Genomic DNA, 123,215 nt, shown 5'->3' with positions numbered 1-123,215 from the left:
TGTATGAATTCACACTAGTGAATTGGTTATAGCAGGGTGATCTTCAGTTTCTTATCTTCTGTATCAGTGGAAATCAAGTAATATATACTAGGATTTTTAAAAATCTTGTACGTTCCATATTCAAGAGAGAAAAGATACTTCAGCATGCTGATAATTAGAGGTGCGTACAGTAAAAATGTAAGAAAAGGATGATCTTACCCAGTGGTTTCATGTAGATGTTAAAAAGGAGCAGAGAGAGTTCCAAGCCCTGCGGCACCCCACAAAAAAGGGGCCATGGGCCAGATCTCGCTCCCTATCTAACACCGATTGGGACCAGCCCCCGAGGAAGGAAGTGAACCAGTGCAAAACTGCCACCCACCCCCAACTCCCTGAGCCAACCCAAAAGGATACCATGGTCGATGGTATTGAAAGCTGCTGAGAGGTCAAGAAGAGCCAGGATGGATGCACTGCCTCCATCCCGCTCCTGTCTGAGATCATCTAAGAGTGTGACCAATGCCATTTCCGTCCCATAACCAGGCCTGAAACCTGACTGAAAGGGCTCTAGATAATCCGTTTCATCCAGGATCCTCTGGAGCTGCACACCACCACTTTCTCAACCGCCTTTCCCAAAAAGGGGATGTGGGAAACTGGACGAAAATGGTCCAGCACAGTAGGGTCCAGCAATGGCTTCTTGAGGGGGCGCACCAGCGCCTCCTTAAAGGGTGCCGGGAATACCCCCTCCCTGAAGGATGCATTTACCATCACCTGGACCCAACCACATGTCCCCTCCCGAGCTGCTTTCACCAGCCAGGAGGGGCATGGGTCTAACTGGCAAGTGGTGGCATTTACAGTCTGGAGGATCCTGTCCACTTCCTCGGGCTCAACAGGATCAAACTGTTCCCAGATAACTGGGTAAGAATGTCCCCCGGGGATCTCCACAGACCCTGCCTCATGCTCAGAATCCAACTCGGAACAGTTCTGAGCAATTTTATCCTGAAGATGCCCAGAAAACTCAGCTCAACCTTGTAGATGGATCTCTGAATCCCTTTTCCCCAAAAGGGATTGGGTAATCTTAAACAGGGCCGCTGGGCAGCATTCTGCGGATGCAATAAGAGCGGAGAAATACTGACACCACTCTTACTGCCACAAGGTAGGCCTTAATAGCGGCTCTAGCTTGTGTTTGGTCAGGTTCAGTCTTTGTCTTCCTCCAGTGGTGCTCTAGGGATCTCTTAATCCTCTTCAGAACCCTCAGCTCCTTTGTAAAGCATGGGGAGTGTTGGGCTCGATGGGATAAGAGAGGCTGCATAGGCATGATCCTGTCCAAGGCCCTGGCCACCTCCCTATTCCAGGCAGCCACCAGGGCCTCTGCTGGACCATGCAGATCTTCGGGTATGACCCCCAGCTCCTTCTGAAACCCTACTGGGTCCATTAGTCGCCGGGGGCGGACCAATCAAATGGGTCCTGCCTCCCTGCGGAGGAGAGCAGCATAGAAGAATCTCAGGCTCACCAGGGTGTGTTCACCATGACAAAGGGGAAAGATGTGCTTCCCCCCTCAGATCCATTGCCACTGCTCCGACAAAACGAAATCTGGGGTGAGGCCACTGTCCCAAGTTGGGTCCCGAATAATCTGAATCAGGTCCATGGCTGCCATGAACTCCAGAGCTGCTTCCGAGGTCCGCCCCAGGGAAGGCAGATTGAAGTCCCCCAGAACCATAAGTCTGGGGAACTCCACCTCCAACCCCGAGACGGCCTCCAGCAGCTCAGGCAGGAAGGTTGCTACGCAGCAGGGAGACTGGTACAGCAGCAACACTCCCAACTGTTCTCAAGAACCCAACATGAAAAACGGGGTCTCACACCCAGTCACTTGTGGAACAGAGTCCCTGAAGGCCACTAGAGATTCCCGGATAACAACAGCCATGCCTCTTCCCCCGCTCTGAGGTCTCGGCTGGTGCCATACTCGAAACCCGGCCAGGCACATCTCCACAGGAGGAACACCTCCTTCTGGGCCCAGCCAGGTTTCAGTAATGCACGCCAGGTCAGCCCCTTCTCTGTGATCAAATCGCAAATGAGGGGGGCCTTGTTGATATTGAAGATACTGAACCCCAAACCAGCAAATGACCTCACCCAGCATCTTCATGTAGATGTTAAAGAAGAGGGGAGAGAGTGGCATACTCTGCAGCACCCCACATAAGAGGGGCCTAGGGGATGACTTCCTCCCCTCCCCCTGCCAACACCGACTGGAACTGGCCACAAAGGAAGGATAAGAACCACTGTAAGATGGTGCCCCCAATTCCCAGCCCCAACAGCCAGTTCAGAAGGATACTATGGTTGAAGGCTGCTGAGAAATCAAGGAGCACTAAGATGGATGCATCACTTCCACCTGGCTCTGCCACAGATCAAGGGGAACCAAGGTTGTATCAATACTAAAACCAGAGTGAAACAGGTCTAGATAATATGCTAGGTGTGTTTTAAAACACTTAACACATTTTGTTTCATGCTAACGAAAAAGAGAAATTTGCACTGATAGTGTCCGCTGATTTGGTGGCATGATCTAAGCGGTCTTGAGACTGGAAAAGGGTTAAGGGTCACCAGTTACTAAACATGATTTATATAATGATTTATATTAGTGTTCCTAATCAAGATGAAATACAGATTTATGATTTTACATATACCATGTACTTTGCCAAAGTTTGCTTTGGTTAACATATAGAATACAGTTCCATTGTGGTGGTAACATTGCCTGAATATAGTATGTGTCAGTTTGGTAACATCTGTAGTAGATTGTGGGTCCTACTCTAAAAAATCTTGATTTTAACAAAACATTTGACAAAGTATCCTCTACTTTCTAATTTAAAAGGTAGTTAAGTGATGATTATTAACAGGTACAAAATTGGTTCAGAATCATAGTCAAAGACTGCTTATCAAATTGGAATGAGGGGCCACAAGGTACAGTTCTGAATCAGCATGTTTGCAGCTGACAGAAAACTGAGTGGGATATCTAATACCCTAGAAGACGGAAATAAATTTCAGAACTTGTAAGAAAATTGAAATGGACAGAAAATAACTGGGTGAAATTTAGAGGACCAATAATCAAAGGTGGTGGTGTAATTCATTTTCACTGGATATATTCAAGCAAGCCAGACAGCTATTTTTTACAAATGTTTTAATTTTGATAGCCTGTTTTTGTTTTGTTCTTTGATTTATTGAGTAAAAACAAGGGATTGAAGTGTTCAGAGACTGTTTGGAAATTTGAGGACTTACCTAGAAGGCATTCCAAAATCATGTTGCAACAAGGTAAGTATTAGATTCCACTGGGCTGGCCAGAAATACCAGAAACAGCTGTAAAAACTGATGTTCAGTGGATAGCTCTCAGAAGCTGTGGGACTATGATCCATTTTTCACACTAGAAAAATAATACAAAGTATTGTTATACTGTAAGTATGTTATCAAGGAAAAGATATGAAAACTTGAGAATGCTGGTATTACTTTCACTTTTTTCCAGTAGAGGGCCTTGAAAAGTGCAAATCCTACTCAGAAAGGAAACCTTAACACTGGAAAACACCATCAAATACTGGGGCTGGGGCTGGGGCTGGGGCTGGGGCTGGGGGAAGATACCAGTTGCCTCTGTGTGAAGACAGAATGGACTCCATTGTGAACAATGTCCTTTAGCTCTTCCTTTTGCAGGGTATTAGACCATATCTTTGTGGCTTAATGACAAGTAGTGAAGTTCTTGAAAATTGTTCTAGATACGTGTTGTTCAATGGAATTTATTAATTGCACATATTTCCAGCTGCAGATCTGCATACACGACCCTTTCCTGTTTTATCTTCACAACCATCCTATGAGGTCAGCTTGGCAGAAAGATAATGACTGATTCTTGGATGAGTATGGATTTGACTTGGACTTGGTAGTCTTAGTTTGACTAGTATACAGTACTACCAAAAAGTGGGGGGAAAGAGACAGAGAACCTGGAGAAGGCCAAGTGCACACCAGGGTGTTCATGAATACTTTACTGGAAATTTCCAATGGTAGGTGGGGAGTAAATCAGTAGTTATTGTTCCTGGCTGGGAATTCTCAAGCTGTAGCTCCAATGCATCTGAAAGATGAGGGGAAAATACTCCAAAAGCAACTGTTGCATGCTTATTTTCACAGCAAACTTGCTCAAAGCTATTTTGGGGGTACTCCCACTTATCCCTCAAGTTGGAATAACCTCTGATAATATTTGTTAGTATTGATAAAAACATTGCAGTAATCATTTTCCTTTACATTTAGTGTTTAAGCAGAGACCCAACTGTGTGTTACATACCTTAATTCCATGAAAGAAAGCACCCTATGTGCAATATTAATGCCTAAGAAGTCCTTTCCAGAGCTGTACTACCACTATTAACCAGGATTAGAAGCCTACCCATAAGCACACAAAATACCCAAATAGTCTGAGACAGTAGACGGGGGCCAAAATACAGAAGCAAGGTACTTCAAAGGTTTGTATTCACATACCTATGTGTGAGCTATGGATGAATATTTCACTCTCTGAAAGTCTGGAAAATATTTTTAAAAACTTAATATACCATTTGATTAAGTTTCTATGAGGTTCTTCAATTCCAAAGATACTTTTGAAAAATACTCAATTGTCACTTAAAGATGGGGTGTTCAGTTTTTTAAATCTTGGATTATACTGCTATGCACATATTCTGACTAGTATCAGATTTTTGGTATCTTCACTTCAGATTCTTTCTGAGCCCTTTTGGAAGATTTGTATGGAACAGTTTTAGCTAATTGTTTGAGTTCAAAACAATAAATTTGCTATATCTGCTGTTACTATGATACTCATTTGAAAATTGTTATTTTTGGAAAAATGTATTTTGATCCGTTTTACTTATGCTAAATTGATGCTATGGAGCAAATCCAAATCTCAAAATTGATTAAAGAAACCATTTTTGGTTTTGTTTTAATCAATTTATCTCATTAGAGTTTAGATTATGGCTTATACAGAAAAAGTCTGAAATTAATGGACTCCAATTTTTCTACAGAAAAGGAAATGAGTAAATCATTGTGTTATTGGAGATGCAATCAAAATAACATTAAAAATGTTTTTGCAATGTCCCAAAGTTGTTATGCTCTGGAAAGAATACATACATACATTAGACTTTGAAACAAAGTTTTGTATATTTGGATGTACACATTCTTTTGAACTACATACCTAATACATGGAAATTGACGTCTGGACAATGGAATAGATTTGATTGATTGATTGATTGATTATGTGCCATCAAGTTGTTTCTGACTCCTAGCAATCATGTAGATAGATTTTCTCCATGGTTCTCCATGACCTTATTATTGCCAAGAGCTTAGCTCTTCAACGTTGGAAAGACAAATTTATGACTCAAATTACTCAGCAGATTGAAGACCTGATGTTATTTGCATCTTTGAATCAGTGGCCTATTATTATGCATGGACAATCAATGAAATATTTCCTTGAAATAGTTCAGTCAAAATATTTCTTTTATTGAAAATTAGGTTTAAAAAATCCATATACTGTATTTATATCTGCATGAGAAGGCTTTATATCCACAATTTATCTTGCTATTGCATTTCTCTTTTTAAATATTTATTTTTTTTCTCTGTTTTGTTTATTAAATAAAGCCAAAGAAAAATTAAAATGCATACTTTACTCTCATGAGGAAGACATGAAAGATGCTTTAGTGGCAGATTTCAGGAGCAAGGAAATGGTACCTACCTGATAAGCCTAACATTCTATTCTTGCTTCACCACTGTTGTTTCAGATTGTCAGATCATAATGGGGTATTTGGGAACAATGCTGTAGATATATGAAACATGTCCCTTGGTTGGGGTTAGGGATCTGGCATCAGTACTGAATTTTGTTTGTCAGTGCAAGATTAATAGCATTCCATGTTTCTGATGGAGCATGATATATTCCTATCACAGAATTAGCTTTTCTTGCTGCAAGCTGTTAACATTGATTGTGCAGAGCTCAAGCTCTGTTTGTGATCTCCCCAGAGATAACCTCCAGTTGGACTATTTTAAACAGCATAATTTCCTGTGAAATTGATTTTATCTTGCCAATTTTACACGCACATGCAGATCCACTGGAGGTGAGGGACTCCATCTAATCTGTTTGGTACAGGTGCTTCTCAAATGACTTCAGCAAGTGTGGCACAGCAGTTCAGCATTCAGTCTTCAGAATAACATACCAGGAGGTATATGAGTTCCAATTTTCCTACCCAAGGGCAATCATAGTCATTTTACCAGACTGTGTTATTTTTTTAACCTGGATGGGCTTCCTTGGTCTCACAACAGTTGTTTCTAACTCTGTCCCAGATTATTGCAAACAGAAAATGCGTAATTGAACTCACTCAGAATGGTGGGGTTTCCAACTTACGTCAGGTTCCTACTGTAGTGGGGGAGTGTATTTTCCCTCTGGAGAGCCATATTGTCTTACCCCAATTCTTGGCTCAAGTCAACCACTAGAAAGCAGCTACAATGTAATTTCTAGCCACCATCCTCATTGAGATTCAGCATCTTGTTACTGAAGCTTCCAATATCTCTTGCTGTATGTGTTATTTAGAATTTACTTATCCCCTGGCTTTCCCAGCACAGCAACGTAGTGCTAAGATCATAGCTATTGGGAAAAGCATCCAGTGGAAACATTGGCATGCTATCATACTACTTATACAAATCACTGGTTTGATACTCTTTGTGCCCTTAGTTAAGAGTGAGAGACAATGAGTACTGATTGCTCCCGGTGCTCTCGAGGAGCCCTTGACTCACAAACATAAAGGTATGGCAATGCTCAGTGCATTCCATTGTTAGAATGATTTGCAAATAGGATAATCTTAAAAAATCATGGGCTGGTTTTAAAGTTCCTAGATGAAGAATTGGGAGATGGAAAGGATGGTAATGTATCTGGGCATTTCCGTCCTATCAGCTGTTGAAAGGACATTTCCTTGCCATAGGGGTCACAACAGAAAAAGTAGAACAAAGCTGTTATAAACAGTAAAAAGAGTGTAAATTCTAGTACTCTGTTAGGCACAGAAGCCAGTTGGGTGACTTGGCTAATTGTTCTCTCAGCCCTAGAATGGGAAGTCAAAAGAACATCTATCTACGAACCCACACTGGACCAGTGTTCCTTGTAGGCCTCCAGAGGTGTAACTATGCCTGTGGACCCCAATGGGCATGGGATTTGGAAGGCTGTTCCAAAGGTTTCTTTCACTTGATAAGAAAACCACAGCTGCCTTTTCTGAATTAGACTTACCAATTGTTTTTCTTTCATAAGGTCGAGGAATAGTTATTACCTTGTGGTTGTATTTTGCAAAAGACAGGCTAACTACAATTATACGTGACTGATGTCCTAGAATCTGAGGTAACTGAAAGATTTAGAAAATTAAAGGCGTATTTTGCCTGCCCACCCATCCACAGGCCTCAATTTGGGGGGAAAAATATTTTAAATACTTTTAAAACTTTAATGGAGACCATCTTCTTTGTCTTTCCAGTCTTACAAAAAAAATTACAGTGCAGGTTTGGAAGAAAGACCTGTCCCAAATGCTCCCTTCCTTCCATAAAGATAAAACATCTTTAAAAGTTTTCCCTGTATCATTTTTGGACACACGTGAATTTTTATGTTGAGCAAAGACCTGCTTTGGTGCAGATTGGGAGTGACCTAGCCTGGTGGAATGATTTGGAGTTGGGGAAACAAAGAGAAGTGGGGTATTCTAAAAGGAATGAAAACAATCTGCCTCTGAAATGTTTATACTGTTCTTCCATACAGTATTGCTCTTCCTTCTTATGAGCTTCTCTTTGTTCTATTTCCAGTGCAGTTTTGCAGTTGGCTGGGTGTTTTCCAATGCTACAAGAAAGGTGGTGTTTAATAAAATAAAACTTTCCTCTATCCCAAAATGCGTGCTGACTTTTACAGAGCCAGAGAGGAAACTCTTATTTTTAAGTGAGGTTGTTAAAGGTTTATTTTAAGATAGAGAAAAATTAATTTCTGCTTCTGGAATTGAGGACTTCGGTCTCACATCCTTTCTCTGCTGCAGATTTGTTTTCTAGACTTGAAATCTTATTTCTAGCTGACAAGCAGGAAAAAAAAACATTTAAAATACTAAATATGTGTAGGAAAAGAGGAAGGGTCAATTTGTTAATGGCTGCTAGTGTATACATTACCTATGGCTTGGAAACAGTACTAGAGGAGAGCAACCACCCTCCTGTCCATCTTTGTGTATTACCTGAATGCATCTGACTGACAACTGTGTGACAACCTATTCTGGACTAGATGAGCCTTTGGCATGATCCAGTAGGGCTGTTTAACACACTTGACTGTACACTTGTAAATACTGATACTTCATGATGGGCTCATTTTTGATTCATTTATAAATACTTTAATGTAATTTTGGTTTTAAACTAAGCAGAATCTGAAGTTACTGATGAAGGAAGTTCAGGAAGTATTGTTAATAGCAGAGCTGACGTGGCTTTGATATCCTTTTACTGTGCAAGCATGCAGACAATTGTTAACTGGAAGCAGAGTCTTGAGATATTTCAGTAACTGCCACTTTAGATCATCTGTACTGCAAATTGTCTTCAGTGAATGGTTTTCCATGCACTTATTATACAAGTTACAGTATGGAAATGGAAAATCATCCCACCTCTGTTAGGAGAACAATGTAATGCCTTGGAGAGGTCAAGTAACGATTTAAAAAGTAACAGTCAATATATAAGAGATTTTTTTCAAGTAATTGAACCATTGTTACCAACGGAAGGACATTTTCAAATTTGTGAGTTCATTGGAAAGCTTATCTGATATGTATTCCTCAATTCCATTCCAAAATATTAGATGACCTTCATTCAGGTTATATCTTTTCCCTTTCTCTTAGTTTCAAAGACGCACATTTCTTTTAATTTAATTTCATTAATTCATGCTCTTTGCCATTTACTTCTCTTATATTCCAAGCTGCAGTCTTCCATGTACCATGGTCATCATCTGATGTGACCATAATATTGACTACTGCTGCCCATCATGGCTATGGTCAATCAAGATGTTCACATAATATTTGTTAGCAAGATAGATAAGGTGTTGACTGTGTTTCCATCCTTAGGTCATTTCTGCACTATTTGTAGCATTTTCTGGAGTCATCGAACCATCACTGTGCCAAAATAACAGTAATACGGATAGGACATACTACTTCACCAGTGGCTTAGTGATGCTGTGAACTCTCTATAAGTCACTAATATGGAAATGGTCTTAACTGAACTCATGACACAGGCAGTATTCCTTGCTAATGATAAGGACAATCAGTACCTGACATTTTTTGCACATTTTGGCAGGTATAGTCAGAAGCTCAACCAAAGCCCAAACAAGCATTTTCAGAGCATTTTATCCAGCCAGGATCTCCAAACTAGAGGCTGTCTGGCAAATCAACATACCATTGTTCATATCCCAACAACCAAGAGGTATATGTAGTGTACACAACAGGAATAAACCATAACTTCCTGTGTTCATACAACCTTAGATATTTTACAGCATGGAAAGACAAAAGCAGCATGACAATAAAGCAATGTTTTCAAATGGTGTGTGATCTGGAATTCCTCATTTCATTTTATTTTTGTATTTTTTTTTTTGTTTTGTAATAGGTTTATAGTTCTGTCATATTAATAGAGAAGCTAAACATGCTTATTTTACTGGGTTTTGCTGAAAATCGTATTTCAATTATCTGACACTCTGATTAAATTCAGTGGCACAATCTTGAAAGGCTTCCAAGAGCTCCACAAAAATGTCTTGGGAGAGCCTTGCATGGTCTGCAGTTTGCTCACCTTGGTAATAGAGGCCTGCAGTCTATATATCAATTAGAAGATGGGGAACCTGTGACCACCTCACTGTTGCAGAAGTGTAACTCTTAGCATCCTTACCATTGCCCATCCTGGGTAAGGGTGCTGGGCACTGTTGCTCACAAACATCAGACAATATGGGGGGAGGGGGAGGACACAAACAGAATTTACATCCCTGAATTCATCAGGAATGCCTGTGGCATTCTTCTAAAATGTATTGAAATTACTTCTTGGAAAATTACTCCTTTGTCTTGATTCTAAAGTAGCAAATTTGGAACATGTCATTAGCATACTTCTAGTAATAAATAAGCAAGCAGGCTGTGGAGTAAAGCCTTTTCCGCCCATTAATCATTTTTAATGTCATCCAGGCAGAAAGGGGAAATACAGATCAAATGACCATCACTTGCACCCAAATCTACTTGAATGACACTGAATACAAATGCCTTCTCAGGACATTGTGGTCCTTTTGCTCCTTTTGCACTCTAATGATAAATGAGGTATCTGTTCATCTCAGACATACTAATTTCTCCTAGTTACTGCCACTGGAGAGCATGACAGACTCAAGTGGGGATTGTGAAGCATGGGAACTCTTCCATCCTACCTATAACCAGGCCCGCAACTAGGGTCTCTGTCACCCAGGGCAAACATGGATTCTCTGCCCATTTTGGCGCCCCCCCCCCAGCACTCTTTTTGGCGCCTCCCCAGTGTGGCACCTGGGGCACATGCCCCGCTTGCCCCCACTAGTTGTGGCCCTGCCTATAACCTTCCCAAGCCAGAGAACATTATGGGGATAGTGGTATAACCACAAAGGTGTTTTGAACAGGAACATCAAGCATGAATCACCGCTGCTTCCTCTTTTGTCTGTCTTCCAGCTCTTATGAGTGATGATCTTGTGAGAAACTGCTTCATCTTGAGCTGTTTGTGCATGGAATGCAGGGAAAACAAGTTGACACATCACCCCCATCCCATCTTCCTATGTTGATGGAGAGAACTGAAATGAAGGGATAGTTGTATTTGTTGGAATAAGCCTACTCCATTCAGTACAGTGGTTCTGCTTCAATGGGATTTTGTAACTACATCTGCAGATGAACTTGGCTTTCTCTACCAGTAAATACTAGACAATGAGAGCACATTCGTGTTGCCTTCCACACATTTTTATGAACACATGAAAAGTGCTAGTTCATGAAAAAGGGGCTGCTCAACATAGGAGGCATTCTCTCTGAATAAGATACCCACCAGAACCTGGAAACTAATTCTGTCTCACACACACACACACACACACACACACACACACACACAGACAAACATAAACAGAGCTAAGGAGTGATGTGAAGGAGCAGCTATTTGGAGCAGGGAAAAGAGATGATACAGAATTTCCTGAAAGCTCCTAAGAGACACATAGCCTCTTTATGGACCTGATGTGGGATATGAAAACTGCCTTGTAGGAATGGCTGCTGTTTCTTCCCCCTTGGGTTCTGCCTAGCTCTTACTTGCGTGTTGTGCCTTCAAGTCAGTTTTTGACTCCTGGCAATTGCCTGGACTAGTCCCAGCAGTTTTTTTGGCAAGGTTTTTCAGAAGTGGTTTGCCATTGCCTTCAGCTCTTTCTTACTTGATTTACATAGCCACTCATCTCACATACATGGCCCTGGGTGGCTTACAATAAAATGATTTCTATATGAATCAGTAAAATTTTGTTGCTTTGCTTATCCAAACCCAAACATTTATCCTCGGAACTTCTCACCAATTAGAGAAGTGAACATTGGTACAATGAGGAGTTGAGCTTTGTGTAGAAAGTATAATTCAGATTTTACTGCATTATCTGTACTACCCCACCCTCCATGCACGGCTTTGAATACTCACAGGAAATGCATGATATAAATTTAAAAAAAGAAATAAATTCTTAGAACTTTTCAGAATAAAGTAGCTAGCTTGCACCAAGCCTTAGGTTGCCATAATTGGCTGTAAAAATCCAAGCAACCACAAGATGGTAGCAAAAAGATACAAGAAAGTCTTAACTCTTTGTTGCAATCTAGTGGTCACCTGGGTTTTTGCAAACCAGATATGGCAACTCTAGCCAGCCATAATGTGGTTTGTTTGGTTTTAGTTTAGTATAAAGTATGAACCAAATGAACTGTAGTTTCTAAACTAAGACTTATAGCTTAGTGTTATATGAAGACAGTCAAATGTGACCTCTATAATAAATTAATGTCACACCCTGGCTTGGCACAATGTGTGAACCCAGCCAGTACCATTTTCTTTTCCATTAAGACTGCCCTCTTTGTTTGCAACAAGTGGCCTGGCTTCTTAACGTACACGGCAGGCCAACTGAAGAGTAGCAGCCTTCTTTGCTTTGGTGCAAATGCTTAATTCTTTTACTTTCTGCCTGTTACACACCTGTTAAAAGCACACAAGTTTATCTGGAAAGAAAAAAAAGTCAGCTACTCCCCTGAGTAGCTATCGTCATTGGTAAAAGGCATCTGGGTATGTATGCACAAGGGAAAGGATGGGGGAAACACCTCACCAAAACATGCTTGAACCAGAAACTCTTGTTTTTCCCTGCAGTGAAGAGTTCCTCATCTAACTTATTATAATAAACCTGAAACTAATGAGTTTCCCATCTCTCAACTAGCTAAGGCCTATGCATGCTTACTCAGCAGTAAGGCTACTCTCTTTCAGTGGGATTTACTAATAGATGTGCATGATTGCAAACAGCTGGATCTTTTGCTTATTAGGCTGGAAGTAAAACTTCTGCATTAACTATTCATTCCCTAACAACTGAGGATAGGAACAAAAAATCATACCTGTGGCCTGAGCCACGCATCTCTTCTTTAGTTGGAGGTGCTACCCATTTTAACCCGACATTAAGACTCAATAGTTTAGAATACCATTGGGTATGGATTACACTGAACCTTGGGAGTCCACCTTACAAACTGCCTCAACCTGGTATCCCCTAAACATGATCAGTGGTAACCTCTGTATTTCCTATAACCCCTTCCTTTGGTAATGCTGGTATGAAATTATGGAAGCTGTAGTCTAACACATCTGGAAAGTGTGAGATCGAGTGATATATAACATACTTCTTCAAGAAGCTCAAGCCATAAATCTGTCCTAACAGTCAGGAACCACACTGAGACGAGGAATAGGTCTCTAGTGTTTTATTTCCGCTACATTAGACAGAAAATCCTAACAAACTGAAGAAGTGTGGGAAAACCCAGACAGATAAACCCCAAAAGTCAAGGCGGGTCTGTTCTGTGTCTCTTTGAATGGCTGCTCAACTCCTCACTACTATGCATGCGTTTTCCCACCTGGATAGGGGCCCCCTCCTGCTCACCATCAGTGCTCATGATAAATCATGGTTTACAGCCCATAATGATTGGGTTCAAGACAAGCTAAACCAGAATGTACAACCTGAGGTGCCAGAATACATGCACCCCACTCCATCAAAGGTGCCACTAATTGATAATGTTTGATATAATAGAAGGGAAAATTATTAAATAGATGAGGAATAATCATGCTACCTATATTGAATTCATTTGACATTTAAATCTTCCCCACCTTTTTGTTCTGGCTCTTATTTTCGAAGTACAGCCAGTGGCCTGCCACTTAAAGACAAGGTGCAATCAGTGCTAAACCAAACACACCACAGTGACTGTGATTACACAATATATTGAGCCACAAGCTGGTCAACTAGGTTTTAGTTTAGTTCAGTGTGTTGTGCAAACTAGCTAGTGTACATTCTCCATAGTTCATTGTGTTGCTGGAACTCAAAAGAAAAGGATTAATCAAGAATAGACAAATACCACAGACACTGATCCACATCCAGATCCTAACCCCTCATGGCTCAAGCCACTAGGGTCCATAGGAGCAGCTGTCTGTCACTGTTCCCCTTCTCTGGAGCAGTTTACCCAGCCCATCTCACTCCAATCAGAACAGCCCAAACATTGCTGGGACTGAGGAGTCCTTGGTGCTCTCTGAGCCTTGTTGTTTTCTTGCAAACATTTCATTGCCAGACTAGGCAACATCTTTAGTGCGAAGAGGGAGTGGGCCTTGCTCTCTGTTTATATACTGTGGTTTGTCCAGCTTGTGTTGGTGGAGGTGCTCTCGAGTTCCTTGATTGGGCTGTTGTTTGCTGCTTACTTGGTTGATTGGCTGAGTTAATAGTTCCTGATTAGGGTGTATTGTGCTGTTTGATTGTTCATCTGGTGTAAATCCTAGTGTTAATCTTTGCATATCTGGGTGTTGATTGCTGCCTAGAAAGTGTTCTGGTCTTTTGGCTTTTCTATTGTCTCTTTTGAATGGTATGTAAATGTTGTTTACCACTATGTGTCTGTTGATGAACACAAACTACCAAAGCAAAACTAGACAAAGCAGCCATCAACAGACACATAGACAAGTGCTTCGTTTTACATCATCTCATCACTAACTATACAGCTGATGGAAGGCACTTGTTTACATCTTTTATTGATCTTAGCGCAGCATTTGATTCCATAAATAGAGATATCTTATGGAAAAAGCTGGACAAGTTAAACATGGAACCCAGACTTTTATACTTGATAAAGGCCCTCTATACAAATACATGCCTGAAAGTCCGTACTGGAGTCAATGGCTCTCTTACACAGAGCATACCCACCCACAAAGGTGTCAGACAAGGATGTATCTTGGCCCAGATGTTGTTTAATCTCTGTGTTAATGACATTCCAGGATTGCTCCGTTCAACAGATGTCCACATGCCAAAGATCCTTAACAGACATATCAATATCCTCTTGTATGCAGATGACATGGTTTTGATGGCACATTCCCAAGTAGGCCTAAGAAGATTGATGGGAAAATTTGGTGCTTACTGTGCCTCAAACTTCTTGAATATTAATAAGTCCAAATCCAAAGTGGTGGTTTTGGGGAAAAGATGGGCCAAATACAATTGGCACTTGGATGGGGAGCCTATAAAACAAATAGACTCTTTCTCATATTTAGGGGTGGTTTTTACAGATACAGGGCCCTGGGTTAATCATTACAAGCAAAGTTCTACAAAGGCCACAGCAAGTTCTAAAACGCTAATTAAACTACTTAGTTACAACTACCCTTGCTCTCTGCTCTCCATTTTGAAGGTCCACAAGGCAAAAATTGTACCAGTGCTAACATATGGTGCCAAAGTGTGGGGCCTATCAAAGGCCTCCTTACTTAAAACAAAATCAAGCACACATTTTAAGGACCATTCTGGGGACCAACAGGAATACACCCGCAGCAGCAGTAAGAGCTGAAACAGGCACCCATTCCATTTACGGTCTATCAGTAATCAAAGTCTTCAACTACTGGTGGTGGATTCTCCCAATGGAACACCAAAAATGTGCCTTAAAGAACAGATGGGCACAACTCAACCCACCACATGGATCAATCAACTCCTCCAAACTATCTCATTCCTTGGCTTTTCATCACAATATTTACTTTCTGCCGGAGATCAGGCCAAGGCAATATTCAAACAAAGAGTCTTGGATGTTAATGCCCAAACAGACACTGAGTCACTTGCACACAATAGGTCATCAAAATAGCTGGCCAAGAATAAACTGTTCTTTCAAATAGAAAAATATCTGACAATGGGTCTGACTCAATACCACAGGATAGCTCTTACTAGAGCAAGATTTGAGCAGCTAGATTCTATGGTCAAATAACGGATGATTCCACCAAGTACCTTACCTTGAAAGGACATGCGTTTGTGGAGCATCCGAAGTAGAAGACATTGCACATGTGCTATTTAACTGCTAACTATATGCCCCAGCAAGGGCTCGGTACCTTCAGACAGAACCACATACTGGGACCATAACAAACAACTATGTTACTTCCTCCAGGGCACAAATAGATATGTGATCAATAAAACTGTTAAGTTTATAGTCAGGGCTGTCCAATTGAGAACGCAATTTATAGAACACATTGAGGTGGCATGTAAAGGTGATAATTCATTTAAACTCACATTGTTTCTGTATTTTATTACTTGTTTTATTGTATCTTGCATTTTTATCTTTATTTTACCCTACTGTATTTTATCTTATCATAGTATATTTTATCTTGTTGTTTATTCGTTTACTCGCTTCCGACTCTTCGTGACTTCATGGACCAGACCACGCCAGAGCTTCCTGTCGGCCGTCAACACCCCCAGCTCCCCCAGGGACGAGTCCGTCACCTCTAGAATATCATCCCTCCACCTTGCCCTTGGTCGGCCCCTCTTCCTTTTGCCTTCCACTCTCCCTAGCATCAGCATCTTCTCCAGGGTGTCCTGTCTTCTCATTATGTGGCCAAAGTATTTCAGTTTTGCCTTTAATATCATTCCCTCAAGTGAGCAGTCTGGCTTTATTTCCTGGAGGATGGACTGGTTTGATCTTCTTGCAGTCCAAGGCACTCTCAGAATTTTCCTCCAACACCACAGTTCCAAAGCATCGATCTTCCTTCTCTCAGCCTTCCTTATGGTCCAGCTCTCGCAGCCATATGTTACTACGGGGAACACCATTGCTTTAACTATGTGGACCTTTGTTGTCAGTGTGAGGTCTCTGCTCTTAACTATTTTATCGAGATTGGTCATTGCTCTTCTCCCAAGGATTAAGCGTCTTCTGATTTCCTGACTGCAGTCAGCATCTGCAGTAGTCTTTGCACCTAGAAATACAAAGTCTTTCACTGCTTCTACATTTTCTCCCTCTATTTGCCAGTCATCAATCAGGCTGGTTGCCATAATCTTGGTTTTTTTGAGGTTTAGCTGCAAGCCAGCTTTTGCACTTTCTTCTTTCACCTTCATCATAAGGCTCCTCAGTTCCTCTTCGCTTTCAGCCAACAAAGTGGTATCATCTGCATATCTGAGATTGTTAATGTATCTTCCAGCGATTTTAACTCCAGCCTTGGATTCCTCAAGCCCAGCATGTCGCATGATGTGTTCTGCGTACAAGTTGAATAGGTAGGGTGAGAGTATACAGCCCTGCTGTACTCCTTGTCCAATATTAAGCAAGTCCGTTGTTCCGTGGTCTGTTCTTACTGTTGCTACTTGGTCGTTATACAGATTCTTCAGGAGGCAGACAAGATGACTTGGTATCCCCATACCACTAAGAACTTGCCACAATTTGTTATGTTCCACACAGTCAAAGGCTTTAGAATAGTCAATAAAACAGAAATGGATCTTTTTCTGAAACTCCCTGGCTTTTTCCATTATCCAGCGGATATTGGCAATTTGGTCCCTAGTTCCTCTGCCTTTTCTAAACCCAGCTTGTACATCTGGCAATTCTCGCTCCATGAATTGCTGAAGTCTACCTTACAGGATCTTGAGCATTACCTTACTGGCATGTGAAATGAGTGCCACTGTTCGATAGTTTGAACATTCTTTAGTGTTCCCCTTTTTTGTTATGGGGATATAAGCTGATTTTTCCCAATCTGATGGCCATTCTTGTGTTTTCCAAATTTGCTGGCATATAGCATGCATTACCTTGACAGCATCATCTTGCAAGATTTTCAACAGTTCAGCTGGGATGCCGTCGTCTCCTGCTGCCTTGTTATTAGCAATGCTTCTTAAGGCCCACTCAACCTCACTCTTCAGAACTTGTAAGAAAATTGAAATGGACGGAAAATTCTTCCACTTCTGCGCATTGCTTGTTTAAAAACAATTCCTTATCTCTTCTGGCTAGCCTCTGGAATTTTGCATTTAATTGGGCATATCTCCCCCTATCACTGTTGCCTTTTGCTTTCCTTCTTTCTTGGGCTACTTCTAGTGTCTCAGCAGACAGCCATTTTGCCTTCTTGGTTTTCTCTTTCTTTGGGATGTATTTTGTTGCCGCCTCCTGAACAATGTTGCGAACTTCTGTCCAGAGTTCTTCCAGGACCCTATCTACTAAGTCCAGTCCCTTAAATCGATTCTTCACCTCCACTGCATATTCCTTAGGAATATTAGTGAGCTCATATCTAGCTGATCTGTGGGTCTTCCCTAATCTCTTTAGTCTGATCCTAAATTGTGCAAGAAGAAGTTCGTGATTGGAACTACAGTCAGCTCCAGGTCTTGTTTTTACCGACTGTATAGATGTCCGCCACCTTTGGCTGCAAAGGATGTAGTCAATCTGATTTCGGTGTTGTCCATCTGGTGAAGTCCATGTATAAAGCCGTCTCTTAGGTTGTTGGAAGAGAGTGTTTGTTATGCAGAGTGAGTTGTCTTGGCAAAATTCTATCAGCCTATGTCCTGCTTCGTTTTGTTCTCCCAGGCCATGCTTACCTGTAATTCCAGGTGTCAATTGACTGCCCACCTTAGCATTCCAGTCTCCTGTGATGAAATAACATCTCTTTTAGGCGTGTTGTCCAGTAGGTGCTGCAGATCCTCATAGAACTGCTCTACTTCAGCTTCTTCAGCATCTGTGGTTGGGGCGTATATTTGGATCACTGTGATGTTGGATGGCTTGCCCTGAATTCAAATTGAGGTCATTCTATCGTTTTTTGGATTGTATCCAAGCACTACTTTAGCCACTTTACTATTAATAATGAAGGCTACTCCATTTCTTCTGTGGTCCTCTTGTCCACAGTAGTAGATCTGGTGGTCATTTGATGTGAAGTGGCCCATTCCAGTCCATTTCAGTTCACTGACACCCAAAATGTCTATCTTTAATCTTGACATTTCACCAATAACCACATCAAATTTGCCCTGGCTCATAGATCTTACATTCCAGGTTCCAATGGTGTGTTGATCCTTAGAACATCGGATTCGCTGTTCACCACCAGCACCGTCGGCCACTAGCCGTCCTTTTGGCTTTGAGCTAGCTGCGTCATCACATCTGGGGCTAGTTGAACTCATCCTCTGTTCCTCCCCAGTAGCATTTTGACCATCTTCTGACCTGGGGGTCTCATCTTCCCATGGTATACCAACATATCTCTGGTTGTACTGATCCATTGAGTTTTCACGGCAAGAATACTGGGGTGGGTTGCCATTACCTTCCCCAGGGATCGCATTCAGTCTGATCTCTCTGTCATGACCTTCCCGTCTTGGGTGGCCCCTCACAGTTTAGCTCATGGCATCATTGAGGTGCTCAAGCTCCAGCACCACAACAAGGTAATGATCCTTTGCTGAAGATATTTTATCTTACCGTACTGTATTTTATCTGTTTTATGGTATTATATTTTATATCTTATAGTGGCTGATGCCCAACTTCTTGATATGGTCGTTTGACTAATCAATAAAGTTACTGATACAAACAAATCCATAGTACATCATCTTTTCAGTCCTGGTGTCAGCAGAAATTCCATAAAAGGTAGCCGGAAGTAACAACGTATCTTGTTTTAACCTTGATCAAATAAACCAACTTTATAGTCCTTCCTTTTACTTCTAACAGTCTTAATCTTTACTTCATTCCAGTATGGTCGTAGGATTTGATTTCTCTTCATTTCTTCTTTGTCACATTGCACAGAGTTCTTCAAGGCTTTAACAAGCTTCTTTTGTAAATCCAACAGGAAAAAATTATCCAGATCTCTCTGTCATTTATATTTCCCTTTTAAATTGTAAAACCTCAGCCAGTTTCTTTTGCAGATCCAGTGAAACATCCTTTTCTAAGTCATTCTCTTGGCCTGTCAGTTACAAATCCACTTTTGATACTATCTCTATCGTGTCAGATAAAATTGGTTCTACACCTGTCATTTCTTCAATAACATCTTTTGGATGTACTCTATCCATAGAAGCAGACATCATTACTGACATTGTTGATATTATGGCTACTATTTTCTGATTCCATTCTTCAAAAGCCTCTTTCAGTATTTTTATCGTTATGACATTTGACATCATTTTACAGCCTTGTATATCTTTCCTCTACCTAAAATCTTTATTCCCCTCTAGTGTCCAGTTTTTGGAATTATATAATTGCTTATCGGTTATGTTTTGTAAAAACCACAACAGGATCTATTTTCTCACAAGAAGCTGTTTGTTCTTTATAATTAATTCCAAAATCTTATTGTAAAAGTTTCAATATTCTAATTTTATCTGGACCCTTACTCCATTAATAACTTTCTAAGATCAAAATCTTATTTAGCTTTTTGCTGTTTATTTCAGATTCTTTACATTCTTAAGCTTATGTTAAAGTTTTGTTCAGGATTGAAGGCAGACTCACTCCGTGTTTTCAAACTTGTCATTCCGAAGGTCTCTAATTGTTTAGAAACAGATAATGAACCATTTCCAAATTAGAAAGTGAGGTTTGCAAACTTAGTGTTCTTTAAAAGTCTCCGCTGTGGTTGGGAGCAAGATGGCCAACCCTGTTGTCTCCCAGCACTCAAATCCATGGAAAACTGCTGCCCTGTGGTCTCCTCCTGAGGAGCAGCTGTCTGGAGCACATGTAGGCAATGTCCTGTCCTCTTCTTATCTGGAGAGGTTCCAAGGGGCCAGTCTACTCACCGGTTCCTTGGTCTTTGCCGTGATCGTTGGCTCCGCTTTCACAGAGCCATCTTAAGTTCACCATACCTCCCCCAGGACTCCCCAGAACATTGCTAGGATTCCTGAGAACAATTATGGCCTGACCTTTTCAGAGGGCCTTTGGGGGAATCATCTGGGTTGGTCCCTCCAGGAGACAAATGCCCAGAGTGATTGCTGTCAGATATCTCAGTGCTATATATTTTGATATTCTTGGTGTATTTGATTACTGTTTTTTAATTTATATTCTGGACTTGCAGATGATGCAGCTCAATGTTATCTTCTACTGGAGCAGCACATGCACCTCAGCATGTACACATCTACATATGTGCATAGTCTTCCAGAACAGAGGACTAAGTCCTAGCACACCAACTACTGTCCTATCACACCAACAAGTTTGGTCTAGTGGTTAAGGCAATGGGCTAGAAACCAGGAGTCTGAGAGTTCTAGTCCAGCCTTAGGCATGACAGCCAGCTGCGTGACCTTGGGCCAGTCACTCTCTCTCAGCCCAACTCACCTCACAGGGTTGTTGTTGTGGGGAAAATAGGAGGAGGAAGGAGTATTAGGTATGTTTGCTGCCTTGAGTTATTTATAAAAATAAAGGTGGGATAGAAAATAAATAAACCAATGTGGCCAGTGAGAGGAACTGCAGGAGGTGTTGATCAAACTATGACTCACGTAAGCATACTGTGTGAACGCAGCCATAAAAATCTTAAATAACTACAGGCCTTGCACAGCAACCCAAATCAGCTGCTGCTGCCGCCACACTCTGCCCAACCGCAGAGCCGCCCGGTCTCTCAATGCCCAGAAAGGGGTGCAGCTGTGCTGTTCTTTTGTCTACCTTTGCATTTGGCAGGTGATCAGTAGAGCACCTCCATCCTCCCATTTTGGTCTCCCAAGCCTGGAAAAGAAGAAAAAGAGACGTAACGCAAGCCCCGCTCGGGGAGGGGCGAGACCCTTGATGGGGGGAGTGTCGTATCTTTTTAAGAAGCTAATCCCGCCTCCCACCCATCCCCCCGCGTTAATGTAGTTTAGGAGAGTAAAGGCGGGGGGGCTAGGTGGCGCGTGCTAGTATATTCCTCTATTTTTGTTGCGCGCGCGTGTGTGTATGTGTGAAAAAGCAACATTGAGGTCTTTTTCCGGCCTTCCGCCTGGGATCTTTTGTCTTCCTCTTACAGGGTCCGGGCACCTTTGGAGCCGGCCTTGTCGCTGCTCAGAATCAGCGGCGAGTAATGGTCGATCCACGCCGCGCTCTGCCACTCTGGCGAGGTGGAAAGCGCTAGCCCGCGAGCGAAGAGGGAGGGAGGAAATCTTGCTTTCGTTTCTCCCCGAGGCCGCGGCGAGCGGGGCACAAAAGAGCCTTCAGGAGCGTGCCATTGGCTCGGTGGCAGGGCTTCTCGCCTCCCTTTCTTCCTCCAGCCATTACTGGCCCACCTCTGGGGAGAGAGGGGTCAATCCGCCTGGCTGAGAGCAAGAGATCTGCCTTTAGAGAAGGGGGGGGGGGAAGCGGCCGGGGCCGGCAATAAAAGCGCCGCAAGGAAAGGAGCTTTGGGCTCCAGGCCTTCCTAAAGCCGGGGAACTCTCCTTCCTCCTCTCTTCCTTTTGCTTGAAGCTGTGTTCGGGATTGGAGGGAAAACAAAATAAAACGGGAAGGAAGGCAAGGACAGAAAATGGTGCATGACTGCAAACCAGGAGGAGGGCATTTTCAGCCGCTTTCTGGGACTGAAAAGTTGAGGGGGCCCAAAGAAGCACCAACCGGCCGGGACTAAGAGACCCCCCCCGCGCCGCCTTCTTTTTCTCCTCCCCGCCCCCGCTCTTCCCTCTCCTGGGAAGAAGGAGATTAACCTTAAAAAAGCGCTGGCGCTGAGCAGAGAAAGGAGTACGCCGGGAAGGATGTTGCTGCGGAGTTAAAACGACGAGAAAATTGTCCCCCCCGCTCCCCCCTTTTTTCCGCCACCAGTTTCTTTTTGCTTTGGCTCTGGTGCTAAAGAGACCATTCTCTTTTGTTTGTGAACTCCCTCTCCTTTTTTCGCCCAGCTGGAGGAGAGGAAAAGCCTGGGGAGTCACCATGGCGTCTCTTTTCACCAATGGACCCTGCATCCAAAGTGAAGCCGAAGTGGGTCACCTCTGCCGGAGCCTGGAAGTGGGCACGGTCATGACTCTCTTTTACTCCAAGAAATCCCAGAGACCCGAGAGGAAAACGTTCCAGGTGAAGTTGGAAACCAGGCAGATCATTTGGAGCAGGGGGTCGGACAAAATCGAAGGCGCAAGTAAGTGGCTTGGTTTAATCCTGGTAGTAACCGAGAAACGAGGGAGTAAAATTTGAGGTAATCCCTACATGCGGATTCCGTGAGTTTGGTCCAACCAGTCTCCAAAGAAGCATGTTTATGATTGTGCTGGAAGCTCGTTTGAATGAACTTGGCACTACGTTGAAGGTCTTCATGAGTTAGTAAACGCCTTCCCTTTAATGCAGTAAAGAGAAATGGTGCTGAAGATAGTCCCACATCTTTGGCCGCTCATGTCTGTGGTAGGAATTTGTGATGTAATACTGGTCTATAAAAAGGAAAGTGGGAATTGTCTAATTACCAGGTGTAGGCATCTTGCCAGTGGCTTGGCTATACTTTCTTTGTAGAGTTGTTGGCTTGGTTTAATCCTGGTAGTAACCAACGAGGGAGTAAAATTTAAAGTAATCCCTGCATGCGGACTGCATGAGTTTGGTCCAACCGATCTCCAAAGAAGTATGTTGATGATTGTGCCCAAGAGTAGTGTGGTCACTAGGGTCCTCGACTTAGATTTGGGTTAAGGTTTTTAAAAAAAATTCTTAGATGCAAAGGTTATGTGCTGATCTTGGACCAGGCAGTAACTCTCAGCCTGGCCTATCTCACAGGATTGTTGTGAGAAGTTGTGAATAAAACATTTAGTTTGTAGAATTTGCAGTTACAAGTTGCCAGTAACATTCATAGATTTAGCTTGCTCTAAAAGGGGATTAGTCCCGTTTGTGGAGGTGAGAACTATTCCTGCCTGCTATGTCCTGCTAGAATCTCTCTCTTATTTCCATTGATGCCATAATGGGCTGTAGCCTGCTTATCAGTTTCTGAGAAGTGCATGGTTGCCCTTTGTAGAAGAGAGAACTGTGTGGACTGTCAACCAGTTCTGCCAGTGGGGAACCTTTTGTACTGCTCTGTTATTAATAAACATTGTTTTGTGCTGTTTTGACTGGTCCTAGTAAAATTATTTCCCCACAATTGATTTTAGAGAACTGTTTGGTATTTTTTTTAAAAAGGGTTATCTTATCTGAAACCTTTCAGTTCCAAAACTTCCAATATACTCTTAACTCAAAATATTTTATGTATTTATTGTCAAATTTTTGTTCATGCACTTCTGCAATGGTTTAAATAGGGTTAATAATTTCAATCACTTGCGAGTCCTACATATTCTGGTTCTCCCTCTTGTCAAAACATCAAAGCCACAATAGGAAGAGAGATTTCTGATGTTTCTCTATATGCAGAGAACTGGATATATATGTAAATGCACACATACACATGTTCATATTTCAAAATGGGGAGAGCATGCCCAAATATTTTAGAAACAGACACAATATTTTTTTTACATTTATCCTAAAGGCCACAACTTATAATTTCTACAGGTAGGAAATTAGTTATCTGAAGACCTATGGTGTGCAAAAGTTGCTTTCAGGTTACTAGATGAACAGATGTGTTTTTGTTTTGCTTTTGAGTGTGCCATAACTGAATAAGCAAGGTATGCATTGGAACTTGTACACATATTTATCAATTTTGCATGTTGCCATAATCTCATAGTAGGTTTACCTGATTTTTATGGATGTATTTTGAAGGATGAATTTCTCCATCAGTTCTATTATCTGTATGTCTCTTGAATTATAGTGCTGCACTAACAAAATTTTTATTAGTATGAACAAAAAGGATGCAGTGTTCTATGTCACTCAAATCTTAATTGTTTATAAACTGCACTTTTTGAGAAAACACTGCTGCATCTGCCTTGGAAAGTAAAGACAAGCAGAGTTGGAATTATTTAATATAATTTGTCCTCCCTTTGTCCCTGCAGTGAGGTCATCCATACAAGAAACTCAGAAAGCTGGGATATTGGAATCCCGTGCCAAATAAAAACTGGGAATTGAGCAGCCTTTTCTCCCTTTTTGTTTTTTTAGAGCTAGAAACTCATTTACAAAGCAAACAGACTTGCAGTACCTTGTGGTAGGCAGTCTTAGGCCTTTGGAGGAAAGAGGTGATATAAATGTAATGAATGATTAAATAAATACCTTCAATTCTAATAGATACATTGTGGTATAGGTCTTTGTGGATTAAATTCTGCTTGCCAAATGTATGAATTATTTGGAGGGGGAAGAAATATAAATATTGGGATGAAAAGGTCATGAAATTTAAAACCACAATAGATCCAGATTACTCCAGGAGGTCCCAAATGGCCATTTCTACATTTCCTGGTTTTGGGATCTGCTACTTACATTTTTGTTAGTTTATTTGTTCCTGTGAGTATAATAAAATACATACATTCAGATATAATATGTCAGTTGACAGCATTTATTTATTGTTGGCCCTATTTGTTTTGCTTATACCAGACTAACAGTGATACCCTTTGGATTCTGTGAACTAAGAAATGCTGATCTCTTAAGCAGTCTATTAGCAACCAATTTATCAGCCTTGCAAGCAGATGTTTTCACAGCTGGATGGTGGATTGATTAACTGTAATCCTTTTCTAAGCCCCTGAGATAGGTTTTTAAAATTTCTAATTAATATATTTGTATGCATTAAGTTTGGAGAGAACAGGGGAACTTAAATTCTCTGAGAAAGAGATGTTCAGTTTGAGATGAATAACTTTAGAACCACCAGGATTCCATTGGGAATGGGGGGAGGGATTTTCCCTCTCTTCAGTCAGGTTTTATTCCTTCTCCTCTTAGCAGTAAACTAAGTAGATAAAATTGTGTGAGTTTTTGTGATTAATGACAAAATGTTGTTTAAAAACATACATAATTGAGTTTGTCACTGATGGGTGTTTTTCTAGAGATACCTTGAGCAGGCAGCTAATTAAATTCAGCCCCTTTGAAGTCCATAAAAAGATATGAGTTTCTTATTTTATGCGTAGTTGAAAAGGATTATAATGAATTAGTTGATGGATATCATAAGTAGAATTGCTAGCTCATAATATGGCCCTAGAGCATCTTTTATTTTGGAAATTATCTGTTCTTATTAACTCACACATCACTGTAAGTCATAATTTTTTTTTCTGAGTTAGTATAATGCATAAATCCTTGCAAAAAGAAAACCTGGTTTATAAATTGCAGTGAATGCTTTGCATATCATGCTAACCAAAATTAAACCACATTACAGCTTAATATGGTGTGGCTCAGAAACCTTGTATTACAGCCATGTAGGCAAATGCTGTCTCTCTAGCAGCATTTAGCTATCTGTGCCAGGACATTCATTTTTAAATTATTTGATTGTTTCTTTTGAAAGGGATTCCCCTTTGTCCAAGCTGAGGAACATCTAGAATGGTGTTTTTCAAACTTGGTAACTTTATGATGTGTGGACTTCAACTCCCAGAATTCCCCAGCCAGCATTTTGCCAAGTTTGAAAAACCCTGATCTAGAAAAATGGCTTGCGGGTTGGGAATTTTTTTTGGAATGAGGATGGAAGAAAAAACCTAGGAAACTGTAGTTTTGAAGCTAAGCTAGTTCCTCTGTGAATATGTAAATTGATTTCATTAGAAAGTGATGGAAATGATATGAAAATATAACTCTCCTTTTCCTGCTACCATGATGTAGGATTGTGATCTGTGATGGCTGCTGATTAACGATGTGCACATCAGTACTCAGTGGTATTATTATCTGTGAAACAGCAAGTAGGTTTACTAACTTTATCTGGGTGAAATGTTCAAGTTAGGGAGGTCATCCTGAGGTACAGTGAGATTTAGCACTGCTGCTTGGGTTTTATTCAGTGTGTGGGTATTGGTTTCTAGGTCTAAATGTGTGTGTGCTTTATAGCAGGGGTCCCCAACCCTTGGGCCACAGATTGGTACCAGTCCATGGCTTGTTAGGAACTAGGCCGCACAGCAGGAGGTGAGTGGTGGGTGAGCGAATTTACAGCCTAAGTATTTACAGCCATTCCCCATCGCTCGAATTACTGCCTGAACTCCACCTCCTGTCAGAGAAAGCAAGCCCATTGGCTGCTACCTCCAAACGGCTCGAAGAAAAAAGAGTAAAAGGTTGGGAAAAAGGAAGCGCTTGAATCATCCTGAAATGATCCCCCCCCCCATCCATGGAAAAATTGTCTTCCACGAAACCGGTCCCTGGTGCCAAAAAGGTTGGGAACCGCTGCTTTATAGTATTGTTTATAAAACAAGGTCTTATCCTCAATGTCTTTCCTGTGCTTTAAATCGAAAGGTTGCATTTCAAACACATGCCTTCTCTTTCCGCTATGGCCATTGGTACTGCTAGGTAATTTCGATCTTGAGTTGAATGGACTTACGGTATGGTGTGGAGACATGTATTATTTGCTTTATAGCTGCTTTTATTTTCCTAATATGAAACACACATATCCCCCAATAAAATTTGCCAATCTTGGAATTAGAGGAGAGCACCTGCAGTTTCACAGTCTACACTCAATTAAACTGTAGTATAACCATGATGACATAAATAAAATAGAGTTTGGTTCCCCTGGAAATAAGCATAATTCTGTTACAGAAAGAGTTAAAGTAGTATAACAAGAATAAATGGAATCCAAGTGTGGAAACTGAACTTATGATGTTATGGGGAACAGCATCTGATTTCACAGACTTGGTATGACCGTGTTGTCCCGGGCACTAATTCAGATTTATTGACTCTACCCCATCATTTATTATTCTTCAGAAGGGCATTTGCAGAGTCTCTCTAAAAAGTCTAGCCTCATCAGCATCACTGACTGTACGTGTAAATGTCTGAACCAGTATGTGATGCAGAAAAATCACCTAGAACACCTTGACTCTTGTAACCCCCCAAATGCAACAGATCAATATTTTCCACCTTTTTCTCCTGGAGGCTAGAGTTTGAGTTCTAGGTTGCTGCCTAGTTAAATCAGCTGCGATTAAATGATTATTTTTGTACTATGGATCTCAGAAGGAGCCTTTTTTGTGAGAAGAGATTCTAGTCCTCTATTTTCAGTCATTTTTTTTTTGCTAAGCTGACTGTATACGAACATAACATATGGCCTCTTTCCAAGACAGTTTAGGTAAGCATGGATTTCAGTATTTCTTTGTGGGAGATAGCTTTTGGGTAAAGGTTGGAAAACTTCTTCCCCTACCCTTAATGGCTATGTTGCTTCTGGGTAGAGTAATGGGTGCACACTTTTCTTCTGTGGTTCATACAACCACATCTATTCACTTACTTTTTGTCTCCCCCCCCCAACACAGACACACAGATGCACACACAATCTCTCTGCTACCATATGATCTCCCATGCAAGATTTGGTTTTTTCCATGTTGGTGTATAAAGAAAGCTAGATTTTAAGTTATTTCCTCTAAAACCTTTTAGGGAGGGGTTTGCTCAGTAGCAGCATAAAGAACAATGTTTTATTTTTGTAAAACGTTATGTTTCTCTGCAAAAGTCTGGTATCATCTGTTTTTGTCTTTTATTCGTTTTTGAAGGATAAATGAACATTCATGTTACCAGTGATCTTCCAGATCCATGAAAGCAATAGAAAGTTTACTGCAGGCCTCTATTTCTAGTTTAATTGAAACATTATAAGATTTACAGTGTGCTCAAAGGTCAATCAGACTGACCTTATAGATCATCCAAATGTAAGTTTAACATACATAGATGCTACAGCGTACCACGGTAAGAAAACAAGGGAAATAACAGTGCAGTTGCTTTGTGATCACATCCAGATGACTTTAGGAAAGTCAAGCCAAATTCTGCTTGGAGAACATTACTGAACTGTGCCTTATAAGCAACTTGCTCTGTCTTTCTCAGGGATTCCTTTGCTGTGTAAATAAAATATTCATCTAATATGAAAAAAAAACCTCTTACCAAATTTTGGTTAGTATATTATAGCACATTAAAAGGGAGGGGGGACCAACATCTATCTCAGATTTTACTTCCACAGTGAGTGCTGCCATTTCTCTCCACTATGTTTAGTTATATTTTGCTGGGCAATTTAGCAGTATTATTCCAGGAATCCAGGACCAGTGCAGTTGAATCTATTTGAGTGCCTTGCCAGATGCGCCCAGTATAGTTAAGGGAAGAAGCTAGCTGAGTGTTTGCATTGTTTTATTAAATACATTATCTAAAACATTTAAAGGTGTTGCTATGACCTTTTTGGCTGAAGGACAGCTCTACATTTATTATTCACATCCATTGTAAATGTATACATGCACAGTGATTGCTCTTAAGAGTGTATTTCGGAGATGATCTATATGAAAGACTTAGCCCAAGCACTTAACTGAGAAAAAAAATGTGCAAGAGCAGAGACCTAATAAATGGAGCTTCTCATCAATACATCAATCAAAGTTTTGGTGAAGATCTAGCCTCGGAGCCCACCGGTCTTGTAATGGTTATCTTGCTTGACTGCAAGATTCTTTGAAGTCCTTCCTCTGGCAAGCTGTTCATCACTATAGCAACTGATGAAAAGCATCAATGTTGCCGTAACAGGAACATTATTTGTCCACAGCTTTGAAACCTCAGACTCTGTACCTCTCTTGATAACACTAGGCTAACTTCTCATTGCATTCGTGTTTGATAGTTAGCCAGCTTTATTGTACCTGGAGTCTGGTGGGGCATCTTGTTGTGCCCCGTACAGAATCTTCTGGGCATCTTTCTTCAATAATTGGAAAAGCAAACTGTTTGAAGAATTGTCAGCTTCTGTTTGAAAGGTTCATATCAAATGATTTTTCTTTTTGTAGCTGAACTGAGATGGTCACCTGGGAATCTGTAGTTATGAAATCTGGATAACTTCCTTGTTTTCCTTTTCTGTGCTTGGGTTGGGAGTGAAAAGAATACAGATACCTTCTAACTTACAGTAAAGCATGGTTGTTGTTTTTGTTTTGAAAGTAGATTTAAGTCACAGAGAAGAGGAGGAAGGAGCAAAGCTGACAACTGTCTTGTTTCTGAACCAGTGTGTTGATTCTCTTTCTTCATTTCCTCTGTCTGCTAACAGTGAGATTTGAGATAGAGTTAGATCCATTTGGCTAATACATGTAATTGTCCAAGGACGGTAAATTAAATATTCAGTAGCTTACTACCACGTTATGTACATAACACTATGTTTTTGAATTTATGGAGTAGGTTTCCTGTATAACATCTTTCAAATATGTGCCATAATCAGAGGCCTTTAGCTGTTGCCTAGCAAGTCCAAAAATTATAGTTGTCTGCCTTTGAACCATATTTTCCTGAGTAGAAAGGAGATTTGGAGGGGAATACATTAGATTGGATCCCATTGCTCACTTGTTAAATCGGATACCACAATTCCTTGAAAGTGTTCCAAGCACTTGGCTCCTAATAACCAAATTTCTCAAGATGTCTTGACCAAGCACTTCATTTATGTAATAGATTTATCTTCCAACTTCCTCTGAAGAGCTCAAGGGAACACTTCTTCCTCCAATTCTTCCCCCAATAACAGCCTCATCAGATCAGGTAGCCTCCACTGAAAGATAGTATCTTGCCTCAAGTCACCTAATGAGCTTTAATGGCTGATGATGGACTTAAACCTGGCTCTTCTCAATCTTCAGTCAAGTACTTTAACCATTATACCAGCTAAATAATCACCAGACTTCCTCTGTACTGGCAAAGTGGTACAAGCTCTGCATAGTTATCAGGAAGATCTAACTTTACAGCATTAAAATTGGGAGGAAGCCTGGCTCTAATATGTTTTGGGGGGATATGAAATTTGCTCTTCTAATTGGTTGAACTACAACTAGGAGAGAGAGAATTTTTTTATGTTATATTATTAATATATTATAAATAGTATTTATATTATTCAACATGACTATAGTGATTTACTTAAAATTAACATAATCTGTTTTTATAGCACTTTGGCATCTTGAGGAAATCTATAAATAAATGTCATTTAGAAACGCCTAAAATGATATGTTAAGGTATCTGCTCTCATTAAAAGGCCTACAGGGACTAGTTACAGTCTGCATTTTTTCTTGAATTTTGAGTTACCATTAGATGCTTTATTTCAATCTCTACTCCCAATCATAACGACTTCCTTTTATAAGAACTAGAAGTGTAATTTGAAAGCACTTAAATTCTGCATCACATTACACAGTCAGAAGTGTTCATAACATTCAAGCAACTCTGTGATTAATGCACAAGATAAGAAATAGTATGTTTTATTAAGAAATCTGGGACAGATTTTAACAGTATGTTATAATTCCCACTTAGATTGCCTTTCTTTTAAAAACAGATAAGATTTCAGGACTTCTTCCAATCATTTGGCTCCATTACTCCTTCCCAACTGTATGTATTAATTTCATTTCCTGTCCCTCCCATATGTGAGTAATTGTATTCTAGGACACTCAACATTTTTAATGGACTGGTGCAGAAAATAAGAAACATCTAGTACAGAAATTGTGTTTAGCCTCTTGTGAGTTGATTAGAGTTCTACATATCTTTATAATTTACTTGCTTTTCCCAACCTATGGTTGATTTCCTTTGCAAATATATCCTTTAAGAATTTAGATTGTTTAGGTCAAATATAAGAAGTTGATGTGAAGAGGACAGAATTAGCAGAGATGGCAAAATTGACTTGTTTGATTAGAGAAAGGACGATAACTACATTTATTAGTGACTGGAAACCCCTTATGGACTTTTTGCTGAAAAAAGAAAAAAACGAACTTGTGATTTATGGGTTTGATGATTAGAAAGGGTAGACTATGGAAAGAAGGAAATTATGTTGTAACCTTAGAGAGGGTAAAATATAAATGTACTTGTAACTGCTGTTAAAAAGACCAGAAGCCGCTTCTTTATAACCTTTCCTTTTCTCTTTTCCTTTTATTTTTTTCTCTTTATTTCTTTCTTTGTACTTTTTTTACGTATACTTTTCTTTACTTTCCTTACTCTTTTCTTTTAAAATTTGTATGGGTTTTATTTTAAAAAATTCTTTAACAAAAATTATATATAAAAAAATAAGTTAATGAATATTTAAAGAGATGACTTTTAGCTCTTGTATTTCAGGGCAACATGTATAAAATAGAAATATTGTAAAGTAAATGTTATATGAGCTATTGCCTGACGTCAGCCTTAGTTTTGCAAATGATCTGCAGAATATTTTGGTTGTATGACATTAAGAGGCATGACTGGCCTCCTTCCACTATTATACAGCCTGACATAATGTTTCAGTGATTCCTTGAAAGATTGGCTCTGCAGGCTCCAGTAAAACAGTCAGATTCATGTTACTTATGAAATTGACATTGAAGCTATTCAATTCTTTAAAAAAAAAATATATATATTGACTATTCTTTCTAACAAATTCATTATTTTATTGTCATGCATCCCATAATATGTTTAATAGCTGATTTTATATCATGGTGTTTCTCTATTTTCATACAAAATTCCTTCTCCATCATTATTATTAATTATTTTATATTAAATATATTATTAAACGTATTTGTATTATTATTTTCCTTTAACAATAAACGTTACCATTTATGTGTTTTTAATAACCAATGTTATTCTTCCAAAAACTTGCATACTTGCATACTTATCAATATCAGACTGTATCAAAATGGATATTCCCTGCTTTTGTCTTCCCATCTTTATTAGTCACCCCAAGGCGCGATATGTAATTTGTTTGCTAATGGTCACTGTGACTGAAGGCTAACAAATCAATTGTTTCTCTCATTTTTCATAGTTTCATAAACTTTATCTGGTTCTTTTGTACTTTGATAATGATTTGGTCATTCTTGGCAAATCCTAATAGAATCCATTTTTAATATGTAAGTGACTATTAGTTTCATCTTCTGCCCTACTTATTAAAATAAACATTAAGAGAAACTCCTTTCCATGAACAAACTTGTAAGATTTTTTCAGAAAGCGAGGCACTATATTATTTTGTATTTTCAGCATCTGTAGGGCAGGTTGCAGGCCCTCTGAAATAGATTGAAGATTTCTGCCACAGATCATAGCTTTGAACAATAAACAATTTCCAATCATTTTGTACAAGACACTCTTTTAAGGAAGTTCTGTAGTTCTGACTGGAAACCCTGCATCTCTATGAAGTCTATTTTACCATTTTTGCAAATATTGATTCATATCCGCTGCCCTGCCATTGTTGGATCCATTTGCTGTGGTTCCTAAATATGAAGCTTAAGAAATAGGGAATTCTATGCTCCATCTAGGTAGAAGGAATTGAAAGAAGAGACCAGCAAGGAAGCTTTGTGTGGTAATAGGCCTCAGATGGCCATGAGATAGTCCCTGATTTTCTTTAAAAAGCTCTAGGCCAGACTGGCTCACTAATGAAACCATCATGTGGTCTCCAGTGTTGATGGCGGGAGTTAAGCAAACTCTCTTCCAGTGGGCCGCCTCCTCTGAAAGGTAGATGCCTGTAGCAGCTGGATTTAAAGCAACACTGGGCAGCTGGATCTGACTACTTTTTTTTTTTTTTTAGTATCTGTGTTCCAAGCCTACACTGACTCAAGGGCATTGTGGGAAATCACAGAAATGGTTAATTCAAGCCACCTTGGAGTACTGGACCAGAAACAAAAATTAAGAGTTAGGGATAACAATTGATACCCTTGTCAGAATATCAGAAGCCTTGCCAATCCCTAGTGATGTGAAGTGCTATTATCACAATAACTTTACAACCAATCCTTGCATTTACTACCTTCGCAGGTCTGTAAAACAAAGGAAAGCCGAAGTAAGATCATAAGCACAGTTGCAGTTTCACTTAGCAACTGCTCTGCTTAACGACTGAGTTGCTGGTCCCAACTATGGTCGCTAAACCTGTATTCTCTTTTCTCCAGTGAACTCTGCAGATATCTTTGCATACCCATTTTATCCTTTATACAAGTTGTATGAGGTACATTAAGAAATGCCCCCTGGCCCAAGTTGCATAAAGTCATGGCTGTGTATCATGGCCAAGTGGAAATTTGTCTGACATGAACCAGCTATGTATGGAACATCTTGGATCATACATAAATGACTGAAATTACTGATTTGTTCTCATTCCCAAGACCTAAAGAGATGCCGTGTAAGAATATTGAAATTTTATGAAATCTGGCAATCTTGCTAGATTTCAGCCACTTTTAATTGCTACATTTATACATTGGTTGCATGGGTACTTTTGGGGGGTATCACCGGTTTTGCCTTGCCAACTTTTCTCATGAGGGATAAATGCTGGGTAACAAAATGCATGTGCAGAAAAATAAGGTTGTGCCATTACTTCGTTGTAAGTTGCCCTGGGAAAACCTGACTTTGAAGGGCACCACACCATTTAAAAAAAGTAATATGAAAAGCAGAGGCAGGGCATAATTAGTCTGTTCAAAAATGTAAATAGTTCCAAGACAATGGACAATTTGCACATACAGCATCAAGGCTATTTCCACAAAATGACTTGAAGCAGTTCTAGTTATTCTTGAATATTGGTTCTTGCAGAACTTTCTCCAGCCATCATCATGTTGGAACTTGTTGGCTGTGAAATCTTGACCATAAGAAATGAAAACCCAAGAATGAATGGGACTGCTCGCTCCTAGAGTAAAAAATATTTTTCACTTAAGAATCTTAATTGCAAGGATTGAAAAGATAATGGAAGACATGTCTAGGTGTTTACATTATAGAAAGTGAATTATACAAGCCTTCAGATTATTTTGTACAACAGATAGTTGTTATAAAAGTTAATGAAAGGCAATTACTAATTTGGGTGACCAAATAATCTCATGCACAAAACAGTGCTGTAGGCAGCAGTCCATTATGACTGCTAGCTGAAGGCTTCAAGTTGTTCCAACAAACATGGAAATGGTGCAAGGAAGAAACAAATGTTCCTGATTATAGGCCCAGCTGAAATTAGTAGATGTTCAGTAATCTGCACTGAGAATATCTAACAGCCACCATATATTTATACAGGGAGGAATTAAGGCAAAGGTTACAATAGTGGATAGTATTAATAGTCCTATCCCTTTTTTCAGATGCTGCTCATGAAGATCCTGTAAGAATACTTTACCCTGTAATGGTACTTGCTTCAAGATATGTCAGTAATTCAGTTGATTCTCTTGGCTTTTCTAGTCTACTGAACATATGTCCTTCAGTTAATCCATGTGAAAAAGGATTAGCTCTAGAGACCAGATACAGCAGACCAGCTTTGAAAAATGACATGTTAACACTTTTCTTTTCTGTATCAAGTTTTTAAATATTTACCAGCATGGTAATAACCTTTTAATGCTGTACAGATATAAGTTCTCCCTCTACGGCAGAACTTAGATATCAGAATGCTAAGTGGGGAAGGAAGGTATAGTTGAAAGAAATAGGGAAGACAGTTCTCAGTGTGTTAATTTATTTTTTGATGGATAAATTAATGGTGCTTTTTTTTCTTTACAGTGAAGTTGCCATAATGTTCTCTATATGATAACATTGCCCTGGACTAGATAATAATAATTTAAACTTCATATGTTAAAGCTGATGCATCATATTAAAGTTTATTTTGTGTCTTTTTTTCGCCCAAAATTGCATAGATTCTGCCTATTTTCTTTAAGAAGTTAAATGTTATTGGCATGGTGCTTTTTCATAAAATACATTTATCTGTGTGTCTTCCTTTGCAGTAACCTTCCAGTTGTGTTGAACTACGAGTCTGTGTTGGTGATGGATGTTCTGGTACAAAATACCTGAAGAGCAGGATATTGTTGAAGGGTTTTACTGCTCAACAGCATTATCAAGTTATTTCTGAAAGGTCTTTTGTTTTAACTTTGCCTTCACAGTGAACAGGATTAGTGATTGTGTTGAAATGGGGTTGGTTCATTCAGGCATGATATCCTCTGTTGAACTGCTAGTGCAATTTGACTGTTTGAAGAATGTAACTTTCAAGATGCTGGATATATATTACATTATTTTTACCATGTTACATCTGCTCTGTGGAAATCTGCCTTAAAATATTACTGTATCAAAATCTTAGAGCTTTGGAAAAGCAGCATACCTTTATTTATAGATAGGAAAGTGATTTTTTTCCTCCAAACAAATATCAGGGATGCGTGTCCTTGATAAGAGCAGAATAAGCAGTTAAGAACAAAATAATTAGCATGTTTTGTTCTAAAGGTGAATGCCTTTGAAAGTTAGCCTGAAGCTTAGCTACTGCTTTGGAGGGTCTTTTGTCTGGTGAACTTTTAACCCTTTATGATACCAAAGAAGGGGCTTTCTTTTCTTTTCTTCCCCATCCAATTACTTCCTTCATCTTACCTGAATCTAGTTTTGTTCCCCCTTTTTTCTTCTCTTCCTCATGCAAGCTACCTCTTCTTACCTTATTTCTACCCTGTTTTTTCCTTTTCTGTTATTTCTACTAGAAGGAGGGATGAGTCTGTGTATGCATCTCTAGATTAAGTCAGTTAATATACTTTTTTGTCCTAGCACTGATATTTCTTTTTGGAATATGGCATCTAGTAGTTGCACTTGCATGTGTACAACACATATATAAGGATCTCATGCACACACATACATGCACATTTGTTAATGGTGGTGGTGATGGTAGAAATTTGTTGGATTGGTTTCAGCTAGAGTTGACAACCCAGTGTTGACAAGGCAGAGATGCTGAACATTGCACAGAATTTTTTTGTCTGTGTTTGTATTTCTTTTCTGCCTGCTGTTCCTTTTTGGGGCAATCATTTTAAATGCCTGGGTCATCTTCCTTTGGGGCAAATATGGTAATAGATATTAGAGAGTTGTTTACCTACATAATATTTTCGTATTATATAAAGGGTGCAGGTCTCTCTTTAAGGGGTATTGTTCTCCATTCCCTAGGAAAAGAACTCAACCTAAGTTGAAAAATAGTTGATAACATAGGAACCCTGATCTTTCAAATCTGATTTTGCCAGAGGACAGTGCTGTTTAGCAGTCTTGCCACCCCATCATATTTGTGTTTACTTAGAAGTTCACCTTGAGCCTCATGGGGCGCAGAGTGGTAGGCGGCAGTATTGCAACCGAAACTCTCCCCACAACCTGAGTTCGATCCCAGTGGTAGCTGGATTCTCGGGTAGCCGGCTCAGGTCGACTCAGCCTTCCATCCTTCCGAGGTCGGTGAAATGAGTACCCAGCTTGCTGGGGAAGGTGACGACTGGGGAAGGCAGTGGCAAACTACCTCAATATAGTCTGCCAAGAAAACATCGCAAAAGCAGCTTCCCTCCAAAGGATCAGACATGACTCGGTGCTTGCACAGAGGACCTTTCACTTTCACCTCAGAAATTCACCTCACTAATTTGCAGGAGACTTCCTCCCAAATAAAATTTGCACTGAATTGTACTCTTGGTACCTGATGTCCTAAGATTTCTTCAAGGGCAGGGTTTCTCAACTGGTCCGTGGAATCCTAGGGCTCCGTGAGAGATCACTAGGGGTTCCCTGGAAGATCACAATTATTTCAAATATTATTTCAAATTTGGGCAACTTCACATTAAAGAGGTTAGTTTCATTCTTTATTTTTAGTTTAAGAACACTGTTAATGCATATATACAGGCCCACACATGAAATAAATATAATAATTTTGTAACTTCTAGCCTATATTTGAGCCTGAATGTGCAGGGGTTCTCCAAGGCCTGAAAAATATTTCAAGGCACCAGGGTCAAAAGCTTGAGAAAGGCTGTTCTAGGGGTTTGGGTTGTTAAAACCAGAAACTGTTAGGCAAAGAAATCCCACATTTCTGGCAAATGCTAATTGAAAGGTTGGGTGCTAGCAGAGAGAAGTTCCACTATGGAAGCTGCCCTGAAGGCTGAAATTCAGCACTTCATGATTGGCCCATGAACACAAAGGATTTTTAAAGGAATATCTGCACACTCCTTTTGTTTGCTGCTGCACTGAAGTTCTTTTTTAATCTTTAATCTTTAAATCAGTCCTGCCATAATCCCACATGGAAGCATCTTTGCTTAGAGGTTCTTGATGTCCTGATGGGTGGCTTCTGGTGCTTAGAAATACTTTTTCTCCATGCCCCCTTTGTCACTGATTGTCACTTTGGGCCGGCATCTATCAATCTACTTCCATTTCCCTGGTGTGTAGTTTGAAAGTACTTTCCATATCTTGGCAAGACCTTGTCTTCAATTCCACCCCCTTTGGAGATAATCTATCATGCTAGTATGGCATCACAGCACTTTTCTGCTCCTACCCCACGAGTCATTGTGTTTACAGCAGACAAACAAATTGATTATGAGGTTGTGAGGAGAGACAGAATAAAGCATAGAAGAATATTAGCTTTTATTTTCTTTCTTTGGAGGGGCTCTAGCTGAGTCATCTCTTCACTTACTTCTCAAATAGTGACCTGTGGGGGAAAGGCAAAGGGCTACATTGATTGGTCACTACATTTGAGAGCTACATTTTGGATGAGTCACAATCTGAGGTCTGCTGGCATCCACCCCCTGATTGTACCAAGATTCTGTTTGGGAAGTTAATAATTGCACAGATTATCAACCCTGAAGTATTAGCTTTATAAGCCATTAGCTGGAATAAGTTGCGCCTTTTAGTATTTGACTGGAAAGGGTAAAAGACATTTATGGGAGGAAAAACTTGAACTACAATGAAAGAAAAAGAGAAAATGCCTCCCCTTGCACCTCTTGCCCTGTCTTAACACATTGTTAAAGTTTAGGAAGTGACAAGTCCCTCAATTTAGGAATATTATTTATTGCTCAGTAAGACAATATGCAAGTCATGTGTGCTCTGACAAATCATCATGTGGTTTACCTACTGTATTACTCTATGCCTTAGATTTTTGTCAGTATTTTGTATTAAATATGGAACTGATATGGACAGTAAAAAAGCAGAAGAGGGATGGGCTGCCAGTGGTGGACTGATGGAAGCTACTGAAATGACTTTTCCCTTGTTTATATGGTGGGAGTGGGTCCAGATGGTGACTGAAAAACCAAACCCTTTTTTGCTTTTGGCTCTGTATATACGTCTGTGTCTGAGTGGCTGTGTATTTAGGGAACATGTGCCAAAGATCAAAAGAGTGCCAAGCTTTGATTTTTTTTTTACATTAGACCTGGGTTTTTATTTATTGCAGCTTCTTTGGCCATTGATAAGGGTTTAAAGCACTTGTTGCCTTTTTGCCAGTTTCAGATATGCACATGGTGCTATCACCAATCTTGTGGGGTTTAGTAATCGTGCTGTTTAAACCCCACAACCTCTTCTTTCTTCTTTCAGAAATGAAATAGGGAGGTAGTAGAATTTGTTTCTGGAAACATTGATGCAGCAATATCATGTTCATCAGTGACTGAAAATGTTTACCTTTTTAAGGTGTACTTTCTATTGGGACAGGGGGCTACAAGAAAATCCTGTGCTCAGCTGAAATGTTTGAATGTTGGTTTGTATTCCTTATATTCTTGTTTGCTTGGGTGATGTCTCATCAGCCATTGGTTTGGAACATAGCCTGCTTAGCTGCTGGAGTGCCCTCCATACAACCTACCTTGTATGGTTTCCCTGTCTTGTCTCATTGATTACTAACATTTATTAATTGTTTTTAAAACACATTTCCTTAGTTTTTAGCCAGTCTTGTTTACTCAGCCAGAAAAGGCATCAAAATGCCATCTGTCTTTGTCTAGCATTAGAAATTAAGAGAGTAAAATGTGGCAGAGTATTTTAGGTGTCACTGTAAAGAAGGCTGTTCTTTAGTTTTAATTCTCTTTCCCCTGGCTTCTTTCAAACAAAAGTTCTCAAAAGATCTGTAGAGGTAGCAAGGAAGCAATCTTAGAATCATACTGTATGTACTGTTTTTATTATTATATTTTATCAGGATTGATAAAATATAAAACTCAAGGCGGTAAACATACCTACTACTCCCGCCTCCTCTTTTCCCCACAACAACAACCTTGTGAGTTGGATTGGCTGAGAGAGAGTGACTGGCCCAAAGTCACCCAGCCGGCTTTCATGGCTCAGGCGGGACTAGAACTCACAAGCTCCTGGTTTCTAGGCTAGCATCTTCACCACTACACCAAACTGGCTCTCAAGATTTTTTAAGCAACATAATACAAATTGTTATAAATAATTTAAAAACCAAGCCAAAACAAAATAGTACAGTTCTTCTTAGACCATACAGATACAGCATTTTAATATGTATGCATTGGCTTTGTGATTGATAGCAATCCTGATCCTTCTTGTCAGAGCATTATGTCAGATTTAAATCTTTTGTTATGTCTACACTTATACTTTTCATCTCAGTTTTGTAGACTGCTGGAACATATTTAAAAAAAAAACCTAGAGAGGCATAGCTGAAGCATTTTAAACCTAAATGTCAGCCTCTAAGTGTGTTGGAGAGTGGCATTTTAAAAGAAAGGATATGTAGTTTGCATTCGGTGTAAACAGGAATATTATCGTGCAACAATTTAACTTTCTTCTGAAATTTCCAAACAAAGAGGGAGACCAAAGGGGGGGAAATCAGAACAGTAAAATATGTCTTTGCTTTTATTTTATTTTTGCTTGGTTTTTCTGAATCTAAGCTTTCACACTTTACATGAGCTAATTCCTCATATGATTTCCATAAGACTATTCCATGTGTAACTGTGTGCCAGATTGTGTTTTATCACCTTTCTTTCTCTCTGTAACATATGATACTTTCCATTTTCTTTCATCATTTCCTGTGTATTGATTTCATAGACTATCTAAGTGGAAATCATAAGAACTTCATAAGAGCCCTCCTGGAACAGACCGAGCATCCATTTAGTCCACCATCCTGCTTCCTACTGTGATGAACAAGATGCTCTTGGGAACCCTACAAACAGAATGTTAAAGGAATAGAGGTCTTCTGCCATTGTGTTCAGCAAGGACATTCTCATGTCATACAGCTTAGGATGTCCCGGCTCCTTATATCATTACTAGCAGCCTGTAATAGACTGTTCCTTCCTGAGTTCCCCGCTTTTAAAATATGCAAAGTAGTAGCTATTAGTAAATGCTGTGATTGTATATTCCATATGTCAATTTTGTGCTTTATGAAAAAGTACTTTCCTTTGATTCTCTTGAGTCTCTTGGGAGTCATTTCAGTTGGGTAAGCCCTGAAATCCAGTGTTTTGAGAGAAAGGGAAACATTGTTCCATGCCATTCTTCATTTTGTGAACTCACCTGCTTTCTGATCAGATGTTTACGTTCTCTTTCTTTAGTGTCTCTGTGCATGTGTATGCAAAAAAAAAAAAACCTTTAAAAACTTTTCTCACTGAGGCACTCCAAACCCTTTCATGATTTTGGTTACCCTTTCTGTATCTTTCCCAGTAGTTTTTTTATGATTGGAGGAGCAGAAATTACACAGTATTCCAAATATAGCTGTATTCTGTAGATTTATTCAAAAGCATTCTGATAGTGGTAGGGATTTTTAATTTACCCATTCTTCATTTTACAAAAGATTTCTAGAATGGCATCAGTAATGAGACATTCTTTGCATTCAGGCTAAAAGATAGCTGAAAAAAGAAAAGGCATTGGGAGGACACAAGGGGGAATAATTACCAAAAATAGTTACCAAATTCAGCAGATTACTCAGCAAGTCATGTGACTGGATTTCAGCACAATGGCAGCTTCCTCTGTTGATTTCAACAATAATGATAGCAAGAGGAGTCTCCAGAAGCTCTTAAAATTGGGTTTCCAAATTTCAAGGGCAAGCTTCCCCAAAAGGGAGGCATGATTTCACATCTTTGTATTTCCAAGTGTGTAAGCCTTAGTCTAGGCTTAACATGCTCTCCCAAAACCAGCATGTCTCAGAAATCCTATGCTTACATACTTCAGTAATATCACAAATTAATGCCCTTGCCTACCTTATCTCCAATTCATATTAAATATCACCCTAGATGCCCATCCCCAATCTAGGCAGTTGTGGACTAGAACATCACTGCTGCTGCTTTATTATCCAGTTAGATCCTAACGTTTCTCCTATATCAAAAACTATTTTGATCATTTTATTTTATAGGTTTGGTGGCCTGCCCCAATTCACAGTTTCTGGGCAATATGATGATGCTATCCGCTCAATCGTGTCTGATTCTTGGCGATTCTGTGGACCAGTTCTCCATTTTTTCCGATCTTGTATAGCTTATTTTAGTAGTTCAATGTTCTGGCTGGTGTCGACTTTGATTGTGTCTAGCCACCGTGTCTTTTGGCTGCCTTGTTTCCTTTTACCACGGACCATTCCAAGCATAACTGCCTTTTCCAGCAAGTTTGATCATATGACGTGGCCGAAATAAGCAAGGCAGAGTTTCTGGGCGTTGTATGACAAAGAAAATACCCCGTACAATTAATAAGCTCCCCTTCCTCTCTTCCTTCCCCTGTGTCACAATAAACATTTTGACTGAAGCCTGGAGAAATCGAGTTGTTTGATGGCTTTATGGAATGCCAAGAGGAAGGGAATTTCATGACCCTCTGACAGCAAGGACATTTAAAGCAGTCACAACAGAAAAGGGCTGATGCCTCGAACATGTCCGTCTTGACCTCAGATGGAATGGGATCTCTCAGAAGACCTTTTTTCAGTGTTCTGATTGGATGGCATTGGGCCAAGGCATTATATGAGCCTTTCTTTAGAGGACAATTAGGCAGATGTATGAGTGGCCTTGGATGTGATGTGTTTTTAAGATTTTTGTTTGGTATTCTGTTTCTCATTTTAATTTGAAGTTAGCCACCCAGAGTTGCTTTTGTGACTTGGGTGACTATATAAATTGAACAAGTCAATGAATCAGAAAGCCTTGGGAAGACAATATCTAATGTAATCTGGTTCTGTGTCATAAAGGGTTTTGTAAATGATAACCAGCATTTTTGAATTGGGCCTGGAAGGATACTGGTAACTGATCATATAGGGAGTAAAATGCCATATACTGTTAAGTTTTTCCTAACTATTTCCAATTCATTGCAATTTAATATTTTCTTACATTTTCTCTTAAATTGTTCCAAGGTTATTCTGATATGATTAGCCCAATACCTTTCTTCTATTCTGGTCTGTTGCTTTACTTCTATATTTTTAATATTTTGCATATTTTACCAATTAGATCCTTACTATGAATAAAAATGGTAACCTCTTCCTTTTTCTACACATGTGATAAATTCCAAATAATGCAGTATTGTAATATAATCCATATAAAATAATTTTGATTTTCCAGTATCTTTTTAAATAAGCTGGTGTCTTTAAACTATAAAAGAAGCAGGCATTTTGTGCATTTGCATCTGAACTTAATCATGATTGCACTTAACATCAGGGTCATTTTTTTTGAAGAATGCTTTTGTAATGCTTATATTGTCCTCCAAAGCAGTGTTTCTCAATTCTTTTTCTGCCTTTGGCGCCTGTCCAACCTTGTTCTTCTCCTGTGGCCCTCTGTCCAGATCCCATTACTGGTGAAAAAGATAGCCACTAACACACTTGGCTTGTAAAGAGTCACCTTGTGTGCAATGGGTGGCCATATAAATTTGATAAACAAATAAAAATAAAAAAAATAAATAGGATATATCTTTGTATTATAATTTTAGTAATGCAGTGTGGTCCTTTGTCAATCAGCAGTTCACTGAGGGCTTCCTTCATCTGCCAGGCAAGTAGGCTGGTGACGATGCGCGGTTACATGTCTCAGATATAGATGTGGGACGGTAACTGGTGTTTTCTGGCATCAGCAAGATAGTATTTGTAGTATAATACACTTTGCTTTTCTGTGGCCTCCTTAGCATATGCCATGCCCCCCATTACATGTCTTTCTCCTGTAGCCCCCTTGAAATATCCTAAGGCCCCCAGGGGGCCAAATGCCCCCCCCCCCCCCGTTGAGAACCATTGCTCTAAAGTACTGCTTAAATTGACTATAGGAGCACAAATGGTTTGAGTAATAGAATTACATATACATATTTGAAAAATGAATTTTTACTCTTTTCTATTAGATCTAGAAAAGAGTGCCTGTAATTTTTTAAATTCAATTTAATTTCATTTAAAATTTTTAAACTTTTAAAGTATTTTCATCCTAACCATATAGGCTATTACTGTGACTTGTCCCCACTGGCTATGTATTTTCCACCCCCCAGGTTATGTTGCTTGTGAAAGATTGGTGTTCTTTTCTTTTCCAGCTTTTCATTGATAACCCCAAACATATTGATGGAAATAGCAGTTTCTTTCCTTTTTGTTTTATAATTTCGTATATTTTAACCTTGCATTTTCCCATCCCAATTGACCTTTATTGGCAATAGTTAAACATTCTGGGTGCTAAACTTGAAGAACTGTGTCATTTTCTCATTATTCAGTTGAATTGCCTCTGCATAGCTACTCCAGAGAAGGATGTGGGGCTGCGTCACTTAGGAGACTATTGTGGGACCTCATGGGGCCCCATGCCACTTCTTTTTGTCTTTTCTGCTCTGAAATGTTGCTTCACTTGCTTTCTGACTCTGCCTGATCCTGGAGGTCACTTTGGATGATCTTACACAACTTCAGTTCCATAAGGCCCTTCTCTTCCCAATGAAACATTTAAGGACAGGAGATAGGTGGGGACTCTTCTGCACAGCGTAAGCTGTAATAAAAACAGCAGGACAGGAATTTAGAAATGACTACTTTTAAATATATTCAGTTCTGTCTTAAATTTGATAAGGTTTTTGTTTTCACAATTGTTTAAGTGTTTTGTGCTGCATTGTTATGTGGCTTCTTTCGAAGTAGCATTCTATATTTCCGTTCAAAAATGTTAAATGCACAAGTAAATAACTGAATGTCTGGTACAAACAGATGTTATAAAGTTGGCTGTTCACAACAGGTACCTGAGGGGACATCTTGGGGGACATCTACCCATCCTGTTAATTAGCAAAGGAGGGGATGTGGGGGGGGAGGCTTGAAGCAAGCTATTTCTGCAGTGGCCTTAACTTATTGATCCCTAAAATGTGTAAACCTCCCACATGCCAGTCATTTTGGAAGGCCACAAACACCTCACTCTTCACCCACATATTTGTACAGCCATGGCATGGTTTGGTTTGTTACTGTTTGTTAAGTAATGTTTTAATGTTGCTTCATGGCTAATGACGTTCTGCTGTTGTATTATTTATGTTACCTTTTTCTAATTATTCATTCTGTCAGTTTAAGCCACCCAGAGTCTTGGGAGTGAGCAGGGTAGGCTATACATTTTAGTAAAGTGATCCTATAATTACCTCTATTAGAATCCTTTTTGCAAAAGCAAAATATGTAAAATAAGACTGATAATACTAATTGATCTAGCTTGGTTTTCCAAAAATAGATTTTTTTTTCTCGTTTGGATAAAAATAAATGTAATCTTACCTTTTGGAAATTAGAATATCTCAGCTAGGATTGGTGGCTTTAGTTTCCAGGTTGGTTGGTTGTTTTTGAAGGATAACAGTATAATTAGCAGGAAATAGTTGATGTTTATTGATATAACTCTAAAATGAATGGACAGAAAGAGGGAGCAATGTGAGACCATATATTTTGTTTGGCTGCTCTGTGAATAAAATAATCTTGTTCCCAAAGCAGTGCTACTGATAGGAGGACAAAGTAGATCAGTGTTTCTCAACCTTGGCAACTTTAAGATGTATGGACTTCAACTCCCAGAATTCCCCAGCCAGCTTTGCTTTGCTGGCTGGGAAATTCTGGGAGTTGAAGTCCACACATCTTAAAATTTGACAAGCTTGGGTAACACTGAAGTAGATAGAGGGGTGGGATGAAGCTTCCTTTCAGCGAATTATTCTGTTGACCTCACAAGCCTTCAGTGGAAGTGATTTTCTCCCCTGAAATAAGCAGTGTATTTTATTAAGCAGCTTGTTTTTAATGTGCTTTTTTCTGATTTTTAGGAACTGCAAATCTTCTCTGTATCTAAATTCTGCAGACCAAGTTAAAATGATCAGTAGGACTTATGACTAAGTAGGATTGGCCTGCAAATTCACTGTAAAGAAACAATACATATTCTTATGTATGCATGCATGTGCTATCTGTATAATTTTAAAAGGTGTTATTGTGGAAATGGAGAAAATGGAATATAATCCGTATGAATGATTGTTCTGACTGCTGAAGAAAAAAAACCCATCATCAAAACTCCATGGTCACCATGGAACGATCAATCAAAACTCTCTTCAAGCATTTACCTCCTGAGGGATAGAAGCTGGGTAGAAAATGCTTTCCCCCTTGTCAAGTTCCACATGTCCAGCTGGGAGATGTGAAGGAGAGCAGTTGTGTGAATCCAGCCATTCTGTTTTATTCAGTAAACTGTGGTTAAGCAAATCATGGCTTACTGTTTATGATTTGTGAACCCAAGTACTGTCTTTAGATCCTGCTGAAGAAAAAAAAATCAACTGTATTTTGGTGGCAGGAATCAAAAAGGTTTTGACATAGTATTTGAAGCATATGAACCTGATGGCCTCCATGTTGGTTTGCTTGTTTTGGTCTGCTACTCTGATCCTCCACTAGGCAGAGTAGCAAGGAATAATGGGAACTGTTCTGCAGTACATCAGAAAGCTTCCAGGTTAGGAAAGCTGCAAGAGCTGTTCTGTCTTATCTGTGGTCATTCATGCCATTGGCTGTGGAATACTATACTGACAAACAGACGGAGTTTGGTAATTCTGAGGCTAGACTGAGCCACTAAAAAGTTATAAAAGGCTAACATAGGTCGCTGAGGGAGTGATTCTAGTCAACTGAACTCTTTAATTGTATAGTATGAACTGTCATTGCTGGTTTTCTGTTAAAAAGTATTTGAAAACAGGAAGCAAAATGGATTGTTCACAGTACAACCAATAGAAGTTATATGGATTGAGGAAGACATTTGTTACAGACTCTGCGATTGTGTCATGACTGAGCCAAAATACTTGTTAAATCAAGAAGCTGTCAAAATCTCCTGAAGTAGAAGCCACAAGAGTTTTATGGTGTTCAAAGACTAGCAAATTAATTGGTACATACGCTGTTGTGGGTTAAAGCCCACTTCCTTGGATGCATAGTATGATAAACTCAGTGGGTTACATATGCTGGAACAGGTTTTATGTAAAACTAGGTCAAATGCTAGGGTGCAAAACAATGTAAGTTTTTTTGGAGTAGTAAAATAATCCTATTTTAATGCCTGCAATCCATTCCCAATTGATAATGAATTAGGGATCAAAATGGACAGTGCACATACACACTTTAAAAGAATCAATTCCTAAACTAAGATGAATATTCCCAATGCATATTGAGTCCAAGTTCAATGACTGCCCCCATATACATATTAGCTCTCAAATGTTCAGATGGAATGCCTCAGCAGAACTAGTGAAAAAATTGTGTGAAATTCAGTATAACATCTTAATATGACAAGAAGGGCATAGTGGGTGATGTTGAAAATACAGGTAGTCCTCATTTAGAGACTGACTCACTTAGCGACAATTCACAGTTATGGTGATGAAAAAGTAACTTTGAGACAAGTTCTTGCATTTACAACCTTCACAGGTCTGTAAAGCAAAGGAAAGCTGAAGTAACATCATAAGCACGTTGTGGTTTCACTTAGCTACCACTTTGCTTAACCACTGATGAATCTTCAAGAATATTGGGTCCAACCCTCTGCCCAGTAGAGCATTCCTGACAGATGGCCATCCAGCCTTTTCAACAAAGGAGAGTCCACTACCACCTCCTAATAAATGGAGGAATTACATTTCCAAATCCTTGAGTCAAGCTTAACTCCTAGGTATTACAAGTCATCTCTACTGTTTCCTTGGCAGCAGTGCAAAAGTGGATTTCCAGTGCTTTCTTCCAGGATGTTTTTAAGCTGCTTCATCTAACCTACAGCCCTTGTATTATGTAGCCTCCCATCCAAGTACTAACCAGGCCCAATCCTGCTTTGCTTCTAACAGTATCTCAACCAGGTGCTGATATCTGTCACAGCTTCTGACTTGATATGATATTTTGGGAGAGAAGGATCGAGGAAATTCTCTTCAAAGGCAGAATTTAGGCACACCACCCTCTGCTATGATAAGGGTATGGATGGCTGCCTGTGCCCTTAAAAATAGAATTTCTATAACACATACCTGCTATAAACTGACAATTTTAGAATTGTGTGGAAATAGATAAAGGGATTAGACATTAATACTTTGGCTATGTAGTTGCCTGCCAACTAAAGAAGCATTATGTGGTAACTGAGACAACACTGATGTAGACTCAGAAGTGTCAACTCGAGAGGCAAATCCTGTCCCATTATAACCATTATAATGTTTGTATAATATTACAGTGTACTTTCCTGTCTTGACTGTCTGCCATTCTCTTGTTCTATATTTCTAGACATCTGCAGGATTCTCATATTATGACATCCATCTGTTGCCCTTTGGGGCCTATTTCCAGTCTCTCTCCCCGCCCACAGGAACAAATGATCACCCCAGGCCACTCTATTTTCTCTTATGCCAGCCATCTTGTTCCAGCTGCTCAAGTTTCTTCCCACCCAGCTATGATTGCCTTGACAAGGGAGAACGAATGTTTTTGTAACCAAGCCCCAGTGCGTGGGACTGGTAACCTCTGACCCAGGCTAAAGTAATCATTGTTTCTGGAACAAGAAAGTTGCTGTACTTGAAACAAGTGGGTGTGCTGTCATGCCCGGAGCCTAAAGAAGAGCTCTAGTGAAGAAGCTTCCTGTTTACCTTCGCGAGGGTGACTGCGATTGGCTGGGCTTTTGTGTTATTTGTGACTTGGAGGAACCTGAGAATGGGGGAGGAAGAGCTAGAAGATTTGCATTTGTTTTATTGCAATCTCTGCTTTTGTGTCCTGGAGCACCACTAGGCAGATGAAAAGGTATGCAGGTTCTGACCCGAGGTGGAAAGTTCTCAGTAGCCTTCTCAAAGGAGCTTGCAATAATTTAGAGCAAGAAACAATTTAATGTGTAGTTTAGATTGTGATCTTTTCCAGAAAATAATAGTAGTAAATAGTAGTTAATTATATAGTGCAAAAGGAAGAGGATTGGCTAACACTTTGAAAGAGGAAGATAAGATTCAAAACAAGGTACACAGGCTTGAACAGTGGGTTGAAATTGACACGATAAATTTAACAGGGAGAAATAGAGTTCTGCATCAGGGGACAAAAAAAAAAAAAAGGAAAGGCACCTGTAAGAAGTGGGGGCTCCAGGTTTGACAGTAGGACATGTGAATGGATGTTCTAATAGTTCTCTGTGTTATGAGAGTTTAGGAGTTTAACCTGAGTGAATAGTGTGTAAAGAAGGCTCACAGTTCTGTCAGTCAACAAGATAACTCTCTGAAAACACAACAGAATGGGACCAAAGTTGGTGTTGCAAGAGAAGCCAGCAAAAGGAAAATCAAAGGGGTTGGTTATGGCCAGGTGCAGCAAAAAAAAAAAAAAAAAAAACCCACATCCCAGGGCATCCTATGGGAGAAGTGGTTTGGGCAATGGTTTGAAACGCCCGTCCTATCATAGACCCCCCTCTCTTCTCCTTCTGATTATGTGATCCAGAACAGCGTATTTGCGGCCTGCTCTGGCTTCCTGGTGCACATAAACTCATGGTACTGGGGAGAAGTGTGTGTGTGGAGGTGAGGGGATGGAGGGGAGCAGACATAGCGTGTTATTTTGTTACACAGAAGAAAATACAAATGTATCCTGTGGCTACTGCTGGTAAATTGATTGGGAAGAATTCCAAAAGCCACGTTCTGCATGCTTTCCCTACCTTATATAGGGTTGAAATTGGGATCTAAATCAAAGTTGAAATGTCTCCCCTGGTCTCACCACTGAAAGTTGTGTTCTCATCTGAGGGAGGAGCGGTGAAAGCAGGCAAGCTGACAGCATGTTTACCACTAGCTACTGTAGTTCTCCTAACAGGCATGGTGGGTGGCAGTGTCTTGATGGCAGTGCGAATAAGGATAATCCTCCAATCATTGTTATGCAGGCTGCTGGGAAGAAGAATTGGCAGCTATTGCCATTTGGATTCCTGGGAATCCCACATCTTAAAAGAGAGCAAAAAAAAAAAAGAGTAAGTGGGGGGGGGGGGAAGAACATGATTTGGTGGTATCTTTTACCCAGTCTTATTCTGGATGCCCTTAATTTTGCTCCTCCCTATATCTTCCTCCCGGTCCTTCTCCATTTATTTCGAGTCGAATTATCCATTCAGTCGTATCGACCCTTGGCGATTCTATAAGCCAGCTCTCTCCATGATTTCTGATCTTGTACAGTTTCTTTCAGTTGCTTTATATTTATTTATTTATATTTATTTTTTATCCATTTATTTAGGCATTCCCAAATGGCAACATTTCTTTGTTTATTTAGCATCCTTTGAATCATCCTGAGCACCATTCCTCCTTCCCAGACCCCAGAATGAAACATAACTCCAACAGTTCAGTAAAAAGCAAATACCCCTCCTTCCAAATATTTTCCCGCGGAGATTGTTCAAACAAGGAATTTTAAGGTTAAAATTTAAAGAATTTCAAAGTTAAATTCTTTGAACAGAATTTGTGTTTCTTGGCTGTAGTGTTGGAAGCTTTTAAAAAAATAACTATTTAAATGCTTTGGAGCCAGTTTTGCATAGTGGTTAAGGTATCAGGCTGGAGACCATGAGTTCTAGTTCCACCTTAGGCACAAAGCCAGCTGGGTGACCCTGGGCCAGTCACTCCCACTCAATCCTAGGAAGGAGGCAATGCCAAACCACTTCAGGGGGGAAAAAAAAAAAAACCTTGCCAAGAAAACTGCAGGGACTTGTCCAGGCCGTCTCTGAGAACTGGACATGATTGAACAGAATACGCACCCACCCACACATGCTTTACAATCTTTTGTAAAGATGTACTAAGCTACTAAGCTAGGAGCTGATAGATTTCCTGTGGTATTGGCCTTTAATGTAGTCTTTCTAAACTCTGGTACTCCAGTTGTGCTGGGCCACAACTCTGATCATCCCAGATCAGTTATTTAGCCAAAGTAATTTAGAGTAGGCAACTGCTGTAGCTGGACAGAACTCCCACAGCTGTTAGAGAAAAGGCATATCAACCAGTGCAGCTGAAAGATTGAATTTCCTCTTTCATTATCAACTGCCCTTTCACACTCTAAACGAATTGAATCTCATCTTGAGCATTGTTTTGAGTTTTCTTGATCCCTTTGCGGTACACAGTTTGCAACTTGAAGATTGAAAGAATTTTTGAGAGTGAAATAAGGTTAACTGAGATTCCTCTGTTGACTCTTTGTTTAGTCCCTACAGTACAAAACAGTGTTCTATCCCATAATTGTACAGCAAGGAAGAAAGAATTAGTAAAGAGTTGGGAGTAGCTACAGCTTCCTTATCTCCTGTTCTGTGGCTTTAAACATGAGTTTCAAACCAATTAAAAACAGGACAAATGGTGTTTTAAAGGTAATTAAAACATGGTTATTTGCTGGGTTGTGGCCTAAAAATGGCACCTTTCCAAGGATCAGGGTCCAGCGGGCAAAATCTTCGAAAACTAATTTTGAATCCTCCACCCACATTCTCTGTAATGTTCAATCATGTTAACCCCCCTCCAAAACCTGAGCTTTAAAATACGTAAATACTGAATGCATAATACAATCACAGAATCAGAAAAAGGAGTTAAAATAGTCTGTATTTTCTCTAAAATTGAAAAAAAAATCATAAATTTTCATTGTTTAGTGCTTCATGAGTTTTTCTGCTTTTGAGATCCTCTTCTATTATTTGTATATATACTTATGCAGTTGAAATGTTTATACATTGTGACAATTGGCATTTCAAATACTTTCAAAGTTATCTTGAGTTGCTGTACTATTTGGCACTAAGTTTGAGATTTATTACTTTTGATATTTCAGAAGATCCTATTCTGTAGAGAAAATTGTTGTTGTTAGTTGCCACATACTACTAATTTGATTGTAGCATGTTTTTGTTTTAAGAATTTTTAAAAAAATGTCCTTTGGGAATTTGAAATGGGGAAATGTAGATAAATAGTTCAGGCAGCATACAAGTTTAATAAATTATTATTATTTCATAGAATCATATATTATAAAGGTCAGAACGGACCACCTAGTCCAACCCCCTGCCTAGTGCAGGAATCTATTACTACAGCATCTCTGGCCATCCTGCCTCTGTTTAAACACCTCCAACAAAGGAGGGTCCATCATCTCCAGACTCTATATATTCCACTGTTGAACAGTTTTTACTGTGGGTAATGTCCTTATGTCCATCTGTAATCTGCTTTCTTGTGATTTAAACCCTTTGTATCTTGTCTACAACTCTGAACAATTCTGCCTGGTCTTCTAACCCTTTGGGTACATGAAGTCAGTATTTTTCTCCCTGTTTCTCTAAGCAAATAGCTCTGCAGCTTTATCGGGCTCATTCAGGAAAATCACTGTCCCCACCCTGCTTCTACTTATGTTATTGTTGTGTTGTATCCCAGACTTAGGTGGTAGATAGACCCTCCTTGGTTGCTTGTTTTAGACTCTGGAACAAAACTCCCAGGCAGAGTCAACTGTGATGGACCAACAAGAGCCCCAGATCATCAGAGTTATAGAAGCAAGCATTGCCTGAGTTGATTTTTATTTCTCTCTCATTGTTTATCTGGTCTCATTGCTTGTGTCCTCCAAGCAGAGCGAAAGAGAGGAAATTTTTGTACGTACAAGAACAACTGATTTTGCTTTGGGAACACTGGCTTTATTAATGGAACTTGGTAAATCTTAAACCCTTGTAAACAAAACATAGTTGTGGAGTTCACATATTACAGTTTAATGTGATTCACAAAACATACTAAGATAATGGCTTGGTTTCTATAACAGCTTACCCAGCCTCATTTTAGTCCAGTCTAGGTCTTGTGCAAACCCAATCATTAAATCTAATTGTTGATGCACTAGCCATTAACTTCATGCTTGACTGTGATTAATTTAGTTATTTACAACAAAAGGATATAACCACCCACGTTGGAGATTGTTTTGTATGATTTATCTCAGAGGCTCAAATAAGTGGAATTTGGAGGGAAGAGAAAAAGAATTGGCAGTAGTTCTTACCTATTAATGCTAATTATCATTTTGATATAACTCCTTATAGGTAAGAGACCCATGGCAATTGTCCATTGGGTCCCCTTCACAAAAAGGCCATGTCTGGGAGAGATGACATTCGTGGTAGAAAAAAACAGTATTGTGGTTTTAGAAATAAACAGTCCTCCATTTCCCAGGCACATGGAGCTCAGTAATTAAATCTTCTTGAACATAAGAGAGACATAACTGAACTGATTTTGTAGTTGAAATCCATTATACTTTATTTACAGTACAGATGCTCACTTTCTGCTGTGAAATGTAGAGAGGAAGTTTGAACCACACATGTGGCAGCAAGCGGAACACTATGCAGTTTAGTATTCCACAGATACACAGCTCAGAGAAGCGTCTGATCTTCTGCCATATCTATGTACAGAAGCTACTCTGAGAACACCAGATGGGGAGAAGTAGCATTATTATCAGACAGGAATCCTTCCCCACTTCCTTAGTTCACTTTTTTTTAAAAACCGATTTTTCTTTATCACACTGACTTCTCCATTGGAACTATAGTTTCGGAACAAGTTTAATTACTTGTATTAGCCTTCTGAATCTTGGCTAATCTCCACATATGTTGGATGCAATTTCTAGAATTCTCAGTTGGATCTCCTGAATAGAGATGCTGGAAGTTGTAATCTCAACAAATCTTTGGTGAGAGAAGTAAGATCTCCTTCAAGTCAAGCTAGTGACTTCATGAGCACACCCAAGCAGTTTTCTTAGTAATAATACAGAAGTAGTTTGTCATTGTCTTCTTTTAGGAGGTTTTTTTCAGTTATTCATTTTAGCCCACAGCCCTGGTATTTTCTGTTGGTTTCCCATCCAAGTATTACCAGATCAACCCTGCTTAACTTCAAGGTTAGGCAAGACTGATTAGGTGCTGCCACTTATTTCGGTATACTGATGAGAAGGACTAGAACATCTGGATTGGATCAAGTTTATTTAAGAAACCAAAGAAAATCCTCATACTCCAAAATAGCAAAACAAATGCTATGGTATACCCTTCTCTTAAAGGAAAAAAAGTTATATTTAAACCCATATTATAGCTTCTATAACACCCACTATACAAAGTTTGGAAACAGAGGTGGTAAGTTATTTAAAACTCTTATTTAATAAGTGTTGAGGTCCTAAAATGAAATATTTCAACAGAAGGTACATGAGGAGCTTAATTCTGTAGAGTGCTTGGGAGGCCATTGAAGCTATGTATGCAGAACTCTTAAAAATATACATGAAATACTGTCAATCAGTTATTTGACAAATGAAATCAAAGGTGAAGGGCTGAGTTTACCCCTTTGCTTGCTTCTGATCAGCCCTTTGACAGGAGTTCTACTTTCTTTTATTGGTGGGTCAGTAAGGAGCTTCATATGCTGAATGTTTTCTGGCTTTATTTTTGTCTGTCACCTTGAACTCTGCAATGTAACTAGTTCATTGATTTCTTATAGAGATTCTGGCCATATGTCAAAGATCTTAGAGGGGACTGGCCAGGCTTGGAGTGCCTTAATAAGACTACAAGGACCTAAATGCAGACAAATATCAGGATGTAACTGATTTCTGTAACCTCACTGTAGATACCTTTAGGGCTTTCATGAGCATAAGATGTCCATACTTAGGTGTTTCCCAAAAAGATGTAGTGATGAAGGTCTTGGACTGGCACCAAGCACACAGGTTCAAATCTATTCTCAGCCGTAGAAGCTCACTGGGTGACTTTACCAATCATTTTTCTCAGCCCAACCACTTGGTGTGGTTGTTGGGGAAGGCGGGGGGGGGGGGAATAGGAGACACCACATATGCTGCCTAGAGTTCTTGACTGACAGGATAGAATATAAGTCAATTAAACAAAAGAATCTAGAAAATTGCTTGGTGCTGCATTTGACATGGGTTTTTTCAGATTTTTATTGCAATAAGCTCAAATGGGGATCAGGAAGAGTGGCTAAGAAGAATCTGTAATGGCAGAGTTTTACTGAATCATCCTGTATATGCTGCTTGTCTCAATATCTGGTTTTGGAAAGGAAGCCTTAGTCCTAATGGGCAGCTTACTTAGCCCTGTGGGTCTCCATATAATAGTTTGGAATCTCCTCTGATCCCAGTGTGGTAGGCAAATCTGATTCAGTATCTCTAAGTCTTGTCTTTCTAAATATAATTCACTTATCAATATTCCTGAAGCAAAGTATATAATCTTGGATATATTGGGTGAAGTAATGGGATTAGTAAAAAAGGAAAGTGTAAAATTAATTAGTTCTAGGGTCTGATGATCTGCTGCAGGGGAAGGGCTTTAAAAACAATCGACAGTACAGATAGATTAAATGATGAAAATAGGTCTTTAATCTCAGAGCCACTGCTATTTGTTTTTGTTCCTCCTATAGCCTTGATGGAGTGGCGAGAGCAGGAGGACAATATAGGTGTCTCCTGCCTTGGGTGGTATCTTTTCCAAAACTGCTACTATTTCAAGAAGCAAATTTAAAAACAAAAGCAAACATGTCTTAGCCAACTGAAACACACTTACATATTTATGGATGAAAACTACAGATAAATGTTTGTTACAGTAAAGGCTGGGCAAACTCTTGGGCACCCCTCTTGATGCGTGCCAGGCTTCCTTCCTGACCTAAAGTTTTACATTTTTAAATCTACTAATTACAAAAGAGGAAACTGGCATGTTGCAAAGAAAAACTGAATTTCCAGCATCACCTTAATTTCCAAGAATGGTTCTGAGTTCCAGAGGAAGTCTACCATGGGTATATACTGCACAGTGCTTTCTTTTGTAGGTATGCCAATCTGCCCACAAAAACAAAAGACAAAGATAGGATGGGTTAATCAGTATATTTGTAAATAGTTGTATCTCCCCAAGCAGTTATTTGTGAGTGGACATGGTCCCCAGTCACAATTTAGTAAGGGTGCCCACAATATGTTTTCAACATTCTAGATGTACCACTAGGCCAAAAAGTTGTGAATTCCACTTGTACTCTATCTCAGAAATATCTCATGTCCTAGAAAACTATGTGTCATAAATGCCACTAACTGATTACACCATAGGTGCTCAGAACTGTTTTCCAGGAAGCAAACTGACCAATGTGTTTCTTTTTATCCGTTAAAGGAAATTCAGTGGGAGTATGACAGTATTTGTATTTGTTGTAAATCTGTGCTTCAGTGATCCTCATTGCACCTTTTTCACAAAAGAATGTTTGTCCTTGGAATGATGTTGGCTTACAACTGCTTTATGCATTTTTCTGTCCAATTAAAAGGTCTCTCGCCAGATTTTATTTACTTTTTTAATTGATTGATTGGCTTATATTCCATCTTGTCTGTCAACTTTAGGCAGTGTGGGTGGTGTCTCCTATTGTCCCCCCCAACAACCACCCCGAGAAGTTGAGCTGAGAAAAGTCTCTATGGCTGAGAATAGACTTGATCCTGGGTCTGTTTAGTGCCAATCTAAAACCTTCATCATTACATCATTCTGTCTGTAAAGACTAGAACTCCAAGATAACCATTCACTTGGAAGAGATAGCAAGGAATGAGATTGCCTTTCCAGTCACCAGAGGCAAGGTAGCTTGCTTCCTAATTATATTCTCTGGGCTAGGTGGAGCTTTTGGGATTGTGAGAAATTGCCACTGAAACTTTGAGTTCTCATGAAAAGATACACACTAAAGAGATATGAGAAAGGGAAAAAGATGGATTATTGAAACCTAATAAATGGTAAGATTATTGCTAATCTATACTCAAGTTTGGAGGCAAGATACAAAGCAGGAATCATTGAATTTCTGCACACTGAGCATCTTTGAATGGTTGCTGAAAGCAAGCAGAAGGACAAGGAACATCAAAATGTTAGCTCATGTTTAAGGTAGCAAAACAGGAGATAAGGAAAACCAGTCTGGATTAGAGTAGAAAGAAGTTAGTGCTTCTTAATGCTAAGTTCTAGAGCTAGCCAGAAAAGTGTTTGAGATCAGTTTCCTAAATTGTTCCAGTGCAAATGGCCAAGGTTTAAAGGTTCATTATAGTCTCATTGCAAGAGATGGAGAATCTATGGATGTTCGAACATTTGAAAAGGCTGAGGGAAGTGATTCCTCTGTAGGAAGGAAAAGGTGGTTAACTTCTTCCATAGCAGAACAGGACATCAGTTTGGTTCCTCTTTTTTCCTGCCTTTCACATTTTTTCCTGCACTATTCCTCAACCTTCAGTAAGCTTTTATTCATGCTAGATTTAAATAAATCTAGCACAATTAATTTTATTTAACCTTCCTCTTAACTGTGCTGAATATAAATGCATAGAGTTGCTTCATGGAGTAGTAAAGCAGAGGCCTTCATATTGGAATTTGGGATAAGGGGCAAGGCTTACCTAAACTCCTGAAGACTGTCTGTGGGCTGGTAATTGAATGGTGTATGTATGTGAGTTGCAATTACTTGAATGTGTAGATATTCATTTAGTCTTAATAGCAAATGCATAATCAGCAACATCCATTGTGAGATGAAAGCGCTAACTTGCATCTGTTTATTTCACTTGCATTTGCTCATATGGCAAACAAGGAAACCGAGCTTTGTGTTCATAAAACCAGTCGTCCCCCCCACATCCCTTTTGTGTATTTTTGTACCTGGGGGACTTTTTAAAAACAATCTGCTACATTTTCTTTTCTGTTTTTCTTGTGAAGATATTCTTTGCTATCAGTTTGGGATTTGCCACAGTGACCTCTAGTGGTCTCAAGACTGCTCATTGTGTAATCTAGAACTAGAATTACTTGGAATGAATTGTAACTCAGATAGTTCCAAGATAGATTTTTAAAGAATGGGACCCCCACTAGGCTAAATAGTTCAAGAATATGAGTTGCATCAGCACTGTAGTTTAGCCTAGTTAAAGTTTTGCTGTTTTGGCCAACATTGTTTATAGCTCATTGTTCTTGAGTTCTCTGCTTTTTCTCGTTCTGTCATATTTATTGTGATGACTTACATCTGCATAATTTGCTGTGCCAGAAATTAAATATATCCTAGAAATATTTGCTTGCAAGTCCTTGATTGATTGATTATGTATCAAGTCATTGACTCTTAGCTATCACATAGATGTATTTTCTCCTTGACAATCTGCCCCTAACCTGGTCTTCCAACAGTGCACCCATCGCCACTGTAAGAGTCAATACTCTTCCTATCCTGCTTCTTCAGAGTCTAACTTTCACTTCCATAGAGTGTCATGCAGGTCCTTACCCCCACCGCCAAGTTCATAAAGTAATGAACCTTCTTGAACGTTGTCCTTAGAACTCGAATACGTGTGATTCTAGGAGTATACGTGAAATGCTTTCTCTCGTTAATTGGAAAGCAGCATCTAATATGCATATCTTTCAAAGAGGAAGGGTAATCCAGACAGAGATCTCTCTTCCAGCAAGGCAGAAGTCCCAGTAACTCTTAGTTTAGGTTAAGCAATATCAATAATCTTAATATTGCAAATAGGAGCAGACCATGTTCTGAAATTGCATGATTCCATGTATTGTCAGCTAATATAGTGTTTATCAGTCCATGATGGTGGAATCTGTGGCACTGTCCATAGTGCTTTCAACTGCAAACTACTTTTGTTCTTAATTTTATTCCAATTCAACCCCCTTTTCTCCTATTATTCTTTTAACAGTTGATATTCGTGAAATCCAAGAGATTCGTCAGGGAAGGAACTCCAGAGATTTTGACCGATACCAGGAAGATTCTTGTTTCCGCCCAGAACAGTCTCACTGCTTTGTCATCCTTTATGGCATGGAATTCAGACTGAAAACACTCAGTTTGCAAGGTTAGATGTCTTTTCCTTTGTCACAGTGGGTAGATCAAGCCAGTGACATGAAACTACTATCCAACTTTTGTTGTAGCTTTTTGAATGCCAGCACCACCACTGCTATTCATCCACTTTTTTTTTTTTTTTAGCAAGACTTGGCTTAGGCCAGTAGAGAGGAACAAATGAGCAAGGAATGACTTTAGAATTGCTAGCAGCTGCTGGAACTGATAGCTATTACCAGTTCCTGAACCAGAGTCTTCTCAGCACATGGGCATTCTTCTTTTACTTTATGACCAACCTTGTTGCAAGTGTTGGTTTACATTCTTATGGCCTCAAAAGCTAAATAGAATCTTAAAATGTTGTTTTCCCCTTTCCAAATTCTAGAAAGTATACAAGTGTTCCTGTATATCTTCTAAAATTTGGAGGGGGGATTCCTGTGTACCTTCTAAGGTAAACTAAGGGGAAGATAAAGAGAAATACCATTGCTCAATAATGATCTTGTTCTGCTCATTTCTCTTTGTGGTGGTAGTTCTTCAAGAGACAAGAATCATACGGCAGCTGGATTTGTGCAGAATCTGGTGTGCTTAGTCCTCAGCTCATACCATGTTCCCTATTTGTGGTTGCACAAATAGTAAGCAGAACGACTAGAATAGTGGATGTGACATGAAGCAATTAAGCAAACACTTTACCATATGCCATATTCTGAATAAGAGCACTCAGTCTGTATCCTTATTATGCCATGCTGGTTGTTTGAACTGGCTGATAGACCTATCTTTAAATGATTTTAGCCTTTCATAGCATGGTCTTAACCTGTTTGGTGACATTCAGCTATATTAAAGTAAGTTTTGGCATACTTTGGCCTAAAAGGGATGGAAAAAGAACTAACTTGGTTACTGAAGCTCCCTGGAGATCCTTCTTGTATGCCATATGGGACCAGGAAAGTAACTAATTAAAAATTTGCCCTAGAATTAAAAAACAAAATAAAACAAACCTTACTTACTTACTTAGAGAGCATAATGGGAAGTTGAAAGTTGAAATAATGGGATTGTTCCTCCAGACTGGTTTTATAGCTATTATCATTTGTAAGTATCAAAATTGATGGGATTAGTTTCCTTCTATTAGAAAACAGCTGCAGAGTGACTTCCTTCTTGGATATAGGGGTCAGTGCCTGTGTCTCATATTTTGACAGGCTTAGTTTGTTCTTTATTTTCACAGCCACTTCCGAAGATGAAGTCAACATGTGGATCAAAGGGTTGAACTGGCTTGTGGCAGATACCCTAAAAGCTGCTACTCCATTGCAAATTGAAAGGTAAAACAAAATAGGGAACAGAAGGACCATTTCAAGCAGTGGGCTTACTGTATATAGGTTTCACTGCATCTCCTTCATTGCCAGCACCTTTATTTATGCACTTGAGATTATGTGCATTAAAACCATGTTTCCTTTCATAGCAGTTCAAATTTACATAATTTGCATGATTTGGAGGCTTCTTAAAAAGGGAAGATTCTGGAATTCACTGATGCATTTACAATTTCAAAACTATTTACTTTTAGGTGGCTCCGGAAACAGTTCTACTTTGTTGACCGCAACAGAGAGGACAGGTAAATAGAAAGTTACTCTTGTACATAGTGAGATATGACATATTTGAATAACAAAAGATGGGCATACAAGTCTAAAAAATAGTTTTGTGTTTAATTTTTATTAATTGAAAAGTGAATTTGGATTATTAGAACAGTAGTATAGCCAAAGTTGCAATAGTGTCTATTCCCAATGGGAATAAAGTATTGTAACATTTTAATTAATTAAAAATATGCCTCTTGATTAATTGGGAAGTAGCATTTTCCACCGTATGTATGTGTGTAAATATGTGTGTGTATGTGTACATGCACAAATACAAGTGCTTATAAAAACTGCAGACAACAATCAATAATTGCTGTTCTTTGCAAAATGCAAGAAGAATGCTTCATCTAAAAATGATTTCCACTGCACCAGGAAGAATATTTTCGTGTGTATATAAATGTAGCCAAGATTACCTGATAGATGACGAGATCAAAACTCAAGTGACTAATTAAATTTCTTTAGCTGTAACTCTGAGGTAATCCATAACTTAATGCAAAGATGGTTTATCGTCATCCACATATTAGGATGAATGATCTTGGACATCAGAGTTGAATTAATGCTGGAGACCTGATCTTTTTCTCCCTCTCTTCAAGAAAGTGAAGGCAATTTGAAAGAGGGATGTGTTCGTTCATTCCAACTGGGTTTTAAAAATTTATTTAACTAGGAGCAGCAACGAACCTCGTGAGAAACAAACTCTCTTGTCTATTTTTTAAAAACGACAGTAGTCTCAATATCCAACCTGAGCATCTTACTAAGGATGTTTAGGTACTCCTGCCATATGCATGTAACTTTGCCTTTGCTTTGGTGCTGATTGAAGATGGGCTGTTCTGCATTGCCGTTCTCCCCTCCTCGCCCCGAAATATTATTGCAACATATATAATGTGAGCTCTTTCTTGTTGTTCCCCCTTTCAACTAGTTTGTGTGAGAGGGGATGTCATGTGAGCCTACTTAGTAGCACTTTACTAGAAAAGATTTCTAGTAATTGCACAATTGCTGGCTTAGATTCAGAAGCATATGCCCGTGTGCCGGAATGTTTCCAAGGAATTTCCCCTCAGGTTCTCCTGCAATAAATCCTCATATTCCTGTTTAAGGTTTCCTAAATGTAACAAATCTTTTGATGGCTGGCAAAACTAGATGCCAGGGGGAGGTTCTTTTTAGACAATAACAGTCTCTGATGTGTTTGGACAATGCATTCACCTCCAAATGCATATTGACTCATTATGAATATATATTAATATATGATATGAATATTGAAGCTGTAATGACGGCCTATTCAAAATGACAATCAGGCTCACACAGGTATTCTATGGATATCTAATTTAATGATGAATAATATGCAGAAACACAGGCAAAGCTGAGAATACCAAAAGTGCGGGATTTCTCCCAATTAATTCCCAAGCAATCTCAAACCCCTCCCCCCAGAGTCAGTACAATTCCATCCCCTTGCACGTGTTCCTAATGGTTGCTGGCAGTCTTCGGGTAATGTCTTGACCAGTTAAGTTAGCCCAAACATGCATTCCTCTGTACTCGCATCATCCAGCTCGCTGCCTGGCACCAAGGAGCAGTAGCAGCCCCCTCCTGTACAACAACACATGTCAGCACCAGAATGGCATGGAACTCGTTGCGATGTTTCAGGAACTTTGGAACAGGAACCATGACAGAAGCCAATATTGAATTCTTTGTATTTCAAGTATACAAATCTCTCTTATTCATGCATGACTCCTTCACTGTTTTGAAAAAAATGCCAAATATTCTTCATTATTTTGTCTTTAATAATCTACTTTTTCTGTGTGGTATTCAAATTGAAATAAAGTATCTTGCTCTAAATTAACCCCTAGCCAAGAATTTAAATCTATTTTTTTCAGGTTCAACTTTCCTTTCTGCATTACAAAATACAATATTATAAACTGTGGGCTCCAGCAATGAATAATATAAAATATATGTATTATCATTAAATTAATTGCTCTTCAGCAGATGTAAATATATATAACAAACCAGAATATAAAAACACATACATACACAAAGTATAGCATTTTATCCATCATGTGAGAATTCAGTAAGCTTGAGTTTAAGCAAGCTTAATTTTGTCAAGATTACGTTCCTCAAACACACCAGTGAAGACAGAAATACCTATAAAATTATTCTAGGCCAGTAATTCCAACCAAGAATTTGTAGAACTGTAAAGGTAAAATAGTCACTGTGTTTGAAGATGGAAATTCGAGTAGTGAAATGTTTATCTTCATTCAAACCAGTTAAATGGTTTCTGATAGTGATATGAGTATCAAAATACCCTAGATGTATAAATTCTAGTTTCTTTTGATTAAGCTGGATAAAAACAAATCAATGTTTGGTTGATTATAAACTTCTAAACTAGATGACTGAAATTCTAAACAGATCTCCCTCCTGGATCCTGATAGTGATACTTGGTATTAAATATATATACATTCATTGCATATTTTTGAAAATGCTTTAAAAATACTGATTGTATTACACTAATAATAATAAAGTATTATAAGTGACATAAAACTTCATTACTGATTGTGGCCACTAATTACTAGGAATTGCAAATATGCCTGATATGTTAATAATGGTCTCCTTTAATGATAACAGAACAGATTAACCTTTCAGTATTGATTTTTTTAAAAATGCCTTTCCCCTCAGGAGAGAAAATGTTTTAAGCATTATTGCTGAACACTGAAATAGGAGAGGGAGAAAGGGCACTGCTGATAGAAAGATAGGAAGTTGCCTTACATTACATCAAGGTGTTTTTATTGTTTTAATCTCTTCCCATCAGAGGCTCTTCCTGTCATCTAACACTGCATTCTTAACTGAAAATTCCACTGGTTGAAACAAGAATTGCATGGGTGCAAATTGTATGTTCTACAGCCCAGTATCAGTGGCTGTATCTGTATGTGGTAAGAAGCTGTCCAATAGATTACATTATTTTATATAGAAAGAGAAAGAAAGAGCCAGTGTGGTGAAATGATTTAGAGATCAGAGTAGTATGAGGTAGATCCAGATGTATCCTCTGCCAGGGAAGTTCACTGAGTGACAAATCCAGAATCAGAATCTCTAATGCCAAATTAGAAGAAAGGATCCAAATCAAATGAATATGACACACACAGCAGGAGAGAGAGAGATGTGTATATATTCTGTCATGGTATTTGACTTGTCATGGTGACTGAACACCTGAGGGACGTGAGGATCCAGGCAGTCGCCAGGAGTCAAAACTGACTCAAAGCCACAAAAAATAATACATAAAAAAAAATTAAAACTACAAGAAGATGAGTGGATTGAGTCCTTTTTGTACCAATAAGACTTTTTTTAATGGGAAGGAGTTTCTCCACTTCTGGCAAAAACTCCAAAGACATTTTTGTGAAAGATTGTATTGGCTTAGGGTGGAAAAAATCTTCAGCTGGCTTTCTTCAGTTGCAGGAAAATGCAGCTGACCAAGCTTTACCTGTGTACCTCAACTAATTGTCATGCAGTAATGGTTTTCAAAATGGGAAGCAAGAGGAACCCTAATGTATTTTAGGGACCCTAAATGAGACAATTAGCAATAATCGACAAAAGTGCCATCCAAGCAACTTAGAGTTCCACACTGACTTTTACCAACAGTGTACCATTTTGAATTGTAATTGCAGTCAGACACAATGAAGGCTTTGGTAGTTTAACTTGGCAGTAAAACACAGCTTCCTGATGACACTCTTAGTACTTTTAAGAGTAGTATGGAGTCTTCCTTAAACAAAGAAGAAATGAACTTGGAAGACTGGAGGCTGGGTAGTATTTAAGGGAATGCTGTACTGTATAGTTCATTCATTCTGCCATAATGCAACACATTTCTTAAACAGGAAAGGATAGCAGATTGCTAGCAATAAATTAGAGTGTTCACTTTCTTCATTCTTTTGGATTAAACCACAGTCGTCATCCATAATTACTGTCTTTTGCTATGAGAAATCACATTGGAGAGTACTGAGGACATTTTAAGATATATGCTTAAAATTGCACAGGAGAATAGTGAGGTCCAGCAGCTGATAAGTACCTCACATGTGTCCTTTGCTCCAGAATCCTTGGCAGAACATGCAGCCAGGTATCTGACAGATTGATTCATACAAGTTAAAAAAGGAGGATTCTGGCAAATGCAACTTATTCCTGCAATGATATGCTGGGGACTGATTTTTGATTATGAGCCATCAAGTCATAATCTTAGCAGCCACATAGATAGACTTTCTCCAGGATGATACACCCCCAGTTGGCCCTTCAGGTCTTCCAATGGTGTACCCGTCACTGCTGCAATTGAGTCCATCCACCTTACTGTTGGTCATCCTCTTCTTTCCTTTTAGCTTTCACATAATGATAATCAGCTCAGAAGATCTCAGAAGAATCTGAGATGGAAAATCAGCTTAACGTGCCTTGGATAAATGTCAGCCTCAAGGGGAGCCTAGCAATCAGGCACCTGAGGCTGAAATGGCTGAGGAGCATTCAAGAAGAAAAGGCAGAAGGAAAATGAGGGGCTGGATCTGGAACTTCCAGCCCTAGAGTTCCCAGTTCCCCCTGTTGTGTTTTGTGGTTTTTATTTCTACCGATTTCCTGCCCTGCCAAGAGACTTTGGCTTGTTTGCAGGGTGTCTAGAAACCAGGACAGAGGCAGCCCACAATATTAATAGAGCATGGAGCTACAACACTTATCAGGGAAGGGAGAAGAGGAATAATATTTTTTAAATGATTGGCATATTGATGAGCTTGTAAGGTGGTTTCAGGAGACTATTGCCACCCGCTTTCTGAATACTCTGCTCATGAAGGGTGGCACTGCTTGTAAAGCAAGAGAAATGTGACATTTTTTCAACAAATATACTAAGCTAGCATGGTGTTCGAATGAATCTTTGTAATTCTTGTTTTTATATATCGTTGAAAAGATGCTGGGTTTTCCTGTTCCCACTGCCCCCATCTGAGTGGAAAAGAACAAAGATGCAACTGACTTGCAAGCTTTAACAATGGCCCTTGTTGCAAGAAAAATAAATGGGCTCCTTTTTTGTATAAGAGCTGTGAACAATTAAATTTTTGAAATCCCTCAAATTCTGAACAGCACTTGTGAATATAACTGCTTTTTTGCTGAAAGTTTCAGCTATAAACTCTTCATTAGCCATTGAGATGTATCTTAGTGGTGTCCAGCCTTTTTCTTTATATAGACCACTGTATCATCACCAAAAGTGGTTGCCATTGCATAAATAAGCTGTTTAATGGCGTCAGTGAACTGAAATGGACTGAATGAGCCACTTCACATCAAATGACCACCAGATCTACTACTGTGGACAAGAGGACCACAGAAGAAATGGAGTAGCCTTCATAATTAATAGTAAAGTGGCTAAAGCAGTCATCTTGTATGTCTCCTGAAGAATCTGTATAACGACCAAGTAGCAACAGTAAGAACAGACCACGGAACAACGGACTGGATTAATATTGGACAAGGAGTACGGCAGGGCTGTATCCTCTCACCCTACCTATTCAACTTGTATGCAGAACACATCATGCGACATGCTGGGCTTGAGGAATCCAAGGCTGGAGTTAAAATCTCTGGAAGAAACATTAACAATCTCAGATATGTAGATGATACCACTTTGATGGCTGAAAGTGAAGAGGAACTGAGGAGCCTTATGATGAAGGTGAAAGAAGAAAGTGCCAAAGCTGGCTTGCAGCTAAACCTCAAAAAAACCAAGATTATGGCAACCAGCTTGATTGATAACTGGCAAATAGAGGGAGAAAATGTAGAAGCAGTGAAAGACTTTGTATTTCTAGGTGCGAAGATTACTGCAGATGCTGACTACAGTCAGGAAATCAGAAGACGCTTAATCCTTGGGAGAAGAGCAATGACCAATCTTGATAAAATAGTTAAGAGCAGAGACATCACACTGACAAAGGTCCGCATCGTTAAAGCAATGGTGTTCCCTGTAGTAACATATGGCTGCGAGAGCTGGACCATAAGGAAGGTTGAGAGAAGGAAGATTGATGCTTTTGAGCTGTGATGTTGGAGGAAAATTCTGAGAGTGCCTTGGACTGCCAGAAGATCAAACCAGTCCATCCTCCAGGAAATTAAGCCAGACTGCTCACTTGAGGGAATGATATTAAAGGCAAAACTGAAATACTTTGGCCACATAATGAGAAGACAGGACACCCTGGAGAAGATGCTGATGCTCGGGAGAGTGGAGGGCAAAAGGAAGAGGGGCCGACCAAGGGCAAGATGGATGGATGATATTCTAGAGGTGACGGACTCGTCCCTGGGGGAGCTGGGGGTGTTGATGACCAACAGGAAGCTCTGGCGTGGTCTGGTCCATGAAGTCACGAGTCGGAAGCAACTAAACGAATAAACAACAACAACAACATAGCTTAAGGATGACAGGAGTCAAAATTGTGTGTCACAAGACTAATAACATTTTCAGCTATTTCCAATAAAATATTATGCTCACACAAAATCAGGAGCCTGGTAGCACCTTTTCTGATTAGTAAATTTTATTAAAAGGCATAAGCTTTTGTGGGCTGCAGCTCCCGATGTAGGATTTAAATTGTGGTGAGATGGGTGGGAAAGGAAGGGGAAGATAGGTTGCTTATGCAGAGGCAGGTTACATATGAGGTAGATTGTCAAATAACAATTGTAATGTGTTAAAAACTCATTGGGTTTGTTGAGACTTTCTGAGATTGCCTGCAACCTTTTGATGTGTATGAGTTCAGTAGTTTCTCACTTGATTGTCTTGTTAAAATCCCACTTTTCTAAAACAATCGCTTTGAGGTCTGTTATGGAGTATCCTGAAAGGTTCTGGTATTACTTTGTCCTTATTGTGAGTCTTGATGTCAAATTTGTGTCCACTGATTCTTTTGCACAAAGTTTGTCCCATTTGTCCTATATAAAATCCAAAGAGGCATTGTTGGCAGATGATGGCAAAGATCACATGGAAGAACAAGTAAAGGCACCTCTAAGCAGGTTCATTTGTGTTAATAGAACTATACAACTGCCTTTGATAACTCTGAAGAAGATAGGACTGAAAAGATTTTGATGCTGTTTTTAGATTTAATTTTTTATGGCTTTAAATTTTTGCTGAAAACTACTCAAAGAACCTTGGATTTTGTGTGATATTGACAAGATGCTGAAAAGATGCTTTTATATTTTAACTGTTTTAATTGTAATTGTTTTAATTGTTTTATAGTTTTATTGTTGTAAGCTGCCCAGAGTCACTTGCTGAGATGGGCGGCCATAGAAATCAAATAAATAAATAAAATTTGGGGGGAAATCAGATGTTTCATTCTATTGATATATAGGGATTATTTAATTAGTCTTGACAACAGACCCATGCTTGTACTGTAAATCATGCTCTTCATCTGTGGAATCTTTACAGAGAGGAACATTTCTAGACAAATCCTAATGTTTAAATACGAGAATTCTTGAGTGGGTAGCTACAGTAAAATCTGCTGTCCCATTCACACCTATGAGATTAATGTGTAACACCTTAGGCAATGAAAATTCAGAGTATCCCTCAGAACAGATTAGAATGGTTCAAACTGAAAATGTGCTTTTGCTTAAGTGCAATGCTTTTTACTGCTGCCCTTTGGCGTCAGTCTCTCTTTGCTTCCAGCCAAAGAGGGGGGGGGGGGAGAAATTGAGTCCTGGGAGTCAAATTAACTATTCATGCATATTTGACAATGGATTGCTAATGCTTCCTTGCTGTACTAAACCTACACACCACGCTTCTTTAAAAAATACTGAAGATTATGGCTTTCAAATAGGTGTATTACAAATATTACGGAGAAAGCAATAATTATTCCTAAACTGTTCTTCAGTATGAGCACAGCAGGTGAGAGTTGGCAACCTTAAGGGTGATGTCCTCATCATTAGATGAAGTATTATCCTTTGCTTTTCCCCATATGTTGAACAAACCACTTTTGGCATCTTTGTGTTGGAGCAGTGTCTGAGAGTTAATTAGCAGCAGTGCTGGAGCTAATTGCAACACTATTTTGTCAGACGATCAACCCTATTTGAATCCATTCAAATGATATTTAGTACTTGCTAATTTGTGGGATGTTGGAAATCAAAACTGGTTCAGTGACGTGTGTATTACAGAGATATACCACCTTTGTGGGCTGAGGAGCCATGCTTGGCATTTAAGCAGCATTGTGGGCTCCATGTTCCAGAAGTTCATGGGACAGGATCAAAAAGGAGGCAGGGCATGACAGAAATGACTTGTTACTAGAATAATTGAATACTGGACCCTGTGTGTGTGTGTATGTGTATCTACGTACATGTATATAAATATGTATAAGGCAGAGAAGATACTTTTTCTTATCCACTGAGATCTGGAAGTCATAAATGGGTTGTAGCTAAGTTCCATTTCCTGACCTAATGACTGAGCTAATCGTTAGACTGTGAGGTTATCTGTCTGCAACATCCATTTCTCTGGAGTTCAGCTGAAGTGGAGTTTTCCCCTCCCTAACTGGATTAATTCCAGCTTTCCTGTTTTGCTCTGGAGAGAGTTCTACAGTCTCTCTTCCTGGGTGGAGGAGACCAGCATTTCTTGGATGCCAGGAACACATGAGTTCTTTGCCAACAGTTCATCATCTGCAATAGATTTACTTGGATTTCACCAGTCATTGGTTGGGTAACAGATTGCAGTATATTATAAGGCCTGAATCTTACTCCTCAGCAGCAGGCTTGCTCCGTGGAAAAGAGGATCACAGCACAGCTAATGAGCAAGTGGTTCAGTGCAGAGTAGCACCACATTCTGAGGTGTCCTGGGGCCCTCAGTCCAGAAAAAGTCATGCATCCCTGCTTCCATGTTTTATAGTCACTGCAGTATTTGGTTGTGGTTGGAGGTTATGGAATGTGTATTCCAAATACACTTGAAACTTAGTTTTTCAAAAGGATGGTTTTGGTTATTGTATTCCAATATGACATTTTGGGAGATGTTTTAATTGATTATCAGAACAGAAAGAGTTGTAGTGTTATCTTGGGTGGGAGTGATAAGCTTACCACTGTTACTGGATCTTGACCAAACAATTACGCAATTTAATTTTCAAGGAGCAGTTTACACATTGCTTCCACAAGACTGGGTAGAGTCAGCAAGGCACTATTTCAACCTAAGTTTTCAAACCATAGATCTTTTTTAAAAAGTGTTAAATCACTGTTGGAGTGTATTCCTGCCACAGAAATGCAGATGATTCTAGACTGATTAAAAAAGACTTGTCTCACACTGTGGATGACTGTCTAGGCCTGCTTGATGGCCCCTCATGAATAAGCATTGCAACTTAGAGTATCTTCTCTGGTGCTGCAATTTGCAAGAGAAGATCAGTCATGGGATATAACTGGTTTTCAGGGAAGTCTCTCCACTGTTAACAATTTTCTCATCGATAAGCATCCATTGAACCTTAGAAGTTCTTCAGCACAATTAAGAATCCAGAAACGTAAACTTCCTTGAAAAAATTTAGGAAACAATTTATTACAGTATATTACATTTTATGCTACTTGAAGGAAGCCCATTTTCCGAGCAATTTATGAATTTGAAAGAAAGCAAACCTGATTTTCTAAAGCTGTTTAGGAAAAAAGAAAGAAAAACAAATGCTTAGTTTGAAATCATCTCAATCAATTGTTTGAAAAACAACCACAGCAATTAGGGTGACTATTTCCTTTCAAGTACTACAGTCTGAGACTGCTGGTTTTAATAACTACTTCAAGATTTGTAATTTTGGAAACAATTCAAGATCATCTCTTCCATTTGGCCAAGGGTTTCTGATAGTTTTGTCCCATAATTTTCCATTCACTGATTAGCTTGAAGTGTTTTTGTCCGTTTTTTAAAGGGAGAAATCAGATTATGGAAAACTTAAGTATAATCAGCTTAAATATGACAGTTGAAACATCAGAAAACCAGGAAGGAAGTTTGTTAAAAAAAAATAAAAATCTCCTTCCACAGTGGTCCCACAAAACCAGAAGCTATGGGAGAATAACAGGCAAGGTTAGGAGTTCATGCCCTACAAGAGACCAACATTAGCTGCTCTAGCAGCCATTCTGAACCATGTTTATTTTGAACTGTATCCAAGAAAGTCCGGAGACTGAGAGGTGGGGCAACTGAGGGGTGGAATGGAGGATACGCTTTTATCCTTTCATTATAATGCTTGTCTGTTTTATTGCGTTTTCGAGCTTGCAAGCGGCTTTGAGAACTTTACAAATTGACAGTACAGAAATATGCCTTCATTCATTTCTTCTCTTTTTCTCCCGCTAATCTAGGATTTCTGCAAAAGACCTTAAAAATATGCTTTCTCAAGTCAACTATCGTGTCCCCAACATGAGATTTCTGAGAGAGAGATTAACAGTAAGTACTTGGTCTTTTCTCCCTGTTTATACGTGCAGTCTTTTAATAGTCATTGGTAAATAACTATTCATCCTCATTCATCCCCATGACATCGACCCGCCCCACCTGGTCAGGCAGGGAGGGCATGTTACAGACCCCATCAACAAAGGAATTCCATCTGGCGGGGTCCAGGAGGCGGACCTTCTCTGCAGCAGCGCCCGCCCTTTGGAATATCTTGCCCCCAGAGTTGAGACGGATTTCCTTGCTCCTGGCCTTCCGGAAGAAACTGAAGACCTGGTTCTGCCACCTTGCATGGGATGTGGGGGGGTAATAGCTCCACCTGGGAGTGGTTGGTGCCATAGCACCCCCTATTGATTGGGATTCCATCTCCTCTTGGATTTTATATTTATATTTTTATCTTATTTATGTTTTTAAAGTGTGATTGAAGTTTAGATGTTTTTATTATTGTTTTAATTGTAAACCTCCCAGAGTCCCCCATTGGGGGAGATGGGCGGTAATATAAATTAAATTAAATTAAATAAATAAATAAATAAAAGTTGCAGCTTGACATGTACTGTAGATTTATTTTTTTTTGGTGCCTTCCAGTCATTGTTGACTCTTGGCAACTGCCTGGACTAGTCCCTGCAGTTTTCTTGGCAAGATTTCAGAAGTGGTTTGCCACTGCCTGCTTCCTAGGGCTGAGAGGGTGTGACTGGTCAAAGGTCACCCAGCTGGCTTTGTACCTAAGGTGGGACTAGAACTTGGTCTCCTGGTTTCTGGCCCAGTTCCTTAACCACTACACCAAACTGGTTCTCACTGTATGATTTAGTATTGAATAAATTTCCCACATCATGGTTAAACCTACCAAGATGATCCCGTATGAATGGCCTTTCTTTGTCATTGTCAACACTGCATTATTTTATAGCCACCTGTAGCCTCATCCCCTTAAGTCCCTCTACCAGTTACCTCATAAGCGTAATAAATACTTAATGTTTGCGAGTGCCTCTGTCATGAGTACTGATGGCAAGCAGGAGGGGGCCTCTATCCGGGGGGAAAACGCATGCGTAGTACTGAGGAGTTAAGCAGCCATTCAAAGAGACACAGATCAGACCCGCCTTGACTTTTGGGGTTTATCTGTCTGGGTTTTTCCCACGCTTCTTCAGTTTGTTAGGATTTTCTGTCTTATGTAGCAGCAATAAACACTAGAGACCTATTCCTCGTCTCAGCGTGATTCCTGACTGTTAGGACAGCTTCTTAAGAACATCTCCCCGCTTTTCTTCCAGCAAAATTACATCTGTGGAACAGAAAATCATCCGGTTCCCATTCTAACATGTGAAAAAATGACTGTAGTGTAGAGAGTAAGGAAGATGACATTGATGGAAAAATGCAGGAATTGTTACCTAGGCAAAAAGGGCTGAAGCATTTTTTAAGACCAGAACATCCAGATAAACATTTGGAAGTGGCTCCTTTAATTCACTTGAGGAGGAGGAGGAGGAGGTACAGCACAAGACTCTTTTACTATGGCCAGTCTCAATAAAAGTAGTTTTAGCCTTCCTCTGGAGTTGATTTCATGGCCTGGTCTATCTAGTGGGGCTGACACATAGGCACCTACCTTCCAGCACACCCCAACTATGACACAAGAGAAGTGCAGAAATGAAAAAGGTACTCTGTAAAAAGATTCCTGCAGTACTTGGAAAATGCCAGCATGTGAGTCAATTGTAAGCTTGCGACAGACAGAGGTTGCATCACCATGGACCATAGCGAATTTCTGCTATGATGCTGACCTTGGGGGCCCTTACTCGGATCCAGCAAAAGGCTTATGTCATTAATAATCACTGAGCATACTTAGGGTCACTTACTTCCAATCAAATTGTCTTAACTGAATTGGATGCAGGAATTTAGGAATTGGCTTTCAACCCAGTCAAACTACCTTGTAATATATGAGTTGTTTTGTTTTGGCATTGCATGGGGTATGAACTCACCCATGACAGTTGGCGAGCAATGGTTTATGCCTTAGTACTTAGTGAGTCAGACTACCATGGCTTAATATAGAGTTCCCTTGATCTAAGAGGAGCATTAACCCATTTCATAGCATGTCAGGGGCACTCAAGAAATGGTTTCTATCAGAAGGTTGGCTAGTCCCAGAACGTTAATTTATCAAAAGACAAGTGATGAAGATGCTCCCTGCCATCCTCACCCAGGATGCTTACTTTCAGCCACCAGATATTTTTTCAGGGGTGGGGGGTTGTTTTGTTTTGTTTTCTGAACAGCAGAATGCTGAGGTGTAGCCTCGCAACATTGTTATTCCTTTAGAATCCTCTGGGCATTTCTAACAAATTCAGGGGCAGTTTTGTGGGGGGGGAATATACAGACGTGGCCAAAAGTATTGGTACTCCTCCACCTTTTTCCAAAAAATCCCAGTTTGCTGTGAAATAAGTTGAAACTGAGACAAGTAAATGGCATCCACCCTTCTTTATTCCATAGCCCACAGAGCAAGACAATTTGCGTTTGATGTATGACTTAGCACATTCTTGTAAATAATAAAACAAATGAAATTTGCTTGGACATAATTATCGGTAACCCCTAACCTAATATTTTGTAGCACATCCTTTTGAGGGAATAACTGCGATCATGTGTTTTCTGTAGCTCTAAATAAGACTTCTACACTTCTCAGCTGGCAGCAGCATCCCATCTTCCTTTTTAATTGCATTTAAAATTACTTTTATCGTTTTTTAAAAAGATTATTTTAGAACAGGATAGGCAACCTGGTGGATGCCAAAAAAGGTGTCCTTGGACACATTGGTGGTTCTGGATGTCACATTTGGATTTCAGATTTGGTGCCACATGTGAACTTGCCCATCTGTCAAGATTGGTCTTGTTCTACTCAGGCTGAGGACTTTATTGTTACTGATAGTTTGAACCTGGAACCCTCTGCATTTAATTATTTGTCTGTTAGATTTATATCCCACCTTTCCTTCAGGAGCTCAATATGGGGTACATAGAGCTGCCTCATCTCCTTTATCCCAAGATTAACCATGTGAGGTAGGTTGTGCTGAAAGAGAATAACTGGTCCCTAAGTCACCCTGTGAACTTCCTTGGCCAAGGGTGGACTTGAATCAGAGTTTCCTTTGTGGCAATCCAGTACCTTAAATACTGACTCTTCTTTTATTACCGAGTAAACCAGTCTTTCCCAATCTGGAACTCTTAATGTATATTATACTGCAGTCCCAAATTGCTGAGCCCACATGACCAAAGCAAGTTGAGGAAATTGGGGAAAGATGGTAAGAGACCTTGAAAATGCATTTCTGCTTTGTACAAGTAAGTTGCATTACTAGAACACAAAGGTTGTGGGGTTCTTTTTCCCCCTTCTTTTAGAAAATGGTACAAGAAAAAAGTAAGTGCTCTATTTTCCACAAATGGGATAATTAATCACTTGTACATGACAGAATAGTAGCATGTTTTAAGATTTTTTGTTTCTGTCTTATCCTTACTACCAGGATGTGGAGCAGAGGAATGGAGATATCACTTATGGACAGTTTGTTCAGCTGTACCAAAGCCTGATGTACAATGCACAGAAAGGAGTAAGATACTTCTCATCTTAATACTGATCACATTTTTTAAAGAAGTAATAAATGAACTCTCCTACAGTCTTTATTTTTGCCTTCCAGCAGTATTTTCTTAGGGGTGGGTACTGTCATGCATATTCACTCATACACATTCACACACATTGTCACATGCATATACAAAAATCCATATGTGCAAACTGATGATCATGCATAAGGAGTCCCTGGAGGATCTGTTCCAGATCTTTGTAAACAGTGCAGTGGAAAATGGCTTTATTGTTTCTGTGAGAAGCAGCATTGCAGTATTCCTCTGTTGAGGTCTGATGTTTAAACTTAGGAAGTGCAGTGACTGATTTTTGTTTCTTCTTATGTAGATGGCTGTTCCATTCTTAGAAAGGTAAACTGCTTTCTCTTCTATTGGGGATGGGGGTGGGATGGAAATTAAAACTGCTTGCATTAAATTATGAGAATTGATAGTTACTGTTGCTCAGAGCACAGATTATGTGTTCATAAGGTCCTATTCTCTACTTTCCTTCAGTGCACAGTATTGTTGTACAAAACTGTTTTGGAAATATTTCTAAATCTCAAAATAAATTCTGGGACAACAGTTGCTTTTTCCAACAATTTGGTGCCAGCTATTACGGAATTATGTCTGACAGCAAAATGCAAAATTTCATGCAAATTAATTTGCTTTTATACCAGTTGCTTTGATAACAGAGTTCAGATTTTCTTCAGGATTCTTGAAAATTCTGTGATCCTCTTAGTCAAATTTGGATTTGAGGTCTGTTATTTATTGATATCAGATGTATGTCTGATACTGTCTGATAGCAACTGTTTGTACTGGTATCTTTTAACAGATGTTGTTTGTCCCAATTTTCCCTGATAGAGTCAGTGGAAAAGGATGAGCTTTATCAATAGCTGAGCTTTATCTGTTATTGTCACTGGTCCATACTATTTTTGGCATTGCTGCTGTTTACACATGACCCTAATTCATAATGTGGTTTATTTTTGGCATAACTTCATGTTTGAATCCACCATTGCATCTTAATGTTATGTATAAGAGATATATGTAAACAGCCTTTATATTTTTGAAGCTTGTTTGGTTTCCAGAAGTGGCAGCTGCCTTCTAACCAACCTGTCTTATCTGCATTTTATCCTAAAGCAATGGGGAGAGATCCGAATACAACAGAGTTTCTCTGTCAGAGTTCCAGACATTTTTGCTAGAATACCAAATGGTGAGTTCATATAATAGAAGGAATACACACACACACACACACACACACACACACACACACACACTGTCCTCAGCACTTGAGCATTCATGCACTAATGCTGAGAAAGGGTAAGGACCAGATTTGGATGCACATAAAAGACTCTCTCAAGCTGAACTCAATTTCTGGTGATTACATGGAAATGCCTATATTGTTTTCTTAGCAATAACAAGTGGTTTGCCATTGCTTTCTTTCAAGTGTTGTTCAACTTCTCTGTGGTGTCTATAGACCTGGTATTTTCTGGTAGTCTCTCATGCAACTAGTTCAACGCTGTTCAACTTTTTTTGAAATCACCGAAGGTTAGCTAGGGGAAGTAACTTGCTATGGACTTAGCTTTGATATCAGTCATAAAATTAAAAAGGAGCAAATGATATGCTCTGTCAAAGATATACTGTACCTGTGGCCATGGATTGGTCTAAAGTCACACAATATACTTGCAAGTTAAGCATGGATGGAGATCATTTTCATGTCAGCATCAGTTCTCAGCAGAAGTCATCATAATGGAAACACTAACATCTATTGAAGTAGTACTGCTTCGGATTTGAATTGATTAACTTAGCACTATTCTTGTGTGATCTGATGGCAAACAACAAAATTCTTGTGTGATCTGTTTGCCTTATACATGTCTGCCAGCCTGTGGTGATCTCTGGCATGTTCTTGGTCTTATGAACACATTAATTGAGCAATTAATAGGCGTTCAGGGTATACTTTAGGGAAAAATAAACCTTATCTGACTTCATACATGGAGGACTGTACAGATTCTTTAGAGTATAACTCTGAGAACCATCTGTCTAGAACATACTGTATGATGAAGATAAGAAATGGGACACTGTTCTCTAATGGAGAATTTCTGTGTTCTGATATATTGATTAGATTTTCCTTTAAAAATGTTTATATAGATATGGTCTTAATATAGGAAAGAAATTGCAGTCTTTCAGAAAAAGCTGTTGAATATAGATAATTTGAACAATGAGAGAGGATGAGAGCTCGTATAACACAGTGCTTTGTGTGGGTGTAAAACAAGGATGTCAGCTTGACGACTTAGTGTAGACTAATCCACACTATCGTGTTCCTCATAACTACATATGGCTGTGAAAGTTGGACAATGAAAAAGTTGGATAGAAGGAAAATTGATTCGTTTGAACTGTGGTGTTGGAGGAGGCCCTTGCGCATCCCTTGGCCTGAAAAGATAACAAAGTGTTGAAGCGCATAAAATCAGTCATGTCACTAGAAGGAAAAATAACAAAACTCAGACTAAGTCACTTCGGTCATGTCATGAGATCAACATTGTTGGAGAAAGAAACGGTCAGTGGCAAAAGACAAGGACGCCAAAGAACGCGCTGGTTGGATGTAATCAAAGCAGACACAGGCCAAAATATAAAGCAACTGAAAGAAGCTGTACAAGATCGGAAATAATGGAGAGAGCTGGCTTATGGAATCACCAAGGGTTGGATATGACTGAATGGATAATTTGATTCAATTTGATGGTGCAGGTTGATAAACTTCAAAAGACAGACTCGGGATTCTAAGGTATCTTGACAGACTTGGGCTTTAGCCAACAATATGCAGTTCAGTGGCAAGAAATGTAAGATTCTGCACTTAGGTAGGAAATAGATACACAGGTACAAGATAGGTTGTACGTGGCTCAGCAGTATGGCTTGTGGAAAGGATCTTGATTTCCTGATAGGCCACAAATTAAACATGAGCCAGCAGTGTGCTTAACTGCCAAATGTGGCAATGTAATGTTGGGTTGTTATAAAGGTATGTGGGAATAACCTTGGGAGATGGGGGGAAGAGCCATAGCCAAGGTTCTATTAAAGTAACCTTACAATAAAGTAGAATTAGTTCATCTGGGTGTGCGTGCTTGCTTGCTTGCTTGCTTGCTTGCTTGCTCGCTCGCTCGCTCCATTCATTCATTCATTCCATTCATTCATTCATTCATTCATTCATTCATTCATTCATTCATTCCTCACATTTCTTCACTGCCCATCTCGCCAAAGCAACTCTGGGTGGTTTACAATCAAAATAACAACAGATAAAAATATCATAAAAACCAGTTCATCATAAGAATATAAATATAAATATAAAATCCAAGATGGAGAAACAAACAGTCTCAATAAAATTCATCAGGTCATCATCAAGGAACCAAGGTGCTTCCTGTCTGGACTACCTTGCAAGGCTGATATCAGTCTTGCAATTCTGAAAGTACATTTCTCCCCCATCGCCTTTACAGCCCAAGAAACCAGGGAGGGTCCCTTCTGAGACGTTTGCCATGCCCCTATTCCTGCTGCAGGCTAGGCTGCTGCTTATCTGACCATCCCCCTGGCTGCGGCTCTTCCCCATCTCCCAAGGTCATTCCCACATATCATTACAGTTGTATCAATAGAGGGATAGTGTTGAGATCACAGAGAGTGATTGTTCTGTTATATGCTGCACCGGTCAGGCTGCACCTGGAATACTTTGTCTGGTTCTGGTCACTGCAGTAGATGAAGGATGCTGAGGAACCAGAAAGAGTGCAGAAGAGAGTGACCAAGATGGTCCTATCTCTTGGAATTGGTGCTCCATCACTGGAGGTTTTCAAGCAAAGGTTGGACAGCCATTTGTCTGAGATGGTATGAGGATTCCTGCTGTGGCCAGAAGGTTGAATTGCAGGCTCCCTTCCAGCCCTATACTATACCATTCCAATCCCACTTAGCTTTCCATCAGCAATACAGGGATGATAATTACTTGCTACTTTGCAAGGCTATTACAAGGCTGGAAAAGAGAATGTTTGCAAAATAGTTTGAGCACTATAATGAATGTAATGCCTGGCTTCTAAAAGTCTACCTTTCTCCATCTTTATGTGTGCAGGAGCTTTGGGCTGCTAACCTTTCCTTAGTGCAAGATTCTATGTTTACCTTCTTGTCGGATCCATTGAGGGTAATTGAAGAACCTTATTTTTCTTTAGATGAGGTAAGACTCTCACGAATCTTCTTATTAAAAAAATGAAAAAGAATGGTATAGGCGGCTGGCTTTACAACTCACAAATCCTTGATAACAGTGTTCTTTGCACTACACTGTAGGAACTAATGCGACAATGTATTATAAAGGTCCGTTCTATACATGGTAGGAAAGGAACCTTCTACTAAGTTAGCTTTCCTCTCTTGTGTAGATCTCTTCCTGCAATTTAAAATATTAAATAAGTTGCAACTTTGACGTTTCTGAGAAGAGAGCTAAGACTTCTCATTGGTTATTGTTGGAATTAAATTTAATCAGTATGTAAGCCTAGAAGTTATGAGTGAAGATAATTAGTCTGAGGTGGAATATATACAATTATATAGAAAGCATGCAATTGACTGGTGTTTTGTTGGTTTATGGACCTAATACAAAGTTCTACTGTTGGCATGGAATGTTAGTATCTCAAACACAACCTTACCTGCTTATTTAGGGTATTCTCATAGGCAGATATGTACACTGTGTCTACATAAGCCTTATTATGTAGTGGCCTTTAGTCAGTACTGAGATTCAAACAGATTGGAATGTAGTTTTTAGGTCATAATGATGAATTTGTTGTCACCCTGCATGCTTAGTCTCTCCCCTTCTTTTTCAACATCTACATGAAACCGCTGGGTGAGGTCATCCACTGGTTTGAGGTTTGGCATCATCAGTATGCTGATGATACCCAATTGTATCTTTGGACCCTTGGCCAGCCAAATGATGCTGTCAAGGTTCTGTTCCAGCGCATGGAGGCTGTGTGGGTTTGCATGGGGAGAAACTCTGACTCAATCCTACCAAGACTGAGTGGCTATGGATGTTTCAGCCACCCAGATTTGGGGATATTCCATCTTTAACCTTGATTGGGCTGCACTTCCCACCTCAAGGTTAGTATGCAATTGGAGGTTTTCCTGGACCCCCAGCTCCTGCTTAAAGAGCAGGTGTCAGCTATGGCTAGGAAGGCCTTTGCACAGCTCCATCTTGTGTGCCAGTTGTGCCCTTTCCTCGATTGGGGGGGCCCTTCACTTATGCCCTAGTCACCTCGCAATTTGATTACTGCAATGCTGTCTGCATGGGGCTGCCTTTGAAGACCACCCAGAAGTTTCAGCTGGTCCATACCAGATTTCCTCAGTCAGACTCCCTTCCAGCATCACATTCTATCATTTTTTCCAAATTATGGGAGCTGAAATCCAATACATCTGGAGAGAGTCAGGTTGGGGAAGTCTGAAAGAAACGGCTGAGATTTCGGGGTTAGTGTTCCTTCTTTCATCCCGGCTTTTTTCCCCTCCTTCTTCTTGGACAGTTTCTCACCTTCCTGTTTTCCAAAGAGAACAGCATCTGGAACTCGGAATTTGATGTCACACGCCCAGACGACATGAACAACCCCTTGTCCCACTATTGGATCTCATCTTCTCATAACACGTAATGGAAAAGATGGGTTTCTCTTGCTAACATTGTCTCCTGTTTTTACTTCACTGTGCTTTGAGGAGAGACCATTAGTGTGTGCAAAACTCTGAAAAGCACCTTCTGGGAGAAAAATGCAATTCCTGGAATACACTTTCTTTCATATCTCTGAAAATCATGAGTTGCCTGTTGAGTTTTGCTTGCCATTTATAGCAGCAGGTTAACACATGACTCAGTAATTTAGGGATCTCAGGTTGAAGAGAAGCGTGATATGGACAATCCATAAGTACACCTCATTCTCTTTTGAGGGAAGAGGAAATTTTGGAGTGGAGCAGTGTGGGGCAAGGATGAGCATAAGCATCGAACACTACCCCAATATACTGTGTGGGTGGGTCTTTGGGCAGCTGAGGGAGAGTAATCTGGGTCAGGGACTAACACACACTGATTGTACATGAAAAAGAATTGCTGGCAAATTCTCCGTTGCATTTGAGCTACTGCTGTGTCTTTCTGATGTTACTGTAATGATCCAACACAACCTGCCTTTATATTTCATAACTGCCCCTTCATCATAGATACTTGACAGGAGATCAGTTCTCAAGTGAGTCTTCCTTGGAAGCCTATGCTCGTTGCCTGCGCATGGGATGCCGCTGTATCGAACGTGAGTGCTGGTCTCTTCCCATTTTCTTTCCTCATCTGCCAAATAAGGATCAGGAAAGGTTGATCTCATATTGAACCTAAGAGAAATTGCACATGAGGAGTGGGGGCTAGATCAATGGTAGAGTGCGCACTGTACATACTGAATATCCCAGTTAAAAGAGATAAGAGAGTCTGCCTGGGACTTGTGAGACCCTGCCAAAGTAGATTACATTGGGTTAGGTGGATAGCCAAAAATAAAGGCAGTTTCAAGCATACATATGTAAGCCCAACCCAGAGTTCTTTGATCAGAAACCTTTGAAGGAAGGTTTGCTTGTGATCTTGAAATGAAAGGTGCTCCTTCAGTGCCATGGAATGAGGGGTATTATCAGTGCATTTCAGGTTACGTTCCCAAATCTGTTTTGAAATGCCTTTCTTTGCTGTACCACTTCCACTCCAGAGAAATAAGGAAATGATCTGCATCAAAGCATGTTCTGCTTGGATTGTTAGATGACAGACAGCTGTTTATACATGCCTTTGGGTGCCTCTTGATTTCATCTAGGATCATTAATTCCAGTGAACCTTAACTTGTATTGATGAACTTTTAGTTATACTTTTAACTTGCTACCTTTTCAGTTGATTGCTGGGATGGTCCTGATGGGATGCCTGTGATTTATCATGGACACACATTAACTACAAAAATCAAGTTTTCTGATGTCCTCACAGCCATCAAGGAGCATGCTTTTGTGACTTCTGAGTAAGCAAAACACCAGCTGTGAAATCTTGTTCTTTGGAAATTTGCCTTTCCCTGGCTCAAACATTTGAGCACTAAAGACTTCTCTCGTGTGGCCTCATACCTGTCTATAAATTATTGTTTCAGTGCCAGGCTAGAATGTATGTACTGTAGTGAAGTAAGATGTTGCACTGGCATAATAGCAGCTAGTATAGTAGTCTATCTTATTCTAACTTAATGCAAATGCAAATGATTATGCATATGCAGAGGGGTCTCTCTGTGCTTGTATTTCTGCATCAACAATGCAGAATTCCATAAAATCTTTACATTTGAGGCACATTTAATCTTATTTAATCAGTAATTCTGCATTTTTTAAAAATACGACATATATACATTTTTGTAATCAGGAGTGGAGTATTAAAGTTGTGTAGAACACTGAAATTGTGTCTCTAGCTAGTAGAAGTCTTTTCTTCTTCAACTTCCTTGGTATGAAATCTGCTCCAGAAATTTCAGCAGGCATTTCAGGTATTTTTCTGAATACCTGAAGTTTAGAAACATGCATGCTTGAAAAACATTACACTGTTGAACTGGGGGAAAAAAACTTCGTATTTTATCTATAACCATGTTAAGTGTATTTTCTGTATTCCAAAAGAATCACAGTATCAGTGCCATCCTTTGGGGCCTTTTGAACTGTCACATAGTCATGGGATTCTAAAACCTCAATTTCCTCAGTGTTCCAGCTTTTGTTTTCAAAATGAAATGCTCAGTCTTATGGCTGTGGACCTGATCTTAAAGGGAGCATGCAGTTCTGATAGCACTCCAGAAGCCAGAACAATAGCTGAACAGATCTTTTGGGGGCCATGTGATCATTCTTCAGGGAGTTGATCTGAAAGCCTAATTAGGCAAAGTTGTAATAGAATTAGGATTAGCACCAGTGTACATACAATCATACTTACTCTTATTGATTTTGTTTCCTTTAAGTTATCCTGTTATCCTATCCATTGAAGACCATTGCAGCATTGCCCAGCAGAGGAATATGGCTCAGAACTTTAAGAAGGTCTTTGGGGACATGCTGCTAACTAAACCAGTAGATATCTCTGCTGATGGTCTGCCATCTCCAAACCAGCTGAAGAGGAAGATTCTCATAAAAGTAAGTTCTTTTGTGGCGTTCGTGAATGGGGTCTATGAAAACAGTGACATAGGTATTGATGTTTCTTAACCTCCACCCACACACTTTACTGCAACTTATGTCAGAATAACTGGTCTTTAGGATCTAAATGATTGTTAACTTGCAAGAGCAGGGATGCTATAAATCTTGGCTTTGCACTAGGTACCTTGTGATTCACACGAGGCCTACAAAACTGCTACATACATACTATCAGTATTGCATTTTAACCATTAAGAAGGTGTGTATGACATATTTATAACTCTCTTGGGAGAATAACCCCATACAAAAAACTTTCACCACTAAACTTCCTACATTGCAAATGAGATTTTTTTTAAAAAAGCTCCCTTAGTTCTTATTTCTTAAGCCAGCCTTCTTTAACTTGGTGCTTTCAAGTTGTATTGGGACTGCAGCTTACTGAATTCCTTAAATATGCTGGCAGAAATTCTGCCAAACACATCAGAAAATCCAAACAGAAATTAAATTTTATGACTTTCAGGGAAAGATCTCTAGAAGACAGCATTTTTACAGTTTCCTAGAATATGCCTTATAGTTGCACCAAAATGAAATGTAGCACCCACTCTCCAACCTAGAGACATATTGCTAATTTTAGGTCTTCAATATTCCCCCAGATCTTTTACCTCATAAGACCTTCCAAAGCCATTTCATTTTTTTCCCATCAAACTTAATCAGGGAAGTTTTCACTGGCTTAGAGCATAAACTGTTTTGTTGTTGGAGAAATTTCATATGTGGTTGCCATGAAAAATCAGGTAACTCTAAGGGCATCTCCACACTGCCATTATTTCCACTGATCAGTCCCTCAAATGCAGTTAGAAGTCTTCACTGTCACTAGCTTCAAAACGTTGAGAACTGAACCAGTCAGTTCCTCCTTGTAGCTGCCTGATCGGAGAGCTCAGAAATAACAGGGTCCTGCCATCCTTTCTGTATTGTTGGTTCATGTTGTTAAAAACTAACTAGTGACAGATATTTATAAGGGAGAAATGTAAAGCTACTGTGCTATAAATGGGAAGGTGCGAAGTCACCACAGTGGCTGAATTGAGAGATTGGCCTGAGACCAGAATCAAGAAGAGGGTGAAGCAAATTCTTGCCAAAGGAAAAACAGCCAGCCCATAAACTTTACAAAACTTCAGTATTGCAAAGAAAAATTTTGTGTGTCTGTTCAATCTCTCTCCCTCCCCCCTCCCCCCTCCCCCCCCCAATTCTAGATGTGCTGACCAAATCAGAAAGAGGTTGGCTCAGCTGGGAAATACAAATGACTCTGTAGGATCGCAAAGGAGTGCAGTTAATTTTGCAGTGGAGCACATGCCCTGTCCTAATTCCCATCTAGATTTTTAGTATTTTGTTAAAAGAACTTGATATGTATATTTCTTGCTGCAGCACAAGAAACTGGCTGAGGGTAGTGCTTATGAAGAAGTACCATCATCTGCAGTGTATTCAGAGAATGACATCAGCAACTCAATAAAGAATGGAATTCTCTATCTGGAAGACCCAATCAACCATGTGGGTTTCTTTGTATTGTTTTATTGTTACTTGGAGCTAGCTAATCTGTACGATCTTATATAAGCTGTGGTTCTGGGGCTGCATGCACACCCTCCTAGTTTGGGGCTCAGTTCCCCAGAAATTTCCAAACCTTGCTACAATTTGCATTATGATTTTAATACAGAGGTGCACAACTTTGAGGCCCCAGGGTTGAACATAGCCACCGAAATCCTTGAATATACTTCTCGGAGATCACCAAATATTACCAAATTATAATTTTTAATAGGGCTGCACTTAACTTTTGGACTGTGGATCAGTAGCATGCTGTTCCATAGCACTGGCCTGGAAAAAATTACTCACTCCTGCTTTAATTGACAGAAGGAGAAAATTATTAAATACGTCTAATTATTAAAATTATTTAAAAAGCTTCAAATTAGTCTTGATTTCTGATGACTGCCTGTGGTTTTCTTGGCAGACTTTTTTCTGAAGTGGCTTGCCAGTGCCTTCCTCCTAGGCTGTGAGTGACTGGCCCAGGGTCACCCAGCTGGCTTTGTGCTGAAGGCAGGACTAGAACTCACAGACTCCTGGTTTCTAGTCCAGCCCCTTTAACCACTACACCAAATTGGTTCTTAATAATCATATTGATTATATTTAATTATTTTAATGCTGTTGTGGCCATACTTCTTTGATTCAACTCCACCCATTTTGACTCAGCTTGCAGTGCTATTTGAAAGCCAAGGGTGACTCTTGGCCTAAAAAAATTATGTGCCCTAATCAATTGACTCAACTTGACGGGGATGCTGAAAATGCCTGCTTTTTCAGAGATTCACAAAAAGCTTCTCCTGGCACTTTCAGTGCAGCATCCCAGCTGTGGCCATAAGAGAACATTTGTGTTTCCACACCGAAGGTCAGGGAAGAGAAGGACTGCTTCTCTTTGTCAGTACCCTTGAATATTGCCATATGATGTGGGCAGGTTGCTTTGCAATACCCATGGTATCTGGGATTAACAATGCCCATGGCTTGTGGGAATGATAATGTACCTATCAGGAAAGGTAGTACTAGCCCCAGCTGGCAGCAGTGCTTCTTTAAATGATCACATGAGCAGTAATATTCATGGCCTGACACGGCTTAGTTGTTCTGCAGTTATTTTACAAATAGAAGCAGTTTAGGTTTTTTTCAGAGGTGCAGGGTTGGTCTCAAGTTTTTCATTCATTGCCCCATAGAGAAAGAGAGCTTCAACAGTGTGCTCTGAAGAATTCAAGACTATGGGTTTCTGCTCAAAGGACCTATCAGTCTAAAAAGAATCAGCCTAGATAAAACAAAAGGAATATGTGATTATGACATTTACACCTATCTGGCTTGGTTATAACTTTAATTTGTGCGATCTCTCAACCCAGCCTATTCCATATGGTAGTTGTTTAGGCAGAAGGTTGTGGGGGGAATGCTACTCAGAGGAGATTTAGAGGAAACTTTACTACCTTCAATTTCTGGGCCCATTGTTAGAGACTGAAACAGTTTTTTGTCTCCCTAGCTTTCAGACTTGCAAAGTGTATTTGAGGAAGGCGTTAAACAACTCTTAGTATTAATATCAGTAAATCATTCTTTCAAATGAACATTCCATTTTTAGCAACAATGCTTAGCAGTTAATCCATGAGAGTCTCAGGATAATGCTTTTTTGTCTCCTGTTGTCATATAGCACCTTCATAATCCAGATTAGTGAATTTTATAAAGCTTTGGCCTTGAAAGAGACTATTCTAGGATCAACTAACATAATTATTGTTGTATGTTTCTACAGGACTGGAATCCCCATTACTTTGTCCTGACCAGCAGTAAAATCTATTACTCTGGAGAGACAACCAGTGATATAGGAAATGAGGAGGAGGAGGAGCCAAAAGAGGTATGTGAAAGAAGTCATCTTAACATGGCTGAATCACAGGAATTATCCGATGGTAAGAATTGTTAAACAGTGGGTCATTCTGCTTAGAACAGTGGTAGACTAACCCTCTTTGAAGGTTTTCAAGCAGAGGCAGAATGGTTTAGTGGATTTCTGCATTGAGAAAGCGGTTGGACCAGATGACCCATAAGGTCCCTTCCATCACATATGTTCTCCATATATATGATTTTATGACATATTGGGAAGGAGTTGGATATCTTCATTCTTCTTAGGCTTTAATGGGAAGAAATCTGGAACAATCTACTCTTTCTTGAATTGGAAGGAGCTGTGTGTTTAGTCTTATCCACCTTGAATCTCCTGTGGGAAGAATGTGGCTTTGTAATGACATTCCCACTCAACACTGATGAAGTTGAAAGCTAGGACTAAGGTCTGTCTGGAAAGAGTTAGAAGAAGGGCACGTTTATCCTTTCTGCTTGCAGTGATGAAAGGGCTAAGAAGAGGGTTGGAGGAGATGGTCTGGAATACATACACTTTGTAGAACTCTGTGATGCTTCAGATTTGATTTGATTTGAAATAGTTGTTCAGAACATGTAGAACAAAGGCAGCACTTGTCTGAGACTCATTAAAACAGCTATGCCTTTGTCCCAAGCATGTAGGGAGCCTTCCATGGCAGTTATGCAATCCTAGAAAAAATGCAGTTGCTTTTAATGAGTCATTGATGGATGCTGCATTCACACTCCTGTATGATACAAACCAGCTCTTCCCAGTTGAATCCAAAACTTTGTCCAGCCCTAATGCATTGGATTTTGCTGGTTGAATCTCCCACCACTCAGGCTTGGAAACCTCATTCTCCTTTTTTGGGCAAGTTCATTAGAGTGGGGCTAAGAAAGAAGAGTCTCAGAAGGACATCCTTTGTTTCTGCTTTTGAAGAATGAAAGGAAAGAATTCTGGGGTACAGCACACAGCCAGAAATCATTATGAGTTATAAACATAAAAAGCTACTTTATACACCTTCCGAAAATGGTTTGCTGTTTGGTTTAAGTGAATTGTTTTCTGAAACGTTAGCATTGCATGTTGCCTGGAGGCAAGAGATACATGACTTGAGCCCTTTTACATTCATCTGTTTGTTTATGCTGTGGTGCAATAGCAGAACGAAGAGATTTGGGGAAATTCAGGAGAGTATTGGTTTCCTGTTGTGCTAAATCTTGGGTTTTGACGTCTACACTTGGAAAAGAGAGACTGCTCCCTTTCCAAAGTAATATAATTGTGTCTCTCTACCTTCCCATTCAACCACCCTTGGTCTGTAGGCTACTAAATCAAGAGTTTGCTTTTCGTTTCCATGCCAGACAAGCAACAGCACTGAACTCCATTCCACTGAAAAGTGGTTCCATGGCAAGCTAGGAGCAGGACGTGATGGGCGCCACATAGCAGAGAGGCTATTAACGGAATATTGTGTAGACACTGGAGCCCCTGATGGCTCATTCCTGGTGCGAGAGAGTGAGACCTTCGTTGGTGATTACACACTTTCTTTCTGGTAAGAATCCATTGGGCAAGGAATTATTACCCAAAATATACAGATTCATAGATGGGGGAATAATATGATTGTCATTTCTGCATCTATGAGATCCAGAGAGTTTATGTCTGTTGGGGAAATCGTAGAATTGCATATTTGGCCTGGTTTAGGTAAGAATTGGGGAAGATGGCAAAGTGGAGGATGTTGCAATCGTATGTTGTTTTATTATCATTCTTGTTGCATTTTCTGTAGTATTTAACCTTATCTAGGTAATAAATAATGACAGAGTCAAGTACAACAGTAATTCCCAACCTTTTATATTATTATTTATTTTATTTATTTAATTTTTATCCCACCTTTATTATTTTTATAAATAACTCAAAGCGGCGAACATACCTAATACTCCTTCCTCCTCCTACTTTCCCCACAACAGCCCTGTGAGGTGAGTTGGGCTGAGAGAGAGGGACTGGCCCAAGGTCACCAAGTCGGCTTTTATGCCTGAGGTGGGACTAGAACTCACAGCCTCCTGGTTTCTAGCCCAGCACCTTTACCACTAGACCAAACTGGCCCTCTCTGTTTTCACTAGGTTGTCAGTGAAAGCTTTTGCAGACTACCATGAAGTAAGCCATTTTAAACTGAACAGATTTGATTCACAGGGGAAAGTAGAAGCAGCTGTTTTATTTTGCAGAAGGTGGCTGAAGGTTACCTGTTCCTTCTTTTAGTTTTAAAAAAAAATCCCATGCACTCACAGCAGCAGGAAAATTTGCTTCTTCGGGATCCTCTGGGCCTTTTCTATGGGGGAAAAAAAGTGTGGGGGCTAGAATGGACAAGGTCAGATGCAGAGAGCCTGGATACAAAGAAGCCTGTTAGGGTAACAATGCACTGCTCCTCCTGTGGAGAATGACCAGCTCTGAGTCCACTAGGATGCATGGGTGGGAGAAGGAGATTTAAGATTTGAACCTTTGGACTATTACCTCTATGACTTCAGTCTTACAATTTGCAATTGTTGGTTTCTAATATGTTGGCTGTTCTAATATTGGTAATAAAACTAGCTTTTCAATAGTTGTGTTCTTGAATCTCTGCCTGCAAGTTTTTTGAGTCAACAGTTGGTCTGGGTAGAGCTTGACAAAACAGTAGAAGCGACTGCTTTCTGTTGGGGTGGGCAAGCTTTGCTGGTTTTCTCCTTTTTAATGATTAGGTTGGCTCTGCAGGTTTACTCATAGTACATTTGGCTACTTTAGCCTCTTCCTTTGGGGAGTATGAAATAAGTTTCCTGCATTGCACGGTCGCCTGGTAATTCCTTGAGGAACCTGGAGAAGAACTCATTGCACGTAAATGGAATAGGCCTGCCCTCCTCCCCTGCCACTAAAGTTAAAGAAAGTAAGGTATTGGATTACCAAATATGCAGTCTGCAGTCATTACCTGACTCATTCTCTCATATTTATTTTCTGGCAGTATAATTAGTGTTGTTGGGCAAACATAATCCAGAATGAGACGTTAAAGAAAAAACAAACTTAGGCTGCAACCCTAAATATAACTACTAGAAAGTAATGCGCCCTGAATATTATGGGTTTATTTCTGGATCAACATGTATAGGGCAGCACAATTAATCCTTGTTTTGTTTTGTTTTTCCTACGCAGGCGCAATGGGAAAGTGCAGCACTGCCGGATCCACTCCCGGCAGGATGCTGGCAGCCCTAAATTCTTCCTCACTGATAATCTGGTATTCAACAGCCTCTATGATCTCATTACTCATTATCAGCAAGTGCCACTCAGATGCAATGAATTTGAAATGAGGTTGACAGAACCTGTGCCACAGACAAATGCTCATGAGAGCAAAGAGTAAGGCAGTGAAGGAGTAGTCTCCAACTTTCTGGTTTTATCCTCTCTCTCTCTCTTCATTCATTCATTCATTCATTCATTCATTCATTCATTCATTCATTCATTCATTCATTCATTCATTCATGCTACTTCCAGTCTACTCAATAATCAGAATTCTCTGGCAGATTACAAAGTTACTTAAAACAAAGTATCTTAAATCATTAAAGGAAAAAGAAATATATAAAACAATAAAATGCCATTAATAAACAGTCCAGGAAGGAGAAAAGATAAAACTCAAACTGTGTCTGCTTGGTGTTGAAAGGATTTAAGGTTGGTGCCAGGCAAGTTTCTCTAGGAAAGAGATTCTGTGTGTGGGGTCTCACAATTGAGGAGGCCCTCTTTCTTGCAGCCACCTGTCTTACTTCATTTTTTCTGGGACATTTAGACATACCGTCCAAGTTTATCAGAAGTATAGAGATTCAAGTAAATGTTTTAATCCCTCAATTCTAATAGAATTCTGCCTGCAAATTGTTAGTACTAGGAACAGTTTGGAGTGCTGAATCTTGGATTTAGCAGATCGAGTGAAGATTTTGGGTTTAAACCACCCTTCGCTGCTCTTGTTTTATGTCATTGATTGCATTGACCTCCAGCATTGTGTTTTAATCTGCTTTGCTTCAGAAAAGAAAATACATCTTTATAGTTTCATGCCATTTTGCCTGTTCTCAGCATGAACATTCCATTTCTTATCTTAAATTAAATAAATACAACCGGAGCATTCAGACCATTTGTTACAAATGAGTTAATATAGAAAACAAACTAGTTCAAGTCAGCCTTAATTATTCTTGATAGTTTTTTTAAATGATCTGTTTATTCTGGTTTGTTTAACTTCACTGCGCTGTTTCTATGCAAATTGACATTTATTGTTTATAATACCCATGAATTTAAAAAAATAAAATTTTAATAAAACCTTACCATCTAATTGCAACACATTGGGTTAGACTACAGTGCCTATCCCCTTAACCAGCTTAGGCAGGCTAGCTCAGTTCTAGAAATTGTTCACCATTTCTAGTTTGCCTTGTTGGTTGGATTCAATGAGGCCATGATCATGATATAAAAGAAAAACAAGCTGATTTTCTCATATAGAATTGCCTGTCCTTGGCCTGGTACAGACATAACTCTTGTTACTTATCTGCAATTAAAAGTAAGTCATGGAATCACGCCTTTTTTCCTCCCTCTTGGTGTCTTAATTGTCCACCTCTCAACTGTCATCGATATCCTGTCATCTCACACAATCTCTAAATCTATGGTTGTGGTAACCAGGTTTTGCATGCCAGCTAGGAATCTTGGTTAACATTTTAACTATGTTTAATATTGGTGCAAGTGTAATATTTTAGCATGTATTTCTTGAAGTAAAGTCATAACTGATAATCCAGGGCCTACAGGAGAAGCCATTTGTGGCCTGCTTCTGACTTTTTAACCAAGCAAGTTTTGCATCTTTACCACAGCGGAGAAAAAAAGAAGAAGATATGGCTTGTAATGTTGGATCCAGTAACTTTTGGGATCAATTTTATCTTAAAACCTAGAGGGAAACAGTACAGCCTAGTGTCTACTTTTTTTCTTCTTCTTCTTGAGCAAAATTGATCTTAGCATCCAAGGAATTTCTGCCTAGGAAGTCACTTACATTATTGTATTTTTATTCCCAGATGGTACCATGCTAATCTTACCCGGAATTCGGCTGAGCGCATGCTGATGAGGGTGCCCCGGGATGGGGCCTTTTTGGTGCGCAAGAGGAGTGAGTCAAACTCCTATGCAATCTCTTTTCGGTGAGTACATAATTTACCAGGTGCTGTGGATTAATTCTTACATCTGCATGAACTGAATGAAACGTGCCCTGCCTATGTGTAAAATTCTTCAACCATTATCAAATGGTTATTTAGGAAAGCAGTTACTGGGCTGGTATTCTGTCTTCCAGGGCTGAAGGGAAGATCAAGCACTGCCGAGTGCAGCAGGATGGCCAGACAATCATCTTGGGCAATTCAGAATTTGATAGCTTGGTGGATTTAATTAGCTATTATGAGAAACACCCATTGTACCGCAAGATGAAGTTGAGGTATCCAATTAATGAAGAAACACTGGAGAAGATTGGGACAGCAGTGAGTATGGCACTAGGTTTGCACTGGGTGGAGGCCAGTATCTTCCTTCCTTAGGACCATACTTGGTGTTTTTAGAGTTTTGCTTCATGGAAATGATAACCGTAATTGGAGTTTTGTGGTACTGCTTGGGTGCCCAAAAGACCTGATTTTTTTTCTCCTGCCTATGATCCTCTCTCTGCAGAAGGATCACCGTGGATTTACTCCTCCTGTATCCTGTTTTAGCTCATTGAATGATTTTGCCACATTTTTGAACAGTTTTGTATGCAGCCTTGCCTAAATAATTACCAAATGAAAGGTGTACAAAGGGTTGTATTGCATTTTTGTTCATTAGGAACCAGATTATGGTGCTCTGTATGAAGGACGGAATCCGGGATTTTATGTGGAAGCCAACCCTATGCCAACCTTTAAGGTATTTTCCCTAACATCTTGGTTTATATCTTGATTAGGCTAGTAAGTATTAGTTATTTTTGCCTACCAGAGATATTCTGCTGAGACTGGAAGAACAGCCAGTTTTGATTTAGATATCTGTATGTTCCCACTGTCAGAGCTAATAATAGCATTGGATAGAGTCGTTTTTGTTAAGAAATAGCGTGGGGGAGTGCTCCCATTTGCAGCACTACATCTGCATCAGATTTTTCCATGAATATTGTTCGTCAGAATTTTAAGAAACATGATATCCCAATTTTATCCTTAACCTGTAGTTTGGCTCTTAGTTCCTTGTGTGCCCAAATACAGTTGTGTTCTGAGATGGTAAAAAAGGAAGGACTGCAAAACTATCTGGTCGCATATGTAATGCGAGTGGGGAGGTGGTAAGCATTAAACCTGGGATGGACCCAGTTGCCAAAAATCAGTGAGTCATATATGAAATATATATATCAGTAAGTTCATATATGAAAACTGTGGTAAAAGCCCTAAACAATTTTACCATAATTAACAAAAATGCCTACCCCCCCAAAATCCAAGAAAAATAATGTAAGAGAGTTACCTCTTCCACATACATACATGTCATAATCATGTTGGCTTTCCTACTGCAGATCTTGACAGATCCCTTTCCAGATGTTAACACTCTCTCTCTCTCCTGTCATAAATAGGCAGAAAAAGATACCTAATCACAAGTGGATTCTTCTATAACTCCTTAACAATAATTGCTTCACCTTCACAGATATTTACACCCATCCCAATTATTGTTGTTGTTACCTGGCCTCATTCTTGTGCATTTCTTTTAGTGTGCTGTCAAAGCTTTGTTTGACTACAGAGCTCAGCGAGAAGATGAGCTCACCTTCACAAAAAATGCAATCATCCAGAACGTAGAAAAACAAGAAGGAGGCTGGTGAGTATTATCTACTGCTCTGAAGATGATGAAATCTTTCTAATGCTGCCCCAGAGAAGATTTGGTGATTTCTCCATCTCTGATATTAGTTTAAAGGAACTTTGCTTCATTGTGTGATTTAAGCATGTAAAATAACCTTATATGACTTGGATGCATAGAGCTCAAGAGACACAGAGTCACATGTGCAGCTGCTAGACTATTGCCATACTACTAAGAAGTAGCTAGGAGAGAGTTAAATTTAGTAGAAGGAAGTGATGGGCTTAGTTATTTCTTAACCTACCACTTCTCCTCTATTATTTCCTCTCCTGTGCATGGCATATCCCTTCCTAATCATATCTTAATAATGTTTGTCCTGATCCTTTTTGTGAATTACATGAATTTCTAGATCCTATTTCTACCATGAAGCTTCAGGTTCAGGGTCACTTTAACCTGAGTTCAAACCATGTTGGTAGAATAATAATTATTCCTATGCACAATACAGCAGGAGTTGAGGATATTTTTTTCTTTTGTTTGAGTATTACCCTCTTCAGAGAGCATGCTCTCTTCCCCTTCCCTGTTGATGGTTCCTCTGCTCAATTAGTTTAGTAAGTTATGCAGTTGTGTTTAATGCCACCAATTTCAATTCTGATAACTGCATTTGGTATACAGTGTAACATTATTGTAGAATGTGTACAGATTTGCATGAGCTTTTTTGAATTTTTCTCAGGTGGAGAGGAGACTATGGGGGTAAGAAGCAACTGTGGTTTCCCTCTAATTATGTAGAAGAAATAACTAGTCCAATTGGCCTGGAGCCTGAGAGGGAGGTGAGTCCTTGTTTTGGAGAAAGGGACAGAGAACCATAACATTTCAAAAGTCTCTTCTAAAAAAAACCCAGTCTTCAGTCTGAGGATTGACCTTGAAAGAAGGCTACTTGAAAGACCACATCCTTCTGTTTAAGATGCCAACCCAATCTTATCTGAGCTACATCTAGCTCTGTCTCTCCTTGTCTGCTGTCAGGTGGCCGGCCTGTCTGCCTGCCTGCCTTTGCTTGGCAGTTTGCCCACAACTTCGTTTAACTTTCTCTTCTTGCCGTGCTTAACTACTCATTCTAAATTATTTTGTGTGTTAGGTTCTCACTCTGACTCTTCACTGTTTCGTCCTTCTTATTGTACTATAGCCCCTACTGTGGTTGGATGCTTGCTGTGGCAAATAGAGATGCCTTTAGGAATGAATAATGCATGTGTGGGTCAGCTGTATGAATCATGTGCATGAATCAGAGGAGGATTTAAGCTAGAAGTATTTTGCCTCTTTTGGTTGTTTACCTTTTTGTACCATCATGTAGAAACATAGTTTTTTTCTACATGAAGGGCAATTGTTCCTAAACTGTTTTCCCTCCAAACATCATAAAGGTAATGATCAAATTTATTTTACTGGCTTTCAGCATTTATTTATTATCCAGCTGATTCTTGCTTCCCAGAAATTGCAGTGGGTGGGGGAAGATGCAGAAGCTAAATAGTAACCGCTAGAAATAGAAGAGGGAGGGAATGCCAGGAGTAATGAAGTGGTACATAAGGCAAAGTAAAGCATCTTAATAGTTTTGTAGTATTTGTGCTTTTTATAAAATAGAATTCATTAATCTGAATAAGCATTATGGACCATCCTGAAGGTTGTATGGCAGAGCAAACTACAAAATGTAAAATTTTTACTAATATGCTGTGATTTTGCTTCTAGCAACAACTAGATGAAAACAGCCCCCTGGGAGATCTACTCAGAGGTGTACTGGATGTACCATCATGTCAGATTGGTAAGTTACGGAGGGAGAAGGAAAAAAAAATCTCTTTTATGCTCTGTGTCCTGAGAAATTCTTTCCTTGTTAGCGTACAGTCTCTCTCTTAACAATGGCTTGTTCCAGCTAGATATGTAGCTAGATCGACAGTACTCTCCTATTCATGCAGGTCCATCTTGTTTGTTATTCTTTAGAGAGCCCTGCAGATGCAAAACCAGTTTGGTCTTTAACTAAACTATTGTAAATGGATCGCTGGCACACTGGCCTTGTCTGCATCCAGAACCATGTGCAAAAATAGAATGATAGACCTAGAGCTACAAGACAGAGACAGTGAGAAAAGGTTAATAATATAGAGAATTTTAAAATGGTATCACAGAAAGGAATTTCAATTAGGGGCTAGATATTGAGAAGTTCAAGCCTGCCTTTTTCAGAGTGGTCCATTGTGATATGGATTACAAGAAACCAGGACAAAATTTGCATATCTAATTTTCTGTTAGTTGTTTCAACTCCTGAAGATTTTCTGTTGGTTGATGCTATTGAGAGGTTTTTTGGCTGAAACTCTGGTCAGTTTCAGACAATTACTGATCCTGGACAAGTTGATGGTTATGAAGATCTAATGACAATCTCCTATGAACTTATATTTTTGTTCCCTGCTCATTTTGCCATAGCTATCCGCCCTGAGGGGAAGAACAACCGTATGTTTGTATTCTCCATTAGTATGGCTTCTGTCTCACGGTGGTCCCTGGATGTTGCAGCTGATACACATGAAGATCTGTTGGACTGGGTGAAGAAAATCCGTGAGGCAGCCCAAACTGCTGATGCCAGGGTAACGGATGCTCCCTCTTTAAAACTTTTGATTCAAAGAGCCAAAAAGAACTTCATTCAGGCCACAGTTTGATGAGTGTAAAGCTTCTTTCTCCAGGGTATTGCTGACCTTAGGAAAATAAACTGGTTCCATGGGCTGGACATAGCCTGGGGAAATTGCTTTATCAGTTAGAAGCTCCACTTTTCACACTGGAGATCAGGTCGCATGGTCAGCAAACCAGGACTAGGAATCCTATGCTGAAACATCCATGGGAGTGGCTCAGTCTCCAATTCTACTCTTGGTTCTGAATCTATTGTTATTCCAGCAGAAATTTCCAAATGGTGTTTGCCATGACAAATGGAAAGAAGGTGGTTTGAATGGGGGCGAGAAATTAAATGCTTTTGCTTCTCACTGCCTGACATTTTTCACCTGACAGCATCTGCACCTCTGCTTTGCAGCACAGGAACATCTGCTGAGGTTTATTCTTCTGTGTTTTGGTTTTCCATTAGCTCTAATTCCAGATTTGTCAGGCTGGTGGAAAATGGCACTCTGAGTTCAGGTGTCTTTATGGGCTAGGTCTTTTTCCCATGATGAGCTATATGAAGAACAAAGGATTGTGGATAGTTATGATTACAGAACTTTAATCTGCCAAATTCTGTCCCAGATGTTGTGATCACTCCCTTTATTGAAATAACATATTAGAACATCTTATTCTTGCAGATGTCTTTTCTCAGTTTTGTAACTTGACAGATTTTTTCCCTCCTTTTTCTCAGTTAAAAATATTTACTTCAAAGATGCATTGGGAATGGCACATAGACTTATAGAAGGTGAAGTCCAACACTACTGTGTGGACCATGTTAAGGAAGGCTGAATACAGGAATAGTGAAATAATAAACGGAACAGAAAAGCAAAATTCCATTTTCATACTTACTGTCTTTGCCATTGACTGATTTTCTGTTGTCTCTATCAAGGACTCTCTCAATATATACTTGATGGGGAGGGAGTATAAATAGAAAATAAATGGACAAGAACCCAGGAAAACTAAAATCTTGTATAAAGTTAATTAATGTTGCTGTTTCTCATTACTTTAATTGGACAAATTATGCAGTCAACTTTGTACCAATTCCAATGCTTCTCATCCTTATCATGAGCCCTGAAAATTTTTTTAACAATTATTTTGGAAGCTCTCTGAAGGGAAGATGATGGAACGGAGGAAAAAGATAGCTTTGGAGCTTTCAGAGCTTGTAATCTACTGTCGTCCTGTTCCCTTTGATGAAGAGAGTAAGTATGCATGACTCTGGACATATATTACTAGATTATCCCAAAATCTAATGATTGGTGAGCATCGTGATTTAAAAATTAATTGTATTAGCAGGCTGACGTTTATTTATTTTTGTCCTGGTGTGACTGCTAAAACTCTCATGTGTATTTTAATGTTATTTGGTAGCAATTGTGGAAAAATACAAAAAATTATTCTAGAACTAAAATGAATGGGCATTTTCAAGTTTATTTCTTTTGAGATACTGTATCAAAGTTTTACAAACATTGCAAAATTGCATTTATTCAGTATTTTTGGACATATTTTCATTCTGATTTTCTTGACTAACCACTTGACTTTTAAAAAAATACACTCTATTAAAGAAAAATACATTTCATTAAAGCTTTTTTAAAAACCTCCTCATTCATTCTGTGAGGAATTAAGATTATTGCAAATTGGTATCTCCGTTTTCTCTGCAGAAATTGGCACAGAAAGAGCCTGCTATAGAGATATGTCTTCTTTTCCTGAAACCAAAGCAGAAAAGTATGTCAACAAGGTCAAAGGGAAGAAATTTCTGCAGTACAACCGGCTACAGCTTTCCCGCATCTACCCAAAAGGACAACGCCTTGACTCTTCCAACTATGATCCTCTTCCTATGTGGATCTGTGGCAGCCAGCTGGTGGCACTCAACTTTCAAACACCAGGTGAGGCCAGCTCTTCTCCGGATATTTTATTGTGGTGACTTTGGCTTATGGCAGGAGGGGGCAATATGTGTCCCTCCAGATGTTGTTGAATTGAAGTCCTAGCAGCCTTGGTCATTATGGCCATTGTTGAGGGATGCTAGGAGCTGTAGTTCAGCAACGCTTGGAGGGCTGCACCTTGACCATTTGGCAAACACTGCTGCATGAAGATGTTATTGCTGCTCGATATAACACTTAAGATTTTTATGTTCTGGTTCCCAATCCCTCAGGACTGTTACTATCACAGACTGCAAGAGTGAGCCTTCTCCATTGGTGCCCATTTTTTCTGGAAGAGCACATCCTCTGAGATCAGAACAGTCCCAACCCTGCCATGTTTTCCAATGGCCATTAAGACCTGGGTCTTTGGAAGGTCCCTTGGAGAATGATTTGAGTCTTTATTCCACTTGCATATTGCCCACTGTTGATTATATGCCTGTCCAATTCTGTTGTGTATTATTGTATTGTATTTTTTCTGTCTTTTTATAAACTTTTTTATTGTATTTGGAGTTGTAAGCCACTCAGTCACTTTCAGCTGGAACAGCATATAAACCTCAGTAAGTCAATCAATCAATCAATCCTACAACAAGTCTTTTTTGTTTACTTATGATGTGGAAAGGTCTATTTTTTATTTTAGTTTTAAATACTAATAAAACTAGAATGTATTAAAAACAGTAAACTTTCCCTCTGTTTGATAAGAACTGCATGTGCTTCAAAGAGACAATAACAGGTTGACTCATAAATAATAGGCTATAGCAGAGCACATGAGCCTCTTTCTTTCCTAGGACTATGCTGGAAAGATAAAGTCAAGGTAGGTAAGTTGTTCATCCTAAACTGATACAGCCTTAAAGAACATGAATGTTGGCTTCTTAAAAGTATTAATACTTTTTAAATTATAATGAGCATTTTCTGAATAAAAAAGCTACTAAAGAGACTTCAAGTAATTAGCAGTATTGTGGTTAAATATTTTCAGTTGCTAAAAAAATTATACTCTAGCGCATGAAGAATTGCACTCAGGATTTATGAACTGGGCAGAAAACACTGAAATTTAGGAACAGCTTCATTCAAACATAGGGCACTATATTGTTTTACTGAACTGCACTGGTGTTTGTCATCATAATGCCTGTGTTTTTGCAGACAAGCCAATGCAGATGAATCAGGCGCTATTCATGTCTGGAGGCCGATGTGGCTTTGTTTTGCAACCAGCCAACATGCGGGATGATATCTTTGATCCCTTTGACAAGAACACTCTGCGTGGAATGGTACCACTTTCCATCTCCATTGAGGTTAGTGCTTTATGCTTATCCAAGTGCCCACTAGAATGCACTCTTATTTTGACTTTATTATGGTTGGATGTGTCTCTTTTTTGTTTTCTCTCTGTGGCCTGGAGCTTCAAAAGATTGCTACAATATAGCCTGAAGAGATAAGATGTGTGTTGTGCATTTATGTCTACAGACATTTTTCTGTTCATGGGATTTTTAAAACCACATACTCTGTATGAAAAGATGTTTATGCTACGAAATTTGTAACATCATTTTGAAATACTAAGCCAAATTTTATCATAAAGAAGAGATGGCAAGATCCACTTCCTGGTTTAAACTACCAGTTGTTTCTTATTATGTATAAATTCTGAATTTGGTTTAAGCTGATTTATTGTTTACTTGTTTTTATAAATAATACTAATTTCCATCTGTCCCTATCAAGGTGTAGCAATATACCATAGTTTAAAAATAGATGCGGATGCTTTTGATCTCCAAAACTATGTTGGAGGTGGAGATTTGCAAGGGACTATGTTATTGCCCAAGCTCACGATTTACCCAGATTCGTTTTTGTTACACTAAACATAGAATTACATCAAGAATGGCATCAGGTTCCAATTGTTTTCAGGGGTATGTGTTTACAAGGTATTGATTGGCTTAAGCTAAACCTTATTTGAAAATACCTAAACACTTAAGGACTTTAGAGCCACAGTTATGTATGCCTATTCAAAAGAAAATCTCACTGAGTTTTTCTTCTAGGATTATTTCCTAGAGTACTTGGGAACAATAAGCATCAGTCTAAAAGAGCAGTCCTAGTGCACATGGCATTGATATTGTGATAAGCAAAAGTAATTTCTGCTTGGTAAATATCTTACTGTCTGGAGCTGATTTTAATCAGCAGCCATGGCTGATGGAGGTATCACATGAGCAAACCCAGGCATGCCGATAACTAGCTAGCAGTTATCAGTAGATACAGTAAGAGAAGACCACTCTGCAACTTTTACCATCATGGTGTGGCTGTAACCTGAGCTTGTACCTGTGTGCAGTTGTATATACTGCCATCACCAACAGCTTGCAGTTCCAGTTGAGTCAAGATCTTCTGGGCCAAATTTCTTGCCCAGAAACCCTATCCTGACCTTCCTCTGTCCCCAGTTCCTCTCTGCCAGCCACCTCTGACTTCTCTTACCTAAGTCTGCTACCAAACTCCATCTTCACGCACATTCCCATCATCCTGGCAGTCCCCAGCTCTCTTTGCTGCCTCCTTGCTCTCTCTCTGTTTATCTCCCCCCCCCACTTTTCTGTCTCTCTCTTCTCCTTACATTCAACTCCTAACATTCGACTCCACAACTCTTACCTTCTTAGAAATCAGACATTCCCAACTGCAGAAACATGTGGCTCAAAAAATAAACTGTATCACCTTTTCCCCTAATCACCTTTGGTTTACCTACTACCCAAACTAAGTTGTCCTCACATGGGCCCTTCTCATGCAATAAAAGTGCTTCCCATTAGCTGAATGAAGTTTTACTATAGTTTACTGTTTTAAAAAAAGTTATGCCAAAGGAACCTGAACTCAACTTTGTGAAGCACACAGTTTTCTGCATAATGTTAAAAATTGCAGGTTCAAGCATAAAATCTTGTCAGTCATACAGCTGGAAGGGATGACCTTTACTCAGCAGTATTGGCCTTGACAGATTGGAAATTGGACTATTCAAAGACAGATTGAAAATGAACATACCACTTTCATGTTGTTGCTGTTGTTACTACAGTATTACCATTATTAATAATCATTTTATTTGTAGATTACCCTTCATTTCAAAGGAGTTAATTTACAAGAGAACAATAAAAACAGGGTTTTGAAACAAACACAATAAAATGAGCAATCTTCAAAGTAATAACAAATGAAAATGAAGTTCCTTTTGAAAAACAAGCAGTTTGGTTGTAGTGTAGCTGTTATTAGCACCTAGGTGAACAAGTACATCTATAATTGGCTCCTGAAGGGAGATAGTCCGCTGAGCTAGCTGAACTTCACTTGGGGGAAAGAATTCCATAGGTGGCATCCTTTGGCTATGTTAGCTATGTTTACTTCAGCTCAAATAGCCGTAAGCTTAACAATAGTGACATTGGTTTCTAGGGCATGCAGAAACTGAAAATATGCTCTACTTTGAATCTGAAATGAACTGTCACATTCTGGAAGTTCTGCCAAACTGTTTTAAGATAGATGTGCTTTAGCGGAAATCAAACTCAGAACATTTTAACTGTTCCATTGTTCTGGCCAAAACAAAATCCAGAGGAATCTGGATTTACGGGGCAAGTAATGGACATCACACCTTTTTCTCTCCTCCTCTTCCTCCATATGGCTTTGAACTGTCCCATATCCCCAATATCTTCACAGTGCTTTCACTCTCTTGTCCCCCACAATTGCCACTGATGTCCCACATGACAGATCTTACCATGTGTCATATCTCACATGATATATCTTACCTGATGTCCTACATGATGTGTTCCACACCTGATCTTCCCAACCTGTTTCCTTCTTTACCTCCCCTGCCTCCTCTTAACCACTGCACTATTCACATTTACAGTTGCCAAGAAAATCCCCCAGTCTTGACTTTTCATGCTTTTATACTACCACCCTCAGTTTCTACCTAGAACAACCTTGTTTTGTTCCACATGGACCAAACCCCCTGAAAATGCATGCTTTGGATTAGGCCCACAGCCACCTGTTCTCTGCATAGAGTATTGTGGCTCCCTGGTATAAGTATTGGTCCTTCTTAGACCAGTGTGTTGAGCAGTCTTCTAGTGAGAGAGAACTAAAACAGTATTTGCTACCTGGCCAAGCATTCTCTAACAAAAACCTACTGGAAACATGATAAATGAGCAAAACAGTCCCTGGAACTGCTATTGAAAAATAATTCTCTGAGGGAGGCAGTTGACAACATACAAATCTCCTACCCGTAGGTGGCTCTCTTCATTTAGAAATCCAGTTTGATTAATTTTGTGCAGATATTTATTTAATTGCATGTGTGTTTGTGTGTGTCTCACCTACTCAATGGATTCTAGGCAGCTTAGAATGATACAGACAACCACTACACACCCCTCAAACTGAGCATGTTTTTTGTTTTTGTTGGGAATTGCACCGTTTATTGTAGTGGACAACAACTTGCTGCCCTTGAGATGTTTTTTGTTCCTTGTATTTGGCCATGTTGTTTGGAGAAGATGGGAAATGAAGACCAAACAAAATGCCTACCCCTGTGATTCTGGGATTATTATTCTAGGATCATTAAGAACAAAACGGGAACAAACATCAGTATGGGTAAAGGACTTCTGAATCCTCTCCAGTGTTGTTGATAAAGCACAGTAGGGAATGATAGCTAATTGTAAGAGGGCCAGTTGTATTAAGTCTCATTTCTATCCTGGAACGTAAGTCAGTCATGGCTAATTTGTTCCAATTACTTCAGTGTGACAATGCAACCTTAATGATGTTTACTTAGAAGTCTAACCATGATTCCAATTAATGTATTTTCCGGACTCATATGACACATTGAGCCATTAACTAACCACAGTGGTTGGGTTTCCATAGGATCACTGGCCATGGATGTAGGGTTTTTAAAACTCATCCTTAAAAGATTTTTAATTGTAGTGTTTCTCCATGTTTGAATCCCACTAAGTTAAGCCCTGCACAGATTCTAATTTTAGACCCAATTTGTAGGGGAAAATAAATCTCTCTGCATTCTTAGGCACCGTTTTTTGTTGTATGTGCTGTCAAAATTGTATGCATTTTCCAGTGGAGGTATTTGCTCCTTTGAAGACAGAATTTTTTCTACTGAAATGTTATTGAAATTAAAGTTTTCTCAAGGGAGGAGCCTTTAGGTCAGTGTTTCTCAACCTTGGCAACTTTAAGCTGTCTGGACTTCAACTCCCAGAATTCTCCAGCCAGCATGAAACACTGTTTTAGGTAGTAGATAACTGCATCAGTTGGCTGAAGTTGCTGTATCCATTCGGCTTGAAATACCAGAAATCTCTCTGCAGGTATGATTTTTCTCCCTTCTATGTATCTTACCCAGGTTCTAGGGGCACGGCATCTTCCCAAAAATGGAAGGGGAATCGTTTGCCCATTTGTAGAAGTTGAGGTATCTGGAGCAGATTATGATAATGCAAAACAGAAGACCGAGATGGTGGGTGAGTACCTGGCTCTGCCACTCCAACTTCAGACCTTATTGCCAAAGATGTCAGTGTTATTTAATACCTCCTATCTGAGGATAGCAATTGAGAACATCCCCTCCTCTCCTTCTGTCCTGTCACTTTTAAAAATCAGCTTCTTTGTCATCACCAGACTGGTGTAGAGTTGATCTCTCACTGGGGCTTATGTCCTGTTGCTGTCCCTCATCTCTGTTTTTCTCAGGTTCTTCTGATTGAAGTGTGAAAAAGAAGCTTGCAAAGGTTTACAGAATCTGTGGGCAGTTAATCTCAAATTTACTGTTGGTTCCTTGATGTGGTCAGAAGCGTTTCCTGTTCACTGAATAGCCGCAAATAGTTCTGAGCAGAAGATGGGAGTTAATGTCTCTTTTGATGTTAACTGTGGAAGGGAGGCCATTGCAGAAATAGACCTCTAGAATCTAAATTACTAAACTTTACATTAGAGAGGGACAGTAGATGTAATACCTTTTTTGTTTTGAATTGTGCATTGTAGAGTTGGAAGAGGCCATTGAAACCAGAGCAGATGTTTGAACTAAACTAAAATTGTATATAAAAGTTTTCAGAGTCTAAATTATTTTGCATGCAGAAAAAATGCCAGCTTTGGCATCATAACCAAGCAAATATCAGCTTTTCTGTAGTTGAAAACCTCTCTCCTACTGACCTTAGAACAATTTGTTTTTCTCTGTGTATATATTATTTAGTTACTGTAGTTACTCAAACTGCAACAGGTGGTTTTATGAGTTTGGATTCTCTACCAATTTGGCTAGTTGTTTTTTTTTAATCCTTCATTAGTCCTGGCCTTCTTGTCTAACTAACAATTGGAGAACTTTTCAGATTGTAGAAAATTTCAGTCAGGAAGTGACTAAAAGGTAGTATGTTGTGGTGGTGGTGGTGGTGGTTGTTAAGTAGCACTTGTTCTGGATATGTTGATGAAGATTCTCAGTCATCCAGGTGGAATTGTCTGTGGGTTGAGTCATGGCAACTGGATTTCTTCTGTTTTGGTTGAAATGTTTCGCTGCTTGTCCAAGCGGCTTCTTCAGTCTTGTTCTGGAGATGTTAATGTGTGTGTGGACTATGAAGATTTCTTCATCTTCAGGCATCATTTGACTGTTTCCAGGATACTGGCTTGCTATTACTAATTAGATTATGCAGTTCAAGGAGTCTAGATATCTGCAGAGATCTTACAAGAAGAACAAAAAAAAAAAAGCACAGTATGATGATACTCAAAACTAAACAAAACCAGCAATTTGTTTCCATAGTGGTCAAATGCTGATTGTGGGAATTCCAGAAGAAGGCTATTAGGACAGCTATTAGGACAATACTGTAGTATTTTCCAGCTTCTTTATCATAGTGAATGATACCGAGTGGATGCAGCCTTTGATAATAGTGGTAATATTTGTGACTAGCAAGCTTTTACCTTCATTAATTTGTCTAATCCTTTTTAAATGTTTCCATGTTGCTGGCCACCACAACTCCTTGTGGTTGAAGATGTAAAGTGCAGTATTTTTATTTGTTCAGTACGCAGTAAAAGGGCTGAACAAAGATTTTCTTGGAATGAATTAAACTTCAAGTTATCTTTTTTGGAAAAAATAATAAACCAAAGATCATGTGTACTTTTTTTATTAACTTATGCTTCTTGCCATTTTTAGAATTGTTCTTTAAACTTCTAATGCCATGTAAATCTGATTTCCTTAAAAGCATGAAATGCTTTCTGTTTAGTGGCGTTCCGTGCTCTTAGGAGTTCCTCTCTGTGCATCCGTGATGTGTAAGAAGGCTTGTTCCCAATGTTTTATTTTTGTCATTTTTACAAAAGGATTGGAACTTAGAAAAGAAGGGACTAGTGTTAGTGAAGAGGCTTGTATAAATTTATCAGTAAATGTGTATTTGGGTGTCTCGGAAAGGCTAGAAAAAAGAATCTGAAAGGTTTTGTCTGGAGCTTATATCTGTACCCAAGTTCTCCACATGTTTTTGTTGTTTTTGTTGTTGTTTACCTCCATTTAAATCGGTGTACATCAGATGTAAAACACCTTAATTGCTGCCTGGTTTTCTTTTATTTCAGAAGTGGGTGTTTCTATCTCAAGTTTCTAAACAGTTGATTTCTCTTCAGTTAATTGAGATTTTATGGTAATCCAGATTTAGTCTGTAGCTTGTGCAAGAAATTCACAGATTTAAGGAATGAGTTTATACAGCCCTAGCCAACACATGAAGAAATTAAATCTTTGGGACTGCTGTGTTTCTTTGCAATAAGACAGCAGAGTCTTTACTATCGTCCTCTGAGGAATGAGTGAGAAAAGCATTTCTGATGAAGCATGTTGACAATAGCTGCAGTAAATGTGTCAACCGCCTGCCCTTTCAACTTAACTACATCTGAGAGCCAGTGTCATGCCAGTGGATGAGTCGCATGGGATTTGGGCACGAAAGGCCAGATTTAGGATTCCGGCTCAGCCATGAACACAACTGGATGGGTTTGTGCCGTGTTAGGCCATTGCATTGCTTTCCCACAATAAAAAGCAGCTCTAGTGTGGGATAGAAACTTAATTTTAAAACTATCTCAGCCTGCAACACACATCTAGGGACGAGGTGGAAGGCTTCTCCCACCAGGAATTCCTATGCTTCAAACAATAACCTGTATCTCCCAGCTGCAATTTTCCAGTGCATTGCATTGCTGTCACCTCTAATGGAAGCTAATGCAGTGATGTCTCTCACTGGTTTGCATAATATAAGATAAATAGAAAGTTTGCATAGGACCATGGAAGAAGAACAGAACCAAAGGAAGGCCCTGCTCAAAGTGGGTCATGTCGCCCTCCAGTTCTGCTCACAGCAATTTCTAATGATGTCCTTTTGGAGGGATTATTATTTTTATTTATTTTATATATTTATTTCTCAAATTTATACTGCTGCCCATCTCCCCCCAAAGAGGGACTCTGAGCGGTTTACAGTAAGTTAGTCAGTTAAAAATTAAAAACAGTAATCATAATAAAACAAAATATAATACAATACAATATAAAAATGAAAATGAAAATGAAAATAGAAGATAAAAAACCAGATGGTTACAAAAGATCGTAAATATAAGGGGAGCACTCTAAGGTGCCAGCCATCCCCAGGAATGACTCCCCCCTCCCCACGCCAGGCACAGTGGCAGAACCAGGTCTTCAGGGACTTCCGGAAGTCAGGAGGGATGCAGCTAGCCTGACCTCCGGGGGCAGGATGTTCGAGAGGGCAGGTGCCACTGCAGAGAAGGCCCATTTCCTGGACCCTGCCAAACACAGTTGTTTAATTTAAAGTTATTATCATTACTTTAGAAGGGGTGTCTGTTTGTTTCCACCTTCTCACATAATCAACCAATTGCTTCAGATTGTCACTTTTAATAATGCTTAAATGGTGACTGAATTCACCGAAATTTAGCTTCAAAATTCTATTAATCTTTGTCTCTTAAATATAAAAGGAGAAGGACTATGGTGTACTTGTCAAGTTCAGAAATGGTGCTCTAGTAGTTAAATTCTGAAATAATTTTGTGATTGCAGAGAAGATGAATCATCATAAAACAACTTGATTGTAATTTAAGCTCACTACTGTTTAAAGTATTATATTTCTTTGTACTGAAATAAACACATATATCTGATGGTTAATTTTTGTTTAATATAGTGGACAATGGTCTGAATCCTGCCTGGGCCCAGAAGACTTTTCAGTTCCATGTCAGTAATCCTGATTTTGCTTTTCTGCGTTTTGTGGTATATGAAGAAGATATGTTCAGCGACCAGAACTTCTTAGCTCAGGCCACTTTCTTGGTTAAAGGCTTAAAGACAGGTAAATGAGAGGAAAGTGCTAGGTCTTCTGTCAAGGGCAGTTGTGTTGATATGGATAGAGGTAGTCCTCGTTCAGCAACTGTTCAAAGTTACGGCAGCGCTGAAAAAGTAGATTTACAACCATCACAGTGTCCCTGCATTCATATGATCGCCATTTGCAACCTTCACAGCCAGCTTTCAACAAGCAAAGTCAATGGGGAAGCCGGCAGGAAGTTGTGTGCATGTGATGTCATGCTTAACAACAGTGGGTGATTCATTTAATGACTGCAGCAGAACTGACATAATAAGTCGGGCATGGTAAAGTGATGTTTCACTTAATAATGTTGCTTAGCGATAGAGTTGCTAGTCCCAATTGTGGTCGTTAAGAGAGGACTACCTGTATTGACTATTTGTAGTAATATTAGATTATGCAGCAAATATTGGAATCAGCATAATAATTACAACTCAGTAGGTTGCTAAATTTCTAATTATGAAATCATAATAACCTGTGTGATTAATAATACCCTGCTTGTATTCAAGATGTGGATTAAAACCAATAATCAACTACTGTATTTAATGAAAGTTCTAGAAATCCAAGAATCTGAGTTATAATTCAGTGCCAAAGAGCTCAGTCCCTCTTTTCTTTTAAACTATCCACCAACCCCTCTGTCCTCACTGATTGTAATCAGTGGCCCCCAATATTCCTCAGTAACCTACCTTAATTCTCCAATCTGTGTCTTTTTCCTTTGCTTTGAATAACTGAGCGTTATTGAATTGATCTTAGTGTACATACTCAGCTCAGTAAGGAAAAAAAAACCTCAACATAACACTAGATAAAATAAAGGCATGGCATGTTATTTAAATTTTGTATTTTTAAAGATTATAAATGCTTAAAACTGGTTACTTGATCCCCACTCATAATACATTTTGTTATCTTTGAGGATACCGGGCTGTGCCTTTGAAGAACAACTACAGTGAGGATCTGGAATTAGCCTCCTTGCTTGTTAAAATAGATATAATTCCTGTCATGGTAAGTTGTTATATTACAAAATAATCTTGAATGCCACCATAATGTGGCATCTGGGTAGAACTGGAGAACAAAGCTTGGTCTAGTGGTCAGTTTGGTCTAGTGGTTAAGGCAGTGGACTAGGCTGTGAATTCTAGTCCCGCCTTAGGCCTGAAAGCCGGCTGGGTGACCTTGGGCCAGTCCCTCCCTCTCAGCCCAACTCACTTCACAGGGTTTCTGTTGTGGGGAAAAGAGGAGGAGGAAGTAGTATTAGGTATGTTTGCCGCCTTGAGTTATTTATAAAAATAATAAAGGCGGGTTAAAAAAAAAGTCTAAAAAAAAGGTCATTCTATCTCTAAGAAGAAACTAGTGAATCAGTCTATATTTAACTAAAGAGTGGCTAAGATTTGGGGGGGGGGAAACCCCTGTGTACTAATTACAAATACAGTCTTTATGATGCCATGTCCTCTTTGAGAACATTGCATATTTCTACTTTCTGGCATACCTTAGACAATGTGCTTTCTGCTTCAGATCTGCTTTATCAAGGATGCACAACCTGATGTCCCAGGACCACATGTGGTCTTCAGAATTTTCATACACACACACACACACTCTCTCTCTCTCTCAAAAAAGACACGTTTCATATATATTTAATAACTCCCTGCTCCTGTCATAACTAGAGTTCAGCAGCAAAGTAAAGGCGGGATAGAAAATAAGTAAATATACACACACACACACACACACATACATACACATTGTGTGTGTGTGTGTGTGTGTGTGTATACACACATACATACACTGTGTGCGTGCATGTGTGTGTGTGTGTGTGTGTATTTACTTACTTATTTTCTATCCCGCCTTTACTTTGCTGCTGAACTCTAATTATGACAGGAGCAGGGAGTTATTAAATATATATGAAATGTATTTAAAGTAAACTCAAACAAATTTTATTTTTGTCCTTTCTCTGCCTGCTCTTTAGAGTTTAGCCCACTTAGCCTGAAAAGATCATGCAGTCTTGTCTTTAGGGTGATTTGGACCAAGGTTTGATAAGATAGGAATTTAAGAACTTTTAGTTCTTTTTTCCCTAGGATCTCCAGGCTAATTTGCTTTCGGGGACTATAGTCTCACACTGAAATGGCTTTTTTTTAAGAGTAACTATGCAAACCAAATAAATTCACTTGTGCGTGGTAACAAACACTTCTGTTGATTTTTTTTTTTTAATTTTAGCTACCCCATTCCCCAGGAAAAGGAGAAATGGATTTCTTTTCAATGGCCCCCTAATTTACGCATGGTTGTGTGTGTCTCGTTTTTTAAAAAAGTTCTCCAAACTTTCTGCTAACTTGGCCATGAAATTGGCTTTCAGACCTAAGGAAGCAGTTCAGTTGGCTTGTTGACTGACATTTTAGTGAGATCATTGTGAGGAACTGGGTTTGCTTCCATTTTAGGACTATGGGGATTGAAAAGACCCTTAACTAAGTCATGCCACTCCTTAGTGAATTCACATTTAAATCTGTTCTGTCCTATTACTCAAAATTCTACAAAAGCCTTTTCTTTGAGTATATGTGTGTGTGTATAAAAATATGGAGAAATACAGACACACGCAAACACACATTTGTGTGTATGAGTGAGTATTCTTTCAAGATACACATTTTTCTTACCTAAATATCACATTCTTCAAGTATCTATGGAAATTCTTTTTCCCTTTTCCTTTTTTTTGTGGGGGGGGAGGTTAAAAAAACCTGAGGGAGATCCAGTGAATTCTTGTCTGAACTGCGTTTTCTTCCTCTCTGTAGAAAGGAGATCGTGGGTTCCTGACTTTTTCTTCTTTCTATTCTGGAGCAGGAAAATGGCGAAATTAGCCCCTTTGCAGCTTCACCTTTCCGAGAGAGGTCAGCTGATTCCCCAAATCAGCTCCTGGCAGGCAGAGCCAGAGAAGGTTCACTGGAGGCACGGTATCAGCAACCGTTTGAAGATTTCAGGACATCACAGGAGCAGCTATCAGAGCATTTTGACAATCGAGACAGAAGGTAAGTCCTCAGGAATTAAATTTACCTGCTCTGGGTGCTCGGGTAGTAGACCAATTCTCTAAAAGTAAATAAAGTTTTTGATACTTGTTTTCAAAGCCAGTTATTTTGACCTTCTGTGCTACTGGGCTTGTGTCGGCAGACTGTCTCTGTGATCGGCCCTAGATACCCAGAGCTAGCTTATTCCGTGATCGTTACCTTGTTTTTTCCCCCAGAAGATTTGCAACATAAGGGAGGGAAATAAAACTAAACTTTTATGAAGTTGACATTGCAAAAAATCCAAATAAACCTCAGTCCAGCCGGCTGAGATGTAATTTTACTTCCTTGTTTTTTGGAGGAAGAACATTATGTTGTGGAGTCAGGCTTCCATGTTCTGAAGTACCTCCCACCCACTTGCCTTTTAATATTCCAAGGGTCCCAAATGGTGTCGCTTCCCTTTTTTTGTAGAAAGTGTCACACTCCCAAACTCATCACCACCTCTACTACCAAGAGTGGTCAATTTTATCAGAATGGAGAACAAAGTGGTGAACTATTAATACTTAATGAAAGAGCGACCCGCCTTTATGAGCTTGAGGCCATCAATTTGTATTGATTTTGGATGAGGAACATCTAAGCTAGCATTGGGACCCAGATGTTCCAGTGAAACTGCTGCTCTTTTTTTTTTCCTAGCATGCGATAATTATTTTTACTTTGGTTCCACTTTTGTATCTGGCCCTTATAAGGAGCTCAGGGTTTCACCATTTTATCTTCGCAACTTGGTTGGTTAGGCAATGGGAAAATCTCTTCCTCTCTGGGTAAACCAGCTTCATGGCTGTTGAACAGATTCCCCAACACAATTCCAACCATCGCTTGCATATTTTTAAAATGGGCCATTGAGCTGAATTTTCAATTCCTGTTTCTTTGCAGGTTCCTGCGAAAGACGCGGGTGAATGGGGATAACCGCCTCTAGCTCCACTTTGCCTGCTGGAAAGCACTCCTCCAGTGCTTGTGATTCTCACGGATTGCTGTGAACTGGTTTCTATGGAAACGTCACATGCTTTGGCCTACTTTCAGGCAGCTTTTCCAGTTTCTCTTCTGAAGGCTGTTCAAGTGGAGAACCTTTTTTTAGGGAAAAAAATCAAACCACAAGTCAATCACTTTATTGTTGAGGAAAAAAACCTTCAGAACCAAAACGGAGGCAAAAAGTACTGAATGTGTGTATCTTGTCAATATATGAGACTCAACACAAAACCCAGTCAGCAATTTCCTTCTGCTGTGCCACTAGTTCCAGAGAGGATAATACCTCCAAGCTGCCAGCAAAGCAGCTTTCCTTTACTCAGCTGAGAGGAGCTGATTTTTAAAAATTATTATTGTTAATTTTATTAAACTTCTTAATCACTGTTGGTGCACAGAAAGGGAGATTTCCATTTCAAGAGAAAGTACAATTATTCCCATGGTATCAGAGCACAAGCCCAGTAGGGCATACCAGGCCTGGTCTCTGGGGCCATGTCAAGCTATGCAAGGCTTCAAATCTGTCAGTATTGAACAGAGCTGCCAAGTTCCTTACCTTGGCAGATCTTGGGTTACATTAGCTGGGGTTTAGGTGCAGAAGACCATCAGCAAAGCTGTCAAGCATCCTCTTCTTTACGTGACCTCTTTTATGACTAGTGTAAAGCAGAAACCCTGTATAGAAGGGGTGACTTGAGATATCAAGAGGCAACTTTGAAGAGGTAGGAGCGGAATACATGAGCCAAAGCCAGCTCTTCAAGTGGTAGAGCTCTTGCCACTGAAATGCTTCTTTGCTGGCACTGCTTCTCTAATGCAGAGTTTCAGCCACTAGTACTGGGCCAGAATAATAGTCCAGGGCCATGTGCCCACAAGCAACAGTTCTCATGACCAGTATTGCTGAAGAGAGCCCTACAGCTCTTTGTAGAGTTAACAAGCTAAAGAAGCATTTTAGCTTCTCTAGAGTTTTCACCATTGCACCTCTTATTTTGGGGGAGATGATTTTTGTATAGGACCAAGCCATCTCCTCTTTTTTAAGGAAGCTTTCCTCCATGTTCTTTGGGTCAGGCCATCTGAAGACAGTTGTCTTTGTCATGATGTGCCAGGTGCCTAGTGTGTCATACCATGTTCCGTTGCCACAGGAACAGTGAAGGTTATGTGCTGCTGTCTTTTGCCTACTAGAAAAGTGACAGAAACCCAGGAACAGTACTAATAGTTTTAATTTGCTTGCTGGATAAAGGGGGAGCAGATATACCCTAGTCTCCAGAGGCAAGCTTTACCATACATGGTAGTATGAATGCATTATTTGACTTTCTGAAGAGGAGTTTAGGCCTGCCTAACTCCACCAGATGTATGCATAGTGATCTACTGTTTGTTGGCTGGGATGAATCAGGCTGCACAATAAAAGTTCTGAATTAATATACTGGGATTCAGCCATGTGTTTTGTAGGAAGTGGAAAAGAGATGATTTGGAATGGAACTAAGAGAAGCCAAGTGTGTTGTAGCACTGCTTGAAACAACAGAGGGTTGCTTTACTGGGTTAAAAATTAATCAGTGAAGGTGTTCTACAGTAGGTCCTTAGAAATTGCCTTCTAAGACAGCATGCTTAAAAATGGAACTGTACCCCATCACAACAAATGTGGCTTATTTGTTACCTTTTGATACTAGGCATATACACTGGCAGAATGATGTAGTCCTGGAGTGAAACCAGGTTACCTCAAAAGCACAAATTGGGTGATTATACAGTGTTTATTTTTACCAAGTTAAATAAAAGGTGAATTAGTTGAAAAGCATGGGGGTAGAATACTAGATTTATTTGTTACTGAGTCAGAATTTAAAGTATGTGCACGAAGTTTCTTGCTAAGCAAAGCAGCAGCTGAGAAGGACACAGAGGAATGCGATGTGCCCATATAATTTACCTGTGTACATTTTGTGCAAGTAGCCCTATCCATGCTGGAGGCCTGTCTGTATCTCTGTGGATCTCAGACAGCCATTATCCCACCTGCTCTCCTTCCCCACAACTATCTGAGACTTCAGACACTATCAGCTTGGGCTACCGGGCCTGGGCTGGGAGCTTGTCTTCCCTGTGTTTGGCACAGAATGCCAGACAAATAGACGATATAAAAGCACATTTTGGTTAGATACTGTACATGCTTTTTGAAAGATTTCAAATGGCCATTGAATACCCTTTTAGAAAGATGGATTTAAGTGTAACAGAAAACCCAGTGGCTCTGGAAACCCGCCAAACCCAGTGGCTCTGGAAACCCGCATGGTTCTATTTTAAAGTGGAACAGATTCTGCAGATTGTACTTAAAGCATATTCTAGTTATTATTTCTTCTCCAGCACTATAATGTAAAAACAGTTCATCAGATACTTGGTGGGGGTGATTGAAGTCCCCTTTTCTTCTTTTTCTTTGTTCACATCTGGGTTTGTCATCTCTGCCATCTTTGTTCTTTTTCGTTTTGTGTTGTTCCGTTTTCAACTATTTGTAAACTGCCCAGAGTCGCTGGGTATTGGGTGACATATAAATCTATATTATCATCATCATTTTCCAAAAGCACTTTTTATGAATTATAATAATACATCCTAGGTTCTTGGGAAGAACTCACTGTGAATGAACGCCAACACCAGCTAAAGAACTGGCAGCTGTGATTTCATGTTGTGATTATTAATAATAATAATAATATATGGCTTCCTACCACAAAAGACACTGGGCAGGTTTATGAATCTATGCCTCATATGAAGATCTTCAGCAGAATGCTGTGTGTGGCTACCTCTATCATCTGAAAGAAGAAAGGGGCCCTACCAGGGGGAGGTTCTGTTAAGTGCCCCAACTGCACTGCTCTAGATGCTTAAGTGAAAACCCTCTTTTATTTTTCTAGGCTTTTTACACATAAGTGTTTGTTCTGACTTCAACACTTTTTTATTTTTTGGATTTGCATTGTTCACATTTAAATTATTTTGATTTATATGGCCACCCAAATTGCCATAGTGAATCTGGGGGACTAACAGATGAAAACATCACAGAACTACAAAAAAAATCAGAAAATGACCAACATATAAGACCTATTATGACCACCTAGGCAAAGATGATTTTACCATTTTCTTCCAATATAAACCATCTAGCCATAATTGGGCATTTAAGTCTATGCTTTTATCGCAGTTGCCCTCAAGTCATTTCTTCACTGAAGATAGTGGATCTTAATTTAGAATAAACCTGCCTAGGATTTGTGCTTTGACATTCCACTGGTTGCAGTGGGCAATATCTATCTGTATTTGGTTCTAAGACACAATTTTTAGAATCCTTTGGTTAGGATGAACGTTTCCTCCATCTTGTGACTCTTGTATCTTGCTTTCTATAGCCCAGGAGGATACATTTAAATACTATCAACCCATTATGCCTTCAATGACAATACTCAAACCGCACATCTACCAGCACTGCATTCAATACGTTGCAATGAGAACAGCTAGACAGACTCGAAGTCTTTATATCAGTTTAATTTGTAAGCCTTTCAGCCTTATCTGTGAGGCAGCATGGCTCACTCCTCTGAGTTTGGATTGCTGCATCTGGCAGACAGTCCACAAACGTTTTTCAAATCCACTTATAAATTGGTAGTGATTTTCTGACAGGCAGCTAGAGGAGATAACCGACTGCCATATTATACATGATTGCTATTCAGACCTCCCCCAAAAAACCCCATTTCATCAAGAATATGCAAAAAGTTGTTTATTTCTCAATTTTTTATTTAAGACAAAACCAGTAAGGTCTCATTTCACCAAAATGTATAAGCAAGCTGTTCCCACCCTCATAGCCACATATACAAAATGAAGGGAAACTTGCAGCAGTTCACTTCGCAGAAGTGGCATCGTTGCTGAAAAAGAGCCCGTGCCATGGTAGCCAGGCACCAGTTCTCTCTTGCAGGAGAACTACATTAGCATTTACCCACATCAACAGCTTCAGTCTTGTCTTCAAAAAGTTTTACCAAAAGTACAAAAATTAGTTGATTTTTGTCATGATCTGTAAATTAATCCTACTCCTATATAAGCAGAAGTTTGTACTAGCCCAGTGCTACTTACAAGAGTTTTCCTATCATCGGCTTGGAAGCTAAAGAGCTTAGCAAGTCTGCTTAGTGAGATAATTTTACACAGGATGAAAAAAGCTTTATCCCCCGGTCTTCAGAATACATCCTGATGATAGGTGTATGCTCCAAAAGCACCTGTAAATAAATGATCTTTTGCCCCACTTGTCCCAAATAGATAACTTTGCTAGGGAAGGGGGGGGGGTTAAGCCCCCCCTCCACAAATCTGTGTAAGATGGGGGTGGGGGAGAGAGATAATTCAGCACTCATTACAATTTTGCTTTGGCATGAATTCCTGGGGAATACTTTCCACTTACAGTACCTGTGTCCTAAAAATAGCCTTCCTGCTCATCAACCACATCAGGACATCTGGTTTTGAAAAGTATTACAAGTGAAAATAAACCTGGGCACAAACCTAGGGTTTCTGGGACTTGTTTCAGATGTATTTTTTGCTGGTCTCAGTAATATTCAAAAGGCAATCTGCAACTTTAGGGGCATCCAAGAGTGCTTAAGCACAAATTCAAAACTGCAGTCTTACAGAGTGACTCTTGTGCTTGCCCCTCCCCCCATCTTGTAATATCTAAAGAAGAAATACAAATCTGGACAGAGACTTAGCAAGTACATCTTTTCTGTGACTTCCCACTTCAAGTGTGATTGTTAATCCTGGGAAGGCTCTGCAGACTTGCTGTTTCTATCCTTTGTGTGCTGTTTTCAGGAGTTACATTGCTGAGACAGGGCCTATTCACACAATGCATAACAAATACCCAATTCTTGGCATGTCTATGCACAGGCGGTTTGGTGAGTTTGTCCAAGGCTCAGTAACAACTCAAGTTCATCAGACTTGTCCTATCAAATCTAAAGGCAGCAGATATGTCTAAACCAACCAGCCCTTATCATGGGAACTTTGTAGCTAACCTCATGAAGAAGGGTTGCACGCAGGGAAGTACTGTAGAATAGGTTCAACCAATGTCCATCTGGCCCAGGTCTTCTGCTCAGACTGGTCCTTTGTATCACCTATTGTTTTGGCCTTTTAATGGAAAGGCTGGGGACCAAATGGTGACTCTCCAACTGCAAGATGGGAGCTCTCTCATTCCTCTTCCTATACCTAAACCTCATTCGGTGTTGGGGAATTTGTGCATGAAAACCTCCTAGCTCTTTGTGAGGCCTAGACTCTTCGCAAATAGAACAGATGCCCTTGCAGACAGAGTTTACTCCGTAAGCCTCATGCACACCAGCTTGTGATTAAGCATTTTACAATGTGCTATTTCTATTCCAAAGGGTGGTTGAACTGACTCTCAATTTAAAACAAAATAAAAACAGTCTCAGGAACAGATGAAATTAAGGATAAAAGTATGACTAATAAATACCACTTGAAGAGACAATGTGTGCTGGCTGAACAAATTCCAATCCCCTTCTAAAAACATTTTGCATTCTGGTTCAGAATTTCCCCACAGCCCCATATTTCATCTATCCGTGTGCCTGTTTATTTAGAAAAGAGAATTGCACGGGGTGAAAAGAAACCCCCTCGAGGTTTCAAATGATGGCAAAACGACATCTGGGGTTCTGCGTATGTGTCACCTGCCTGATACCAGCTTCAGATCAGAAATGGCCCACGATGGCTCTGGGTATAACACTATCATATTAAGATTTGAAAAGAGAGCTATATGGAATGTCACTGTTGAGCCAAAGTATTTATTGTGTGCTGCCTGACCTCACAGCTTGAGAAGGGCTGGGGAGGCCAGAAAGCAAGTCCCGCTTTATAGAAAACACTGAAGAGGATTAATCTGGTGATTTTAATGTAGTCTAAACTTTAAGCCAGAACACCTGGTTTTGCTGCCTCCACTGCATCCTCAAGTGGCAATCTAGTAGAACTCTTCCAAATGGTGATGAAATGATTGCTGACATCTGCCCTGGTGAAAATTGCACCAGAATTCTTGGAAGCTACTAAGACAGGTTTGTTTGGTCCAAGGTATGTTCCTGACTGCACTCGACTGTGGTTTTTCCTGAAATGTTGCTAATATGTATAGCAAACTTGGGCAACCTATGACCCTTAGGCTGTATGTGTCTCCTAAGAATTTGCACCCCAGATTATAATGCAAATTTGCCAATGCCTATTGATGGGTGTTTGTTTTTTCCATTTAAAATTAAATAAGATTCAAAATCACGATGTTAAAGTCTGCATGAAGCTTATGGCTTCCATATCACTCTTTAAACCCTCCCCAAATCAGGAGCAAAGGGCCAGCCACCACCACCCCACCCTGATGACACTGCCATGTCCCTAAACTTGCCTCTTATGGCCTTTGGCCATAACTTAACATTAAAATAATAAAGTGCAACTCTAGACTGAAAAAAAGTTGCCCAATACAAGTCAGATCAGAATATCTCCCTCTTTACAGGAAGTTTAGATCGCCAAGGCTAGAATGGGAAATTTTATTAAGATAAGATTCTGCAGATTCTCCTATAATGGAGACCCAAACAAGCTTTTCTGGCCATCTGTCTGGAAGACCTGTCCCTCTGTTGTGAAACTCTTGAGCTTGATTATCCACGTTTCCCTCATAAGGGATGATTTACTAATTTTGTTAAATTATGTCTTATGTTTTAACCTCAAATTATTCTAACAAGCAGTTTAAAAACATTTTCAAATAAATACAAATAAACACTTCTGGAGTGGCCAGGTTGATGAAGGGTACAATAATATAAAGGTTCAAACTGAGATATTGTACTGGAACTCCAGCGAGGCAGTCCAGGTACGATATATTTGCAAAGCCAATTAAAGGGTGTACTAAACACTTTTATTGCCTATTCTGCATCCTCTCTCTCTGTAAAATACAGAGATAGAAGCAGAATGCACATTAAGGTAAATGCTTTTAGAAAATGTAAAACGTTTAGCATAAACCTCAATGTCTATATATACCTTCTAAAATCTTACAGTGCCTTCAGCCAGAGGAGCTGATACTTTTCTAACTGAAATTTTTCAGTGGTCTTACAAAAATGAAAATGAAGACAAATAATTTAAAAATCTGTTCTTGAAAAACAACATTTGACCTTCCCTTTATTTATTTGATTTATAGGCCACCCAACTCCTAATTGACTCTTGGTGGTTAGCAATTTTTTTTTTAAACCCAACATACCAAAGAATACAACCAACCAGAGAAGCAAAAACACCAGAACCAAACCAAACCAAACCGGACCAGACCAGACCAGACCAAACCAAAAACTAAATTAATCAAACCAGACCAAAAAAAAAAGAGGGCTCCACAATCACCCTATTCCCAAGGCCTGGGAGAATAACCAGATTTTCAGTAATTTTCTGAATAACACGGGTGAGAGCCACCCAAATTTCTGGAAGGAGATCATTCCAAAGGGGAGGAATTGCAACGGATTAGGTGTGCTTCCTGGGTCCCCGAGATGGCATTCTTTAAATGACGAGAACCAGAACATGCCCACCCAGCTCACCATACTGGATGGGCAGAGGAAATTGAAGATAAGCAGTCCCTCAGATAGCCAGGCCTATGCCTTGAAGGGCTTTAAAGTTGATAACCAGCATCTTGAATTTAACCCAGAACCAACTGGTAACCATGAAGCAGCTGGGTCACATGCATATAACATAGCACCCCTATCACTGTTCGGGCTGCTGCATTCTGGACCAGCTGTAGCTTCCATATGGTCTTCAAAGGCATGCTATATTAATCCAATTGTGAAGTGACTAGGGCATGAGTGACTGTCCAAAGGACTTCCCGATCCAGGAAAGGGCACAACTGGTACACTAGATGTACCTGTGGAAAGGCCCTTTTGCCCACAACTTCTATTTGTTCAGATTGATTTAATCAGATTGATTAATGAATAGACAGCAATGCAAACAATTTTTTATTAATTGGCTACTAATATTAATTAGCACCAAGGTTTCAGGTTCTTTCATAATTATCGTTTGTATGATTGGGTAGGAGATCTACCATATCCATCTTCCAGCCAAAACCATGTTCCCTTGAACTGGGGTATAATAACTTACAGTGAGTTAAATACAAATTATTCTACCTCACTACTCTCTAAACAATTTTCCCCAACTTGCCCTCCAGTTATGTTGGCTCAGGATCGTATGAATCGTAGTCTAACATGTTGAAAGGGCACCAGGTTGAGGCAGGCTGACCAAATGTCACTAGAAGTAAATATCTAGTTTCTGGCTTGGGCCTTTTAGCCCTTCTTAGAAATGCCAGGACAAACCTAGAATCCTCATAATGCAAACACAATTATCCACCACTGTACTATAGTTTCTTTAAATGACTTGATCTTGTCATGTAAAGCCTTATGCAAAATTGTGGTATTGCTTCCTGTGACAAGAAATGCCTCTGCAAAACCACTGAGAAGAGATCAATATCTATCCTTAAAATTCGGCTTCAAAAACTGCACTTTTTGCTAAACAAAGAAACCAAGATAATGCATTTACCACAGATAGCAATTTCCTATTAAAATTATTGTCTTGCACATCCAAAACCTGGCTGTTAAATGAATTTGAGCTGCATAAACTCCATCAGGACATGGTGGTACAACCCTCTTAATTTAAGGAATTATTTTATTTTATATCCCGCCTTTATTATTTTTATAAATAACTCAAGGCGGCAAACATACCTAATACTCCTTCCTCCTCCTATTTTCCCCACAACAACAACCCTGTGAGGTGAGTTGGGCTGAGAGAGAGGGACTAGCCCAAGGTCACCCAGCTGGCTTTCATGCCTCAGGCAGGACTAGAACTCTCAGTCTCCTGGTTTCTAGTCCAGTGCCTTAACCACTAGACCAAACTGGCTGTGGAATTCTGGGAGCTGAAGTCCACACATCTTAAAAGTTGCCATGGTTCAGAAACACTGCTGTAGAGAAAATACAGACTGCTCCTCTATCAATTCCACCGAAGTGACCAATGATGCTCTTTCCTTTGAGAACTCAAGCTCCATTGTTGTTCATTTCAGTGGAAATGGCCCACAAGTGTCTCGCAGTTATTCTCTGATGGCTATCCTGTAAAATCAAGCTGGGCCCAACCTCCTAATATACCAGCTCCTACGCATTAGCAAGGCTGGCTCTGAGCCAAGTCATTTTCAGTCTCTACGAGTAACACGTATCTTGGGAAAAGCCGACAGAAGTAACAGGCAGATCTTGGGGCTCCTGCAATACAAGAAATCTATTTGCTGGAGCCTTCCTACAGTCTTAGGAGCAGAATCCTTTGTTCTCAAAGATGTGCATGCAAAAGCAATTGGTTGTTGGTTCTGTAGTAGGGCTTCTCCTAGCCCTTTTTCTGAGGCATCACACTGTAAAACCAACTGCTCACCTGGGCTGTAGTATTTTAGCACAGGTGTCTTAGTTATTTTGTCCTTTATTTTATTGAATGCCTGCTGATGACTCTCTGACCATTCCCATACTGTTTCCTTGTGTGTCAGCTGTCTGAGTAACTCACAGTCCTTAGCCAACCCTTTGCAAAACTTTGCCAGGTAGTATACCATCCCTAAAAATCTCTGAACTCCTTTTACATCCTCAGGCCTTGGCATCTCTCGGATGGCCTTAAACTTCTCTGGATCTACTTTCAACCCCTCCGCTGTCAACAGGTGGCCTATGTAGGGTACTTCTTTCAGTCTCAACCAGGCCTTATCTGGGTTTAATTTGATATTTCTGTCCCTACAGTGCTCCAAGAAGCGGCATAACTCTTCATCATGATCCCTTGCAGCTTCCGTTTCAGTATTTCCCTCTCCCACAATCAGGATATCATCTGCCATTATTTTCAAACCTGGGATGCTCTCCAACTCTAGGGTTAGTCTGCGCTGGAACACTTCGGGGCAGGACTAATGCCCATTGGCATCCGTAACCATTGATATCTGCCAAAAGGAGTTGCAAAGGTGGTCATGTAGCTGGATTTCTTATCCAGTTATATGCGCCAGAATCGATTCTTAACCTCAAATACTGAAAAGACCTTGGCACGTGATAGATCACACAGTACATCCTCAATAGTGGGCAAAGGATAATGGCTGCGTTTTAATGCCTTGTTTCGCGGTTTCAGGTCAATACAAATGCACAGTTTTCCTGACTGCTTCCGGACAATGACCAAACTGCTAATCCAGTCTGTGCTGGTCTCTACTGATGCCTTTTGCCTGAAGCCTTGCCAGTTCCTTCTTCAGTGGTTCTACTAGTGCTGTAGGTACTCTCCTAGTGGAGTTGTTTACTGGTTCTATATTGGGGTCCACCTCCAGTCTCAGAGTTCCTGCCAACTGTCCTTCACCTTTGAAAACATCTCTATATTCCTTTAGTATAGTTTCCGTAGCCCAGGCTCTGGGCCGGTTTTCGTCTCTGGTTTCCACTGCCTGCAGGATATTGTCATGGTGCACCTCAATCAGCTGCATGAACTGCTTTGCTTCCCAGCAGAGGTCTGTGGCCTTCTCCCCGGATGATGATGAATTCCAGGCGATACAGTTTATCGTTCTTTGGATTGCAGATCTTTAGCCTACATTTCCCCACAGGCTTCAGGGTACTCTTGTTATACATAATGAGTGATTGGCCACATGGTTTGATGTCCGTCTCACTATCCACCATGGCTAGAGGCAACACGTTGCAGGTGGCTCCACAGTCCAGTTGGAAATGAACAGGGTGTTTGCCTAACAGCATTGTGGCAAACAAGGCAGTGGGGTATGTTTCTTTTGTCCCAATATTCCCCACCATGTGGACATCATGTTCCATGGATCCTAAACTGAGGGTTAGGACATCCTCATAGTCCTCAGCCTCAACCCCATCATCCTGTATTGTTCTCACCGCCAGTCTATACGGTCTCTTCACCCCCTTGCACTGGCTTTGGAAATGATTACATTTGCCACATCCCTTGCATTTCTGTCCATATACTGGGCAACGTTCTTTTTCCTTTTCATGGCGTTTTCCACAGTATATGCATTGGATCCTCGGTAATTGGCCCCGATGTTGACTGTCCTGCTCCTTGTAGGGGCAGGACCGGTGGTGGACCACATGCACTTGCGCCTCCTGTGTGCCTTCTAGTGTCCTGAGCCTGTCCTTTGCTGCTGCTGCTGCTCTCCCCAGTTCCAAACACCGAGCCAATGTCAGATCAGGCTCCCACAGCAGTCTTTCCCGGAGATGCAAATCTGCAGTCCCACAGACAACTCTGTCTCTGATAAGGGAGTCTCTGATCACCCCAAAATTACAGGTTGCCACCAGAGTCCTTAGTGCAGTAACAGCGGCATCTAGCCTTCCTCAGTGCCCCGCTGTCTCCTAAAGAACTGGAAGTGTTCCATCGTTTCATTGTGTTTGGGTACGCAGTAGTCCTCCAGACCCTGTAAGAGCTGCTGCAACGTGCTAGTAGGACCAAGCCCAAGCAAGCTGCAGATTTCCTGCCCTTTTTCACCAGTCAAATGATGTAGGAGTTTTACCTCCCTCTCGTCTTCATCTGTAAAAGCAAGGTCCCGGTACAGTGCAAACTCCTCTTTCCAATGCTGCCACACCTAAGCAAGGTTGGGAGCACTGAAATCCAGTGGCACAGGAGGCTGCAAGCCATGCTCCATGCTTCCTGAAGTTGTTTCTTTGTTTGGCGCTTGCCGCTGTGCTAATCCTCCAAAGTGGGTTCAGTTGTTAACTTCTGACACCATGTTTCAAAGTCTCTTCCAATAATAATGAATCGGAGGTTCATCTGTACTAAATGTCTTTATTAGCTAACAACTCCCACAAACAGCCTCCTGTTCTAACTACTTGTTGAATAAAGCAAACTACTTCCAGGGCCAAAGGCTGTACTTCCAGCAGAGGGTGTGCCTCCTCAATCTCAGTCCTTCCTCTGTCTTACCAACTTTGTCCTCCTGACTCTACCGCTTAGTTCCACCTTTTGATACAGCTCCCTCAAGGATAAACGGCAGGTTGCAAGTCTCCCTTGTCGAAAGACTCCTTTGAGCCATGATTGGCTTTTAAATGTGACACTGAAGGGGAGATACAATTATATTCTTCTTTCAGCATACGGATTCACCTCTGCAATTAAAGTAAGCCAAAATAAATGGCATTTGAACAAATGAATTTTTTCCTTGAAAGACAGGTTGGGAGGAGTGACATTAAACTTGAAAGAACAGGGTTTTTATACCTGAAGCAGCATATGTGCATACATGCACACACTTTCTAGTTTTGCATTTCGAGTTGCAGCATCAATGGTGGCATTTATTTATTTATTAAGTTTAAACATACTTATTTCCATCCTGACAGTGGCCAATACTATGAACTCAGTGGCCAATACTATATTGTACACGTGTAGGTTTGCACAACGCACCTTGAGCCTGGGCATTAATGGCTTGAGGGGCAGTACCACTTCTTGATAAAAACTTTACAAACGGTCCAAAAGAGCCTTTCCCCATCAGATGGCCTCCAGACAGGCTGGATTAGAACCCATCTCTTCTCCAAGTAGCGGTATCAAGCAGGGAAAGACTACTCTAGACTCAGATGAGTGGACTACAACTCCCAGAATGATCATTCTGGCCAGGGAATTCTGGAAGCTGAAATCTGTGTATCTGGAGGATTTCCAGGGTTTGTATAAGTTGACTTATACAATCTGACTATTTTGGGAAAAACAGACAAGGGTCAGTCTCAAATACAACCCCAGTATGAGAGCTGATATCTAACACCGCCTTTGGAAGAAATTCAGGAGATGGCTCTGGCCAAGAGCAGGTTTCCCTGGCTCTACCCAGTAGAACTCTGGGAAAATTTAATGTCACCAATGACCCATCTAAAACATTTCCTACCAACAGAAGCAAGCCCCAGCATGTTAAATTCTAACTTTCCACATTATTCAAATAATTTAGTAGTATCTTTTCAAACTAATGAATAGCCAAGACAAAAATGCATGCCTACTACAAGTATATATGTTTGACTGTATTATGAACTTCGCAAACCTTGAAGCTTTTCAGGATTTTTTCTAGCTTATGAGTAGTTAGAAAAAGCAATAAAGGTTAGAAATCACAGACAGTGCATTCCTGTGATGCAAGTGCTGGAATCCAATACAACTCTGATCCATATGTAAAAAAGGGGTTGTGTATACTGTAAAATGGGATGTTTGCAAACTAAATGCCTTCATGACCACAATTACTTGAGGGGTTAAGCTTTCCTGTTACAGTATTGATAAAACTAATAAATATATTTACTGTTTATAACAACAATAAAAACAGTCCCAGTTCAGCATTTACAACCCTGAAAACTCAGCAAAGTTAATAGCTAAATTTGGAAATTAAAGGGTACCTTTTGAAGTCAGAAATCCTTACAGGGCTCATAGTTAATGACTGTCTGCTAATAGATGACATCCCTGGGGGTGTTTATTATTTTTATGATTTCCTGTTCTCTCTCGCACACAAC

The 123,215-nt window shown here is 39.7% G+C and overlaps 1 protein-coding gene and 1 long non-coding RNA gene across 3 annotated transcripts; one reads left to right on the top strand and one right to left on the bottom strand.

Annotated features, from left to right (window-relative positions):
- The first annotated feature begins 22,295 nt into the window (after positions 1–22,295).
- Positions 22,296–111,189, top strand: PLCG1 (phospholipase C gamma 1). Of its 2 annotated transcripts, none has more exons than XM_063297165.1 (32): positions 22,296–22,497; positions 57,916–58,068; positions 59,266–59,359; positions 59,602–59,649; positions 69,935–70,019; positions 73,496–73,579; positions 73,936–73,958; positions 74,724–74,796; positions 77,683–77,784; positions 79,109–79,227; positions 79,782–79,867; positions 80,479–80,599; positions 81,557–81,725; positions 83,139–83,261; positions 85,036–85,137; positions 86,481–86,668; positions 88,288–88,488; positions 90,171–90,290; positions 90,440–90,620; positions 90,952–91,029; positions 91,847–91,950; positions 92,657–92,753; positions 93,661–93,733; positions 94,384–94,541; positions 95,705–95,801; positions 96,258–96,482; positions 97,653–97,801; positions 101,839–101,953; positions 105,617–105,778; positions 106,698–106,786; positions 108,605–108,789; positions 109,693–111,189. In XM_063297165.1, exons 1-32 carry the CDS (start codon positions 22,296–22,298, stop codon positions 109,733–109,735), a joined length of 3,849 nt encoding a protein of 1,282 aa, XP_063153235.1. In that variant the 3' UTR covers positions 109,736–111,189. The 2 variants fall into 2 exon arrangements, with proteins under 2 accessions (XP_063153235.1, XP_063153234.1); XM_063297164.1 differs by having other exon boundaries at positions 108,602–108,789.
- On the bottom strand, positions 43,362–55,085 carry LOC134492970 (uncharacterized). The gene is made up of 3 exons (XR_010067537.1): positions 54,997–55,085; positions 44,635–44,751; positions 43,362–43,882 (listed from the first exon to the last, which is right to left on the bottom strand). It is a non-coding gene; the product is annotated as an uncharacterized LOC134492970 (long non-coding RNA).
- Positions 111,190–123,215: the final 12,026 nt, after the last annotated feature.

This window comes from Candoia aspera, chromosome 3, assembly GCF_035149785.1.
Source record: "Candoia aspera isolate rCanAsp1 chromosome 3, rCanAsp1.hap2, whole genome shotgun sequence".
In the NCBI taxonomy this organism is placed as follows: Eukaryota; Metazoa; Chordata; class Lepidosauria; order Squamata; family Boidae; genus Candoia; species Candoia aspera.
This window is presented reverse-complemented; position numbering and strand designations above follow the sequence as displayed.

Coding starts and splice junctions, on each gene's coding strand:
- PLCG1 (XM_063297164.1), top strand. CDS start 22,296: ATGGCGTCTCTTTTCACCAATGGACCCTGCATCCAAAGTGAAGCCGAA. Junction 58,069..59,265: donor GAAAACACTCAGTTTGCAAG/GTTAGATGTCTT, acceptor TTATTTTCACAG/CCACTTCCGAAGATGAAGTC. Junction 79,868..80,478: donor GGGATGCCGCTGTATCGAAC/GTGAGTGCTGGT, acceptor CTACCTTTTCAG/TTGATTGCTGGGATGGTCCT.